The sequence below is a fragment of the Phalacrocorax carbo genome, chromosome 3 (genome assembly GCF_963921805.1).
Source record: "Phalacrocorax carbo chromosome 3, bPhaCar2.1, whole genome shotgun sequence".
NCBI classification, from domain to species: domain Eukaryota; kingdom Metazoa; phylum Chordata; class Aves; order Suliformes; family Phalacrocoracidae; genus Phalacrocorax; species Phalacrocorax carbo.
The window spans coordinates 40,934,058-41,060,299 of NC_087515.1; the positions used below are offsets into that span (position 1 = coordinate 40,934,058).

Below are 126,242 nucleotides of genomic sequence, written 5' to 3' on the forward strand. Positions count from 1 at the left end.
ATTGCCATTTTAAATTAAATTAATTTGGACGCACATAGGAAATGTCAGTCTGGGTAAACAGACTGAAGTATCACAGAGGAGGATCAGGAACAAATAAAATTGTCTGTGTGACTTTGCTCTTAAATCAGTGTTGACACTTTTGCTGCTCCTACTTCATGTGCTGTCCTTATTGTGCAACCATGGAAATATTGAAAAGTGTAATCATAATTTTGTCAGTCATTTATTTTAATATCGTTCTCCAAATATTTTAAAATATCTAAAAACAGGGGCAGAATTTCCGAAGCTCATCTATCAGTCGGAGGCAGTCAGCCCTCTTTCCAACCCACACACAGCTTCTTCGAAAACTGGAAAGATGTCCACGTATTTGAAATGTTGCCAGTTGCTCTCAGGCCAGACAGCTGATGTGCCCAGACTCCTCCATTCTCTGGGTGGAAAAAAATGCAACCAGAATCAGGAGCCGAAGTTGTTTTGTTTTCTCTTATATTTTTACACCGATTCCAGAAAGAGGTGGTGTCACCAAAGCACTTCAGTCAAAAAGAGTTTTTTCTAATGACTGAAACTGTGATTCAGCCCCTTGACACGCACCTTGAGCCAACCTAAAGCCAGAGATTTCACTTCATCTGGCTTTTATGGGAAAAGAACTGAATCCACACCAAGGCCAAATTTCTGGGCTGATACAGAATAGCGTTTGCCTAATTAGAGTCCAGTTGGAGGCTTATTGTAGAGCAGGGTACAGTGTCTTTAGCCATGCACACAGGCTTGGCTGAAGACCTTTGCTTTCTGTGACCTAACCAGGACACAATGGTATTTAATGTGACTGTGACTCTTTTTGTATTGCAAAATGGCCCGTGCAGAGCTTTGACTTTCCCTGCAGTCACAGTCTCTTACCTGCGGTACCTACAGGTTCCAAGCTGCAGGCTGAAATACCAGTTTTAAGTGTGTGATCAAATACAGAGGCAGAAGCCAAGGTTTGTACCTGCATTGGGTAGCCTGGGTTTAACCCACTAACTACTTTAAAGTCATCTTCTTAGTTTTAAGTTGAGAATAATACCGCTTATTTTAGTATCTCACAACAAGGGAGGCACTACCAGAATTAGTTGATGCTTGCGAAGTGCTCTTGAGGTTGTAAAGAATTTTAAGTGCTATTTTGTAAAGTTGTGTGCAGAACATGACAATACAGGCCGCTCCTCACCAGGTCTGCTGGTCAAGATGCATCAGATTTCCAAATGATATTGTTCCCTGCTCATATTGCGGTTTAGGTTTCACCAGTGAAGAATGTGGAGGGATCCTGCTCTTGGGCAAGTGGGAAAATTGAAATGCCATGACAGAAAATCTTCTAGCAGTCCTTCCAGGTTAGAAACAGGTTTCTGCAGGAGTGGATAGGCTGGGGGAGGATAGTCACCAGGACCCTTGTCTCTTTGCACAGTGAAGTGTTCAACAAGGATGACAAGAAATGTACCCCTGCTCTGCAAAATCCACCATGGACTAGATGTTATTCATGGCCACGGTTCCCCATGCTTCCAGGAGGACAGTAAATGGAACTTCAAAGGGATGTAGCATGCTATCTCCATACTCCAGTGATACCAGCCAGTATCTGTTAGGACTGAGGACTGCTGTTAAGCACAGCAAAAAGACAGCTTGCCTGCCACAGATTTTTCCCAATTTTTATATGATGAAAGAGTCTCAGGCATCAGACACATTTTCAAGACATCGAGCATCAGCTGAGCTGTGGTAATGGCCCATGCACAGACACAGAGTTAAGGGAGGATTTTGACTCATCTGAATTAGCCAAACTTTCAACAACAGAAATTAGCTGTGTTCAAAGTACATTAACCAGCTCAGGAACTAAGTGCTTGTGCATGCAGGTCAGACAACAGGATTAAAAGTATTCCCAAACTGATTTACACACCTGGTTTAATTATTTTAGATGTGGTATTTATTTCATTAACTAACTAAAGTAAATCCATACACACCCTTAATGCTGACACTTTTATAGAAGAGCAATGGCATAACTTCCACTGCTTTCATATATTTCATTCAATTCAATTCAATATTCAATATATGTAATATTTTTCATATATTCTCTTCCGATCACAGAGGACCTACCTCAGTCACTGCCCACCCTTCCACCCCTGCTAGAAGACAGTAAGGTCATGCAACAGTTAAGTTCTGGTCTAAACAAGTCAGGCTAAAGAAACCAGCAGCAAGTCCTAGTAAAAATGGCCCAATTTAAAAGGGCAGGGCTTGTTAACAATCACTTGACTGAACAGTGAGGCTTAGTTAAATTAAGTGGGCTTGTTTGGACTTAGGCCAGTTCAGGCAGCAACCACACATACAGTTCAGACAGCACATGGGAAGGAAAGGAAAAGAATTAGACCCCTATCATTGGGCCCACGGTTATTAAATTGATGGGAAGCTAAGAGGAGAAACTCCTTCAGCCAGTGTAACTACCTACCTTGGAAAGGAGCATCTGGGATAGCACCTTTCTTAACTGAGGAGCAGTTGCTCTATCTGAAATCTCCACAGGTCACGCTCCTTGCCCCACAACTCCTGCAGCCATCTCCCTGCAGTGTTTAGAGGCTATGTACAGGTAACTGGTTCCTGCCCTGTGCTACTTCAGCTGATGGCTCTGGTTTTGTGTGCACACCTCTTCTGTCCTGGCAGTATCAGCCCAGAATTTGATTCAGGAAGTCTGAACCCAGAAACAAAACAAGCTTGTACCACCTATGAGAGACAACCTCTCTCTCTCTTTGATCACTGATTAGTACTTTTTAGCTGCTTCTACTCCCCCTTAAAACTTACAATTCAAGAAGTGGAGAAAAATAACTCTTCTCGTTAGCAATAGCAGTCATGTGAAAAAGAAAATACTTGTCTCACTAATTACGGGCATTGTGTTTGCAGTCCATTTGCTCTTGATCACCACTTCTCTTCAGTTACTCCTGTACAGCTGCTTCATCTTGCTCAGTGAGTAGGACACCAGCCCAAGGGGTTCCGGTACCTCTTACTACTCAGCTGCTTCTTTTTTTTGCAAAACCTTAGTGAGGCATTCTCACCTCTTTCCTGGAGGATAATTAAGTATAGTGAGGGATAACACCAGAAGTCCAGTGATGGCAAGTCCTGGGTAACACTACTCTTCATAGATATAGCATATCCTAAAACAGGTGAGCCAGCAGTATTTTTCCATGGAGCTTTCTCTGTCCCAAAGGAAAAAGAAAGAAGCCAATAAGATAAATCTAGCCAGCCACTTAAACTGATGTCATTTCCCTGGTCATCCAAAGGAGTGAGTGAAGACAAGGTACCTCTGTGCTTAAGAAATGAAGTTAGAACAAGAGTTAAGCTCAGCATCCCAAACTGGAAAGAAAAAAAAAAATTGACAATTCCAAACTGCTTTCTGTTCATCTTGTTTGCAACCAGACAAACCTCATTAGAGCTGAATTTCTGCAGAGCATCATAGTGACATTCAATGGACCACTTGCAAAGTATGCATTTCCTTCAAGTGTCCAGAACAAACTATCTGGACCTGGAGCTGGGGCCAGCTGTTTGTTAGAAAGCCAAGCTTCAGGCGAAACAACCTTCCAAGCTTCCACACTTGCTCCAATTTGCCAATTAAACATACAAAGCAAATAATGGGGAAGGGGAAGAAGGAAGGGGGGGGATCACTGTGTTGTTTTGCCAAAAAATGTCAAAATAAGCCAGAGACAGGAGCCAGTAGAGCTACTTACACCACATTATAATATGCAGAGCATTGCCTGCCTCCTGATCCTGATAGTAATTTGTCATTATACTGAAGCCTCATTGCATTTGTTTCCTTTAAGGGAGCCAGAAGTCTCATACACCACCCCCCACCTTTGAGTGAATGTGGTCAGGCTGCCTATCAAGACATTTCAAGGGGAGGCCAAGATCCATGCCTTGGAAAACCAACAGTTTCTTTGTCTGTGCGGAAACCTAAAGGACACAACATAATGTGGAACAGTCTGTCCCAGCAAAGGGCTGAACTACTAATCTTCTCTGGTACTGGCTAAAAGCAGCAAATGCTCCTCCTCTGGAAGCACAGTGAGGTATAACTCTCAGCCAACTCACACAAGCAGTCAGTGTTACAAGGGATGCCTTGGGGTGCCTCTCCAAGTTTCATTACCTGCCTTCTGTCTGCACCCAGAGGCAGGTAGCCACACACCAGGCAGATGAAAGACAGGCTTGTGTAAGACCTTCTATATTAGACTCATCTTGACCTCCAATTTTGTTTGTGCACCAAGAACACAGCAACTGGACACCACTTTAAAAAGAACAACGCTAAAATGCTCTCATTTTATCCATCTGGCACTCTGAGGGACATTTTTGGCTGGGGACTGTGACTTAAGACAGGTTTGGTATCAAAGAATACTTGCTATGATAACTCAGGTCTCTGTGCAAGCTAATCTAACCTTTTGGAGAAGTCAGCTCAGTAATTCAGCCAGAGCTGGCCTGACACTAGGTTGCCCTCCCAAACCCTCACTCCCCCCTGCTGCCTCTAAAACATAACCTACCTACCTTCAGCCAAAACCCCAGCAATGTGTGCGTTGTCCCTCTACCCTATGAATTCAATTCCCCATGCCTTTACATGCAGAACTCAACTCTATTTGCAACCCTATCCTTCCTTTTCTAAGTTCTCTCCCTTTTCAAACATCCAAGCCTGAAAGTGAGGTTCCACAGTAGCTCGAGCTCAAGCCTGTTTTGATCCTGTCTTAATTTCTGTAGCACAAGTCACATAATCCAGCCTCCTTCCTTGCACTGTTATTGATGGTCATATATGTGGACCAGTTTAAGGAACCAGCACAGCTGAAAATAACCCACACCACAGAAAAAAAAGTGATTAGGTTTCAGGCATATCGGTCTCCTGAACAGATTCACTGCACATGAGGGAAAAAGGAGGGAAACACCTTTCTATGGGAAAGATGGAAGAAAGCAGTATGGACCCAGCACAGTAGAACTGACCCCACAGGCAGTGGCCAGGTAGGAAGTGAACCTGACACTTGCTATGCCCAGGGAGTATGCCTGTGTCAGCTGATGGGTTGTAGCTTAACGAGATGGGGGGAGATGGACAGAAGGAAAAGAAGAGTCCTAGGGTGGCTCCAGCAAGCTGTGTGCACCCAAGGCCAGCTCTGAGCTCTGCACTACACTGTAGCTCTGTAGTACAGACATACATATTCATTGATCTCAGAGATGGCATGCAAAACCATCAGCAGTGACACTGATTCATCTGTAATTTCCCTTCCTAGTTCCAAATCTGCCTCACGAAACTGTTCAAGAGTCTTTCTTTGTATGAATTAGGAAATGCACATACTTCGCTTCATTCATATATTTCTTTAATTATCAGGTGCCCATCTTGTAGTTAGAAAGCTTCCGATTGCCCTTGGAATATAGTTCATATCCACCCTTTACTATAAGAAAAGCTGCAGTCCTTAAAAAAGGCGGGTTATTCAAACCCACCATCCTGTTTTAGACTATAGCAATGAAAAAAGCCATTGATAATTTGGATTGTAGTTGAATATGCCAATAGGTTTGTTTTGTACCCTGAAAGGGAAATCAGATAATTGCTTTGGCAAGACTGTACAATTACTTCCTGTACATGGTTATTGCAAAACCTCCAGCAAAGACATAATTTTAAAAAAAAAAAGTTTTCAGGGACTCTTAAGCATATCCTCTTGCACCCAGCACCCTCTTTTTTCCACCCCAAAACCTCACAGCTTTACTTTTTCCCTGACTGCAAAATCAGAATAAAAAGTGAAACCTGACAGGAATTGGGGGAGCAGTTTTTAAGTAAAAGTGAAACAAATCATAAAAGGATTTTGATTTTTTTTTAATTATTTAAAGACTGCAACCACATAAACAAAGGTTTGTGTTTCAGATACGTCTATGTACTGGTCTAACAAAACCAGCTTTATATAAAAATACAGTTTTGCAAGTCAGACCACTTCCATAAAAAGAACTATCCCCTTCAGCTACTGCTAAAAGGTCATTTGGCCTGCAGGGATTTGCCCCCTTCTCTCATACACTCCTGTTAGCAGAATGGGAATGACCCAGTATCCCATAAACCTCTACGCCCTTTAAATACCAGAGGCACCCATGTCAAAGAGTAAGAAAAGCCATTAATTTGGCATTCATTTCCCTTTTTAGATGCTTGGTGTGAGCCGTTTCTGGATCTGAATCCTGCAAAGGCTCAAACACAGGTTTAAGGTTTAGCTTTACACACTGCATGGGGTTCCATTTACGTCAACAACTGCGAACACTGGGAGGCCCAGCGACTTACAGACAAACTGGAAATCAGGGTCCGCTATCTCTTTAAAAAGGATCCCATCTATCTAGAAAGCCCATTTGCATCTGGGGGGGTCGGGGGGTTGGGGTTGTTAACCTATTACAGTTACATTATACCATGATTAGCCCAGCTGAAAGAAAACAGCAGGAAGAAAAAAAAAATAGCTCCTACTTCCTCTCCACTCCCAAGTTAGTTTATTATGTGTATTTGATGGCCCTTCATGAAGAGGCAGTAAGACCCTGAACCTGCAATGACCCCTGTTTCCACACAGAACATATGGACTTCAGTGCCGGGGTTTGCCTGCACAGGGCTCATTGTCAACTGAGACTCAAACATCCCTGAGCAAGCAGAAAAACAAATATATATTTTAATATTCCCATTAAAAAAAAAAAAAAGTCTAGCAGATTTTGAATATTCGGTTTCTATGAGACACTTCCTATCCTGTTGTTTTACAACTGGACACATCCCTGTAGGATGCTCTGCAGGGTCTGCGCTATTTATGTGTAAGGCATCATTGTGCAGCATCTTGAGCTGCATTACTCAGCACCTTCAACTCTTTCTGAACCCTGCTAGAGTTGAGGGCACTCAGCCCCTCTCCGGATGAGACACAGAACTAGTTTACTTTGATCTTAAGTGCTGGAATTGTTTGTGCTTAAATCTAATTTAATCAAATCCTCAAATTTATCCATTCCCCTAACATTTCCAGCTTCACTGAAAACAATACATGTAGAAATCACTAGCATCATACATCCTACTGAAGATTAAGTTAATTTACAGAATCTAGCCTTTAAAATACAAGGATTTCACAACAAACCTGTTGCTATAGCAACAGAGTAAGCTTATGTGAACTTCAGGCATTCATATTCATAGAAACTCCTGAAGCAAGACTGACTGTTGGCCATAACATCCCTACTCTTGCCAAGTTTTAAATAGTGCATGAATTATGCCAAAAATAAATGGGTGTGACTAATACGAGCTCACAGAACACCAAGGGAAAAAGAAACACCCAAGCTTTTGCCTCTAAGGCAACATTTGCTGATAGAAAAGATGGACATTTGGAGAGCATGCCTTTTCCTTCCCCCTATCTTTTTGCTTTACCTGCACTTCATAAAAGGCCCACATGAACATTTGCCTCCCATAAATTGAACAACTGCTAGTAATCGCACAACTTTGCAGTCTATAGAACAAATCTTTTTTTAAAGACTTGCTCCCTTTGTACTCCCCTGGTATTTAAGGGGTACGTGTGTGCTGGAGGAGGAAAGTCAATCTGTTTCAACTCATACCCTTCTCTCTCACAGACCTGCAAGCAATTCTTTTTGCAGCTTCTGAAAAAACCATGCCCAGCCTTAGCCTGTGACAAGCTCTGCAACATCAAATCCATCTCTCTCACATCCTCACCTGCCCATCTCATCTCTGCACTCCAGCCCAGCCTGCCCGCTCTCGTTTACCAAGGTCAGACTTTTCTAAGGGCCAGCCTGCATTTAACATGCTGTATCCAGATCCAGAAACTTCCTGCTAATTACTGTGGTCACACTTCCTCATCCAACAAGCATCAAACTGCGCAGTAGTCTCTCAAGTGGAATAGGTCACCTAGGTATCCGCTGCAGGTCACTCAGCTGGCAGATTTTTCTTGATGAAAGATAGTTCTGCAAGGTAGCTGCTCCAACATGAGCAGCAATCTAGACTAATTATATCTGATACACCCGCTCTGACTCATGAGATACCACAGAAGGAAAGGGAGGGAGGAAGGGGAAGAAGTTAAAGAGAAACAGAAAGAGTAAGCAGGTAAGTCCTTAACTCATCTAAGGAACAGAGGAAAGGTTCACACTTTCCACTCTTCCCTATGGAATAGAAAGGTTCTGCACATTTTGGATTCCAATATTTTATTCAAATAAAGATGTTACCCCTCTTTCTCCACCTACCCCAGCTCCTCTTTCTAGGCTGTACAGCAGCTCCATTTCCCATTACAATTCAACCAAAAGCAACATTTCCTGCTCAGAACTCAGTAACTGCTTTTGGGTCTGATGAACTCTGTAAAGGCTGAACAACACATTATTCAAACTAAACATGAAGGCAGTGGAAGCATCTCTAGCTGTCATTTCACCCCATGTTCCCACAGATTATTTTACAGTCCTTCACTCTGCCAAAATACTGATTTTTGCTTACTGATGGAATTAGCCCAAACACACATTGAGAGAAGAATGTGAAGACATGGGAGGGCTCAGAAGACCAAGATAGACCATCATGGAGCAGAGGTTTTGCAGCAGAAAAACATAAGGCCCATAGGATTAACTTTACAACATATCTTGAAATTCAGTGTGGGGATATGGAAGAAGGATTTCTTCTTTGCATGCATTGCCTCAACATTCAGTCCGCCTTCTCAGATCGAGTGCTAGGCCCTGAACCCATGGTCTTTTGTAGTGTGTTTTGGACAGAATGGTAGCCTCCGACATGCCTCCTGCCAGGCATTATATCAATGTGCCTTCCTTCCTTTCAGGAGCGATGACATCCACAAAACTTCAGCCCAGCAACTAAGTGGGGCCAGAATTTTATCCAGGCCTTAAAACGATCACTTCACATCCCCCATGAGTTTTTTAGCCTAGTTATTTTTCATTTGTTTATTGAGTGATTTGGAAAGTATTCATTCCAGAGTCTGAAAAGAAAGTGTTTGAAGAGAAGCCGGGTCAACAACTGAATGCGCGAACATGCCATCTCCTCAGAACAAAAGAGTTCATCCAATGGGATAGATTAAGTAAGACGCAACTTGTAACACAGTTGCTTCAGGAATGATGCCGCTTGGCTGGGTTTCCTTGCATGTGTCCTGTTTGTAGTGGAGGCTGTACTGATGTAGACACTAGGTTGCATTTATTGTTTGCTGCTGCACCAAAAAAAAGGAAGCCACCTACGTGTTGCTTGCTAATTATAGTATCTTCTGTTAAGATGGCTACAAACATTCAAGAAAGAAAAACTGTGAAATACAATAGGTCCTTGTGACTAAGAAGGATGAGAACACAACTTGCTGGTCGGTTTTGGCAGTCCATTGACAAGTCCACTTCTGCATGAGAGAGAGGCTGTTTCCAGTTTCCAGGAGCTAAGCCTGGAAGCTGGGCGATCTTGTGTGAAGTATGAAAACAACAGAAAAATAAGGGGGAGGGAAAGAAGGTGAGAAATCACAAAAGCTACTCATGGTCCATGGATTATTTAAGAACACCTGTGTTACCTGAACACTTGACCTTGCTTTGCCCTGGATAATTTATAATGCTGGCATCAAGTCACTACTTGCTAGGTAAATCTTACTGGGTTACTCACCATCACATGAGACAGGCCTGCCTCCAAACAGTGCAGATTCAACCAATGCTGAAAATTGCACGTATTCAGAAGCCTTTGCCAACTTACTGCCTGTTTTCCAGCCATAAGGGTTTTGGTAGTTTGCCCACCAGCCTTGCTGCTAACAGCACTCAACTGAACATGACAACATCTCTTCTGAGCATGCTGGGGCACTAGCAGACATTGCAAAGCCAGGTATGCCCCTGAGGGCTTGCTCAGAGCTCTTAGAAAGGCTTACCTTGGCTAACATAGGCTTTGGGTCAAACTCCACTCCCTCATATCAGGATACAACAGCCAGCAGAGGGGTGAGGAACCAAGATGCAGACTCACACGCTAGATTTTACACCACCAATCACAGTTGGTTTACCCTTAATCTATGTTAGAGGTCACTCCAATCTAACTGAGCTCCATCATCTCATTCTGAAATGCTGGCTGTGGATTTTATCTTCTTGTTTCACAATCACATTTTGGTCTCGATTGATGGGTTCTTGAACTCTCACGGAGCTCTTCCACTCCTGTCTGGTCCCAGAGTAGCACTGTACCACATGAATACATTTTCCTCTCAGAGTCTTAGTAAAGGGATTCTGCAGGATGCAAACCTGCACTCCCCTCAGGCTTTCAGCATCCGTTCTTTCAGCCTACAATGCCAGCACCCTGGGGGCAATATTGGCAGTCACTGGAAAGGACTAGCAAGAGGATCTGGAACTTGCTTTCATTTCTACCTGTTACACATTTTTGGTGCCCTTTACCCTTTGGTAGAAATACTGAACTACTGGAAAGCAAAAACAAATTCCTATAGCTTCGTTCTAAAACTAGCCAAGGCTGTGTTGGCAGGCCAAGTAGTGCCCATTGCCTTTAAACGGATTAACTCTGGTGTTTGGAGAAGCGTGAAAGTGAGTCTTGGCAGAACAGGAGTTAAGATTTCAGAATGGTTGTCTTATAATAGTAGCTTAGCTTAAAGAATTACAGGCGTTCCAGATGTGGGCCACCACGTTCAAACTGGTATTCTGACTAACAACTCCCGGAACTGCTCAGGACTTGTATCTCCACCTTTCTTCAAGAGTCATGATTAATTCACTTCACTGGAAACCTGACCTTTTGTCCTAGTCAAGCTCACTTTTCTGTTTCTTCTCTCTAGAACCAATAAATTTATTCCTACTGTACTTCTTACTCTTTTCCCCTAGAAAAATGTTGGCTGTTTCTAGCCTACGGGTTTTTGGAGGAAAAGAAACATTAGTTTCAGGCCAAAAAAAAGCCTGTAAATCAGTTTGTTACAGCCAGGAAGCCATGGCAGTCTCTACAAAAGTGCGGGATGTTCTGGACACTGCCACCAAGCTGCCCACCATCTACACAGCTGTGTCAGAGGCAGCCAACCTAAGCAAGCACAGTAGTCTTGGCCAGGTGCGCTAGCAGGCCTAACTACCCTTAGAGGAGACAGGTTTGGTCTTAAGTGCCTCAAGGCTACCCTTTGCTTGCAATACAGGCAATAGCCAAAGGTCCTTTGATACTTTGCTTCCAGGTAAGTGCCCAAATACTTCTGGGAACCAAGGATTCCTCTGCAAATTTGCAATGTCAGAAGTACGAGTGACAAAGGACATGCTATTGCTCAGGGCTTCCCATTTTCTGGCTCACAGGATCCAAAAGGCCATGTACTTTTAGTAGAGACCACACTGACCTCACCATGAACTACTTGGGACCAACAAAAAAGACTCCCAGAAATATTCATGGAAGTGAAACAGAGCCACTGATAAGTGTTTGTAGATGAGTCCTATTACTCACACAAAAGGAGCTTAACTACTTCTAAAAGAAAGGAAAGAAACTACTTTCCTAAGTACTATTTTAAATAACTCCAGTGCTTTAAATAAGTGCACTAAATATCTATTGAAGTGTCAGGTTCAGAATGACTCTGCTCTTGGTAAATGAAGGCTTCAGTTTTCCTGGTAGTAAGATGGAGATCTGGTGCATAAAGATGAAAAACATTTCTCTCATTAATTTCAATTGGTCTGCCTGGAGACCCAAATCTTAAGCACATGCTTATGTACTTGATTGAACACAGAAAGGACTTAAGCACATGTTTAAGTGTTTTGATGAGTGTTGCTATATGAATTTCACCATGGATTTACAGATCTATGGCTTGACTGACAGACTCAACTCTTTCAAACGTGTATTATCTAATTAGTGCCTGAAGGGAAAGACCTAGATATAGAACATTTGTCATTTAGCACACAACTCACGCACCATTTCATGATGTCTTGACACTTATTAATTGCATTCAGTTTGAATATAAACACTATCACATGATCCTTAATCGAGAATTGGCTGAAATACCATAAACAAAGGATTACAAGCACTGAGCAGGGACAATGTGTCTCAGGGCATGCCATGGGGAATTTTGTGTCCAGTCTTGTCCTCAAACAATAAGGAAAATAGAATTAAAAACAAGCCAGAGTTTGTAGATGGTAGAAAACAGACATGAGAGGAGCTAGGAAAACAAGAGTACCTAGAAATGTTTGAAACTTGGTGGACAGAAAGAAACTAAGAGTTATAATGGAAAGGAAGAAATTTCTGTCTTCTTCCTCTCAGCTAGAACAGAGACAATATTCTCAACACCTTCTCTCCAAGGAGTTAAAAAAACCCACTGATGATCCAAAATATGCACAGAGCAATAGTAGAGACAGTATCACAGTGTCATACAGAACAATAAGAGTGGGATACTGTCTCCAGGAAGAAAGGCACAGGTAGAAGGTTTCTGTAAAACTACAATGTCTTCTAAAAAAACCCAGCAGCAGGAATGGCACCAGTAATAAATCCTCTTCCCGCCTCCCCTCTGTCTGCCAACCTTCTTCTCTGAGGCTGTTCCAGCTGTGCCATCTCCAGGTTCATGGACTATGGACTTCAGTCATCCCAACTCCTGTTACAGGCTGGGACTTGTGACAGAGGCAAGATAAACTACTCTTCCTAGCTTTGTCATGACATCTGGGAAATTCCTTCCTTGCTCAAGCCATCAGAGCCTAGACCAATATGTGACTGCCACCAACAGGCAGTGGAAGAAGTGGATGACACAGAAGCACTCCTGGGTTTTAGAGTCTCCTCCAGGCATGTATGACCTTGCATGTGTTCACAAGAGCATGGAAGCTCCTATGGGATTGCAGGACAGGAGCCTAAACTTGCATTGAAAACTAAGAGAAGGACTGCAGACTCTGGTACCTTCTTTCTGGATGGAATGTGCTCTACCCTTCAGATAAGAGGAAGCAAAATGCTGGAGCCTGCATTCTGTATTTGTAGAGCTGCAAGAACTTAGCTGAAACATTTTTTCATATTAGTTTGGCATTTGCTAAAAGCCACTACAGCTGCATTTATAGCATATCATTTTTCAGATGACCAGAAGACGTATTTTCATCTGCCTGTCAATTAATTCATTTATCATTCGGACCTTTCCTTTAAGTAAAAGTGTTCTCTCATAACTTTCATACCATTGTAAATTTTTACCATGTGGGGAATCAAGTAAAATTCATCAGAGCTTTCAATCAGTGTGAGATATATAGAGATATATAGAGAGATATATGAAGAAAGTACAGCAACAGTATTAAATTTCAGAGCAAAATCATTTATTCTGCCTAACAATGAGGCTGCTATCTAGAAACAAGACTGATTATTCATAATACTACCCACTGCTATTACCAGAACCCTTCACAGCCCCCGACAAGCTTTTATCCAACATGTTTAACATGTCAAAGTCAATTTGCCTTTCCACATGTATATTTCATAAGGTTACTTAAGTATACAAACAGGCACCCAAATATTCAACAAAGTATACATTTGTTTGTATTTATTTAATATTGCCTTAGCTCTTGACAACTTTAAAAGAACAGACATCTTAGAAATAACTGAGATTTCTTAAGGAAAATATCTGCCATGAAAAGTTATGGTTTTTCTAAGCAGCCTAATGGTAGAAGGTTACTATTTTAAAGCAAGAAGAAAGATTGTGTAATTATATATCTTTATAGTTACATGTTGCAATATACAGTATAATTTACATAGCTAGAGTAACAAAGGATATCTCCCCTAAAAAATACCTAGCAATGGCGAACTCTGGAAAACACGAGAAATAAGAGGTACCCCAGGGAGCACATAGCAGACAAATGGACCACACAGATTCAGCTCAGATCCACCAGGCCTCCTGACCCCCACAATAGTACCAGTCGCAAGGCAGCTACTGGAATCATAGACAACGCACTGTGCAGGTGAGGCTACAATAGCTCAAGTGACAGTACATAGACATAGATCAGGTCCAGTACAGTCAGCTAATGAGTAGCAATGTTAAATCAGACTTTTCAGTCCCACTGACACAAAGGCAGGCTGTCTCTGCCTGCACTCCCTCTTCTAGAGGCACCCAGATCTATCAGCTAACTGCTCAAGGGCTGCTTAACAGCAGTGCCACCACTTCTGGCGTCAAGCTACTCCTGAAAGACAGGTAACTATTCTCACTTACCCCTGCATCTGAGCCAACACACCCTATGTCTCCACACAGAGCAAGCTCAGGTTGCCCCACATCCATAGCCCAGGTATAACCCCCAGCCCAGAGAGTCACTTACAAAACCTTAACAACATCCTGCACACAGTTTCATCTGCCCAAGGAGCACCACAGCTTTACCTGGAGCACCTGCAAGCATAACACCCACTGCTTCCTTCTCACAAACCCCCTGCCCACCACCAGGCCCATCCTTATCAGCCCCTAACACAGACAGTGGAGTTAACAACAGATCACTCACACTTCAGAGAGCAGCTTCTGCTGCCTGGTAACCTCAGGATCCTGCTGCACCTCAAACACAGGGCCCCATCTCCAGAACCCTCCTTCCCATAGGGGCACAGCTCTCCCACTCCACTCCAACTGAGTATCTTCTTATAGTCCAGCCTCCTCATGCTGCACAGGACTCCTAGGCTGGCTGAGCACCTTTAACACTCCTCTGCCTGGTGAGGGTGGGAATGTGCCTCCCCACACTACAAATACCAAACAACTTCGCATAGCCTCTGGAGGACAGAGGAATTGTCATGTCCCCAATGGGGAAACTGAGCCAAGCAGCTTGAGCATCATCCCCGCTGACTGTCAGCACCAAACCTGTGCCTTTCTTACATTAGCACAGTAAGCCAGGAGTAGCTGGGTAGGCCATAAGCAGATCAGCTCTTCACACATGAAAAGCCTGTCTGAAGTACCCAGCACCAATGAGCTCTGAAGCTGATTCCACGCATTTACTAGCAGGGCTCCCTTTTGGATGAAGCACCTTCACAGCCAAAAATGAAAGCCTGAGGAAAGCTTATTATCCATGAAATGCAGACTTACCAAAAAACCACAAAAACTCTCAGCATTTTGAATTTAGCTTACCTTGGAGCATCTCTGCTAGTTTAATGGAAAGACACATAAGCATGCAAACACTGAAGTACAGGTTAAGAAGAGCTAACTGAAATATAGGGCCCAGTTTTCTTCTGTTCACATTTCTGAAATAAGTCCATTTTGGGGGCAGGATGTTCCTCTGCTTTCATATTACCAAAATCATGAGCAAAGACTAAACTATTCCTGGTAAAATATTTCTGGAACATTCAGGTTTAAAATACAAGTATTCCTCCTTCACATTGTACACTGCATGTACCTGACAGCACAAGAGAATGACAAAATGCAATGTTTTGCTGTGTTCACCTCTGTTCTTCTGAATACAGAAAATATCAAAGATTTTCCCCTAAGTTACTTTGGAAAAGCTCCCACAGTCATTCTTGACGTCTACTAAGCAATTCCTTTAACAAATGCAAAACTAGAAAGACCGAGTTTGTGTCACAGAGACCCATCCTTACAGCTGAGAATCATTTTCAGGCTTCAAATCCGCTAAAAAGGGATGCATTAGCAAATGCAGACGATGCATTACTGTTTCCTTTCAAAGGAGGTCTGACCAGTACACGTGATGAATTCCTAGACTCCTATATAATATAAACAAATAGCCATGATTTTATTATTGTTATTAATATTTGGAGCATCAGGCAAGTTTTTTCAGTTTTAGGTTTATACAAAAGAAACCACACTCCCCCACTTAGAGCACATACCTTGGACAGCGCTGGCAACAATTACAATCGGGTAAAAAGACTTCCCAAATACCTTGGCATTGTCTAGATGACCACTGAACTTTAATAACAATTTCAATTAATTAAGACAGGAAAATACCAGAATCATAACAACAGTGCTATTTTATTGGCAGGCTCTTGGCGAAAGAAAAGAGTATTCATCTGTTGGCCAGCAATAAAAATCAAAATAACTGCAAGTAGTCTCAGGGCTAGATTCTGCTCTTATTTACACCATCCAGGTAATTCCACTTATTGCAGTGGGATTACTCCAGGCAGGTATTGTGGTCATGCAGCTGTAGAACACCTTGTGCAGAATAGAGCCCTCCAAAAAGAATTTGGCTTAGTGCATTTACACTTTCTATCAGGCACATTACCTTAAGGGGCTGTAATGACATGTTATATAAATAAAATTAAAATAGCGACTTCTGGCTCAGGTTTCAACTCCACCCTCCTGCACAAGGTTCCAACTGATTTACCAAGTTAGTATTGTGCCTGGGAAGCACAGGAAAGTATGAGGGGTAAGGAGCTCATTTCTCCATTACTAATTCCTATTATCATTAGCTGGAGTCAAGAATAAGGTGATTTAGAGTGAAGATGTCAGAAAAAAGATCAAATAACTTGAGGAGGCAATAACAGCACATTGACTAGCTATAGCAGCTGGATTACAGGTCCTTCCTCCCCAAGAATGGCTGGAATGGGAAACAATTTTCAGGGACGCTGCTCAGGAGAATAAGAGGAAATACAGTCTTTGAATGAATTCTCCATTGCAGCAACCCTACTGTAAGATATCCTCCTAGGAGGAAGACGACAGACTTTATATTTTCACACAACTTTATGTTTCTTTACGCTCCCTTATGCTCTTAGTCAACATGGATGGAAGAAGTGTCAGCTGAGGATGAATGTATTGCTGGAAGGTGAGTGAGTAATATGGCTGGCAAGCTGTCCCCTGCAAAGGGTCTTCCTGTCAGGCTACACATGAAGATTATGCCTTTAGTTGAGGCCAGTGCACCAGGAAATGTTTGTGCAGGTCAGTAGTTCAAAATAGTGTGACCAGGAATAACGACATAAACTCACTCACTGCCACTAGCTCAGGCAGCAGAGTCATCATCTAGGTGGCTGTTTTTTCCTTTCTCAGTTGTGGCCCACTGGTGGAGTGTATTAAAACACATGTACTGCCTCCATCAGATCCCTTCAGCTCCTGTGTAGGTCTTGTGACCTCGTCACAGTAAACTATGAAACAAATGATCTGCAATATAAAATGACTTCCAACAAAACTGACTTAATTTCACAGGTCTTTAAGGACCAAATGCTTAAGGACATGGTTTCAAGAGAATATATACAGATGCTTTTAATTAGATGCATAAAGAAGTGCTTTGCTGAATGACAAGCTAATGTACAGCTGTGAAAGAGAAAGGTTGGGTTGTTAAGTGTAAGATTTCTCACATACCTGAAATGATACACCTGCTTAAGTTTGAGGGCAATAACAGTTTTGCACCTATACTTCCCACTGGAGGCCAGGCAACCAAGTACGTCTTTTGCACTGAAGTTGCAGAAAAGTCTCGGGCAAATAACTTAGCAGAGAGAAAACAGCATGTTCCATCACACAATATGGATGACATTTTTCTTTACAAAACACTGCATGTTGATGGCAGGGTGTCGGCATAGAGAAGTTATCGGTACTTGGTGACTAATTCACCTTTGGAAGATATTGTTCCTACAGCTGAGAACAGACTCAGACAGGAGACCTGCCCCTTAAATCAGGGCCCATCAATCTCAATCACTCTAGAAGGCTCAGCCGCCAAAGGTTCCCAAGTCAGCTGGCACTCAAATGCCCAGACTCTGCCAATATTCTGTGATTCCACTTACTGTAAACACACAGCTAATAAATGTTCATCCCCTTGATGATTCTTTTGGAAAGTGGCGACACATCTAAGAGTGCTTAGGAGGTATGTAGTACTCAAAAAATTTGATAAATATTCTGACACATCTTAAAACAGACACACCAATGCCTTCAGCCAAATAAGCGATGCTAATCTTGTAGGGTCATCTCAGGAGCCTCAGTGTATTAATTTCATTATCACTGAACATTGCAGTTGTTAGATATTCTGACCCCATAGCTTGGGGAATGACGGGAACAAGACTAATGCAGACGAAAATTGTTAGTTGTTACGGAAACCTCTGCATGATTGTGATGGTGGTTTTGTGTCAGTCTGTGGATTACATATTTCCACCACCAGCAATGGCCGTTGCTAACCCATAACATCCACTTTGCAGGATCTGAGACCATGCAGCTCTTCCAGCAAACAGGATGCCCGGATGCCCTAACTCTGGGAAAAATGCTGACCTGCAAGTGAAAGAGAGATGTGCTAGGGTTGCTGTCCACCCTCCCACTGAGCGAAACTACAGCTTGGCAACACAGTATCAATTGTCTACAGAAAGACTTGGATCCTGCTTGTCCTGATACCCAGAGGGACCCCTCTTCTAAATAGCTGGGCACAAGATAAAAATTGTTGTGTAAATGCACTCATGTGCACACAGACATGCATACACTTAAACAGAAAGTTGAAGATTATGTTTTAACAATATAGTGCTGAGAACAACCATGAAAAAAAAATTCTCTGGCTTGAGTTTCTTTTCACTACAAATCCCTAAAGGCAAATGATGGGACCCTTTGAACACAGTAAGAATTTGGCAATAGGAAGTAACTTGCACATACTGTGTCTGAGACAGCACATCTCCTATAAGTCTGTATGCACTGCCTGCCATCTTAGAAAGCTTCAAGGCATCAAAGAAGTTGAATTCAATCTTCCGGTCCTCTCAATCCTTCCACAGAGAACGTGTCTTCCAAGGAAGGGAATGGGAAACCTGCCTCTCTGTGTGATCATGTTGCCATCTAGTGACTGCAACCTAGAGAATACTCGAGCCCTGACATTCCTACACAAGCACAGACAATGCTGTATGTGAAGCAACAGGGTCTTGTATAAGTGAGACCTCAGGGGAAGTCTAAGCTGTTGCTAAGATATACAGGATTATTTCTCCTAAAGTTAAGTCTCACTTAAGCAGAAACAGCAAGTCCCTTGCACAGGGTGATAAGGAACAGAAAGCTCATAGAGGTTGTAGCTCTTACAGTATCAGTTTTGTGACACCCTTCAGCTTTAGGGCCAACACAGCAGTTCCCTCTCCTGAATTCGCATAGAGAGTTGGCAAGACCAACCACGACAGTCAGTCGTGGCCAGCTAGTCTCTGCCATTCCTGCGAGCCTTGCTCAACTTTTCCTGTTAAGCACAAAGAAGAACAAAACATCCCAGCATAGGTACTGAACAGTACAAGGCCTCCTCTACTGCTCATCGCACCTGGGCTCAATGGCAGATTTTCGGGGGTGGGGGGAAAAGTGCAGTTATTTTCTACATCCCAAAGGATGTAGGTGCCCAGCACTCTTTTTTAAAATGGCCAAGATATGTAGGTAAATAAAATTTGGGGATTCGAAACACAGGCACTTCTGAAATCCAACTCTCACTGCTCTTTAGGCATCTTCTACCAATCCTGGACCAAGACACTCAATATCCATCAAAGTTTGAAAGTTTTTCAAACTTACAGTTATGGTGGCACACCTTTTTTGGCAATCTGAGCAGGCAAACTTTCTTTCATAAGCATATATGTGCTCAGTCCACTTTCATGTAGATAACTACATATATGTGTGCGTGTGCGCCTATAAATACATACATACACACAAACAGAGCATCCTCTCCAAGGTTCAATCTGGTTTTTGCCTATATACAAATTGCTACAAAGTCAGTTGTAGACAACTGGCAATAGGTATAGAGATGCACTTATATGGAACTTTCTGCAATATCTCTTGCAAGTTTTTACCCTGCTTAAGCACCAGACATTACCACCCAAAGTGTCTGTATTCTGAAGATGACTTCTCTTTGCGGAATCTGTCTTTGGTTTTCCCCTTGTTGAAAGAAGGCCTACTGTTTCTGCCTTAGCAGAGTTACACGTCAATCTGGATCAGTATCATCTTGCTGGTTCTGTCTATAAACGTGCACACACACACGCACACACAGAGTAACAAAAACAGCTCATGTGTTTTCTTCCTATTATTCTCTGTATTATCTCTTTATTTTTCTTTGGGATCTGAAAAGCCACTGATTTGTTTTTACTAAAATATATATAAATTTTAGGCCATATATTCCTTGATCAAATACAGACAATGAAAGGCTAATTTCAGCATACTTTTCTCCTTAGACTGTTATAGATTCTCAGCGCGGTTTCCTGAGAGATATGATACACACAAGAATTGCTAGCAGATATAATTTACTGGCTCCAACTTATTAAAGAGCAAAGAATGGGGAAAATAGGCCTCGTCTTCCTTGTTCTTCTTGGCAGTGGAACTTTTAGGTCACAGAAAACCAAAAGGCAAGAGGAAAAGGAACAACATGAGGATATACAATCACACTGAGGACAAAATCATGATCACACTGAAATACCTAAGGGACCTAAGGATGGCTTCCAAAAGCCTTCACAGTAATTAAATGCATAAACCAAGTCAGATGCAGACTACCAAGCACCATGGCCCTTATCCTCAACAGCCATAAATCAATCTTGATGTAGCTACGCTAGTGTGAAATAGCTGAAGCTCCTCCTTTACTGTGGTGATGCCCTAGAGTTTGGAATGGGATAGATCCAGCGGAATATGGAGGAAAGCATGCAGCTACATACATCCCTGCCTGGGAAATATGGGAATCACATTTCTTAAAACCTTTTCCATCAAAATGTACTAGCTGATGAAACTAACCTCTGCCACCCCTGTGAGATTTGCTCAACTTTTCCTGTTAAGCACAAAGAAGAAAAAAATCTTTGAAGGAGAATGAAGGATAGCCATGTCCAGGACTGATATTTTTGCTCTATTCTGCTATATGTGATTATTCATGTAGTCAATTTTTCCCAAAAATAACTCACTAGCTGAGACTAGAGACTGAAATTTTGTTCTGTTCTCTCCTATGGGAACTTATATTCTTCAGGCAATTCCTTAAAATCGGGTTTTCTTTTAGTCTTCAGCAAAGTGCTTCCTTTCCAGAGAGACCACCCAGAAGAAAACAGAAGTTCCATAGTTTCATATTCTTTGAGGAGCAGAATGCTGAGTTCAAGCCCCATACTTACCCAGGCACCAAGGAGTTAAAGTGTTGAGCAGCTACTTCATGTTCTGCAGCTATGTACGCACTGATTAGCAGCGCTTAGAATAAAAGACTACAGCCCAAGGAAGGCGGAGCATTCTCAGAAACAGCAGTCTGGCAAGAAGCTGTCAAGGGAATAGCTCCAGAACCCCCAAGAAGAATGAGACGGACTGACTGGGAACAATTAAGGAAAATCATTCCATTCTCTATAAAGAGAACAGAGCATCTTTCTGAAGTTGTGGGGTCCCTGGAAAGCCCCATTAACATAGGATACAGATGGGACTAGAAAACCCACAGACTGGACCATTCATAATCTCTTGGAGGATAACAGCAAAACCCCTCACAAGGAGAGCAGAAAGTCTTCCCCAGCATTACCTCCCCATGAAATGTGCTAATGATGTAACAGTGCTTCTAAAACAGGTTTCACCCCAGTGCAAACCAGACCCCCGCTGGCTCCTTGTTTTGGGGGTCATTCACAGTAGTCGTCTATTACTGCCTAGCTATGAAAAATTTCAAATAGCAACGCAAAATGCTCCAATACTAGTGGCCAGTCTCTCCACTCAACCCTTACCTGAGCAGAAGCTGCACTATGCTTCTAGAAAAAGCTACACAAAAGGCAAAAGGTAAAAGTCCATCCCCAAGCTCATTAGTTCTTTGATGACTCTATTGACAGTGCTGATGATTAGCAATGACTACTGAGAGATGCATGATTGAACTGGCTGGCTGACTGACATTACCAGCTCCTTTTATGCAGCACCTGAACAACTCCAGTCCCACCTAGGAACTTTCCGACTGAATCTTACCCAATTCCAGCTCTGGAAGCAGACAGCAATACTTATCTTGGAGAAGGATACACGATGCTAGAGATCAACAATAATCTGTCCCCATCCTTGTATTTGAACTTCACCTTGATTCCATCAGGTTTTGTATCTTTTTAAAAAAACACATTTAGCACAAACTGTTACGAAACTTATCTTAATTAGGCAGACAAAGAGGATTTCTTCTCTCTGTCTTTTGCTGAGCTTTGATCCCAATGTAACCTAGCATCAATGAGTTCTGCAGACTAATTCCACGTTATGTAAAGATGCATTCCCATGAGGCAGCTGTGATCCCTTCTAGGAATCAGCAGCTTTGCAGTTTTTCTGTTACAGTGAGCATACCTCTGTGGCCACCTCTGCTTCCTTCCTTCTTCTGTGGGACCTCAGAGGACAAGGGCATGTTCCTGGCTGGACCTGTGTAAGAGGATGACAATCACAATACAAAAATGCCCCCCTGCAAATCAGTTTATTCAAACTATTGAATGATCAGCAAGTAGCATGTCTCCTTAAAGATCAGAGACCCAGCTGGACCAACCTATGAAGCTGGAGTGAGGGCAGGTTACAGATCAGGCTAATGAGCACCCTCTCTCACAAAACAGGAGTAAATGGGGGGCTGAGTCATGAGAATGTGAGACAGTTGTATGAAAGGAGGGTGCACTGTGCAGAGACTCAGAGATATGAGTCCCACTGCTACTGCAGAAGATGTACTTGCCAGAAAGTTATATTCCACGGATGATGGAACAAGGAGAAAATTCCTTCTACCATTTCTTATTTGGGGAAATTTATCACGTTCCATGTCCTTGATCCTTCTAAGGCAAATGAATCTGTTCTACAGCAGTGACTTCCTTCTGGTAAATAGGGACTAGATGAGCTGAATGCACAGCATGACCTCAGCACTTGTGTCAAGTACTTTTCTGCCGATATGCCTTTTGGGGAAAAAGAAAGGAGCAAAGCTTGTGACTTGCATCCTGTCAGTCACCAGGTATTCTCAAATTCCCCTGAGTATAACATGCCTGGGCTAGTCCTGTTTTCCCAGACTAATATTCTCAGCCCTGGTGTGGAAAAGCCAGGCAAATCCATGGCCTGACTTTCAGAGGTGTCATAGAATCACATAATGCAATGATTGAGGTTGGAAGTGACCTATGCAGGTCATCTTGTCCAACCCCCACGCTCAAGTAGGGGCACCAACAGCAGGCTGCCCAGCACCATCAGCCCAGCTCCTACTGTTTTTAGTGGGAAGTACTGGTGCTTACAGCACCTGTGCAGGACAGGTCTCTCTCCTTTGGCATGCATTTTATTATATACCAATATATATGAGGAAAACAAGTAATATTTCACAGGAAGTAGTGCTATTTGAAATGGAAATGGACTCTGATACAAAAGGCTCTTTGTAAAGCAGCTATTTCCACATACTTAAAAAAAAAAAAGCAGAAATGTTTAAAATATTTATGTGCAGGATTAATTCATAGCCTGTAAAACTCTGACTGCAATCTTGTATCAGAATGAGTCACCCACTTATTTATCTTAGTAAACCAAAAATATATACAATAGCAAAACCGCACAAATCACCCCTCCCCTGAAAGAAAATACCTGTGCTATCTCAACACTGAAACAAAAAGAAAAGCCACCATCTCTGAAAATTAATTAATTTCTTGAAATTATTAAAGAACCAATCAGAAACAGTTCTTAAAAAATAAGGCTTCTTAGGTTGTGAAAAATTCAGTAATGAGAAACCCTATTATTCTATCTGAAAGGTCTTGAAGTGCTTTGTAATAGATAACTATTAACTTCAGAGATGGGAAATCAAGGCCTTACAAGGTGAAATGATCTATCCAAGGTCCTTTCACCATTTAGTAGCGGAAAGAGGAATATAAACAAGTTTTCCTAATCCCCAGTCCACTGCCAGCTTCCTTTAGCCTTATCACAAGTAGGAGTGGAACAGCAGTTGATAACTGATGTTTACTCGTGGGCCCTCACATTGCAGTTTCATCAGAATCCATCTGGAAACCTGGTGGGATGTAACAACACTGGAGGATACTGCCACAAATCATTCTTCCTTATGCCACTAAAGACACTAAGATGCAACAGGGACCCACTTCTGCATGAAAAAAAAGCTAGTGCAATTTCATACTAGACTTGAGTGAAGTGACCTTGAGTAGGAAACGCTGGGGAAAGGCTTTGAACAGTCAGTCAGACATTAATTTACCACCTCTTCCTTGTCTCCCACTGCATCACGAGTGGAACCAGAACATGTCAGAGCTCCCACTCTTGAAGGTGTAGCTCTGCATGCCCGTGCTGCTGTGCCTACACCTGCCAGATTCCCACTCCTATTCCCTTTACAGGTACCTCCATTTTCAGAAACATTAAACACGTGGCAGGCCCAGCAAAAGCTACTGCTGGAGCAGAGGACCTCAGCTGAAGCTCAGCCACCCTCCAGGTAAGGACAACCCAGCCGAGGAAATAATTTCCACCCGCAGCTCAGAATTACCTCTTCCAGCCGAGCAGAGCGGGCAGCACAAGTAGAAAACCCTTCAAGACGAGGCAGGGGTGGACAACGAGGGGAGTTAAGACGACGGATCCCCTCAGCCCTCCACACCTGCCGTGAGGAGCCGTGTTCCGGCTCTGCCCCGACGGCCGCGCCGCCCGGCGCGCGCCTCGCCACAAGGTGTCGCCCTCCCCCTAGGCAGGGCCGGGGCCGGGGCCGGCGGGGCGGCCGGGGACCCCCGCGGGAACCGCTCCGCCACCGCTCCGGCGGGAAGGCGGCGGGTCACCAGAGCCGCCCCAGACCTGCTGGCCTCCGCCTGGTAGCGGCAGCGCTGACTGGCGCGGAAAGGCGCCGCTGGGCGAGCAGCCGCCATGTCGCGAAGCCCGCTCGGGGGGCCACCCTGCCGCGCCCTGCCAAGTCCGAGGGGCAGACGGCTTTCGGGACCCGCCCTCTGCCCCGGCGACCGGCTGCTTCTTTCGTGGCGTCCCCCGTGCACGTCCAAGACCTCAGTCCCGCTCCTTGAAAAAGGGAGAGTTTAGGCACTTGGTTTAGGGACCAGAAGGGCCTCCTGGGGCGCAGGCTGCCTCCCCTCCGCAGCGGCGGCTCCTCCTGCAAAGCCACCATCTGCCCTCTTCGCACCCAGGGCACGGGAAGTCCTGGGAGGCTGTTCAGGGACCTCTTCTGCTTTACAAAGCCCCTCCTTTCCATGGCCAATTAATCCTGCTCTGCTCCTGTCACACTACTGTCCTTCAGTCTAACTTATTTTTCATTGTGTCTCCTGAGCAGTGAAAACCCCCCAAATCCAGCCATCTAAGAGGATGCCTACTAGTTCCTGTTGCTAGGAGCATGCAGCAGCATCTTATGGTGACTCAGTGTTAAGGTAAAGCTACCATCTTGACTAAATCCCCCCACCTGGACCAAGCATCCCTCCAAAAATTACTAAATGCAACAACCTGAACCTAAAACATGTCTCTTGCAAGGCTCAGCAGCCTCTACTCCTGTTCAATTGACTCCTGGAAGGCAGTTACAAGTTAGGACTAAAAGACCTGGCTGGGGTGCAAACAGCTGCTCTGCTGAAGATGTATCCACCTCCTGCTTACTTGTCAGCTCCTGCCTGCTGGAGGGTTACCACCTTCCCAGCTCTGTAGGTGGGATCACCTTATCTAAGTGCTGCCTAATCCACTTCAGGCACAATCAGACAGGCTGGCTCAAACATTCTGAACTGGTGGGCTGAGTTCAGCCAGCAGATTTTCCTTGAAGCCCAAAGTGGATGCTAGATGGGCAACTCCAGCAAAGTGACAGCAGTGTTATCTTTCTGCAGGTCCAACCAGATGGACAAGAGATTGAGTGTCTTTCCAGGCTGTCTCTCTCCAGTGGCTTCCCAAGCTGAATGACCCTCTTCAAACGTACCACTAACCTTTCACTAAAGATGTTTTGGTGATCCTGGAGGAAGCTTCCTATCCCTGCCATACGTAACATCTACATCCAGCCCAAACCAGATGTGTTCAGTACTCCAGTTCTGAGTCCGAGACGCTCACACACATGAGACCATAAGTGTGGGGGAGATGGGAAGAAAGAGGTCACCCGCAGCAGCCTCTGAGCAATCCTGTAACGATGGTGTGTACGTAAATGACGTAGGAGCACTCAGAACAGGAATCTGCTCTCAGAAAATATTTGCCCTCTGTGACACAAGGAGTCCTGCTGATGTCAATGAAACAGGAGTGGCAAGCCCTGGTCCTCAGTAAGGAGTCAGATTTCCCTTTTTTTTTTAATATTCACAGGATTATTTTGAACATCTGGTAAACAAATTCTTTCTTAACGATTGACAAGATTTTGGCCATTTCCTTTCAGACAGCTGGCTTAGAGCAGTTAAGACATAGACTCTAGGGTTATGTTAACTTTTTTCATGAGCAGCTTCTTCCACATAAGAACCAAGAAAAGTTTCTGCTTATGCATAATTGTATTCACCTGCAAACCGTAACTGCTGGGGGGGAAGTTTTCCCTAAGACTGCGTTTAAATCCAAGCATCCCCCTTCCTTTTCAAGACCGTGCTCATTATTACAAGACAGACTCAATGGTACTAGCTTTGTACTATCCAATATTTGTTCGGTACCTCTGGAAAAGAAGATTTAACAATCCTAAACTCTGTGCAGGAAGTTTGAGAGAAGAGTTACATATTGATTCAACACACAAGGAGATAATTAAACCTGGCGCGCAGGAGAATCCTTTCTAATTGACTCCCTGGATCAGATTTTCTTGGCAACCATTGGAAGTAAAGAATAAAAGAGTTTAACAGATTACATTTTCAAAAAGTGATTTTTAAGAGAAAAATATGATACTTCATTAAGAATTTCATTGGAGATGCCATGAATTATGTTTTAAACAGGGCATACTTCATTGCTATCTTTGCTTACACTTTAAGGTTCTGTAGATTCAAGTGCATTCCAGGGGAGGTTATTTTTTGTTACCATGGAAAAATTATTTTAACTGTGTATGATCAGCATTGCCCCCTCTGTTTGCTCATAATCTCTTCTACTCCTCCACTTTCCCCTTCCAAACATATAAGCATCAAGATTTTTTCTTTCTTCCTTTCACTCACATAAGAAACAGAAAAACAATCTCTCAAACATATTCAGTGACAACACCTGTTTATTAACTGATCTGGATAAAAACCATCTCTCTTTGTATAGCAAAGTTTTCAAGACAAATCAAAAAAATTTACTAGCTAGAAGTTAAACTCTCTTTTTTGAGCCTGGCTTCCTAATTAAATGAGGCTTATGTGATTCTGCTGTCTATTTTCCTCTCCTTTCACACCCTCTCCCCCATTCAAATGCTTTTAAACCTGTTGGCCAATTCCAGCTAAATTTGGCAGAGAGGTAGGAAAATAATATCTTTGCAACCTCAGTAAGCTAATGAAAATCAGCACTGGGCTGTGAAGAGATACCCAAATGAATGCCCTTGTTCTAGGAAAGACCATGTAGTTCCACAGTCACCCACTTCAGTTCATGGGGTGACCAAGTGGCATGCACACACCAGCCGGCCTATGCATTGCTTACTTGAGCTTTCCAACTGCAAGTGATTGCTGCTTGGCTAGCTGTCGGTGTGGTATGGGAAAGCAGGTGGGACTTGTATGATGGGGTGAACTGGAGGTGGCACAGGGCTGTGCAAGCTGTAGTTATAAGGTTGTGTATACAGAGGCATGAGATAAAGACACACAGGAAGCAGCCTTCGCTGCATCAGCTGCTCCCAGAACAACTACTGGCGGTGACTGATACTACCCACTTCGTAATAGCCACCTTCAAATAGCACAGTAATCCAAACTGGCATGATTCTTTCCTCAAGATATATTTTGCCATTCTACATAAGTAATTTGGGTAGGGCACGTACAAGAAGATTTCCTGTACAAAATACTGAACAGGAATATTCCTTATCTTCCATAGCCACTGCCTCCAGACAACCTATATTATGCCCTTTGCATCCTGGGTGGGAGCCAGGACTGCTAGAGTGATGAATCAATAACATTCATAAGGAAAATGAAATGGAGGAGGCTCTTATTCAGTACATTTCTCTTTTGTTAATTGTTGCTATATTTCATTCCAGCCCCACATCCTTCCAAATGGCTGGGACTGTGACTCAGCTTCAGCAGCTTACGTGCTCAGAAGAGAGAGGAGTCACCCTCCTGGGGCTGATTTCACTATCGCTTCATAAGACCCATTGCTTGGCAGGCTTGTCCATCACACAGATCCTTTTACAGGTCTTACCCATCCCATATCCTGGATCCCTGTCTTGCCCCAGGCAGCTGACAACAATGGACAAGGGCAAGGACAGCTACAGCATCAGGGGCCAACAAGATAATCCTACTAGCAGGACAGCTGCATAGGGAAACACTGGCTTTGCTCACCTGCTGTCATTGTCCTGTCCTCATCAGACACGTAATCTAAATGACAGAGCATGAACTGGGCCTAAAGACAGGGAGAAACAAGACCCACTCTCCAACCCTGCTGCAGAAATGAGAGCACCTGATGGACAGGCAATACAGACTAAGAAGGGCAACTACTTCTTTGGCTGTGGCACTTAAATCCAGTAGATTTGGTCTTCAGAGTCTGCTCTGAAGCAAACTTGTGCCTTCAAGGTATGGTATAGATGCTTCACAGTTGACCCCTAATAAGTGACTCTGTATTTTTGGAAAGCTTAACATTGCTGTTCCTAGGTAGCAATTACACTAGATGGCAGGTTGGAAGGAGGGGTTTGCATAACTGGTAAGCAGAAAGAAGGAGTCAAAATAAAGTTAATGAGATTTCTTTTTAACATAACTGTTGTGTCCTCCTCAAAATAGATCAAAGCCCCTTAGGTGGAAACTGAGGGGAAAATCTAGTGAAAGCAAAACAAAAAAAGCAATTAATAGCAACAGGAAAATAAACAAAATAAACTGGAAACATATGTAAAACAAAGACAGAAGCAAACCAGACAGGCCTTTCCCAGCCTTACCGTTAAGGCCCAGCTCCTGGAGCCGGGAGATTGCATACAGTCCCGTGTGTCACTAAAGAAAGTTACTTTCTCCTTCTTGCTATCATCTACAAAGAAGGCTTCAAAAACATAACAGGAGATGTGCTTTAAAGAAAAGCCAGAAAAGGCACCCTGATTTGTCTAAAAAACACTGGGTCTTTAAAACCAGAGTGACCTGGTAATTCTTTGAGATTTGCCCCACAACTTTTGAACAGTGAGGAAGTGTTCAGAATGCTGGTAATACTGCATGGGTTGGATGAATTAATAGCTTGGGCCCTGAAAAGACTATACAACTATGCTGCTTTCTGGACATAATGAACCTATTTTCATAAAAAGGGTGTTTGTGTGCAAATACGTAGCTTTCAGGTCAAAGAGACACCTGGTATCAAAAAGTAAACACTGAAGACGGAGACGGCTTGAGACATGCTGCAGCCTGTAAGCTCTGTATTATAAGGCTAACATTTCCAAGTACATTTGGAGACAGTACATTTATACTGCTAACAGACCCAGCTCACACCACAATGACAATGGGACACTATAATGCTATTGGTGGAACACTATAATGATATTGGCAGCTGACTGCAAGCGTTCTACTGCTAATGTTTTAGAATAGGTCAGACACCACAACCCATATTTAGAGCACGCTTTTCAGAGACATTGACCACCCACAATTCCTGCAGGGCTGGGCACAGACATCAAGCCAACAGCTGTAAAGCTCTTATTTCCAATGCTGTGATTCCAGTCAACACACAAAGCTTAGGTAGGGAACATATTGTCAGGAATGTCTTCTGGGTTTGCCTTTTTTTTTTTTTCAGCCTGTTTCCCAGCTAGCCTTACTGAGGAACAAGAAAATCAAATGACTTGCATGGAGGTCACAGAGTGAGTCATCAGCTCAGCCCAGTGACGGTCAAATAATGCTTATTTGTAAAACTATAATTTTATAGTGCTCTACTGCATAGCTTTAAAAATGAATGTATGGGAAAAATACACCCACATATGACAAACGTACTTATACTCTCTCTGCTTTGGGTGGACGTTCTGTTAGTCACAGGGAAGCATCTGTGTAAAGCTTTTTTTGTTGCTGCTTTTTGCTTCTCTAGACATTTCATCAAATGGTCCCTGAGTCAGAAGAAGTGGGTTTTGCTAATAAAGTCTGTGTGGAGGCTGCATTCCAAAGCTGTTGGAGGATTCAAAGATAAATATTCCTACTTTGGGGAAAAGAAAAAAAAACCCAAACACCTTTGATTTAAAAAACAACAACAACAATCCAAACTGAATGTAATGTTTACAAAGAGAGCAAATAACTAATGATCCTGCCTGATAGTCGCTTTGGAACTGAAATCCAAGAGGAGTTTCATTAAAGCATAAGATCCTTTAAAATTGCTTTCAATTGTATAACATATGCACCTACTGCACTAAAAGAAATTATATTGATTCATATTGAAACTAATTCCAACAGCAACAAAATATTAGCCAGCAACCTCATACAGCACATACTATGTGATGAACAAAGCTCTTTGGAGCAGGAGCCATCTCTGTTCTGTGATTTGTATTTTGTGTGGTAAGGGCAGAATGCAAGCCTGTAATAATCTGTCTCAAGAAAATATTTGAGAGTGAGCATATAGGCTACGACTCCTTTGGCTTGCGACTTTGGAAGCCTCTTGTATCCTCTCAGATACACGGCTTGCATCAACAAAATGAGGGAGAGCTGTGCAGTGGAAGATGGTAGAATCACCCCATCCTGTAAAAACGTTTCCCATATACATATAAAACCAGCAGCTGCAGAACACACCAGAGGTGTAACACAAGGAGGTTGGACTTCAACTTAAATCTAGGTACGTTGCTCAGAGTAGCATCCCTGCCTCAGTTCAGGGCAGCCGCTGAGCAGTACCTTCAGACCCACAGTCCTCCATGCTGTGGTCTGCCACAGACAGCAGACATGACAAAGTCTTTCTCCCTACATAGTATCTGTCACCATCCCTTCCACGGGGGTACCTAAGCTTAGATGGGCTTGGAAGGATTTTTCCCTCCTGCATGAGGCAGAAAGAGTGTTTTCTCCCTTTTGTCCTGGGTGACCTGACATGCAGGATGGAGGGACTGACTTGTTTGGGGACAGGGAAGCCCACAGCAAAGCTGGGCCCAGAGGTTGAGTTCTCACCCCATCCAACTTTGCCCACGTCCAGCAATATCCCATGGCTGGGATGATCTACTTCATACTAAAAGAGTGCCCTGGGTGAGGGGAGGGAGTTTAAGAAATTCATCTAGCCTCCCTCACTCCTGTAGCTTTAACTCTTTCTTGCCTGGTTTAGCAGTGAACGGCTGAAGAGCTCTGCCTCACCAGCCATTCAAGGTCGAGCCGGACACAAGGGGAGGCAATGAACCTCTAAAAGTGAAGCTTTGCGGAAGGAAAGCTGTTGAGTGAGACGGCACAGGAAAAGAGGATGGACAATTTTGTTTGAGCTGGCCTGGAGCCAGCCTCACATTGCCATTGTGATCATGACCTAGGGAAAAACAGTCCTCAAGCAAAATTGATGAGCCTGATGCACCTCATCTCCAAGAGCCAGATCACCAAGGTAATTATAGCTCATGTCCAAGAAAAGCTAAGAAGATGAATGAATGAAAATGTTGAAATATTAGATCATCAGTAGAACAATGAAAACCCCAAACACATACAAACAATGATATTGCCTTTTTTCTTTTTTAACTTCAAGCTGAAAACCTGTTTGGGCCAGAATTCTTTGGAATCGTGCTACTGAATGTGCCTATAGTTAGGAGATAAAAAAAAAAAGGTGTTAAAGCTGCTAGGAGATGTGATCATCACAATGAGGGACTGGTTGCAGCCTGCAGGAACCTGAAAAGAAACTGGTGAGTGCAAGAGTTAGAAGGCATTGCCATGACAACAAAGCAAACCACCCCTGAAGAGAATAGAAAATATGTACAGCCATGCCAAGATCATAAGCAAAGAAATGTATATTCTAAGAGGAGGCAAATGAAACATTGACTTGGAAAACAAAATTACGCCTTTAGCATGATTTCTTCTTTATACATGGCACCTCTTCAGGAAAAGCATGCATTTAGCAGAAGGAAAGAAACTTTCGTCAAAGCACCTCTTTGCCCAGTCCTTACACTTTGAGGAGGCAGCAGAAAGATCTATGTTTGCACTCTCAAATTTCGGTTAGCTGTGGTTGTTTAAGTTATCCATAAGGTGGTCTCTATGCTTTTTTCCAATCAACACTTACTGTACTTGTGAACAAATTTAATGCTAACTTTCTTACATTTTCCCTCCTAATAAAATTAATCTTATTTACCAGAAGACGCCTTTTTATTCACATTCAAAGCCTCAGATACTCTGTGGAGGGTTAAACCTAGAAATTCCTCTAGCATTCTGGCAAAGAAGGTTTCCATGTTCTTCTACAGCTGCACGTGAGTCATTAACAAGATTGGTTCAAGCAGTTGTCTAGACCATACCTAGCAGAAAGATCCCTGGTGACACTGATGCTTGATGACAGTCAACTCTTGAAATCAGAGCCAGCATGGATGTTGACATAATGGTCCCCACTTTGTGTGCTCAGCCAGGAGGGGGAAAATCCTCTGATTCTCAAAGTAAAGGAGCAAATGAGCAGGCCAGAGGAATCCACTGTAACAAGAGCGTGCTGAAGAGATGGTGAGCAGCATCTAGGGTTTGCCGCAGGGAGCAGATCTTTGTGCCATGGGATTGCTCTGCATAGGGGATGTCTTACACAGGGAGAATTGCACAGATACTGCTGGAGACAGAGCAGTATGAGTCCCTTCCTGGACAGTCTTATGGTGGCTTTTGAGATTTATCTTCTAATTTAGCTCTGGAATGGTAGGAGAGAGGGTGTCAAATACACAGGCTTGAGTGGGTTTTCCTGTCTCTACAAGGTCCTCATGATGCAGCTCCCTGCCTCCCTCCAGCAGACCCGAGCAGTTCTGCATCACTTTCTGGCAGAAATACTTTCCTGCTTCAGCCTCAGAGATTTCATGCCCTCCTTAGCCGGAGACTGAAACACAGAGCTGAACTGTTACAAATATACACTGTACCCCATAATACATCTGGAACATCAGCATTCTAACACACGAAAAACGTTGTTCCAGGCTAGGATATATCTTGCAGTAACAACAACAATAACAACGAAAAGTGTAATTGTCCTTGCCTGTCCTGTGAATGTGACTGCCATGGAACGGCATGGGTTGAACACCCTAACAGAGACACGGCCTGTGCCACCAAAGGGAATTTCAGCCTACGGCAACGCCACCTACATACTCAGACACGCTAAACTGTCAGAAACACTCATCTGTCAACATAGCTCTGTCTACACCAGCGCCTTGCCAGCAGTGGGGGAGTTGATTTCTTTCCACACCCTAGAATTACACTGGCAAACTCTATAGGTTACAACTAAGCCACAGAGTGTAGGCCACGTGTGCATACGCTTTATTGGCCTTCATTTGATCCTGTGCATTAAAGGCAGCTGGGCTTCCTCTCTTTCCAACTAAATTGTAATTATACCTATTGTTCCCAGTGGGCAAAGAGACCCTGTTCGCACATATCCAGAAAGACAAGGCATATAATTAACACCTTGCTGGTATAGAGAGCTTTTGTTCAGGTTAGTTATTACATGTCTTGCAGCCTGCAAACAGTGCTTCTTACATTCATTTCAGCTCATTTCCTCCCTGCCCCAGAGCTTAACTCCCTGCTTCTTCCCAGGTCTTTGTGCATGAATGTGTCCAGCAGCAATGCTTAGTAAGCTGAGGCCAGCATCTTAATGTGGATGTCCAGAGCAGGGGGTCCCGAACCACTGTGTGCATTCTGTGCTCCTGCACACAGGCAGGTGCTGTGGCTGTTGTTGCTGCTGCCAGACCCATTTGCAAACCAATGACCAAAGTCTCTGCCAACGATGCAGAGGACAGGTCTCTCACCTTGAGAGTTGGGCTACAGGAAGAAGGTGAAGCTCCACCAAATGGCTGGGCTTAAATAACAGCTCATTGCTCTACTCTTCCTCCTTCCTTTCTCTTTTCTTCCTTATCCCGTTTCCACCCTCATTGCAGCAGCTCTCATCGCTCTGCGTTCTGTACCTTCCCTTCCCATGTGCTGGACTCCACCCTCTGCTGACCAGTGTGGTCAAAGATCTCCTTTTCGTGTGTGTGTGTGGATTTAGGTTTTTACTTTTTCACTTTAGGTTTCATTTTTCAAGCCTCTGCTTCAACTGAAGGATCCCAAACAGGCACAAAGGGGGAAGCAGAATAGCCACGGTTAAGGGCAGAAAGGAGGTGGACAGGGAAAGAGGGGATATGCTCCCCTCTTCCAGCAGCAATCTGCCATTAGATCAGCTCAAGCTCTCTTCTGTAACTTTGCCATTTGTTTTACCAACACAGTGATTGGGATTACAGTGCTAGGTAGGGAAGGTTGAACTACATAATTTTGTCAGTAATAATGTTGTCTAGGTACAATTATAGCAGCAAAGAATCACTTCATTTCAGTGCCAAAATGCCATAGGCAGAGGCATTGTATTGCCAGAGTAAGGTCTATCTTTATGACATGAACCTCCCAGGAAGGCAACTCTCAAAAACCTTTTTGGACATGGTGCTCCCCAGCCCATTGAAAAGTCCCATGACCCATCCAGGCAGGGCAGGGAAATTCTCCCTATTCCTATGCCCCTATATTGCAGCCTCTGTACACAAACTGCTGACAAGACCACCGCTTGCACTGATAGGCATCAGCACTCAGGAATACAAGGCAGAAAGCAGGAGCTGAAGAGCAGAAACTGCACTTAAGACATGACAAACCAGAGCAAGAGCAGAAGCCAAATGGTTTGGCACAATCAATACAGGTTTTGGCCATCAACTGACGAAGGAGCAGCTGCGGCTACTGCCTTACAGCAATAGGTGCTGGCAAGCAGCGGGGTTACCAACGCCCAACCGACAGGCATTTACATAGCCAGCATTTCATCACTTCGCTCCAAGCTCAGTCCAGCTGGTACTACCTGATTTCGCAAGGTCTCTGCAACCCCAGAGAGGTGTTTTGCCCACTGACAGCTTTAACTATGAATATCCAAAACAACATACCAATACAACCTGAGTGAGAAGGAGCACTTACATCAGCTTAAAGACACCTAAGTACCAAGTTCCTTTGATGGAACCACTCTCTGCTGCCTGTCATCAACATGAAGCTAGAAGTCAGCTCTGTATCAGAGCACTCCCAATTCAGCAGGATTAACTTAAAACCCCTTTGTCAGCTCCATAAACTAACATGGTGCCCAGCTGGGTTGGTAGCACATAACATTTTCATTGCTTCAGTACAGATAAAGCAGCACCAGTGCTTTGAGGAGAAAAGGTCTAAAAAAAAACCATTTCACACCTGTACTAACTTAATAAAAACAATAATAGCTGTGTTTTGTAAGTGGAAAGTGCAGCCACACTCATGCAACCCTGGCAGACTAAAAACTCCAGTAGCACACAGTTTTGTCTTCTTTTGCAGCCTCAAAATGCGATGGTATCTGGTGCCTTGGAGTTTCAGCCCTTCCAATTAACTAACAAGCTTTAACTCCCACCGGTGCAACTGAAAGGTGATTCTGTGATCTCAGGAAACACTGATTGCTCTTTTTTTTCCCTGTTCTAATTTAAATAATATCCAGTCCCACCCTACCAAATAGCCACTGTAAGGAGCTTTTAAAAAGTATGTATTTAGCACAATGAGATTGCAGCAGACAGGCAAGCAATTAGGAAAAATAAGCAGCAAGTTCTTCCAATACAACCACCATGCAAACGCACTGTTCATTTCCTGTGACAACAACTGTATCTAAATGGTGTAGGGTGTTTAAATGTATATGACGCATAACATTTTGCTAATGATCTCTGGTTTCAGGCCCCAGTGTTAGGAAGTAGCATGAAGGTCCCTTATGTACACACCCCACCAAAATTCGTAGGACCTAGACAAGCATCTAAAACCAACATGATAGCAATGTCCCTAAAACACACAGTGGTATTATTGGACTCTGATTTGAAAAGTTATTGTTAGAATTAGCAGTTTAAAGCCCGATGTAGCAAAAAAAATCAATCCAAAACAAAACAAAAAACCCAGCCCCAGCTTTGGTTCTCCTTATTTTCCAATTCTATGCTCAACAATATTTCAGCAGCTGCCTCTGGAGAGGCTAAAATATCCCTCCAAGAGTCAGGCACTTCCAGGCGGAGGACACAAACTGCTGGAGATGGGCACTACGTCCTCTGTCTCATGAAGCTAGACCAGGGGAGCAGCCAAAGGAGTATTATTTCAGATCCTTTTGTAACAGCAAGTCAGGAGAGTTCAGCAGTGCCCAACAGGCCGGGAAGAGGCAGAAAAGATTCATCCCAACTGCCCAGTACACTCCTTTCTTTCCACAGGAGGTGTCTAATCTGCTTTTGCTGCTGGTGGCTGGAGATAAATAGTAGCTGTAACTGCCTTAGGCATTTTTCTCCAGGATCTCATCTGGTCCCCTGAATGGGGACAGCAGATGCACTTCCCTAGGTTCCCAGTCCATTCCCTGGATGAAAAATTATCTACCATTCCAGTTATCTCAGAAGGATGGCTCTGGGAAGCATGGATTAGCTCTGAAAAAGACCCTGTTGTGAGGAGACAGGGGAAGTAAGATTAAAGAGAAAAGCAGCAGCGAAGCTGGACCACAGCATCTGATTGAAATCTCAGGTGTTACTCACAGTTTACTGAAACTCCCCCCCCCAGCTTCCAGACTTTCTCATGACACAATGAATTGCTCTATCAACAAGTGTAAAAGGAAATGATTAATTTACCCCTCCCGTCCAAACTGATTACCAAGACTTCCATATCTTCAGGACCTGAGTAATGAATGAGCTTCCTGTGATTATAGACAAGCACACCAACAGGGCTCTGGTGTTAGCATTCACACCTCTGGGTCAAAAGCTGTAAGGACCACACAGTGTATCTGTGCTCATCAAGGACAGCAGCAATGTTTTACCACAGCAAACAGTAACTCCTGTAGTCTGACCTTCTGCACAGTAGTAATCTTGTTTAAAAAAAAAAGTAAAATCTCTGTTTCACACTGCACGACATGGCACATGGAGCGCTGGGCTAATGGGAAAATGCTGGAGTCCTGGTTTCCCTGCCATGCAGACCAGAGCAAGGGTAGCATGCCAGCTTGGACTTTCTGAAATGTGAGGCTCAGCTTGCTGGGAGAAACACAAGAGGAATCGGAAGCTCCTGTCTCACAGAAAGACAAAATGCTGCCAGCAATTAAGGGATAGTGTCTTGCATCCTTACATGACAAGGCTTACTCCTGGTGAGACAGGAATTCAGCGTGAACTGGAAGCTGCAATTTCTTATAGCTCCTTCTCTTGCGGTGGCATTGTTCCCAGTTGCTGGTCTTACCATGTGCCAGGCAAAAATCTGTCCTCCTGCTATCTTTGGCCTCCATGCTATCAAATGTTGACCCTGATTCAGAGCTGAGCTGGTCTGACTTACGGCATAGCAGTGAGGCAGTGGGGCTTCTCTGCACTAATGTGCTCCCCATCGCTAACAGCGATGGGAAAACCAGGCTGGAGATCCAAGCAGGGATGTGATGGTCACCCTCTTCCATTCTGTCCTTCAGATCAGATGTTGAGCCAAAGAGTCTTCTCCAGCTGCTTTCAAGGTAGAAATTACAAACTGTCACCGTCATTCTCAAAAAGAACTAAAAGCGAACCTCAGCCTTAGTGCATGGGCCAGCATCCCCCCTTCCCCCCAGAGGAAAATGGTTTCTGTGTTAAACTTTCACAAGTAAACCTGAAACCCAGTGATGTTTGTTTTAGGTTTTGTTACAGACCTAGAACACAGGCCAAGTTTGGGGAAAAAAAAAAAAAAAAAAAAAAAAAAGAAAAAAAAAGAACCTGGGCACAGTTTCAAGCAAATCAAGACCGATTTATGGTTTTGAGTGGAAACCATACTGAATTCACTACTTTCACAGGGGTTTGATCTGAAACCAGGCACAATCTGGCAGCCTCAAGCTGACTCTTGCTTCAGGTTAAACTGAAAGCCAAAACCGGCACATCTCCCCAGTTATCCAGGTCTATGGGGTCCTTGCAGGAAGGAAGGATTCTCAATCGCAGATGCTCCAGAGATCCCATAATTGTACAGCAGTACCTACACACCAGTGTAAGTCACCCCAGTCTCACACAGACAACAGATCTGCCTTCAAGACAGTACTGTAAGAAAGCACTATACTGAAAGCACTGAGAGCTTTCAGTATAAAATATGTCATATAAGTCAAATTCTAGCTTTTAATTTTTCATTTATTGGGTTTTTTCCCCCCATTTCCTTTAATTGTTTGTTTTGCTTTTAATCTCTTTGCTGCTTTGGTACAGTTGGCTTTTTATCAGATTGCAGACAAAAATTCTGGTGGTCTTATATCAAAGGCTGTAAGTTGTTGCAGCAATTGAGAATGCTGTTGTGGCACTGATAGTAATTCACCAATTTTACTGAGAGATAAGGCGCATGCCTTACTATGTGCATATACTGCATTATCTCTGAGCTTTCTCTCCCTCTGCCTAACACTGATACTTATGTACGTTTTAGGCCTGCTTTCAAAATATCAAACAAAAGTGTCCATTTGAAAAAAGTGATGGCAATTGTGCCATTGCTGGACAGACAGTGCAGGAGTCAGCATTTCACAGAGGCAGGAGGGAGACTGAAGTAAATAATGGACAACCAAAGCCAATATTTAATGATCCTGTGCCTGGCTCTTACCATTATTTCACATCATTAAAAGTAACGTCTTGCCTCTCCTTGCCAGCCCTCCATTTTCCAAGTCCTACTTAATACCTTGTAGATCCAGACAGTGAGGGTTTATGCATCCCTGAGTCTGACAAGACGCTCCAGACATGCAAACATTCAGAATGCAACAGCCCTAAGTCAGCACATCAGTATTAGGGCCGTGCAGTCCGTGCCTTATACAGCTGTACGTGTGTGCTTGACTATACGCTAGGAGCAGACTTTCATGGGATTAGCCACTGGGAACATTAAGCGCATGCTTAAATTTTTGTGGGACTAGCAGGCCTATCTATTAACAAAAGAAACAGATACATAAATACTACTTTGCACGTATCCAGTCCCCCATCCTAATTCTTTGTATTTTAATCAGATTAAATTTTGCAGAAACATATTATTTCATTACAAAAATGCCATGAGGAACAATCCTTTGCATAGCATATCAAAGAACCATCTTAAGACATGGCTCCAGTCGAGTTGGCACGGAAGAGGTAAAGCATCCCTAGCCACGAATCCTCCCCAAGCCGGCAGAAAGCCACAGCAAAGTTTGATTGCTGGAGCCAGGCTCCTGGAAACATGCTGCTGTCTGTAGTGGTTTCAACAACAACAACAAATCTGATAGCAAGTATGATGGGCTTGACATGTGAGCCATTCCCCATGCAGCCCGCTTGATGCACTTCAGTGGGTGCAGGGGAATCATTTTGTCACCACCTATTTCCCCATGCCCCTGCTAAGAAGGGCTTTGCCTCCCAGGTGGTCCTTTCCCAGCAGGATACACATCCTCCTCTGGTTGCAGCTGTGCTGGCCAAGGCGCTCCCACTGCTGATGTCCCCACAGTCCCTTGACTTGCTCCCTTCAAAATCTGCTCCTTAAGCCACTTACCAGGCTCATTTTCACCTTGCTCTTGACAAGCAACTGGAGACAGGCTGTGAGCAGCAAACATCTGCCTGCACCTTCACAGGCATGTCTCCCACAGGCCAGCGGCGGCCTGCCGGATGCTTTGGCTTCCTTCTCAGCAACACCTTGAGCCCCAGGAAGCTGTGACAGCCACCTTTGGGCAATCCTTCGAGCTGGGTGACCAGCCAGCGGGTTTTGCCTGCAATTCTACACCTCTACATGGACTTTGCAGGGGGTTAAGCTAAACTAGTGATTAGCCCAGCACTGCCAAGAAACCTGAGTAACCCTAGTCCTTGCCAGACAGAAGGCAGTTTGGGCTGGTATTCCTCTGTTTATCCTTCCCAAATTTACCAGGCTTTGTGATCTTTTCAGGCATAAATCACCTGAGGTGACTACAGTTAGGAATGAACTTCTAGATGTTAAAAACAACGGCCAATGATGCCACCAGTCAGCTTGTGCACAGAGCTGCCAAGTAGCAGACCAAATTCCTCCCTAATATAATCCCAATGAAAGGAAGGTTATTTCAGCAGGGGTAGTTCTTACTTCTTCATACTAGACACATGCCACTTCTTAAATCCAGTGCTCTATTTACATTTTAAGTATCCCCCTTGGAAGATAAGTGAATTAGGCAGCCACGCTGTCTATTAAGGCTGACTGAAAAAATGAAAAGAGAAAACTAGTCCAGCTGAAGCACAGCTGGACAACTTTTCTTGTTCTTATTATTTGATGCCCTTCAGGATATAAAGAAAGTCCGTGCTCCATTGTTCCAGTGATAGAACAAGGCCTGCTGAGACCCCACCACTTCATTACAAAACATCGCATGCTGGAGCAACCACAGAAGGCCACAGCTGGCCAGCTCTGGGAAAATCAGAAAAAGAGTTTGCTAACTTACAATGGTTTGAATTCAGAATTCCCCTGCCTCCTGCTAGTCGGAGCACACAGCATTATTTGTTGGTCTGGAAGGAAATGCCCATCACCTAAGCTGCCAGTTACCATACATCTGGTTTTAAAGGGCTACTGCCTTCACATTAGATGTTACGGCTACAAAGAGAAGCTCTAGGACTTGATTGTCCTCTGGACATTGTAGTGCAGCCATCATCCCCCTGGACCAGCTCCCATCTGCCCCTGCCTGAGAGTGCCAACAAGTTGAGCAAACGCTCAAGCTGCAAACCACATTTCTGCTTCAGTCAGTTGCTTGGGATGTTTCTCTCATGCCTATCAGCATCACCTCTCTTATCGGGAGTGAGCACAAGGCATTTTGCTCCTCTGTACGTCCCTAGCCTGCCTGCTGGTGAGCAAACAAGACCCCAGCCTGAGTGAGGAGGTAGCTCTGAGTGCACCTCCACACCCGTACCCCTAACAAGGCAAACCCACTTAAGGGGAGAGCCCTGCAGAGCCCCACAGGGGGTGGAGTGCATACTAATAAAACTAGCCCACAGCGCCTCTCATGTGACCCTACACATCTACCTCTATACGACTGCCAGCAAACTGAGAAAACCTGGCATTTATTGGGCTGAAAGGCTGGTGCTGGCAATCTGGCTGGTAGAAAACCAACCATTCAGTGGCATAGCCATTTAAAACCAAGCACTGTAAAGCTGCATGCATCCATCCACCATTGCCTCAACTCTTTCCACACTGCTGCTTCTTCAATATCTTTGCCAGGAAATAAGAGGGCACTAGTAATACTCTTGCCTTCAGCACAGCCCAGGCACTGTTGTGAGCCTCGTCTGGTGCCTTGAAGACACCTTGAAGAGTTGCAGGCACTCCTGGGGCCTTTTGCTAATGTGACCCCGCACTCCCCAGGTTACGTGACTCCCATTTCTTGTTTCTGCAGAAGCAATTGTTCAGCAGGAATTGAATGAGGCCAAAAAAACCCAACAACCAAAAAATGTCTAGGAAAAAGAGACAAACCCCAAACATGCAATTTTGGATCTTCCAAAATGAATGAAACATGGCAAATATTTCCAACTGTACCCAAAATATAGGGGGAAAGGACATATATATCTACATTTCTTGAAAGAAACAGTTTGTTTTGAAAATGCCACAGCATTTTATTTCAATGCCTCTTGAACACAACCCTTTGATTTGCTATTTTGAAGTGGCATTTTCTACTCAAAAGAGACTTGAAATAAAAGAAAGTGTGAGAAGCAAGAGGGGTAACTAACCTCAAAACAAAACATTATATTCAAAATGCAATTCGGGTTGACCCAAAATAACACATTGGGTTTTTTCTCATTTCCCCCAAACAAAAAAAAAAAAAAACACAAAAAAACCCAACACACAAACCAGCCATTTCTTTCACTTTGACCCAATCCAGTTCTTTTTCTCTCCATTTTCCAGCTCAGCCCCTGAACTGAGGCAGCTATCATTTTCCCAGCTATCATTTTAGATGGCATATTCTCTGCTTTGTGCTTCCCTGCCATGCAATCCATGGGCAGACACAGAGTGAGAAACAAATCTCTGCTCCTTCAGGGCACACCAAACCCTCAGGTGCCTTGTTTTCACTCTGTCTTAACTTCTACTAAGAAATGAGTCGGTATTATCCAGGCTGTCTCACTCATGAATTTCAGGAGCATCTAAAATGCTCAATGCAGATACAGTCTTTGCGTAAGTGTGTGAAGCAGGCAGGATAAGGGGAATCTGTTCATATTTAATCTTCTTTCTAACTCTGTCACACTTATGCTGCATCTTTGGCAAGTTGATTTGCTCCCATGGCTCAGTTTCCCTGACTCCAGAGCAGAAACGAGCTTTATCAGCACAGCAAGATGCTGTGCCTGCTCATGGGTGGACTCTCCTGAAAACAGCACGTTAACCACTGCACTCTTGTGCAGCGAAGTTTCTTTCCCTCTATTTCAGCACCTACAGAATATGGAAAGGTTGTAATGGTCTAAACCTGCCTAACACATACGTCTCTTTTGGAATATCGCTCTGCTCACAAGGCCAGCCAACCTTTGAGAAAAACAGCTTCTTCCCTCCCCCGCTTTCTCCTTTTCACTTTTTTTTTTGCATCTTCCTCCGCGGGTTTCCGGCGGTTCCTTACAGCCCCACAACAGACAGCTGTGTTCACTGTACCTGTGTGTGTGTGTCTGACTTTTCCTCCCTGGGTGATTTGTCTACAAGATAAGCACAAGCTTGCGGAAATCCTGTGACACTGACCTTAGGGCAGCTCTTTGTACCGGGGATCCCAGTGGCATTTTGTCCTTCTGGAGGTCCTGCTGACAGACACATCCATATTTTTTTCACCCCCAGAAAATCTGAAGCAAAGCTTTGGGTGCCTTACACTGTCTCCCCAAACGTGGGAGGCTCCACCACTGCTCTGTGGTTTTGCTGTGGCCAAGCTTACTTTCATTTTCACGTGGTGGAGGGGAACATGACATCTGGGTTTCAGGCAGAGAATCCTGCATTGAGGTCCTGCGTGCTGCACCCTAAAGATACTGCACACACAAGAATGATCCCTCTGTGTGGGATCGACAGGGAATTTATCCCTCGAGATCTGGGAAAGCAGGGGTATAAATGCACCGAAGTTATGACGTGCCTAGTTGAGTGATGACTCTGAAGGGAGAAAGGAGTAGTGAAGGGAGGAAGAGTTGGGGAGGGCAGTGAGAGCTGGAGAGTGAAGAGCTGGGGAGGGCACCTGTCTCCTGCACAGGAGAAGCCTGTCTTCTTGGCATGGAATAAGGTCAGTTCATTCCATATTAAGAAGGGCTGGTTGGGAGAAAAAACATATCCAGAAAAGAAAAACAGGACAAAATAATATCCCAGAGATGCTTGTTAGGATGCCAGGATGGACCCAAGCCTTGGGCATCCATTTGCCCTGAGTCAGAGAAAAGCAGAGTGCAGAGCCCCTGTGGTATGGCTGAGGTTATAGAGGAGTTCTGGGACACCCGAGGGCAAGCAGATGGATTTCAACCTTTCCAAAGGAGCCACCTGAGTGCCTGGGACAGCCACTTTCTCCTCAACATCACGACAAAACTTCCCAAGGCAGACCCTACAATATTCATCACAAAGACACACAAATATACATAAAAAGACAAAGTCAGGCTCTCCTTTCCATGAAGCTGGCACTGCATATGACGTATCAGACTTTTCCAGTTCCACTCCAACCAAAGGGGTAAACACATGCATTTTTTTTCCCTAGTTTAGAAAAGCAAAAAATATTTCTTGGGCTTTTGTTTCAAAAACCATTACACTCTGACGTTTTTCAGCAAAATATTTCAATTAGGAGTTTATTGTTCTTTTTTTTTCTTCAGTAAGACAGATTTAGTATCTGGTTCCATGGACTCAGCAAGAGAGTAAATCAGAATTTATAGGAAAGTGGGAAGTCCCAAGTGGACCTACCCGAGTACAGAGCAAAGATTTAAGATTTATTTGAGTACGTGGAAGTAAAAAGAACAACAACATTTCCTTTGGGAGGAGCAGCTCTTGTGTTCATGGCTTCCAGTTTAAACAGAAATGTCTTCCCTCAGCTATTTTGCATCACAGGGAACGTGGGAGATGTAGCGCAACTGGAAGAGGACAGGGAGGGGAATCCCTAGGACATGACGACAGCATTAAGTAATTCCAGAGACTCCTACAGGAAACAAAAGTCAAAAAAGGAAAAAGGAAAAAGGTCAACAACACCTTCAAGTTCAAAACTCTCTGTAAGCCATTGTTCTGCAGATGAAAATGTCAAGGGAGGCAGTGTCTTCTGGTGGCGAATATTCCCATATTTCCTCTTTCTTTTGAGCTTGGCTAGCATATTTGTGTTGAGCCCGGTAACCCCGCAGGCAGCTGAATGTCTAGATGCAGGAGAGCACTGCGCCTCCTAAATTAGCCCAGGATACTCTCCAACTGCAATACTCTAGGAGAGGGATTGCCAATGTCTGATACTTGAAATGGACTGCAAAATCCTTCCCCCCAACAGTGAGTTATGAGTAAAGACTGCCGTTGAATAGAAGCAGAAGAGGAATTCTCACTCCGCCTGGAGTTTGACGGGTCCCTCTGTATACCCGCAGGCTGATGGAGCCGATGGCTTTCTGAAGCTACCCGTTCAGCTCCCAGGAACCATGGCAGTGGAGGACGAATTTGGCATCAATCCCATATGAACCCAGAAAGGAGGACTCTGGTTCTGAAGGTATGCGCAGCCTGTGGCAAGGTTTCCATCACTGCATATCTTCGTGGAGCTGTGCTAAAGGCCAGATGCTGCTCTCACCATGGTATATATATCCAAAATAAAGGCATCAGCAGTATTACTCCTGGTCTGTACTACCACACTGGAGAGGATAAATTTTCTCCAATGGTCTTAATTAAGAGGAAGACACCTAGAGCTAAACAAATAATTCTTTACACTGGGCATGACCAGCCCTTCTCAGCCTGCAAACCACTAAGAAAAATCTTCACACCATGGGGAGTCATTGGACCCTAACCCCTGAGCCTGAAAACCATGTAGAGGAGGAGCTGGGAGGCAGAAAGGGAGAGTTACCCCATCCCTGAGCTCTGCAGCTCCCTGGGTCATTCCGGGTGGCTGGCCGCAGGGGTTCCTGCACAGGCTTACATCCTCCAGGCAGTCAGCCACCCCCAATTCACCACCGGGCTCATTTTTTGCGGTCACACATGTCTTCAAACCAGTGGGAATTAGAGGCTTTGTGATCTGACTTCCATGATTCAGAAGCTTGCAATTTTGCGGGATGTGGGTGCATCCCTTGCGTGGGACATCTGAAAGGCCAAGCCTTGCTCATCTTCAAAATTACATATAGTGTTTGGATATCTTTCATGTCGCAGTGCAATTTCCAGGATGAATGCATATGCTGCACCCCTTTATGGTAAGTGTGTTTTAATTTAGGCCTCTGTGATGTAAGACCCTGAAAAGTGCCTTTAAAATTGAAAAGGCAGCTGGTCCTCAACACTAAAGGCACAAATATGATACCGCAAAACATTTTCTGAAGGGTGTGCCTTCTTCAAACACACCTTCATTAGAAAGATTAAAATTCAGAAGAAAGACAGCATATGTCTTACAGTCATTATTAAAAAAAAAAAAAAGTAGGGGGAAGCATTATAACTAAGAACCTAAGTTTAATTCTTTATCCAAGTTACATGTTGGCACAAGTGCAAAGGAAAGGGCTCTTGTTTAGGCAGCAAAAAGTATTTGTAGGTGAAAACACTTCTTTGGAGGGTGAAAAATATGTTTCATCTGTAGAAAGTTATTTTCAAACTTGGAAATCAGGGTATAAAGAATTTTCTTAGGGTGGAAATGCACACTGCAGCACTTTTACTCAGGCCACACCACACAAACAATTACAATCACATTCAGTTTGATGGGGCAGCTTCACAGCAGCATTTCGTTTTAATCTATGCTGATATAAACTATGAGAAGAGAATAAGCAGTGTGGTGTTTAGTCTTGAAGCATTTAACTTTGCTCCAAAATTCTCCTAAGTTTGGAGTAATCCTGGTATGTTTCACAAACATGTTAGAATTTATTTCTGCCCTTTCTGATAAATTACAGGGGAACAGAGGGGCTTAGATGATTTAAACACCATTTACAGTCAAGCAATTAGACATACATAAATAAGCACAGGGAATTAAGCTCAAGTGGATGTTGTTTTCCTGTCCTACATGACTCCCAAGTGCTGCTCAGTCTGAGTTCTCCCCCTGACACCTGGGTATCTCCTCAGGCTGTGATTTCTCCTGCTCTAAGGAAAGACCAACACTCTTTTCTGCCCTACAAACGACTGTGAAGGATACTAATGAAAATTAGTATATAAGACACATATATGATTACACAGATGCACTAACTATATTGAAAGTTGCAATACAACATTTATTACCCTGGTGATTATCTTTTTTTCAAGATCTCGTGTACCATTGTGATTATCTCCCCCTGATACTTGGAAAATGAATATGAGAAAATTCTGTGTAATGAAGTGTCACTGTCAAAGCCCCCTTTGGGGTAATTGTGTGCAGCAAAGTAAGTTACCACACAGCTTCCATGACTTTCTGGTATAGCAGATTTTATGATCAAGTAAAGCTCTGGCCATGATTTTGGTGATAGCTGCATTAGTAGTGGCTCTAAGTCCTTTCCACTGTTAGTATTCTTCAGGAAGCAGAAGGCAGCAGGCTCTGGTGCCCTTTCTCAAAGTGTGTCTTGCTCATCTTGTTGTTAGCAGAGGTAAAGTCCATCTGCAGAGGGGACAGAATTGACCTTGACTTGTTACAGCAAGGTGAAAATCACTGTTGCTTTGTACCTTCCCAGGATCTTAAAGCAAGACAGCTATCCATCTTTCTTTCAAGAAGACAAAGACTTATCCCAGTTTGCCTGCAACCCCATGAGAGAAGAAGGGCCAAAATTTGGCCTGCCATCTCCCAGGCTTTTGATCAAGTCTTATAGGAGAGCTTTCACGTTTTTTACTTCCTTAGACTCAGAAACGTTGAAGAGAGGAGCCAAATCTCTTTAGAGCTGAGCAGGAACCGATTTATAAGCAGCTTTTCAATGTCACAGTTATCCAGAGAATTTTATACAGTAATAAATTAAATACTGGTAGTGTGGCAATGGCTTTGGTATGAGGAGCAGCAGTTATATGCAAGGTAATGCATACGGGCCATGCAGTTTAAGGTACTTCGGTCACTCCTCGATGAGTTTTGGACTACATTGTATGAGAGGAACAGACGTGGTGGGAGGAAAGAAAAAAAATAAAGGAAAAGCCCAGACTCTGTGATAGGTCTGATGAAGATAAAAACGATGGCATTAAGAATAATATCCTCAGTCACTAAAACGTTGTCTTCATAAGCTTTCTAGCTCCCCGTTTAAAAAAAAAAAAAAAAAGAAATGCCAGACAGTGCTGCTGAGTTGGAGATGTAGAAGCAGCTAGGTGTCTGGATACTGTTGAGGATCTTGTTCTTTGTTCCCCCAGAAATTTAGGGCAATTGAAAACACTTCTGAAGCATGGCCTGTAATTTTGCAGAGATTCATGCCCACATTGAACACGTGTGACACTGAAGCTGCACATGGTCCTAGCATACATGTGTGCTCCCCATGTTGTCAATGGGACCTCTCCGATGTGTGAAATCAGGAGGCAGGAACTTGCCATAAGCCACTGAAGGTACATTATGGCTATTTATAAAGTCTCTTCAGTGGGGCCTTATCAGGCAGTTATCATCAGTGCCATGAAATTCCTCCCATACAAACCACCCCTCCAGCCATACTTTGGAAAACTGCAGTTAAACAATTATTATGTGTTAAAAGTATGTGCAGGAGTGGATAGAAATCTTTTCCTAAACACAGCTTTCAGCACAGCCATTTAAGTGTAAATGCTGGGGTTTATAGACTTGAAGAGAAAACCAGAATCAAAGGCAAATGTTTACCTGCCACGAATCCTTCACAGTCCCTGCAACATAAGTCAGGTACTCATGACTATAGAAACAAAGCTTATTTTCCAGAGTGTCTTCCATTTGCTGTTTTCTAGCACTTTCTAAATAATTCTTCTTTGTCACAATAAACCTTAAATTAACCCCCACTCCTCCCTGCCTGCAATTTTAGCACGATTGTATTAACTGAAAATTGAACAAAAAAGCCTTTCAGCTGCCACTTCAGTACACCCCATATCTTAGATTGTTTTTACTCTCAGCTTTTAAGGTCACAACATGCACCCAGCAATAACCAGCCTTTTTTTTTTGCTAAGAGACTGGAGAGGCTCCTATCTAAAACAAGGGAATTTTGTGAGCAGGCTGCAAGCTCTGGGGAGGCAAGTCTGTGCTTTTGGCTTTGCAGGTGTCAAGCTCTCATAACGTTGCCTTGCATTTCTGGACTTCATTAACCCTGGGAGCAGACACTGCTGGAGATGCAGCTGGCAGTAAGCACGTGAAAGGCCTTGCACCCAGTTTCTGCAAATGGCAGCGTCTGTTAATAAGCATGCACAGAACAGAGCTGTCCATCTTCATTCCCTTGTAGACAGAGCTGGAATACATACTGGAGTGTATGTACAGTCCCAAAAGATTTGTGTGGGGTGACTAATTACTTTTCTCCTTAGAAGTGGGCAGGGAAGCATAATATGTTTGTGATTACAAGGACATAAAAGAGTGTATGATTATTTTCCATGGGAATCCTTAGGAACAGCAATGCAAGTGTCTTGGAGGACGGCTGTCTAAGGTAGTGCTCTCTGCAGGAGCATTAAACTCTCCCAGCTTCTTCATCATGTGCTGAGACTTATTTCCGGCAAAGCCATCCAGTGGTGCATTGGGTTAACCAGGAACTTTCTTTAGTTCCAACTCTCCACCTCTGAGTCCTTCCAGGACACTCATAAGCCATGTGCTATATTTGCCAAGCTGGAGTTGTTATGAGGATGTTGACACAAGAGAAAATATCTGCCTGGAGAAGAGGGTGGACTGCTACCCTTTGAAATTACTTATCGCCGAGCACCTGTAAAGGACTGCATGGGTCAGTGTCAGAGCATCCCTGAAGCCAAGGGCTCAGTTAAGGAGGATACAGGCAGGACACACACAACACTTGTTCCACTCGTTTCCCCTGCGTACCATATGCCACTAAACGTGTGACCCAGTCATGTCCCCACTTCCATATTTCAAAAGATTAATTTAATTTCAGAAGCCTTTCCTGATCTATACCTGTGGGGGGATTTCTGCCACGGCTGGGCCTGGACTGGGTAAACCCACATTATAACTGCTCAGACACTGAACTAGGATCCTCTACTCACAGCAACATTCTAGGTGAGAAAAACAGGTCAAGCCACGAAAACTGGTTTTGCCAAAGTAAGTAGTCAACAGTTCATCCTGTCACCTGCTGAGGCCGACCAAAGAGCTTTGCAATAAAGGAGATACAGGTGTTCGGACGGATGGTCTCCCATTAGCTGCGCAAGAAAGGGAGGAACACTGGTTATCAAGGGAAGTTTGGGTATTGGAAGGCAACTTTCTTGAAGTACACCTAAGGGTTCAAGCCTAATTCAAATACCCCTAAGGAGGGGAGGAAAAGTTGTGCACAGCTCCAGTGTTTTTCCCAGGTCCATCTACTTTTGTGCTCCCTGAAGTAAAAACGGATTGTTTGGCATCTGATTATTCAGCTCCCATGAGGCCCTGGAAACAGCTGTATCAAAAATGCAGAAACCTCTCAAGGGTGGAAAGGCATCTTGAGAGGAAAGCAGCCCTTCCCTCATGCCAAAAGTAGCCCAGCTTTAGGACTAATCCCGACGTTGCCAGTGTACCCATGACAGTGGCAGAGTTCATGCACACTTATTTTTCGATCCGATGGGCCGGGGCACGCTCTGAGCCAGGAACATCCAGAAGCAAAGCACTGGTGGGGAACCAACTGTGACAGTGAAGGTTTTGTAGCAGTTTTTCCTTCCAAACATTCAGCAAAAAAAAAGTATACAAGAAGTTCAAGAAGCAGCTGTGCACAGATATCTTGCTGAGCCCATGCCGGGGACTCAACTCTTAGTAAGACTCCCAAAAAACATCATCCTGCATCACTACAGCTGACGGAATTGGCCCCGCTGGCATTGCTGCCTCACTAAACCTGCTAATGCCACTCTGACACCAGGGTGAAATTTGGGGGGTGGAGGAAAGGCTGAAGGGCTGAACTCAGATCAGAGCATATTCCAGCTATCTGCACCACAAAGACAATGCATCATGTGCTTGTGAGATTACAATTTGGGTTTGTTATCATCCCTTTAAATCAAAAGGAAGTTATGCACACAAAGGAAACACCAAACCATCGTGTCAGGAGGGCTATAAATCACTTACTGCTGAATATTAAGAGGACATCAGGGCACCCAGTAGGAGAGAAAGGGTTTTGAAAAGCCCTCTTTTCCTCACAATCCCTTCATTTCAATAAACCTGGCTTTTATTTTGGGAGAGGCTGAAGGAGAGGGCATGGTTTTGTGAATACAGCTACAAATGAAACCAGGTTTGTCCCATACATGTGACTCATGGCTGACTGCAAGCGCTGGTCAACGCCCTCCCGCTGTCAAGACATTGCAGTTGCCCAGGTAGACTCTGTGGTGTTCAGAAAGGGCTGAGCTCCTGCTCTACCTCTGCTTTCAGCTGAAACCACTGAGCTGCTCCTCTAACCAGCCATTTAGTTTATTTGAACTGGTGAGCACTGGGTTATTCTGGAGATCCCTACCCTCCTTTGCTGCTCCTTCTTCCCCTCCCCTTCTTCCCCCGTCACCAGTCCCAGCATCTCAAAGTTGTACAGAGACGCACACATACAGTAGTGAAGAGATTGCATAAGCTTTGTTGCCATTTTCTGTCTTAACACATGATTAAAAAAGCCAAGAAATGGAGAAAACACTGGGATAGTCAGACCTTGAGCAAAGCAGCCCATCTGGCAGCAAGGGTCCCTTTCTGCTTTCCTGCTCTGGTCTTACCGCCCTTCAAAAGGACATCCTGGGAAGACTGCGGGGTGCCCCCCACCTCCTATTGCCCTGGCAGGTGCCCGAAATCCTCCCGACAATTCTCCAAACCACATGCTGAAATCCCACTCCTGATGGAAAAAAGCTTTGTATTTCCAAACTCTGTGACCTCCCAAAATGTGTCAACTCTGAAAGCTTTCAAGCTGACTGCAAATGTTGCAGATTGTTTCTATAGCTCTTAAATTCTGAGCGATGATGATGGGGGAAAACACGGATGTAATCATTGCTTTTAAAATATGATTGCTGCTCGAAAGAATTATCGGGGAGGGGGGTGATTGTCTGGAGGATGGTGTGATTCAGGACTGCTGACTTCTACTCCTCACTCATTCAAAGTCACCGTGTGAGTCAGTGGAAAAGTCATTGAAACCAGCACAGTCAACAAGGTACCAACATTCATATTTAGGTTCCTAAATCAACAGCGTGGAAGATTTCTGCTCAAAGGTATAGGTTTTAAAAGCAAGAGTGGGTGAAGGGAGCAGACGACGTTGCAAGGCTACAGTAAATGCCATCTTAAATTCTGCTGCTTCAAATTCCAGCACTTCTCACCCCCAAAAAGTGCCAGCTAAAGGTGTAACAGCACTTTGGGGACGTCCATTTTCAGTCCAAGCAGAAACAAGATCCATGTACCACATCGTCTGTGACAACTAAAATATTATGCTGCAAAATAAATATTCCTTTTTAATATGAAAAGCAGAATAGTCATGGCATGCAAATTGTTAGTATGCAGGAGCTGCTGTCTTGAAACTCTGCCACCAATGGCTAATTAATTCTAGGTACCGTAACGATTGCATCAGAGGGAAGCGCTATTCTGTGTGTAAGCAGAAGCTCTGTATACAAACAGTACAATGCACAAACAGAAACCACACCTCTGAGAGCCTTTTCATTCAGAAAAGTCAGTCATCTTGAAAGTGCTACTCACAAGAACCGACACGGTAACCTGAATATTAGAAAAACAGAATTCAATATTTATCGGTACAAAAGGCACATACACAGTAGTAAGAGGGCTGTGCAGTGAGAGAAATCATTTGGAGAATAAATAGCTTAGCAGCTTCCAAATTAGTAGGACAGTGAAAGCAGAGATCAAATGTGAGATCTTGCAAATCCACAGGAAATGACTCAAGAAACTAGATCAAGTAAAACTTCAGCTTCTAAGACTCATACACATTTGCTTCTAGCCATTGGGGCAAATACACATACACACAAGTACACAAAAATACATCCAGATCACACGGTCAAGTTCTCAAGCATTAATCAGGCAGTAATTAATACCCAGTCCTCCACAGCGGTATATGCATTATAATGGCCTTTTAATTACATGATTGCACCCTGGGTTTTTCATGTGGCCGTAGCTCTCCCCTTATTCTGGTTCTGTAGTAGCCAACTGCTAAATGCCACGTTCCCCGCTTGATGCGCATCGATGCTCCTGCTGACCACAGAGATTTTTGGCATGGAAGATTTTAAGGATGTTAGACATCTGTGCAATCTCAGCATTGTTTAGGGGGGGAAAAAAAGACGTAGGGTGGGTGGAAGTGTGTCAAATCATTACATCTGGTCTTTTATGGTACAGCAGCTGAAGACGTTCCTGCCATTTCCTTGCCCCCAACTACTTACTCCTGCCCTGATGCTTCCTGTAGCTGCCAGCTCAGCTTTGCCAAGATGTATATCATGCCATTCTGCAAGCTGGATCCTTGAATAACTTTCAAAAATAAAGAGGTATTGGGTGGGTATTATTAGCTGGGACCATTTAGCAGATCCAGCAGTGTAACTCCCCAACGGGGGGATGCGTTAGCACAGCCGAGGGGGTGTCAAACTGTGCTTTGCAGAGGAATGAATGGGTGGGAAGGGGATGGGGAGAGCAGAGGCGTCGACATCCGAATAAACACACCAGAGGTTGCCAAGGGGAGGGAAGTGGGCACACGCTCTCACATGCTATCTGGCGTTACAGCTGAACGTCTAGCAATGACAAGTGTGTTACTAGAATATTGTAATGCCACCAAAGGTGCAAATTCTGGTAGCATCTCCAAAGGGCATGCTGCTTCTCCCTGGGGGAAACCCCTCATAAAGAAGACCTCAAAGCTTTCATCGGCTCTTGCCTCCATCGCATTACTAGCAGTCCACAGATTTCTCTGCAAGTTTCCACTTCTGTTCCTGAAAAGAAAATTTACAGCACTTAGAAACTGAAACCCAACAGAAAGAAACACAATTTCTACCCCAAAATCTGAATGCCCTTTCAAGACTAAATCCCATAAATTAGACTTGAAAGATAAATCTGTAAGTGGCTTCCTTAGGAATTGCAGCTGTACAGGGTCTGAATACCCATATATGGTGAGAGCAGAGATGGGACATTCTCCCTGCCTGCAACGGGAAAGAGATGCTGCAGCTGAGGAGCCTGTGGAGGCTGGAAAGGCAAGGTGGTGCGCTTGGGTGGGACAGACAAATTTCTTCTCCCAAGATTGCCCGGTCACAGAGGACCTCATGGAGAAAGCAAAACCAAAACTCTCTGCTAGCTATTTGACTTCATGGGCCAAACTTTCTTTTTGAGAGTCAGCTCCTGTCACCCCCTCCTCTGTGGACTGTGCAAGTTTCCAGGGCAAGAGAAGTAATTATGGTGTAGCTCTGGACACACCACAAGTTAGCAGACTGTTTATGGTTACAGCGCTGTTCATTGCAGCAAAAACCATTTAAACTGGCCTACAAAAAAAGCTGCGCGATGCTACCAGCATGCCTGCGCCCACCCCATAGCTGAGCACGGCCACAGGGGTTGACCTGAGCTCTTGTAGAGGGTGAGATGTGGTGGGAAGAACGAAGGGAGGTGAGAAACCCGGCTATATGTGCAAGAGGAGCTCCATCACCTCAGGACACAGCTCCGTGGGGGCAACACTGCCTCCCTGAGCATTCCTTCTACCAACAGGCTATTTAACCCCTCGCTGCACATACGGCACTGCACCCATCGCCTACAGGAACGTAAATCCTTCCTACGGGCCCTGTCAGCCATGCCAAGGAGCTGCGCCGAGCCAGGCTGGTTTGGGCTGAACCCAACCAAGCCGGGCTAAGTTGGGTTGGGCTGAACCCAGCCGAGCTGGGCAAGGTCAGGCTGGGGCGAGCTAGGCCTGGAAGGACTGAGATGAGCTAGATCGGGCTGAGCGGGCCTTACTAGGTCAGGCTGCACAGGACCGAGCGGGGCTGGGTGAGGCTGAACCCAGCCGGGACCAGCTGAGGTGAACCGCACCGAGCCGAGCGCAGCCGGGCGGCGGCGGGGGCCGGGCCGGGGCGGGCGGAGGCGATCGCGGCGGCGGCCGCACCCCGGGCTCAGCTCTGCGCTGCGCTGCGCCGCGGGGGCTCGGTGGGCCGGGCCGGGGCGGGCCGCGCCGCCGGGGGGGAGGCGCCACTGCCAGCCCCGTCTCCTCCTTCCTCGCCGCCGCCGCCGCCGCTCCCTCCCGCCCGCCCGCCCGGGTCCGGCGCTGCCCAGCCCGCTCCCGGCGGCCGCGGCCGCTCGGCAGCGCCGCCGCTTCCTGCCGGGGCTCCCCCTTCCCTCCCTCCCTCCCTCCCTCCCTCCCTGCTCCGCCGCCGCCGCCCGCGGCGCCCCGCCATGGCGTGAGCGCGGCCATGGGGCTGGCCCGGCGCCGCCGCCTGCCCCCAGGCGCTGCGCCGCTCCCCCGGGCCCGGACCCCGCGCCGCCGCCGCCGCCGCCGCGCCCCGCCGCGCCCCCGCGGCGCGCTGACCGCCGCCTCTCCTCCTCCGCCTCCGGCCGTCGCCGCTGCCCGGCGACGAGCGCGGCCATAGCCCCCCCTCTTCCCTCCAGTCCCCCCCCCCCCGTCGCCGCCCGCGCTCCCGCGCCGTCGGGCCCGGCGCGGCCGCCAGCCCCGGCCCGCCGCGGCGCGGCCTCCCCCGCCATGTGAAGCGCAGGAAGATGCGGAGGCGCAGCCCGGCCGCCCGCGGCGAGGGATGAGCCTAGACGGGGAGAAGATGACCGAGGAAGCCTACCCTGACGAGTGAGCGGGGCCGGGGGCGGCCGGCAGGCTGGGGCGGGGGGCGGGGGGGCACCCTTTGTTGCCTCGGCGGGAGCCGGTGCGGATCCTTCACACCCCCTCTACGCATATACACACACGCAGACAGACCGCGGGTGGACAGAGGGACACGGACACGCGCGTACGTGTGCGCGCTGGCCGCCCGCGCATCCGCCATTTCGCGCTCCCCCCCGGGCCGCGCTCATTTGCATACCGCCTTTTCATTCATAAAAACCCCCGGGAGGCGCGGGGACGCCGGTGTGCGGGTGTGTGTGTGTGCACCCCCGGACACCCCTCGCGGCCACCTCTCCCCGCCCCGGGCGGGGGGGTCAGGGCGCCCGGCGGGGCCGGCCTGCGGCGGAAGCGGAGGGGGGGGGGCGGGGGCGGTGCGCTCCCCTTCCCCCGCCCCGCAGCCCCGGGGTTGGGGGGGTGGGGAGAATCGGGAGGCGGGGGGGGACGACACGGGAACGTCGCAGATCCCCGCCCCGGCCGCCGCCGTCGTTTTGTGAATAGGAGGGCGGCCGCCGCCGCCGTCACATGACGCCGCATTCATAAACCCGGTCACCGGCGGCCTCTCCATTCACTGCCCCCCGCCCGCCCCGGGGCTGCGGGTCGCCGCCTCGCCCACTCCCCGCAACGGCACCCCCGTTCGGGAGCACCCCGCAACCTCCCCGCAAATAGCGCGCGCGCACACACACACACACATACACCCAGCGCCGAGAGGCCACGCCAAGGCATTCAAAATGCCTGACGGTGCTCTTTTCTCATTTTTAAGTGTTTCACCCCTAAAATAAAAGATATTACAGAGGAATTGCAGGAAAGGCTTTTACAAGCCGTGCTGGCCCAAACGTTGTTCCTGGCTATCTCTTTCTGGGGTTTGACAGTCGAGAAAAATGACTCACTTGCGTGCAGGACTGGTTCTGTGCCAAGCGCCATAGGATGTACAGCGCTTTAAAATGACTTCTCTCAGGGCTTATAAAGCGGCGTCAAAATTGTGCAACTTTTCGGCTCAGTGTTTGGAGTCCGAAAAAAAGCATAGTCGGCGGCGTGTGCTGCGCTTGTACCATCGTAGCTTTGAACTTATTTTAAGTCAATTTACTGGAGAAACGTGAGCAGTGAAGGAAATGGCTTCTGCCTGCAACGTGTGTTGAGAGGAAGAGAGGAATTGTTATTCTTGCACTTCTTAATGAAGTGACTATAAATACGTGTTATATGTAGCTTCTGAAATTGTGGTTATTTTGAAGTTGGTATGGTTCTTCCCCCCCCCCCCGCAAAAAAAAAAAAAAAAAAAAAAAGTTGAGTTTCTTCCTCACAGACTGCCATGACCTGGCAGGCTGGAAAAATGTGGCCAACTCGTTTCCAATAAAAACCTGCCGTTTCTTGTTTGGGTTTTTTTTTGTGTTTCATTTTTCAAACTGGATAAGAGGAAGAGAGGTGGGTCCCTATCCCTGGGCTTGAAAGGACAAGGGCAAACCTAACGCAATTCAGCAGATGAAAGCTGGTGTTCACCAGCCTTCATCTTGCAGGAAGACGTTGCTCCGAACACGTTTTCCTGCAGGGCTTGGTGCGGAGGTGAGTGTTGGTGTAAAACAGCGAGTGCTCAGCTCTGATGTTTTGTGTTTTTCTTTGGTTTTTTTTTTTTTCTTAATTGTAGGCTGCAGTTTGTTTTGGAATAAATTCTTCCTCCACGTGCTGCTGCCGTGCTGTCATGCTGAGGGAGGCTTCAGCTAATGGGTTTCATGTGCGTCCTACCTGGGCTGGGGAGCGAGGCTGTTGGGTCACTCTCTTGGGGTCACCAGGCATTGTGCTTTGATCCATGGAAGATGGGGAGCAATGGTGTCCATGGGGAGCTGGTACCCAACCCGTTTCCCAGGCCAGCATTAGCGGTTTTCTTGGTGGCTGGACGTGTTGGCTTTCAGGGTAAATGATGCACCATGGTCCTTAGCCTGGTGCATGTCCCACGCAGCTGTTTTGGAGGCTGCAGTTGGGCTTGTTGCAGTATGATCCTGGCCTTTGCCTTGCAGGGCACAGTTAGGTGTTTTAGGTAAGCCATGGTTTTCTTCGTAAGCTCTTCGCTTCCAGCCTTGCATTGATTGATAGCGTCGCTGAAGCTGGTGACTCATGGATTGTTTTTCATTTTGGTGGTGGGTGAAGTGATTTTATTTTTTTTTTTTTCAATATATATGGTGCTAAAAGAAATCAGGACAGGCTCTCCTGATAAAGTTTTCTCAAGCTGTCAGAACAATGGTAGTATAGCGTGCTATTTGCCCTAGATATCTGGTTTTAATTTGCATAGCTATTCTCATTTCACTGAGTGCACTGTGAGCAAATGTTAACAGCCAGATTACAAAAAAAAAAAAAAAAGGACCACTGTCAGGATGTATTTTTAAATAACCCTCTTCAAGTAAACTGTGAGGGTTTCCCCCTCCCCATTTTCAGCTTTTTTCTTTTAATTCCTTGAGGACAGCTTGATAAGGTTTTGAGTTTTGAAACAATTTATAAAACCAAGGAGGTGAAAAAATAGGGCTTAGGATGCTGGCAACTCATTGGTCCCTTCATGACTGCACCATTTCAGATCGATACTTAGAGGTCGATTTGTCATTGCAAAGCGAGCACCTCTTTCTGCATCTCAGCCTTTAGTGCTGCTTCTCTCCTTCCCCCCCCCCCCACATCGCTGCCGTGCTTCTCCTTTGCACATTGCAGGGGGTGCAAAACAGGGATGCCTGGTAATAAATCAAGAGGCACGAAACTTGTTGTGCTGAGCATAAGTACTGGGAGAGTTTTGGGCTGTGCTGCCTGTACCCAGGAGAGGGGCAGCTGCCCACTGTGAGCGGTGACCCTGTCCACAGCTGGCAGCTCCCGGGTGGGCTGCTGGCGTCTTTCCGCTTGTAAGTAGGAGGATGGAGCCGAACCCTTAAAATGATTCAGTTACACCCGGAGGCTGCCGCCTGCTTGTTCCGATGCATGGTTCCAAGAAAGTCACAGGAAGTAATTAAATGGAAAAGGTCAGAGAACGAGGAAGTGTTGGTCCACAGCCTTTCGCTGCTTGTGATGGAGCTGCGAAGCCCTGCCCGAGCCAGGCAGCGGCTGCGTCCCTGGGGTGTCCCTGCCGCTCGGCAAACGCACGCTTGATTTATTCCAGTGAGCCCGGAGCGCGTGTGCCAAGTGTTTGCAAGTGGGACTGGTCCCCTGGAGGTTTTTAACAAGCTGGGTTAAGTGGGATATGTCTTAGGCAGAGTAGCGGGTTGCTGCAGCGTCATATGGGGCAGCAGAATGTGGAGAGAGATCACACTAACGCCTTGGGGTGATGCATTTTTCCCATTCCAGGGAAAGAAAATGAAACTTGACTCATGCTCATTTGTCCTTTCGCTGGTCCCAAAATCCCACTTCTCTCCATAGCTGAGCAGGGACCAGCAACGCTTGCTCTGAATACAGAGTCTACCAATATTGCAGTTCACACTTTACACTGAAAAAATGATTTATTTCTTTTTTTTCCCCTTTCATTTTCACCACACTTTTGCCCAATACTGATTATTTTTCTGTAGCTGTCATAAGCGGCTCATTCAGCTAACCTTTTTTTGCTGCAAGCTTAAGCCAGGGAGGAAGGCATGGGACACGCTGTGTGTCATGACATTATTGCTTGCAAATAGGACAGGAAATGAAGGATTGCCAAAATATAACTGTTTATTTCTTGGCCTGAAAACATGCCTGTTTAAAATATGACATGTAAGTGGCTGCTTTGTTTGGTTACTGGGAGAAGTTGCTGTTTATAAGGGAATAAAAGCTCCATCGGATGAAGGATGAAAAAAGGGATTTACCCTTTCTTACTTCTGTCTTGGAAATAACTTGGAAAGGAACTGTAGGTGGAAGACAAATGGAAGGGGTGTTTGGTCAGACAGCTGGAAAGGGCACGTATGGGAAGAGAGTTGCCACAAGCAGGATTTGAATTTCTCAGCACGTTAGTCCACGCTATGGCCGCAGCTGCCCTCAGATAACCCTGATCCTGTACTGAAGAGGAGAAACCTCAACAACCCGCCTTTGAGCCAGAAAGTGAGGTTTTTTGGCAAGGCTCTCCTCAGCAAGAAGCATGGTGGGACGGTGGTGGTGGGATGGTGTTCAAGCATGGCGCAGATGCCACCCCAGCAGTGGGATCATCTTCGACCTGTTTTTGCAGCCTGTTTCTTATCTCGCTGGGGCGCACCCTCGAGCGTGGGTTAAAAGGTAGGCTTTATCTGCCTGTTTAATTAAATCCTGAGGCTGCAAACAAAAGTACGTTGTGCGGTGAGGCTTGCTCTTAACGTGGGCTTAGTTCACTGGTAGCTGGATTTAAACCACAAAATTGTTTCCTGTTGGTCACTGAACCACAGGGAGATGATGGTAATTGTCCTTCTTCTGGACCAGGCTGGAAAATGGGAGCTGAGGACCAAGAGACAACTTAACTATTGGTTTCAATCCCTCCTTTTGCTCTCTTACAAATTCTGGCATGCTTGAGGAATGGGTAAACTCAGTGTCCTTCTCTCCAGCGGTATAAGAATAAGTGATCTTCCAGAGGTATTAAACCTGGGAGAGACATACTTTGAAAGTTTGAGTACCAAAAGGGTCAGCAGCATCCTGACAGAAGCAGGGTTGCACATTGATCTGGCCCGTTGAATGACAGTGCCCTGTTTCTGCAGAAGTTGAGATCTTGTGGCATCTTGAGGTGCAGCTCTTTCTTTCTCCACTGCTAGGACCAGCTTTGGCTGTAGGCACTGCTCCCATCAACAAATTCATTGAAAAATGTGTTTCATTTTTCCTTCCCCCTGCTTTTTAACTGTAATCCTTGCAAAAGATGTGCAGGAAAGAAGAGGGCACAGAGATCAGTAAAACTAAAAGTACAGCTCTGGAGACTGTGTTTTTTATATACTCTGTTTGCTAAGCATAGCATTTGATTTTTTGGAGGTCTTGAACTTCTGAAGCAATGCAGAAATTTAAAAAGAAATATGATAAGAAAGGTCAGTTGACTGAAAAAGGTACAAATAGGCTGCAGAGCTGACTGACAGCAGATGCGAGTCACACCAGTCCCCATTTCTGTGGACTACAGAAGTGAGAAGCTGTTGCCACATAGATCCCGGCACTGGTAAGAGAGGTCTTCTCCAAGCCTGCTAGCAAGCAGAGTGGAGCAGCATCTCCCACCACCTTGCTTGCACTTACCCTTTCTTCCCACTTTGGACATGGGTCAACTTAGCTGATGGTTTCTAATACTCCTTTTTTTTTTTTTTTTTCCACTCTCTTGGTTTTCTGCCAAGATTTTGTGAGTTTTCTTTTCCCTCCTTCCCTTCTCGCTACCCAAGTCACCCCCTTTCCTTGTCAGATTTCTTTTAATCATTTATTTTTCTGATGCTTGCTCAGTAACTGAAAACCTGACCCTCTGAAGCTGCGGAGAAATGCAGCTGGGCTGCACTGGCCACCTTCTTGATGCCTTCCCTTTGTGCCCAATCCTCACCTTTGTCTTTGCATCAGCTTTTTGGAGCAAAGGTTGGGTTTGCCTACATAGTTTCTCATGCTTCATTTCCTCGCACGGCGAGGCCAGCTGTCTGCTGGTCCCCTCCGCTTGGTGAATCAAGGGTGGTGGGTTGCAGAAACACAGCTGGGGTGTGGGGGTGAGCCCTGCTATTGCAGCAAGAAGAGCAAAGCAATGCCCAAATACTGCGCAGAATTCTGCCAGTGGGCAGAACCGCTGGTGCAGTCATTATTAAGGTTTTTATCATATCAGCGTGACCATCTGTGTTGGTACCCACAAATATCATAGTGGTGCTCCTCACCTCTTTTCCTAGTCCAGCTCAATGTCAACCAAATGTTGCATGGCCAGAGGAAGAGCATCTTCTGTAAGTCCAGGAGGATGTCTTCACTTTGTCTCATCGCTGTCACTCCTCTAGCAAAGTCACCAGTGGCTCTTCCCTCCCCTGCCCTGTACCCATGGCACCCAGGTAAGCAGGCTTGCCCCGGTGCCTGCTGGCCCGCTGTCCAGCACGGGAGTTACAGCTTTGCCTCCATCCGAGGCTAGAGCAGCTCTCCGTGTGTTGCTGGAGACAAGGGGCTGTTCCCTCCTTCCGCTGTGTTTCTGTGCTTTCCTGCCTGCTTTGTCCGTTTCGCTTCTTGTTTTCTGCTCTCTCATTTCCTTTCCCCTGCACTCTTGGGCATTTTTGGTCTCTTGCTTATTTTATTTCTATCCCTTCACACATCACTCTTGTCTGGAAGCAGGACTTCTGCCATTGCCACAACTCCTGGTGCAAACCAAACCCTGCTTTCTCCACTGGCAATATTTTCTCCCTAGTGTCAGGGGAAGGTGGTCTCCCATAACATAGACCTGATGTAGCCATTGGAGTGAAACACTGATTCATGTAGTAGAAGCAGATGTTTCACTTTAAAAGTAAGCTGTGTTTTATCAAAAGCAGGATTACAAAGTGTGTTTTCAAGGCTGCTAAAAACCTTTCTGCCAGCAGCAGGCAAATTCTACCTGTTGCAGTAGGTGTGAGTGATTTTTAACCCAAATTATTATTTTTGACTTGGTCTGCTTGTTCTTAGGCTCTTTGACTAACTTTCTTTTACTTTCTTGCTTGCAACTCATACTTCAAGGATTGTTTTTGGGGTTTGTGTTTTTTTTTTTTTTCTTCCTCCCCTTTGTTCTCAACTCTGAAGTGTACTGTAATCGGAGGAGAGATCTTGAGTCTATCAGCTGAGCCCAATAGCTGATGGTTATTCCAGCTAGGAAGGAAATTTCTTACTGGCAGGCATGGAGGAGGGGTTGTAGGGCTTTCTAACAAAATTACTTGATTTCCCCATCTGTGGTGTTTTCAAAGGTTAGATTGCGGAGTTGCCCACCTCCACAAAACGTTTGGACTTTGATGGAGGTGCCTAGCAAGGAGAAAAGCGTTTCATGGCCTGAAGACTACCGTGGTGGTGGAGCTAGTGCTTCTTGTCCAAGGTGCTACAGAAACCAGGCAAAATGCAAGCCAAAAATAGTGTCTTTAGTGAACTGCCTAAACAATTAAATAGGTTTTTTTGTTTGTGTGTGTATTAAGTAGCCTTTCAAAAGTAACATTAAGACTTGTTACCTGTGTACATCTCTCTACGAACAAATATGTGCGTCTTCTGTTGAGAGCAACCACTTCCCCCCCTTTCTTTCTAATAAGAAAGTTGAGTCGGTCGCTGTTACACCTCTGCTGTCGCCTTTTGTGAGACTTGCATTGATGGCACTGGGAGGTGTGTTGTAAAACCTGATAGTGTCTTTTGACCTAGCATATAGGAAACATGTCTCTCTGCTTGTAAGGGCCTGCACTGCTGTACAAGGACAGGAGCATGTTCTGCACATGCACCCAAGTCCCAAGGAGGTCTGAAAATGCTTAGATTATTTTTTTAAATTGCATTGTACGTACGTCCTGTTTGGATAGTCCCATTACTTCTTTCTTTTTGCTAGTTAAAAGTGCGTCTGAAGACTAGGCAGCTTCCCTCCCTGTGCTATACATTAAAATGTTTAGCACTGCTTGCCTGTTTGGGTAGTAGTTAGGAGCAAGATTAGTTTCCTTTGCAATAGCTGAAATACACTGAAGGTATTTGCACAGCAGTCAGGGTTTCAAAACGCTGTGGGAAATCACGAATCTTCTCCCCTAAACGCCAGAGCCTGTTGCAGCACCACGGTCTCGCCTACCAGCTCCTTCCTCGTTCTCCCCTTGCCTGCGGAAAGACAACGTTTCTTAAATGATGTGGTTTTACAGGAATTAAGTCCATGCTTAGAATTAGTTGATGCCACTAGCAGCAATTAGCACCTGAGCTTAAGCATGTCTGTGTAATGTTTTGGGGTTTGTTTTTTTTTTGAGTCGCTAGACCATTTATGCTTTTTATTTATTTACTAATTCACATACTGGTGGTGGAGAGCATTTTTTAAGGTGGGGGAACATAAGGTGAAAGAAGGCTCTCCCATAGCCTTGTGTATATCTGTTTCTAGGTGGGAGGATCCTCCCTTTAAATACAGGCAACACTCTTTCCTGCAGCTGAAATGACTCCTCACCCATAGCACCTTGAGCAGGTCTCTGTGGTGAGGGGGATGCTGCCCAAAAAGATACCCATCGTGTTTATGCCCTTCCATCACACGCTTGCACTCACCGAAAACTGAGAGCTCAGCTCCCCTCTGCTCTCTGTGTTTCTTCCGCTGACATGTCCAAACACTCCCGCCTGGGTTTTTAAGCGCTTGGAAGGCAAGCTGGCTGTTTACATGGTTTTATGAGTGGAAAGGTATGCCCCCAAGCTGATATAAGGTTACTAATGCTTCCAGTTATGTGTGCTTTGCCTTGAGTTGGGGCAAAACGAGGCAAGGATGGGTGAATAGCTGGGTTTGTGCCCCCATAGTGAGCAAACGGCACCTTGGGCAGCTAACTGCGCGCATCCTTCCTTCCCTGCAGCCTGCTACCCTGCCTCTGGGCTGGGGTGCCGGGAGGGTACCACTGGGATGGTTCTTTGTGATCTTTACAAGACCTCTGAGGGCTGAGAATAGAAAAAGTGTCCAGGCATTAATACTGGAGAATTACTTTTTTTTTTTCCCAGAAATCAAAGGGATGCCATAATGAGCTGCTGGAAGGCATTAGTGGAGCTGCAAATAACCTCGGCTGCTGCTGCAGGGCTTCTGGGTCTGGGGTTGCAGGTTATTTACAAACAGTCTGGCTCTTAAAAATTACATAGGGATCAGAAAGTACCACCTGGGCTAATTCAAAGCACACTCGGAGTTTTCTCAGCTGCTCAACTTAGGTTTTGTTAAATAGCGCAGTTCCTTTAACGCTTGGAGGCATCTCTTCATCCTATGTCCATATTGCATGGGTAGGGGTGCAAGGACAGAAGTCCCAACAGTGTAATGGGGAGCCAAGTGCCTGATTTTGCCTTAGATGCCCAATGCAGTGGGTACTCATGATGCTGGCAAGCAGAAATTCACCCTCCTCTGCTGCCAGCTTGGCTGTGAAGAGCTGCATGGGAGAGTGCATTGCTGAAAGTGGGGGCTAGAGCTGCCTTCTACCATCTTCTCCATAGTTTTGGCAACACAGCAGTCTTATTTGATCATGATTCCTAAAACCCAAGGTGCCTGATTCCTTAGCACTGTTTGGGGTTTTTTTATTTATTTTTATTTTTTAACTTTTATTAAATCCCTGCTGCCTCTGTGGGGATGGAGAGCCAGGGTACAGCCACCCCTGTTAGACCACAGTGTAAATCCCTGTATTTCAGAGCTTGTTACACTCCATGTATTTAAAGTGTGTGTGGATAAATTACAGAAAAGCTACTGATACTTCAGTGGAACACGCTTGTGCCTTTTTTTTTTTAAACATACTGGTGAAATTACAGCAAAAACTTTATCGCTGGAGATTTATAGTGCTGCCAACATAATTCATCTTTGACTGAAACTTGGCTTTGGAGGTGTTAAGCTGGCTGCAGCCCGTCATTGCTTTACATGTTGTTACTGGATGTATGCAGTTTGGTGGCTGTAAAGATAGAGAAGTTGAGAAATTGTCTAGAGTTTTGTAAAATAGTAATTCTAATACTTGTGTTGCTTGAATAACCTTGTGTTTTTAAAAAGGCATCTGATGTTTAGTTGAACTGGAGGAAGGACTTAGTGCAGAGCTTGTTTTCTGTGTTTAAAAGCAAGAATAAAAGGCTGCAGTGCAATTAAGCCTCTAGAGCTGCTTAAGAGAAAAAATTCCAGGTTTTTTTTTGTCTGTAAGTATTTAGGATTTCAGTATTGTAATACTGCGTGAGAGCCCAAATGTTGAATGGATGGAAAGTTATCAAGCAGTGCTGGAGATGAGCTTCTGCTTGTTGTCTGGAGGAAGTGAAGTGTAGAGAATTAGCTAGGTTGGTTAAAAACAATAAATAAAATAAAAAATTAAAGGGGGAGTGATAGGAGAAAGGGGACTAAATGCTTTTTAAAGTTGCAGGTAAAAACCCAGACAGCGTTGTGTTATATAGACAAGGATAACTTGCAGATTTTTCTGGGAAAAACACATCAAGAACAACCGTAATTTTCCTGTATCTTGTCCACCTTAGTGGCTTGGAGGTCAGTCCTGCTGAACCACGGAACTTCTCATGAAGCATTTACAGCCTCTGTACTTCTGAGGCGCTGGCTATAAATATTGCAGACAACGAGGCTGGTGTGGAGAGGAGCTGGAGGCACACAGAGAGCATGGTCTCACAAATGCGGTCAGGAAGTTCTAGAAATACCCTTTATAAACACTGCATCCTACAGGAAGAACCTTAAAGCCCAAATAAACCATTTCCCCCTGTGTCTATGTATGTATACGTAAACTGTACTGGTCTGGAAGATCTTATCAGGTCAGCAATGTGCCTTTTTACAGTAGTTCCTAAAACAAGTTATATGATAAATATAAACCTTTTTTTTTTTTTTGAGCTGTTCATCAGGTCTGTGCTTTTATCTGTTATTAAAAAGTCTGCCGTCTCCCTCGTCCTTACACAGAATTCATAAACCTTCCCAGGTCAGTTCATCTGGATAAGTGACCATTTTTGGTTAAAATCCTTCCAAACGCAGAGTTGCTCAGCTTGGTGCAGATGGGCAGAGGCAGAAGGAGGGTGGGTGATTTTATTGGTTTGACTTGGTGTGCCCATGTGTGTGTTGTCTTTCCCCACCAGAAGTTGTGCTTACATGTATGTAGTATGTGTAGAAATGATTAACAGACAGCAGATAAAGGAGAGGCAGAAATAAGTTTATTTTGATGCTTTGGATTGAACTCCATAAGTTCTGGATTGCTGTGCTGTCTTGCATGATGCTGGGCTGGACAATGTTAAAATATGTGCATGCTTGTGGTACAGTGATGTTTTTACCCTCCTCTCCTGTGTTTGCCTGATAAAAATCTTCTCGCTCTCTCCCGGTTTTACTATTAGGTCCCAGAAATGCTTGTGTGCCCAGAGGCCAATATCTAGCTGGGGTCTCCCAGTTTTTGGGTGTGGAGCTTGCAGTCAGTGCGCCTGTTGACCTCAGCCATGCTGATGCTCCCCCAGCAAGCAGTTACAGAGCCCTTCGAAATCACAGCCTATGAATGAAAAAAATTACTGCTGAAGGAAGTCTGCCACCAACCACTCATTTGGTTTGGTTCTGTGTGCATGCCTTTAAACAAGATCCCTGAAATAAATTTCCAGGGCATACAGAAAAGCCCTCCCCTCCACCCCAAACCCCCATAAGCAACAACAAAGACTGTTCCTTAAAGTTAGCAGCTTCATGGGTTATTTTAGAAGTGGTGGTCATAAATATCTATAAATTGAAATGCAAGAAGCCCCATCTGAGGCATTTTTCTCTTGGGCATGAGGGCTTGACTATGGAGTGGCAAAATTCTGCAGTGCTTAGTGCCTCTGCATCCGTGTAGCTCTGTATTTTCTTGTTCAGGAAAGCTCTAGGTGAATTGTAAACTGGGTTCATTTGTTGATACAACTTGTTATTCGGTACAGAAGTCATTAAAAAATATTTCTAGCAGCTTTGTTGTTGGTGGGGGTGTTTGGGTGGGTTTTTTTTTTTTTTCCCTTTACTATATCTCTAAGGAAGTGTGGGCCACCTTTATCAGAGTATTGGTGGAATAGCTTCCCCAACCTTTCATAATGTCAAATAAAAAAAACAAACACTCCTCCTTAAGGGAAGGAAGGGATGGGGAAAGAAGGGTGTTTGCGTACACTTTCCCATTCATGTTTTAAAAAGAAAATATATAAAATTCTGGAGTCTGTGCCCTGTAACTCATGCAGTTATAGGAGCTGAGAGTCAGAAGCTTAATTTGCTTTCTTGGTGTTGACTTAAAGAAACAAAACCAAAGGGGAATACCAGTGAGTGGGAAAGCATTTGCTGCTTTGGTTTTGCCTCTGTTGGACAAAATGCATTCCAAGTTCTGCAGTGATGTAAGCAATAAAATCGGTAGGTGCTTTTGCAAATTGCTTCTCTTTGGGTTATGAACGTGTCTAAGGTTTGTGTGTTGATTTGGTGTAAGATGATACAGAGGGAAATGTGTCCTTTGTTCCAGCACTTAAATTTTGAGATTTCAGTAAAACATGTACATTTTGTGCAAACCCTGTATCAACAAAATCCAGTTAAATATTACTAGACTATTTCCCTCCTCTGCTTCCTCTCTGCTGCAGGAATAGGAGGAATAATTTTTCACAACACAATTTACTAGGTTGTGGTTCCACAGGAGTCTGGTACCCTTCTGAAAATACTCGACTGCAAGTAGTACTTCCCTATTTGTGTTTTAAGGAGGAAAAAGTTGCTATGATTTCTGTGCTTGGGGTATGAATGGTAGAGCTGGGGCTAGAAATGAGCATCCCTGGTTGGACCTTCTGCAGATGATCATCCACCTTGAGTCACTGGTGGTGAGCCCTGGCTACCTGCTTTTGGTTTAGGTGCTTAAAGTAGCCACGTGCCACATTTGTCCAATAGTAAAGCAACCCCTGCCCTGTACACAAGGGTGGAAAAATCCAGCTGCTTTTGCGAGGGGCTTCTGGATCTGCTGTGTCTGACCAGTCATCTGTGGAACAGTTGGAGACAATATATAACATATGTTGTTTATTGTAATTAATGCTATAAAAGACATTCAATGGACTTCCAGGGATCTAGCTGAAAACTACTGCTGGTGGTTGCAGGGATCAGGCCTGTGCCTGGAAGAGGTTGTATCTTCAGATGGTTAACATGAGCTGGCTTTCAGTTATGAACTGAGCATCAAAGAGATACTTCACATCCTCATCTTTTTAATGAAAGTGACAATCCAAATATTAGGATGCATTAAAAAAAATACTTAGTAAATAGCTACCAATGCTTCTTTTGAGGTAGTATGGGATTTTTTTTGCAGTGTATGTGGAAGTGAACATCCCTGCCCAAATTGGGAGCAGTGGGGAGAGAAGGGAAGGATGGGATGGCAGAGAAGTTTGTTGACTTAATTGGTGATGGGTCAGCAGAAAAGGTACTAATGTTTTTTTGTACCATTTCATTCCAGTTTGTGGTGTTATAAACTTCCCACAAAGTGAACCTGGGCCAGTTGGGTCACGCCTTGCTACAAGGGGCATGGGAAGGTGGTGACTGTATTTTTCTTAGACCAGCAGAAGTGAATCTTCTTTGTGTCTGCAGACACTGTCTTCCAGTGTCAGGTGGTATGCGTCTTCCTTGGGTTATCAGTCAGAGGCTTGTTTCTTATCAGGTACAGAGCACCTGACTTTTTTCTTACCCATTAAGCCTAGTATCATGTCTTATTTTCTGGCTTCTGGCAGAGTGCAGATGCCCGGCAATGTGGCAGGACAGCGGGTGACGTGCTGTTGGCTTCTACCCCAACTGCTAGTTCAGGCTCATCCTCATCTCCTTGCACACTCAATATCATCCAGATACATGATGCCTGTGCAGCTTCAGGTGATTCCAGAGGTACAAGGACAGCACTTTTATGCATTTGCTTGGCAGCACCAAATAGCTATAATGTTTGCAGAGGAAAGCCCAATTCTGCTTTCTTCCGTGAAGCAGTGGGGAGCACAAGGTCACACTGAGCCCCTATTTGCAAAGTCGCCTGAGTGAGAGGGGTGCTTTGGGTTTAGCTAGCTCTTTAATTGAAAGAGGCTCCCAACGACCAGTAACCCAACCACTCTTTTAAGTTGTCATTTCCTTAGGTGGACGGAATAAATACTCAGCTCCTTTCCTCTGCTTCTGCACATGACTTTCATCAGCAAGAAACTTCTGCTGTTCCCTGAACTTTGGAGTAAAACAGGCTTCTTAGGGCAGAAGAGGGAAACTCCTTGAGAGCGCTCTCCAGCGCTGAAATGCACCATATAAAAGCACGTTTGTACATTTTGTTGCGCGATGGAATTCCTGGCCCTACCCAGCCTTAAGTAAATAGCCAGGGAGAGATGACTGAAGCATGATGGATGGCTGTGGTTGGCGAGGAAAGGCATGCAGTGTGGAAGTCCACGGTGCAAAGCAAACAATAAAGGGAACTGTGCCGTGTTTTACAGAAGTGGTGTTGTGTTAGGAGAAAACTGTCCGGTGCCTAAAGCTAATCTCAAGGTCTCTTGCAACAAGTACAGAAAATGCAGAAAGGCTTTTTTCAATCCGTAGGTAAATTTTCCTGTTATGTCGTGCATTTCAAGACACTTGAAAATGAGAACTCTTCATCAGTGAGCACCCATGCGGGTGCTTTGCTGATTTGATGTTTAGCTTCAAATTCCAGCCAGAAAAAAAACTCCAGGAGTTTAAAATCCTTTTCTAGAGGATGCATAATACAAGGTCCAGGGCATTCCTACCTATAGATTGCCTGAGATGCCCTAGGTTGGTGAGATGGCAGAAAACCAAGCAAGGTTTTCCTTGGATGGCTGCGATAGGAATGTACCTGGCTGAGCAGCTGCTTCAGGCATCTCCTGCTGTATAATTCATGAAGGGGATTTATAAAATCCCTTGAGAGTAAAGGTAAATTTTTTAAACCCAGAGAAAACTCAAGACTGGAGAGAGAGGAATATGTGGCTTGTTGGAAGGTGCTGTGTTGCAGGGAACATGAACGCTGCTGTGCAAGAGTTTCTTTGCTTAATTGAATAAAAGAAGTTGAAAGGTTGTGCGTGTTCACAGATTGTACAGGTTCTTGCTATTTTATATTTAACTTCAGAAAATTGTAGACTTTAAGTATGGGGAAGGAAATAGACTAAAATCCAGTCTCTGTATATTATTTTTATTTTGGAACGTCTCAAATACAGGAACTTCTTTGCGGGAATGTGGCTTTGTCATTCATGATCTAATTAAAATGCTAAATACACTAACCTCTTTTGTGCTTAAGGAAGATATTTGCTTCTTTTTGTGGTAAATTCCCTCTGCAGAATAGCCTTAATTTTGTCAAGAGTGGCTTGTTGTAAAGGTCAGAAGGCGGTTACTGTCTTCCCTCCAATCAAATGTGTGCAGGCAGACATGGAAAAAGTCTCTCTGAGATTTGTCTTTGTGGTTTTTCATACAAAAATACACAACAACCCAGCACAGGGATATATAAGCTTGCAAGAAACCTGTTTATATAAGAAGGTATTTCCCATGTGTTTGGTGACCAGGAGGTGGCTTGCAGATACAGTCTCCTGCCCCAGAGCAGCTGGCAGCCCCTGCAAGGCCTTGGTTGCACCCAGCAGTTGCGACAGTTTGATGATGAGGATGGCGATGGGCTCTCTCACTGTGTTGGTGGAAAAATGCATGGTAGCTTCACGCATTGTGCAGGCGTTTTCCCCGTGTTGCGTAGCACAGCGTTTTTGGCTTACATTGCCTATGGCTGTAGTTCTAGTGCCATTTAGCACTCCTCTGTGTTATGGATCGTGCATAAATTAGTCTGCCCATGTCATGGAGCAGGACTGTGGCAGAGTGGATTTTCATTTTATTTTTATTTCTTTAGCTTGGCAGCGTGCTGAACACGTTCTTCCTTTTGGCTAAAATTAAACCTTCTCCCCGCCCCAAGCTGCTGTCCCACCCTTGGACTTCCACCACGAGAGGCATGAGACACATGCAGAGTACACCATAGGTTGGCGTGATGTTTCAATTAACTATTAAATTCTTTAGCCTGGGATAGGACCTAATTAAGCTTGAAGAGCATGCTTGCCCCAGGTGAATGGAAGGCCTGCCCAAACAAGCACTGGGACACCAAGCAAAGACTACTCCATATCAAAGGAAAAGCTTAATTTTAGCCTTACAAATCTAACTTTCAGCAGCCTGTGGATGCAGGTTATTGCACTGCCGGCTGTTAGCAGGCTAAAGTCAATAAAATCTGATATGTGGAAACAGCACAAGCACCACTGGCCTCATAAGAGCTGTCCCTGCCCATTTCCTGACACAGCAGTGTTTCAGGAAAGTAAGCAAGGAGCTGTTCGGAGCTCATAATGCCGCTTGCTTGGCAGAGGGTCACAAGGAAGTCCCAAGCACTATCCAGGAAGGGATTTTTGGAATTGTCCCCGTACCATCCTCCATACTGTCAACAGCTGGTCATCATAGGCATGATGGGCATCTAAGGTTTCTGGCAGCAGAGCCCAGCCTTCCCCATTGCTACCTTGGTTGGCAGGAGAGTCCATAGTCTCTAGGTGCCCTGGAAAATTTTAGGCTTCTTGATCTTCTTTTTAATTATTGTTTTTTATTTTATTTCTGATGTCATTGGCATGCATCTGTGACTTGTTGAAGTAACCATGGACCTCAAACACTGGTTGATTTAATGGATAAGGCAAAAATGCCCCATGCAGCTGGGGCTGTGCAAGGCCAAGAAGCCGTGAGATGCCCCAGAAGAAGACATGCCTGATGCTTTTAGCATCAGCTGTTCTTGTGCACTGTATCCTCTCTAACCAGGGTCACCAAAGCTTGGAAGGCTGCTTTGGACAAGGCACCCATCATTTTATTGTGCTTTTTTTAGTTACTTTATGCTATTTTTGTATGCTTTGAAGAAAGGGACGTGAAGAGCCGATCTGTGACTTCTGAAAGTATCTCTTGAGTATTAACAGACGACGGAGAAAAAGACTGTCATGACTGGCTAATTGGCTGACACTTACTGAACTGCCTTAATGGCAGGAGTCAAAGTTTAGTATTTTTGTGGAAGTATTGTCCAGTTTTTTTGATAGCTCGTCTCTTCATCTTCATCTATAGTAAAGAAGGGTTGAAGCCAGGACTGAAATGACATTTCTGGGTAATATCTCAGGGGGCGAAGGACAGGGGACCTTGGCAAGCACCCTATACAGGTGCAGCTTCTCACCACCACCTAAAATGCTTAAGAGCGTGAACTTTAACAGCGCTCTTGATAGTGATTTCCTAGAAGTAAGCGCTGAAGGGCTCTGTCTGTCTGCTGTTATTCCAATTTCTGCTTGTAATAGATGCAAGTTGTTTAACTACCAACACCATCAGTTAATGTGAGGAGCTCTGAGGTGGTGTAAAACATTTTGTAGTGCAAAACCCCGGTACGCTAACACACGTGGGAGACAAAAATAAAAATTAGAAAAGATTAACAGCTGGTCTACTTGGATGTGCAGCAATTCAGCAGGATTTTAATGTAAGTAATCACTTGAAAATGGAATGTGAATTGGTATAAGGCAGGTACCTGCTAGCTAGCCTGGCTGGCTCAGGTGAGGTTTCGAGCACAGGCCTTTGCTTACCCCTTGTCATCAGAGAGTGTGTTGATATGCTCTATGCCACTGTGGCAGCATTGGCATATCTCTAGACAGGAATAATTTGTGTGAATTGAAATTCTAAATTGTTTCAGTCAGACCTTTGCTTCCCTGATTTTACTGCAATTTAATTGACCATACTGTTGTTATAATTGGTCGCTGTCCTAGTTGATACGTACAAAAGCAGAAAACACGTGGCTTTGTATATTCTGTGTCAGGTAAATAGCAAATGCTTGATATTTGATGCAATAAAGAGATATTTGTATATCTACAAATGTTCCATACAGTAAGCATGCAAATAACATCTAGTTCTTCAGTGCAGTTGTAGTAGAGGTCAAATCCAAGTGGAAAGCTGGGCTGATAGTACTGCACTTGATTTTTTTTATTTCTTTTTTTTTTTTAAATGTAGATCATTGTCCTCTATAGTTAACTGACATGGAAATTTAATTATACTTCCTAAGCGATTAATATCCTAGTTCAAAGGGGTCACTTCCAGTGGACAAAAATAATTCAACAGTATACGTACTGAAGAGCAAAGTGACAAGAACATTTCAGAAGCATAAATATCTAAACAAACCTTTTTTCAGTTTAAGTTAAACTCCATTTCTGTAGTTATGGCTTTCCGTGCTCTGGGAATTCTGCAGACAGATGTGAGCTTAGTGCAGCTATTTGAGTGGCATTCCATACATCTGTGTAGCATTGTTTGCAATGGGAATGATCTAGATTTTTTGCAGGCTTTTGCAAGAAGGAGGTGGAGAAGTTGCTTCAAAAAGTTCCTGGGTGAGGACAAATGGATGTGGTGTCCCTGTCCCCTACTGTCCCTACCTCCTTTAATGGCAGAAGACCCCTGGGCAGTGCTGTGCCTCAGGCTTACTCACTTAAGTAAGATAACTTGTGTATAAGATGTGACGTGAGTCTGAGGGTTCCTTGTGATGCCACCATGAGCTAGCACGAGACTTTTCTGGGATGGAAGGAAAGGTTAGTGCCTCCAGACAAAGCAGTTGTGTCTGCTCAGCTTAGGTGACTTGCAATGGTCTGAAAATAGTTGTGCCACCAAGTTGCTGCAGAAGCGGTGGTTGGCTTCAGCACATCCCTGCTGCATCCTTGGAGGGACTGTAATTCATGGCAATGGTAGTTTTATTTTGATCTTAATAAAAACCAAGGCAGGAGAGTCCAGAACAGCTTTTCCTGATAGTTTCTGTTTGTGGCAAAACCCTTCATTTCCAACTAGTAATAGCTTAATATCAAGTATTACAGTAAATATACCAAAATACGTATCTGGAGGGAGCACTTTCATCCTGTGGCTGTGGGGGGAAACACAACAGCAAAATAACTTGATTTATTGGTGTCACCTACAGAACATTGTCCACACAGCGACAGCCCTTTCAGTGACTTGTAATGACTTTAAATGAGGTGTAAACTGAATAACAATGTTGGCTAGGGAGGCAGCTAATCCGTAATGTGCAGGATGGCTTCCCCAGACTGACAGCTCTGGGGACCTGGGTGAGGAAACTCTCTGCAGCTGCTTTTGTATAGAGAATAGCGTGGCCTGCAGATGGAGGCTTTTGTGGTATCTTAAGCTTCAGAAAAACAAATATTCCCTCAAAATAACATTTAAAAAAAAATAAACTTCCACTTCTTCCTGTTTTTATAGTTAGCTTATTTCCTCAGTCTCATGGTTTTGTCTCCAGTACTGTAGATTATTAATCTTCAGAGGATCAGGACTTTCATAGAAGTATTTCCTGTACATGTTTATCTGTCTCTTTAACAAATTAGTATCTACTTGTTCTCTTCTGAATTTTCCTGCAAATAATAGGAAACTCTTCCTCAGTAATAAGGCTTTTTGCTAGGAAAAATATCTAGATGAATCACTGCCAGGGGTTAAAGTACCTTTTGTATGACTTAGTCGATGGCATCCTTTAGGACATCTGCAAGTAGCCCCAAATTCCAGAGGTCACTGTCTTTGTGTTGATTTTGGCGAAGCATTGTTTCAGCTAAACTCCATTTATTTGGTTGTAAGTGCATCTGGAGTCTCCTGTCCAAGTGTTACCTAGACTCCTAGAAGAGGAATGTTGCTACACCTAGAGCTTGTTTTGAGACAGCCACAGCTGATTTATTAGCAAGGTGAGCATTGGCTATTAGTCAACAGAGAAGTGCCTGTTTTCTACATCCAGCTCTTGTGTTGCCTTCTTATAACGGGATGGAGGCAATCTTTTCAGCCTCTACAATACTAACGTTTGTTACTTGTAGCTAATCTCAGCTCAGTTTTTAAATATGCATTTAAATATATTCCTCCTAAAACGTGCATGCGTGTAGTGGATGGGAACTCAACTCCAAAATTCTCTATGGACTTATTACAGCCCGAGTGCATCTGGACAGGCTGAAGCAAGGATGGGGTTTCTCCCTTCTACCTCAAAATTGATGGCATGCAACATCCACGCATCTCCAAGAGAGAGCACTGGATTGGGATGGGTAGCTGGCTTTCTACCTTGGCTTTCTATTTCGGATGGAACTGTCATCATCTTGACTCTTGTCACTGAATCCACTGAAGCTGGGTCTGTTACGCTGCCTGTAACTCAACAGTTGTGCTGGCACCGCCTTGGGTTTCTGTGGCACACCCTGGATTGCATTGATATCCACAGCATCTTTACAACATTGGCCTGGTAGCTCCTCCAGGGCTGTCCCCATAGTGGAGGAAACATGGGTTGGGCATCTGCCTTATCATGGTGTTATCCCTGGATGAACCAGCAGCTTGCTGATCCTTCATGGTATAACCTTTTGAATAGCCCCTTGTCCCACCTTGCATATTATTATTGGAAATAGCACTTGATCGGACTTAGAAAAGCTGGGGAGGGGTTGAGGGTGGTTTTTGGGGATTGGGTTGGTTTTTGATTTTGTTTTGGGTTTTTTTTTCCACACAGCTTGACAGCTTGTGATTTCTCATCATGGTGCGAATTGTTTAGCAAAGCTTGTATTCAACTTACTTTTGGGCAACGTGTGCCTATTTCTCTTGCTTAGCATGCCGAAACACCATCGCTGTTTTCTCTGAATATTAATTTCTAGTGGACAACAAGGCCTTGCAGAGCAGTCTTGGCACGTTGCGCTTCCGCTGCTGTCTTGTCTGGGAGCCAAAACATCCCGCTGGAGTGCTGGGTGCAGAGCTGCCCTCCCTTTGCATGAATGCAGCGGAGACCCATCTTCAGACCAAGGCTCTTCCTTTCTAATAAAAGATATTAGAGGACATAGCAGGCAGGTAAATCGTAAGCAAGGAAGCCAGAGACTCATAACTGGATGAAACCACCTTAAGGAAAAAGAAAACCAAGTTAGTGGAAGTGCACAGTTATCCTTCAATGTACCCTCCTGTCGATTTTGCATCCTTGGTAAACAGGAATTAAAACCCTAGTTAAATCTGAGTTTAAGGGGAGAAAAGTAAGCTATTTTGGATTGAGATAAACACTTGTGGTTCCATTATCATCTGCTGAACACACGTAGAGTGCTTGTAATGCAGTTTGAGACAGTGAAAAACAAGCAGGAAGCTGGAAAAAAATCAGGGTATGTCTTCTTCCTGCTTTCTAAAGGAATAGAAATAACAGGAACCTTAGTAGAAACCTTAATAATTTATTGGGGCTGGGCAAGGTATAGATGGGAGCTTTGCTCAAAGATAAAAGATAAATATTTTCTTCTCACAGGTCTTCAGCAAGAAGGTAATGTTGCTTTTCTTCAGTATTTTTTTTTTGATGTTTTTAAACAGAGTGTTAAGGCCTGTTTAATGAATAGACTTGCATAAGCTGTTACTATGGATTTTCTAAGCTTAGCAGCTTTTTTGGCCTCGCGTGGGGCAAGTATTCCCCAATTAAACTCAGAAAATCTGAGATTGCAGCTTCCAGCTGATAATGAGTGCACCAAAACCTTCACGGGAACAGGATAAGAAGCTCCTTCGCCATCTGTGCTGCTCAAAGGAAAGAAAGACCATGTCAGGCTTCTGAGGGAGTCACCCTCAGATATGCCAGAGGATGGTGACTGTCCCTAGACAGACATACCTAAAACTTAACCTTTTTGGAAGGAATTGACATGAAAACACAAACAGGCAGCATGTGGTATAGCTCATTCTCACCTATGAGATTGAGAATATTGGATGACCCTAAGGTGGTCTTCACTGACTGACTTCTCTGCCGTATGTGACCAAAATTGCTCCCGCCAGTGATGTATTCAGTGGGCGCTTCACACCACTGTATCTTCTAGCATTTAAAAGATCTGTCTATTAAAACAGAGCACAGGAAATACAAGTCATTAAATGTGAGTGATGCTTGTGACCGGGTGAAGGATGGTGGTGGGAAGAGAGGCACACAAGTCCCTGCAGCTTGAGGAAACGCTTGTTTGTTTGTGCTTTTTCCAAAGCCCTTCTGCTTTGCAAGGGAAGCGGTGGCAGAGATGTAAACAGGAAAGCTGGCTGCAGGGAGAACAAAGCAGAGGTTGAGAGATGAGCACAGTTGGCTGCAGGAAACTGAAGGTATTGGTGAGAAATCTCTGGTCACTATAGGATTTAAATAACATCAGAAAGCTGTGCAATAGTTAATGCCAGAGTTCCTGGTACAGGGCAGGCATACTCTGTTCATGAGGGGAAACCTGCCCTGTATTTTTTCTGTGCTCCAGAAGAGGCAGACTGCAAGGATCAGTACCCTAAATTAACAATAAAATAATTCCTACACTACTAAGAATCAAGGCAGAGTCATAAGCATTAAACATCTTCCTTTAAGGCTGTAAAACAGCAGCTTCTTCCCAAGAGCAGTAGAAAATGCTGGACAAGGTACGTTTTAAGGGCAAGATAATGTTTTACTAGCTCTTAGGGGAGAGGCAGAATGATCTCGAAAATTTAAGCTAGTCAGATTAAGTCAGTCCCCAGCAAAACAGGGAGCTGGCTGAGAGGAGGCTGTCAACGTCAACTTGAGTGTATGAGCTTGGAGCTGGTCAACACGGTTTTATGGAAGGTTTCAGTGGATTCAGAAACATGGGTGGATAAAGGGTGACTCATGGTGCTTGCCTTGTGGTCTGCTGTACCTTGCTGCCTTTGAAGGGGCTTTTAGCATGAAGTATTGAGTCCTCACACGAGGGCTTTGCAAAAAGGTAGTGCCAACCCTCGGAAAGAGCAGAAAGAGTGACCTGAAATCTAGAAAGAAGAAATTGGAGAAGACAAGAAACTGGATATATTTAGTCTGGTGTACACATAATTAGTCTGGGAGTACTTGCCCAGGAAAAAAATTTATCCTACTGAAAGGGAAAGCAAAGATGCAGTGGTCAGAAGTTTAAAAAAGATTCACACTTTAAAAAAAAAAAACCCAGGTATTTTTTAATTAGGGATGTCTAGATTAAAGCTGAAATGAAACAAAAGTTTGATTTAGGAACAACCAGCCAAATCAAGCTCTTCAGCTTGTGTTATGAGTGATTGGTTTTGTGAAGGGCTCAGACCTATGAATCCATCTGCAGCAGTGATTGATCTTGGCTCGTAGAGTCAAGGAGCTCTTCAGGCGGTTGAGCTCTGCAATCTGACCCATCTAGGAGATACCAATGCTGGTGCAAGAAAAGCACAAATTCAGATGCAAACCTTGGACAGGCAGGACATCAAAAGCGCCTCTCCTTTGAACTAAGTATTTAAGTGCAAAAAAAGGAAGGAGGAAGGTCTTGGGGCTTTACTAGTGCTTTTTTTTTAACCAGTTTTTATCAAGAAAATCAAAATTCACAGCCGGCCCTGTGATGATCAAGACTGTGTTACATGAGTGCAAAGTACAGGGTTCAGTTTCCTGGAGTATATGACAGCTGTTTGTCCAGGTATCAATTAGGAGCTATGGAGGAAGGGTTTAATTAGAAGAAAAGCAAACAAGGCTTTTCCGGCGTGGAGGAGCTTGGTGCATGTCATTTGTGTAACCTCTCTTCTGGTCATGGATGTTTATTTAGAGTCAAGTTAGATGCTCTCAGCGGCTTTCCTTTGATCTGTCAGCAGGAAAATGAAATCCACGTGGCCTCCACCCAGAACCTTTCTGCATCCTGGATGGAAATACCCATCTATGCTGGGGTCTTTTTTTTTTTATTGTCATCCCTATGTACAAAGGTCCATTAATTTATGAGAATGACGCATCTGTCTAAGGTCTCAGATTTAAAACACACAGAAAAGAAAAGTGGGTTTTGCAAGCTGTCAGTCACCTGGAATGGACTTCTTAAACTGATATATAAAGTGTTGCCTTGGTTTGCACAGTTTGAAATGGCAAAGAAATGCTGCCTCCAACTTGCCATGCTCATTTAGCATCTCTGTAATTTATAAATAGGTTATGCCTCCTCTAGGAACTGGGGTTATACTATAATAATGATCTGGTGCCAAAGGGACACCTGCACTAGTCCAGCTAGGACGATGGTCTTCCAGCCTGGGCCCTGAGCTGCAAAACGCTTGCTGCTGGGTGTTAATGGCAAGATGCTCACACTGTGCTGGTGGCTTGCAGTTTCCCAGAACCAACTTCAAAAAGAGATGGATCTCTGTTTCAGATCAGATGATGTCTACAAAAGATTAAATACTGTAGCTTTCCTCTTTCGTTACTTTTACTGGAGTGTACTCGGGGTGCGTTTGTGTTAGGAAGGCATCATGCTCAGTAATGCTTAACATCTGGGTGAAGTCTATACTGAGAAATCCATAAGCAGAATTGAGCTGTGCTGTGACCAGAACTGCTCCTGCATGGGCTTCTATGGACCATCTATTCCCCAGCAGGTCCCTCAACTGCTGAAGTGCTGTTCAGCTGTACTTTTTAATAATACCTTGCTTTTGTGCTGGCTGAGATGTACAGCATGGGAAAGCCTTACTCCAGTTTCACGGAAAATAGGGAAAGCATGGTAATGGTAGGTAGGGAGGAGCATTTCAGTGCTCCTTGAATATTCAGCATCCCCAAGCACATAATAAAAAGTTTGAAGTCATTCCTAAGGATCAGCTTTTCTGCCCTTTTTCCTACTTCTGCTATACTTCCAGCCCTTCCCCACAACGTGAATTGAATGAATACAGTATGCAGGAAAACTTGTGGGCAACAAGGACAGCATGAATGAAATGGGTGACTCTGAAGTGCTGGACAAAAAGCTATACTGACCATGTCTGTAAAGTCTTTCGAGTTTTATTTTGGTTGGTTTGTTTGTTTAAATTAAAACAAAAATGGAGAAAAGCACCCTTCTTTACCCCTCACAAGTCACAGTAAGCAATGTTTAGGCAATATTGCTATAGCAAATCTTGAATGCTACACCTAAGGTAGGTTGTCTGGTGTTCCCAGATGATGAGACATTCCAAGTTTCAGAGTGTCCTACACAGACCTGGGGCTGCAGATACTCAGAAGTCTATGCTACACTGAAATTACATGCTGAAACATCTTTTTACCTGGTTCGTAAGCTGTCAGGGCTTGATCTTGTGTGCTGGGTTAACATTGTGCTGCAGAAGTTCAGCCTGTTAATATCACTGGCATTAACAAGGTGACTGAATTTCATTCTCTTAATCACAAATATTCCAGCAGCTACAGTGAAAATGGGCTCTTCTTGCTCCAACCACAGTGTCAGCTCTTTGAACCATGCTTGTAGTTGGCCAGCAAGCAGCGGAAAGCAGATCCACTGCCTTGTTGGCTCTTCAGTTGCGATGTTTACTTTAAATTTCTAATAGCAAAACCCTGTAGCAGTGTGCATCCCACTGGAAACTGGGGAAAATGTTCACATATTACTAGTCCAAGCTAGGAAATGCACAAAGGCTCTGGAGGATATTTCACTGTAGCACTAAGCTAGTAGGATGGGTGCACTAAGGTATACTGGACAGGGCAGTATTTAAGGGGGAAAATAATAATTAAAAAAAAAAAAAAAGTGCGGCAGCATTGCCAACCCTGGAGCTGAGGTTTGTTAGCTTAGCCTTAAGTTTAAAGAATATTTGCAAAAGCGGGAACTCAGCCAGTGTTTCAGTTGATGCTCACAACTATCTGGTGACTTGATATCTGCTTCCCTTCAGAGAAAACCCTTGGAAGCAGGACTTGAAGCCAACTGAATTAGGTGGTGATGGTTCTTGACTGATGCAACAGCTTCTCAGTGTGGATGGAGAGCTAGGGCATAACTTGCTTCAGTTGCATCCATATGGATGGAGCACACTGTAACATTTATAATGGAGAGCTTTTCTGTGTCCTTTATTTTCATAGGCAAAGTGTTTCTCCCTATATGCCCCTGATCCCAGCAGACGGGCGAACAGGTGCCTTAGAAAATACCCAAGTCATGGCTCAGCCAGCCACGTGAGCCAAGAGCTACCCTGTGGCAGCTGCAAAATTGTGTTAGCTTTATGGCGTGATGGTGTTTCCATGTAAATGCATCTTTTAATGCGTAATGCTGGAATCACGTTTGTTAATGCTGTTCCTTTGTAAGCTGCCTTATGTTGGTGCTTGGTCCCGCGTCTTGCCATGTGCTGTGCTTTGAGTTTCTAAGAGGACCAGTGGCAGGCTGGTCTGTGGAGCAGTGGGAAGGCAAGAAAACAGGGAAGCTTTGGGGAGATGTAACCGTTCAAGCTGTTGTTTCAAAACATGATTACAACACAGCTTATTCAAAGATAGTTTTGTCTTACATTGGGAGGCTAATTTAATCTTCCCCCATTCCTCAGGAGAAAAACTTTAGAAACTGGACTTGCAGCAAAAATGGCCAGGCATCTTTCTTTAATTTTTCTGGCTGATGTTCCTTTGGACTTGTGTGCTGACTTCTTGCTGGAGACAGCTGAGGATAGAGCGGGTGGATGCTGTTAAGCATTTGAGGGTAATAGCAGTGCTGCCACAGAGCTTAAAGAGGAAAGCAAGGGGCAGCAAATCCTGGTGCATCTAGGCAGGATGAGTTGTGGACCGGGGGTGTGTAATTAAAATAAATTAAAAAAAAACAACCCTTTTTTTTAATTACTTGGCTAGCACGATGCTCTGACCGGCAACCCTGTGGTTGCAAATGCAATTCTACCAAAGCAGAATACCCATTGCCCAATAAATTAAAGACCTTTTTATGTTGTATATTGAAACAGGGTAAACACAGCTTTTGCTTGATTCCACTATAACAAACTTAAAATGCTGCCTGTTGCCTTCAGCCTGGCTTTGGGCTGTAGCTTGAGTCCATTGTCATGACAAAATCTAGCCAAGCTGCAAATAGGTGATTGCAGCTACACCTGCACACAGGCTTGCTGGATGCTGGAGAGAAGCAGTGAACAAGCACTTCTGCTCTGGTGACTCAAGGTGTCCTGTGCGTCCTCTGTGTAGCCTGGTGTCTATGCACTGAAACTGGGTTCAAGCCTCGGTGACCGTCTCAAGATCGGTGTTTCTGTGGTCCAAGCTTGAAGAGTTTAGGTTACTATGTCTGAAAAATGGGGATGCAGCTTCCCTAAAAGCTGCTTTCAGGCAGCATCCCCTCAGCTACCCTTCTCCATCCTGGGAAAAAGGGATTTTTGCACCAAATTCAGGTTAAAGCAGTTTGGAGTTAAGGAAGGCAGAAGCAACTGAGTCTGGAAACACTTAAATTAGTTTTCTTCCCCCACTCCTGCCTAATCATTAGTGTAGATTAGTTCAGAAACAGGGCAAGTATTTTTGGAAGCTGCTTTCAGAGTCCCAGTGTCACAATTTTTATTCTTATTGTTGGTGCTGAGGCAGTTCTTGAGCAACATTTCTGCTTTAAAAAAAATGAGAGGGCATGTAGGGATGATCATATAACTTTTTTGGAGGTGAGGAGAGGGACACTGGCTGAGTGAGGAGTTAAAGTGGTTATGAAAGTTTTTGAGCAGCAAGGGAGCACTTGACCAACTGCCCAAAACGAAGCTCGTGCCTAGGGATTTTGCTGTGTTGGCACTTCGGTTGCATGGGCTGCCTGCAAAAGGTATGGTATACAAGGACCCAAAGCATATATTTATAAGTACCAACTTGTTGCAAACTGGAAGTGTTTAAAATCTTGTTAAAAGCTGCAGTGGAGACAGGAACATCGGGAGGGCTGAGTGCTTCCCGCAAGCCTGTTGAGTTGTTTGGACCCTTGGTCCCAGCACTGCATTAGCAGCTTTTGGGGAGTAAAGTGCAGCCGGGGTTACTGGAGGAGATGACGCCCACTTTCAACTTTGGACCTGTTTGCAGTCCTGGGTGAGTGGGTGACGCGCCTGTCAGTCTGGTGCAACCTCTCAGCAGCACGTTTGCTCTGTCAGCTGCTGTGGAACACCCCCGTTATTAGTTTATGGTGGTTGTTATCGTAATTATTTTATATTTTTTCCAGCCTATAACCGGGGTGGGGAAGCAAGGATCTTTGGTCGGTGCGTGCGCTTGTGCTCTCTGAGCTGGGAGGATGTTGCAAATGAGTAATGGTCCGGCCAGGGCTGTAATATGCAGAATACCTCTGGGATGACTCACCCAGTACAATGCAGCACATCTCTCAAGGAGACTGAATCACGCATGGGGGGAAGCTGCTTCCTCGGCAGCAGCCAGCTGGGATGTGGGACAGCCGACACCGATCCTTTTTGTCGGGAGGCTGGTAGTGGCAATGATGGTAAAACGGAGCAACCTGGGTGTAAAATGTAGAGGAAATGGCATCCCCCAGCAGGTATGTGTGTGTGCTCTCACTGTGTGTAATTTCATATTTTTTTACTGTGGGCTTTTTCCTCCACCTCCCCTCATCTGCCCCCACAGCCCTTCTGAATCTTTTTTAAATCAGCCTATAGTATATCAGGGAATATGTATGACTTCTTCTGTGAAACACAGGCTTTCTTTTATGATTACATACAGGGTTTTTTTCAGAAGTCATGGTTTAACGTGCACCCTCTCTTAAATACCAAGAGAAAAATAGATGCTACCTGGGAAGCTGGCTCCCTTTATGTCCCTCTCCACAGATGCTTATTGGGGTTGGGGAGGATTAAAGAGACGTGGAAGGCAAACTCCATGGGCATGCTGGGTTTGATGTAGTTAAGAACGTCTTATTTTCTTTTATATATTTTTTAAATGCATTTACCTCGCAAAAGATAAAAACCCGTTATATTTAGACCACAGTTAACCTGCTTATTCCATCCCCCTCCTCTGAAATAGATTCAGCTGGAACTGAGTGACAGAATTTTTTTTTTATTTGCAAAATATTGTCTAGCCTTTGTTGTTGTATCGTACGTGTCAGGGAGGATGTTTACATGGGGATAAATATATTCTTCACTCGTCAAAATGGAGGAGAATGGGGGGAAATGCACATTGCTTCAGGTGAGGAATTTCTGGGTTTTTTCTTTTCTTTGCAAACTGGATTTTTCACAAATACTAGTTGTATGTCTGTGTGCATACATAATTATTTTTTTGTTCTGGAGTATCGATTCTGTAGCTGAAGATAAACACGGTATAAGCACCCTGGTATGGCTGCAGTAGGACGGGTAGCACTTAATCTGCAAAATGTGATGTGACATGGGAGTAATGGGATACCTCATCTGGCCAAAATGTTTGGTGGCATCATGGGCATCACAGTGGTCTACAGCATGACAGCAAAAAATCACTGGGTGGGGAAGAGGGTCATGCGGAAATCCCGTCTTCTTGTGAATTGAATAGATTTCTCCATTACATTCCTCTGTAATTTTTGGCGAGCGGTACCAAATATCTAGTTTCATTTTACAAAATAGGGAGGGCGGTAAAACTTCTAAAACTGGAATGCAGTTGCTGTGCTTGTTAGTTTTATATCTTATTTTTGCTAAATATTGCCATTTGTTAGCTAACATAGGATAACAGTAATGGAGTGTTTATGGTCAGTATGTGTTAGAAAAAAATTAGGAACTTGGTTGTGGCTTTTTTCAGGAGGGGGGAATCGATTCAGGATGCAGATCTCATGCAACTACCTGTTTGGCTGGCTAAGCTTCTACGTACTTTTTGCTTATCCTGCCTGTGATATAAAACAAATACCATCTGTCATGCAATAACAACTTCCTTTCTCATTACAGTAAATGATAATACTAATTAGCTTTCCTTGAAATCTGTTAATATTTTGTACCCTTGCACAAAAATAGGAGGACTTGAGTGTGCAGCTCTTGCCTGTACTACATGCCAGCTTCATGAGCTGCAGGGTAAATTATTCAAACGCATTATCTAATTAAACTGACTTTTTCTGTTATGCCACTTCTTACAACTTTCCAAGACATACTGTCATGTGCAGCTGTAATGATTTATTGCAGAACTGATCCATTAAACAAATTTGAAGAGAAGTTTGTTTTTTTTTAATAAACCCCAAACTTGTAATTTGCAATCAGTGACAAAGCAGCCACCGTGCAAAGCTGAAAGGAGGCTGGCCCTGAGTTAATTCAATTCTCCATTGAGACAGAAGTTTGCTGTGTTTTTTCTTTTTTAAGAGGTTTCATTAACTGGTTGTTCGTTAAAAGTTTTGTCGTTAGTGTGTTTCCTAGTGGTGTGGTGGCTGTCTTTTAGGAAAAAAATTAATTTGGGGGGTATTTTTGTAGCAAGGTTTGCTGTGGGTTTCGATAGCTCTAACACAATTTCAACAATATGTTACGTAGATGCTTCAATATGGCCACGAGTAGTAAATTAATCTGCCCCTGATGCAGTTAGACTTCCATTTTAATGCAGTATTGTTTCTGTAGTAAGCTGCTTTCTGGGGAGAGTCCTTAAAATCCGTGCGCTCGAGCTGTGTCTGTGGATTTTACTTGCCTGTCAGCATATTTGCAAGCCTGCTTTTTTGCCTAAAAAGCCACTTGCTGATTTGTTTGGGGTTTTGCCCACATATGCAGCACTTTGTGGGGATCTCTGGGTAAGCCTGGTGCAGGAGGAGAGGTTATGCTGGCCAAAAAAACAGGTTTAGCCCATTCAGGGCTAAAACACCCAACCCTTACAGCTGTGTGAACAGTAGTCGTGTTACCCTGCCTGTGCCAAACCCTGCTGGTTTTAACACCAGATCTGTAAGGAGTGTAGGCCAAGACCCCTGTCTGCAGGAGAAAATTGCTATTGTCCCCTGGGTTAGTGCATCCAAATTAGTTGGAACACTACATTGTAAAAATGTGCTGTGAGAGTTACTGTCACAGCAGAAGCTTATGCGCTTGTGTGTGTCATTTGAAAAAACTTCTAAAAACAGAAAGAAAAAATTCATATCCACATTATATATAATGTATGTTTATTTATATATAATTACACATACATATATGTATGTATACATATAAACATATCTATACACATACATATATACATGCATACTAATTTTTTTATATGTGTATATATATGTGTGTTCTTCATGTACTTCCTGGAAGGGTCTGAAATAATTATGCAATTGTGAAATCCCATTCAAGTAAGTTAGGATAGATTTGTTTCTCAAAAACGCAATAAAAATAGCCATAAATGTTTAACAAACATTTTGGTGAAAGGGTTCCTTTGTCATTGCCTCGGCGTTTAAGGGAGATGTGGAGGCGGGTGGCTGGATTTTTGCAGGTATCTTGGTGTTTTGAGAAGTCCTTTTCCTTCTGAAAACAAACAAACAAACAAAACTTCTGTTAATCTTTATTATGAGGCTCTTCAGACAGGCTGCAGTGCTGGAAGTCAACCCAGGCTTGCTGGGGAAGGGGCATGACCTGGCCTGTCTTTATTCTGCTTTTGGGGCTGCTTTAGAGCCAGAAGGGCATCAAGGAATGAAAAATAAAATCAAAAGGTACTTATTTGGGTTTGCTTCAGCCTCCCAGAGCTGTGCTCCTTGCATGAGGCCATGTGTCATATAAGATAACAAGCTTTTGAGAGTTGAAGGTGCTTGAGCCTTTGAGCATGCCTGCTGCATCCAGGCCCCCTACAGCCCATGGGAATGATCACCCTGCTGGTTTAGGGTTTTTTGCTGCACACAACAAGATTTCGGGCAGCACTAAGCCAGCAGGAAAACCCCCAGCAGTGAATAACCTTCATGCAAAACTACTGCTCTGGGGTGCTTTGTGGGACATGCAGGTAGAACTGTGCGTGTCTTATAACTTACCAGTGGTGATTTTCAAATCCTACACAAGCGCTTCCTTCGGGGCAGGGTTTTCCTCTTCCACCTTCTGCACTGCTGCAGCCAACAGTGTTCTTGGAGTTAATATAATATTTTTTTTTCCCTTTTTTTTGTGAAATGGTCAGTGTACAACCTGAACACGTGCTGCTGAGCTCAATTTGGAGGCCAGGTGTGAATTGGGGAGTTGGAAGATAAAACTCCTTTCCATTTTCAGAGGGAAGCCAGGAGGAGAGGCTAAATGCCAGCAAAGTTTTCTCATTTTGTTGAGAGAGAAATATCCTGAAACTGAGCGTGTATGGTTAATATTGGTTTAAGATGAAGTGCTCCAAGACAGACCTACTGCAGGACTCAGCCAGCATCACTGGAGCAAGGTGTGTGGAGATTGAACTGTCTTATATTTGCTCTGACCAGGTGGAAACCAAAATTTCCCAAAATACCTTTTTAGTTTGTCAGTATTGTATTTCAAAGACAGAAAAATACGGGTTGCAAATTTGCTATACTAGAGATAACGGTGGTTTTGTGTTCCTGGTGTGGTGCAGAGGTGAGGGCGATGAAAACTTTTGGGAGGTTTTCCATGGTTTTACACAGGCTCCATTTTAACTTTGGTTCTGACCAGAGTGGTTCAGATTGCTCTTTTTTTTCTTGCTGGTATTTAATGAAAAAGCTTCAAATCTGCTGGAAATCTAAAATGGTATTTTGCTATGGCTCCATGCACTCAGAAGTTTTCATTCTAACAAAATGGTAAGTTAGGGTTTTGAAGAAGAAAATGCTGGTTATAATCTGCAGATATTTCACCCTTGCTAGAAGGTTTGTGAATGAAGCATCAAATCAAGAAAGCAGGACTCAGAAATAGCAGTTTTTCATTACTTCCATCAAAATGCATCACTTCCCAGCTGCAGGATGAACTCCAGAGAGGATCCTTGCAGTATGATTTCCAGCAATCACCAGGGCAGAACTGGATGACTTTAGCTGTTGGAGTTGTTGGGCACGGAGGGCGAAGTAAGATCACTGTAAAATACATCCAGCTCAGCCAAATATAGGTTATGACCCAGTAATCATAAAGTTAAATTTGCATGGATCCAGGTAGTTTAAATTGTGTTTAAGCGCTCAGTGTCTGTGGTTCAGTTCAGCTGAACAGCCCAATGTCTGCCACTGCTGCATTAGCAGCCTCCTGCTGTTATTCCGGCTCTTCCCTGAAACCTGGGGTCTGGGAATGTTGATGCATTAAAGACAGCAGTCCATATTTTTGAAACCCATTATATGCCGTTACCTTTCTGTCTGAGACCTCCGTCTCTCCTGGCCCTGTAAGCTGGAAAGTTGAGAATGGAGGAAAATACCAAAGTGCCATATGGCTGCGTTTCTGTGGATTTTTATATTTTCGTCAACTAGCCTGGCTAGAAGAAAAATATTATTGAATTGTGAAGGGTGTCTGGGAAATGTTTTAGATGCTAAATGTGACTCCAAGGAAAGTATTCAATGTGGTGGGTTGGACTTCCTCCCCCCCTTTGGGATTTTTAGCTGCAAGACTTCGCAGACGTGGTATTTGCAGTTGCTGCATTTGAAGCAAAGCAGAAGAGAAGAGTGGCTGGTGGAAGGGAGCTCTGGACTTCAGATGTGACCCTCCTTTTACAAAGACACTGGCAAAATTAAAGCCTTAACTGATGAAGGAATTACTTGCCATTTAGTCCTGGATGCTGGAATGCAGCCCACACCAGGTGTACAACAAGGCTCAGGGCTTTGTCCCCCATTGATTTCACAGCTGCACAGTTGCTGTAAGTGATGTGGCTCATGTCGGAGAGAGCTGGATGGTGTCAGCCGCATTTTACAATGCAGTTCACACATGCTAGGGGAAAGCACTTTTTCTATCCACCTTAAACGTCACCTGTCTCTTACACACAAATGCTTTGTAAAAGCTAGGCTGTAGGTAATGCAACCGTGGTTCAGTTATCACAAAGGTAATCATTCAGTCACTTCCTGTTTAGGAAAATTCTCAATACCCTTCAGACTAGTAATTATACACACACTCTTTTTAAAATATTTTTTTACATTTTTATATATATATGCACACACCCATGAGCTATAATTTTTAAAGCTCTTTTCCTTCCAATAAAAACAGCACATGGTTTTCTGCGCTACCTTTACTCCCCAAGTTCATTATGGTTTTTTGCTCTGGGTGGGGCGGGTGAGCAACCTGAAGCAGCCCTCGAACACACTGGCCAGCAGCCATGCAGCTGCGTAATCCCTGCAGATACTTTCTTCCCAAGCTTTCAAGGCTGTTGAAGACAAATCTGTAGGGTTAAGATAGCAAAGCATTCCATTTAAGAGCATAATTAAGAATAGTTTGCATGAAACACGTAGCATGTAGGCCATAAACCTGACAATTAGAGCGGTCTTTAAACTTTCAGAAGCCAGTAAAATGAGGGGAGCTAAGGCTGCTGTGGGGTTTTTTTAGCTGTTTCATTTTTAACTAAACAAAAGGCTGGCATTATCTAATCTCAGCGTCAGTCGGTATCTCATTAATGGTAAGGGACCAAATTTTTTTCATGTGCCTCATTAACCGTTTCTCCTGGAATAGTCAAATTGCATAGTTGCCATGATAAAAGTGCAGGTGGATGACTTGAACATGGTCGTTTTGCTGCTTGGGTGTACCAAGGTTTGAGCAGTGACATGCACATGGGATTTGCAGATTGCTCCTTCACTCCAGAGGATTTTGAGCACTTGCAGCCAGGCAGAGCCTCAGTGCAGTCGCGTAAAATTAAATAGCAAAGAAAATAAACAGCTTTTACACTAAGGAAGCAAGGTCCTTATATGGACCTGAAATATTTGAGTACCTCCCAAGTATTTATCAACACTGGCATAAGGGAAAGAAGCATTGCCTATTCTAGGCTTGTGGATAGAAACAGCAGGCAAGATTTTGACATATAAAACTGAAGGAAGCAGTGCGTAGCCTTGAAAACTCAATGTGCAGCTTCTGAGTTCTAGTCCAGTGGCTAACCCAAGATGTCAAGCCCTTAGAAGCCTTAAACACCTTTTTTTCCCTTTCTTTCTTTTCTTTGTTGTTTTTTTTCATAAGTCCCTTGGGGTATGTTGCATGTTGGGAAACGTGTCTGTGGCTGGAGTCTCATGGTAGTGGGGATGGGAACATCACTGGTGACTCTTGATCACGCAGGAAAGGGATTACGTTAACAGAGCCAGACCTCTGCTTACCTTGTCAAAGGTGAACCCTTCTGCTGGACAAGGTCCTTTTCTAATAGGGGAGCAGAGGTCATCTTGCCATGGTCAGGGGATGGAAACTAGGTTTTCTGACTTATAGAATCATAGAAATATATAAGGTTGGAAAAGACCTTTAAGATCATCAAGTCCAACTGCTAACCTATTACTGCCAAGTCCACCACTAAACCATATCCTCAAGCACCACACCACGTCTACCCTTCTTTTAAATACCTCCAGGGATGGAGACTCAACCACCTCCCTGGGCAGCCTGTTCCAATGTTTGACAACCCTTTCGGTGAAGAAGTTTTTCCTAATGTCCAACCTAAACTTCCCCTGGCGCAGCTTGAGACCATTTCCTCTCGTCCTATTGCTTGTTACTAGGGAGAAGAGACCGACCCCCGCCTTGCTACAACTTCCTTTCAGGTAGTTGTAGAGAGTGATGAGGTCTCCCCACAGCCTCCTCTTCTCCAGACTAAACTAAACCCCTTGACTTGATATATATAAGGAGGTAGCTCTTCAGGGTGGGAGAAATGCAGTGTTGTGGTGATATGGTGTTCTCTTGGCATGTGGGTGAAATCAATGGCCTTGGTGGCAGAGGTTGTAAGACCCATAGGTCATGGTATAGGTGTGGATAGAAAGAGGAAAACAGTATGTCCCTCTGCCCCACCAGATTGTGATAGTAGGGATAGCAGTCAGGGGACCTAGATTTAATGTGTGGGCATTCACTAGCATTCAGATGTGATTTCCAGCCTAGAGAAATCACCAAGAGGTGATGGAAACATGCAAATAACTGGTAGAAATCATAGAGTACTGAGTAGCTGCTGCTTTCTTAATTTTCCTTTAAGTGGATGATTCCTGCAGCAAAGTAACTGAAGACAACGTTACCTTTGGGATAGCCGAAGGCTCTGGCTGATGCCATAAAAATGAATGGTAAATCCCACAGGAAGCTATATTGCCAGTGGCAATTTTCAAGCATGGAAGGAGAAGCAGCAGTTTGTGTGGATGACTTGTGGGAGGATGGAAAGGAAGGTCACATTGAGCAGCTTCAACTTCAGAAGAGAGCTTGAAATTCAATGGGGGTTCTGCAGAAGTGAAAAGAGTTAGAATGAAATCCAGAAAGGATCCTTGGGTATCAGAACTATGTAGAAATGTATAATTGGCTTTCTTCTTTCTTTATCTGTTAATTGCTAGTCCTTATAGACCATATGGGAAAGGTACAGAGAAGAAAACACAAATTGTCTTGGATGGAAGCAGCTCAGTTTTTGTACAGTAGGAAATTAGCTGAAGTATTTTGCTTAATTCTGAGTATCAGGAAGCCAAGCGATTAAAGTCGACAGTAGTAAAATTTCGAAATGGGTTTTCATTAGAAAATAAAGAGGTAACTGGATCTGTTTATGGACAGGCTTGCCCTGTTTCCTGTACCAGGATGCTGCTTTAAGGACTCAAGAACCAAAATATTCTTCAAAATGTTGTTTCTCAGTTCTGTGAATCCCTTGCATGTGTCAACTGTGGTACGGGATGTATATCTGAGTATGCTGAAAAGCTTTTTGTCAGCCAGTGTAAAGTCCTCAGAGCAATAGGGGATGAACCTTAAGCATCTATGTACTGCCTTAATTATGTAGGTCTGGTGAGAAAGTTGGTGTATCCATAAAATAAAGGTGTTGGAGGGCAAATTGCAGCATGTGTTTTGCAAGATCTGTCTAGCTGCAGAAAAAACTAGCTGGTCCCAGGAGCCTCTGCCCAGAAGATGCTCTCTGCGTCCCTTGGTCTGTCCTCAAAACTGCCTTCAAGTAGGGTCTGTGAGGCTGCTTGCTTAGGTATTAAATCAAATCTGGTCATATTATAGAAAGGGGAACTCAAACTTCAAGTATTAGCACTTGGATTACAAAAGTGATGCCTGGTTATACCTGGTGCAGGATGAAGAAAGCTACTGCTGCTTGTAATTCTGGATAGAAAGGACCCGTTCTCTTGTTGCATTGTACAAGATGCTAGGAAAATGTCCAGATACAGAGCTTTTCTCAAGGAGGAGGAGTTTTCCATAAAGGATGATACCTGTTGTTTCGAAGGGCCTTCTCTTGGAGCTCTCTAATGGTTGAGCTTCTTCCTCCTCGTGAGCTCACCTGGTGGCCTGGAGATGGGCAATTCCTGGGCAATTTTCTTTATGCCTTTTTCCTAGCCCTTGCTGATGTTCACAGTTTGAGCGTTCTGTGGCACCTTTGTGGGTGCTGGTGGGTGTCTCAGCAGCTCTGCAGCCGACAGTGCTGCAGTTGTGTGTGGTTGACATCTAACCATTCTGTGGTGACCTCCCTGTGAGGGCGTCACAGCCATCAGCACTGTTCCTGAGCAGTCACTGGGTTGAGCGTCTAACCTGTGATGTGTTGCACCGAGCCAGGACTCAGTGGCAGCGTGAAGATAGAAAAGCTAATTTGAGTATTTCCCAGAAGCTCTGGGGTGGGGACAATCCATTTTAGCTTACAGTCTGTTGCGCACCCCTTGTAAGGTGTACTGACATTTCCTTATGTCCTGTAGTGGCCTTTCTACTCCCAAATTACCCCCTCCCTGGTGATGTCTCCAGCAGATGCTGGAGCAGCTGCTCTGTGGAAAGGGTATGGGAGGAGTCCTGGGGAAGCAGAGCATCCCGCTGTGGGTGCTCTTTTGACCCCTTGCAATGGGCACCTGCATTATCCCCAGATCTCTCAGGTGCTTCCAGAATAGCTTCTTGTGAGGTTATGATGTGCCTGCCTTTGAAAGCCCCTTGAAATGCCGGTGGAGCTGTTTTAGGGACATGGTCTGATCCTGATGATCCGAGCTGAGAAAGTTCCCATCTCCTTTCAAATGAGGTACCCACTGGAGCCACACATGTGCATTTTTTTGCCATAAAGCTGTCCCAATTGCAGAGGAATTTGAGTGTAGTCCTCCAAAGCGCACTTCATGAATTTGATCACAAAAACCTTAAAACACTTTATTGATGGGTTGTTTGAGTTCCACATGTTCTTCCAACACTTTGGAGACCTGATGCCCCAATGCATCCCCTGTGGGTGGTGGCCTCGTCGTGCTGCCTGGCTCACCCTGTTCTCTTGGTCCCTGTCCCCAGTTGCATGAGGGAAAGAGTGTCCAGGACCATGGGTTGTTTGATCTGTATGTTCATATCTGGAAACCCAGTGGGTTCATTCCTTGCTGTTTGATGGATCTCTTTCCTATGGTGGCTTGAATGGTCAAGGCCATCCATCATGGAGGTGGACTTCCATCCTGGACAGAAACTCTGTGTTGTGACTGGACCAGTGCTGTCTAAATCCTCAAGAAATCCCCTCCAGAAAAATGTTCTGAAGAGATTATGCGATGCTCACAAAAGGTTTTGTTTTTGCTTTGTTACCATTGCAGTGACAGCTATATTGTGCGAGTCAAAGCTGTGGTTATGACCCGAGATGACTCCAGTGGGGGATGGTTGCCACAAGAAGGAGGCGGTCTCAGTAGAGTTGGCGTCTGCAAGGTCACGTACCCAGAGGGCAATGGAAGAAGTGGATTTCTAATCCATGGTGAAAGGCAGAAAGACAAACTGGTAATAGACCCTAATTCAACTTTTTTCTGTTCTTCTAAGGAGAATTATCCCAAATCTATTGCTATTGTATTCTTGTGCAAGTTTTTTAAAAATATAAAAAACAGGCATGTACAAATCGTACCAGACTGGACAAAACAAACCCATCCTCATCTAGAATTGCCATCTTTTGCTATCTAGGTTGGTGTGCCACCACTTGGAAGGAGCAGGTAAATTTTTGGCATCCACGTGCAAAAGCCCCTTTTGATGGTGGAAAAAGGGCCTGTGTTTTTTTTTCCTAAGACCTAGCAGGGGTGAGAAGTGAATTGAAGTATAAAGAACCCATGAAGACAGTCACATTTCACTGAGTAATGCAGTGCAAGCCTTTAAAACTGCCATGAATTATTTATGCTGCATGCTGTTCAAGGTTTGAATGAGCAGAGTGAGAATATGAAGACAAGTTGTCTTTTATGAATTGACGCACTCGGTTTCTCCTGGTAGCTGTTTATCTGAAAAGGAGCTCTCTTCTTTCCCCACACAAATCAAATTAATAAAGCCTATTCCCTATTTCCTGGGTCCATTTTAGATGTTACAGTTTGTTATCTCATTTCTATGTATTTGATTCTTCTGAAATTCACTCTTATGAAGAGATGGGCTAGCTTAAAAATATGCTTCCTGCACAGGCTCTGCAAACTCAGTGTTTGGGAAAAAAAAGTCATTATCTGAGTCATGAATGATCTTGCTTTCAAAGAGACTGGCATTTTAAAGCTGTTTCAAGTACAGTTTGTCTTTTGCAATACTGTTTTGCTTAGGATGCTTTTTTTGACACTATTTTGGAGCCATGCTTATGGTTTTAGGGGATGGGGTAAGACTTACAAGCCATTCCTGTTCTCCCTGAGCAAGGTCTGAGATGAGTGTCTGGCTGGGGATGAGGGAGGGGAAAAAAGGTGAGGGGGGGTGTTTACAGCACAGCCTAAATCTGCCAGAGAATAAAGTTTCTGTTGAGCAGAATTTTTGAGAGAAGAGGTTCTCCCTCCACCAGCTGTAACCTGTGCTGTACTGAGTCTGGGTCTGAAATAGGTTCCTGGGGTAGGGAGCAGGCACCTACTCAGAGCACAAGCAAAAGATGAATGTGCAGTGGTTATGAGAACAATTACAGTGTCTGGTGTTTATTAGTCATCATTTGGTAGGGAAGGATGTTCCCCTATGTGAGGCATGACTTGGCTTGCTTTTGGGTCTTGGCTGAGACAGTGCCAGCTGTGTCCTTAGGGTGGGAAAAGTGACTTTGCTCCTCTTTTGGTGCTCGTGCCCTCCCAGGTGGTGCTGGAGTGCTTTGTGAAGAAGGACCTGGTGTACACGAAGGCAAACCCTACCTTCCACCACTGGAAAGTTGACAACAGAAAGTTCGGGCTCACGTTTCAAAGCCCCGCCGACGCTCGAGCCTTCGACAGAGGAGTGAGGAAAGCCATCGAGGACCTCATTGAAGGTAGCGCAGCGCACAGCAGTGGCCACTTTGACCATTGGAACAGTGGGGAAGGGGATTTGAGTCATGGAGCTGGGAAGAGGGATGGGTTTAAAATCAGTTCTTGGACTCGGACGTCTCTTGTGCATGTCTCCAAGTGTAGTCGGGTGCTTGCCTCGCGCTGAGCAAGCCCCCACTTACTTTTAAGAACTGAATTTTCTCGTACCTTAAGGAGAGAAGGGATTTCAGTCCAAGTATTTTCCAGTCCTGTCTGGCCTGGTCTGTCCAGACTTCCCCCCTTAATGATCTTTGAGTCTGTTTTTACTGCTTTTTTTGATAGTCTTGGGTTTCATGCTAGCAATGGCAACTCAGACAGCTCAGGCCTTTCTTTATATGCAGCCAAATCTCATCTTACTGAGTCTTTGTTAAATCATAGTATGAATTCCTGCCCTGGAGTTGAATAAAACTTTGTTTTGTTTTTTTTTTCAGTAATTAGTTTTGTCTGCATCCTCTTAGTTGAATGGTAGTTCTTGAAGACTTTGTTGTGATTTGGTTTTTTTTTCAATTCTGAAAAAAATGTGTTTGAATTGCCTGTGCTTTGAAGTTGTCATAAATTTTTCCTTTTCACATTTCATTGCAATCCGGCAATCATAATACAGCTATAACTCAAAAGTGCTTTATTTTAATGAAATTTGATTCTTCATGGGGGGTTTTTGTTGGTTTGTTTTTTGGTTTTTTTTAACCATACCACTTTATGTAGGGACTTTGTGGTCCAAAGCCTTTCTCCTTCTCACCCGGTGTGACCGGGATATTTTTATATACAGATTGTACTATTTTCTGAGGACACGAGCTCAAATATACATACAGATGTGTATACTTCTTGAGGATATTAGCTCCATAGACAGCTTAACGTTCTCGATGCCCTGCCCTTGCTTTAACATGGAAATGGTAGGTATTGGGAGAGAATTAATCCCCCAGGGCTCTTTCCTGGTAAATACCTCATCAGTTAGAGGAAGGATCTTCTCAACTAGTTACTCATTTGCTTTTTTCCTGTGCCATTAGCGTGAAGAAGTTACAGCTAGGCCTTCCACTTTCTTCTTCTTGCTTGCTAAAACTGGGAAGCATTTTGAGTCATAAAAGTGATGTTTTATGTAAGTGCCATGGGATTGTGCAAAGTTTCAGGGAGACAATAACTCAGCTGTTTCAAGTAGTATTTTGGACATGCCAGAAAGTGGTGGCTCCTGTTCTTCTCTTTCTGATCCGTTTTACAGTGGGGGTATTTAAAATCAAGTTCTGCTGTATTTCAGATACTTCAAAAATCAGCAAATCTGTATTTATCCCATTCACAGCACAGACTGATCCTTATGAATGTGTTCCTCCGTAACTTCCAAATAAGGCTTTCTGAAGGAAAAACAATAACTGGCTCATGCACACACGGCATCGGGCAGTGGATTTCATTTATCATTCATTTTTTGTTCACGTAGTTGATGAAATTTAGCAGGTAATATTAAGCACAACAAACTGTGCATTTGAAACTTCACTTCATGAAATTGCTCCTTTATTATTAATATTTAACCGATAGTTTGTTCCCTGTAGCATCAGAAGTATAGGAGTTTTGTGCACAAGCAGAAGAATCCTATGCAGCTCTGTAAAGTGCCTGGATTTTTTACTTTTAAAGCTAATGTAGCAAATGGCACAAATGTTTTCACGTTACTTAGTGTTTTAAGTGGGCTTTCGCACTCTAGCTCTGCACATCTTCATGGTGATGCAAATGAGAGCAGACAAGGCTGGTGCAGATAGCATTATATAAAGCATATTATTTTTAAAAATTTCCAGAATGAGGATGGTACAAACCATTCACCTATTTTAGTTAGGGATGTGATGTGGCCTTAATTCAGTATAACAGTGGACTTCCATCAAAAAAACATATGCCTTTGACTTGGGGTTTCTCCTCCTATCAGAGCGACTTGCTGCACCCACTCTCCTTGGCAGCCTCATGGGGATGAAGCCAGCCAGGAAAGGGGTCCAGGATCCTTGGCCAGGGGTAGGGAGAGGGGTCACCCCCTTTTAGCCACAGCATAAATTTACTGCCAAGTCCAGCAGTGGTGTGCCACTCTCCCCGCTGCCCTTCTGTGATGTGGGTGCTGACCAGGCTCTCAGGCTGCTCTGGACAGGGACACCCATGGGGTGGGAAGGAGATTGGAGGAAGGTGGGGTTTTTTAATATGATTTCCCACTGTTCCAGATGATGCCATGTTACTAATGAGAACTGCACCCCCGTACTTTGTTCTTGTCTATGGTTTTACACATTTCAGCTTCTTTCCCTTATGTGGGGCAAGGTGGTTCTCTGAGAAATAGGTGATAACAGAGAAAACCTTTACAATATGTAATGAATTCTGAAATTAGAAGAAAAAAATCCAATCTAACTCTTCATTATCAAAGTGAGGTTTGGCTTGGTTTTTTTTTGTTCGGTTTGGTTTTGTTTTTTAAATAAAAAGTAATTTTCCCCAGATGTAAGGAATACGTGAAGAATAACTCATATATGGTTTCTTGACAGATGAGGATGTAGTCTCAAGCACTGATTAGTGCATAGCTTTACTGTTCTTCAGAAATGAAAGTCTTCTGTAGTTGGAAATGGTAACTGCTATTTTTAACACAGTTCATTAGCATTGGCAACCATGCAGTTGCATGTCAAGAAACACTTTCAGATTTTACCTTTCCAACCCAGCTACCAGATGGGGTTTTATTCCTTAATTTGAGCCACTCTTACACATCTACAACATACAAACTTGTGAGAAATAAAAAAAGTTACATAGAAATGTCATATGTTTAAAAAACTTTATTTTTTTTCTAGGGTCTACGACTTCCTCATCAACACTTCACAACGAGGCCGAAGTTGGCGATGATGATGTCTTCACTGTAAGTACATCTCACCCAAGGTCGTTGTCTTTTACACTCTGGTTTACATGGTCAGGTTGGAAAGGGTTTTTCTTTTTATGCCTTGGGGTTGGCTTGCAGCCGTCATCATGTTTGGCCAGTGGGTGTGTTTTATTTGATGGAAGTATATACTTTACAGAAGTTAAAGCCGTGGGTTTCTGTTGGCCTCCTGTCACCATGTGAAAAACATAGCAGAGCAATCTTGTCAGGGCTAGAAGTGAGCGAATAATAACTCTCAAATGTCTTGTGGCTTGGCCTGAGTGATGCACACACCTCTTAATATCTCTCTCTTTGTCCTTAAGAAGCATCACACAAGCTAGAGTAGATGGCTGCTACTCAGGTGCATACTCAAGGAAATGACATTTTGCATTGCAATTAACAAAAGCTAGCTTTAAAGGTGTTTTCGCCTGTGCATGAAATGTGCAAAGTTCAAACAAGTGTTTTTTCAGCTGGAGGAAGGCACAGTAGCATGCTATCTACCTAACCAGCAGTGACTTGAGTAGGAGTGAGTTGCTTGTATTTAATTTGTGGTAATATCTAAAATGTGTATTGGAGCTTTTCTGAAACAGAAGCAGCTACTGTTCCACTACACTTGCACACTTGAAAAAGGCGGGGGGGAGAGAGGGATGGCAAAATGTTGGATGAAATTGTAATCCTATCATGGATATTCCATGGGCTGAAAACAAGACACTCACAACGAATACTTTGTCTATTAAATTTATTTGCTCAGCTCTGATTGTGAAGCCCATGCACATGCATACATGCGTTAGTTATATTACAGATGCCCTCTTTGTCCCATGGTGCAGGTGGGGACTGGATGGCAGGAGGGTGGAAAGTGGGACATCCTCAGTGCAGAAGCAGCAAACTCAAAGTCACCTTTGGGATGCTTCCCTGCACCTTTAGGGTGAATGAGAGAATGCTGAGGACTGGCATCAAGCCATTTGAAAACAGGCACCAGGAAGCTCACGAAGCTGAAAGGTGTTCTTGAGGGTGATGTTTCACCACTATGGGACTAGCGCAGGTTCCCTGCTGTATTTTGACCAGATCCTCCCAATGGCTGGCATGTTGTCTGCATCTGTCCTTTTGTCACAGCTCCAGGAGACAAACAACAGCAGGCAGGGTTAAAAGGTGACTTCCTGCACTCCACAGCAAAACTAGCATTAGCAGCTGCTTCCCAACTATCTGCCAGAAGTGATTTATAGGCGCTGGGATGGAACGGGCTGGGGGGAGGCACCGTGGGAGCCAGAGCCATTTACCAATGTTTTGTCCCCAGATTTGCTGGGTAAGTTGTGCTCTGCTGGGGCAGCGTGTTGCGCTGGACTTGTGTGCGGCTCTGCTGTGCTTGTTGGAAAGGGGATGACTGTCGAAATGTGCCTTGGGCAGGTGTGTGCCAACTCTCGCTGGGTTAAATATGGAAATAGTGTTAAAGCAAGGAAAAGTAGCCTTTGGAAATAGGAAAGGACATTTTTGTGAAAATCCAACTGACTAACATTTAGGGACCTGGGAGTGCTCCTGTATTTCACCACAAGCTCAATCTTGTGGTTGAGAATTGACTTCTAAACTTGTATGGTGCTTTTTACCAGGAGGAAGAAGCTGTTGCCTTTAAGCGGGTATTGCTTTACATTGGGAAAGTTAGATGAATGGTACTTCAGCTGCATCAAAATCACTCAAACTCCTGCATTCAAAGTGAAGAGCTGAAACTCTGAGATTTTCCCCTCTACTTGACCCCAGGGAGGTGATAGATAACCCCCCACTGTGCAGATGTTTATGGGTAGGATGCTCAGTGGAGAAGGAGGAGCAAGCTACTTGATAGCATTAGCAAGGAGGGAAACCTCAGCCACAGCTGACACCTTGTTGGGATCCAGGGGGATGTTCACACCGGGGTTGTGCACTGGCTGGCAGCTCTCTCCACATGTTGCGTGAACTTGAGTAGTGAGAAGGACTACACCGACGGTGGTAGCTCATGTGGTGCCATTGGTCAAGCTGTCACACTGGGGAGATTTTGTTGTCATACTCCAAAAATTAGACTTTAGGAGCATCTTTTTCCTGAATATTTCTTCTTTGCTTTACTGGGATGAAGTCTCTCCTTTTCCTGCAGGCCATAAGCTCTTTGAAGCTCTCAGCTTCCCATTTATCTGGTAGGTGATGGTGGAGTATGAAGTCTGCATAAGCCAGAAATAACAGACTGAAGCATGGAGGGGTTTTAGACTGGAAGAAATTGATAGGGCTGTGATATGTTTTATGAACCCTTCTGTTTCAATTCTTTCTTTGCACTTCTTTTTGACTTGTGTATCATAGTCTATCTGGTCATCCTTGCACAGAAAACCTTTTTAAAACTTTCCTGCAAGCTCTGTTCCCCAGCCACAGCAGTGGATTTTTCAGGTTTGGAGATCTTTTGCTCTGTTTTAAAGAAAAAGTACATTTGTTCTTTTTTTATTTCCTAAGGTAGTTATTAAAATCTTCACAGTCCTCCCCCTCTCCCACACATGCATGAATAAACTTAACTGCGTGTGGCAGAATTTTCAAAAGCATCTGCATGATTGAGTCATTTAATCAGTCATTTACCCATTTCTGAAAATCCCAGCAGTCGCTGCTGCGCTTCTGCCTCAAATATTTGGCCCGAGGTCCTGCTCCTCCTTGAAGATCTGTCCAACCACAGCAGTCCAAAACTTCACATTTCTTAGGCTGCTTTACAGATGGCCACCCCAGCTTTATCTTGCACGTCAGCACTGATGTTTGCACCAATGTAATGGTACCAGCTTTAAAACAACCGTCATTACGTATAAGCACTGACCCTGACATGGCTGTTGGATATTGATTGACACAGGGCTTTTATACTGTCCCTGATCCTGTAAGCTTTGATACAGCTCCGTGGGATGATGACTTTGTGCATATTTTTGTGCATGCATCTTGTACATCATCAGTTTCATTTATTCATCAGGCAGCATGCAACCCTTCCAGGCATTCAGCAAGTTATTTTCATGGGGAAGAGAAGGTTTGTCCCAGAGGTGGAGCGCTCTCTCAGGCTGTAATCTTGTGTGGCTTAATGGAGGATCTTTTTCTTGTACCAGAAGGTGGGTTTTTTTTGTTTCTAAAGGAATGAATTATCTGCAGCTGTGGCTGCGTGAGCATTTGCTTGGGAAGCATCACTGGTGTCAGTAGCCTTATCTCCTCCCATCACTGTAACTTGGAGTGCCAAGACAATGACTTGGGCAGCACTACCTTGCCCCATCCCTACAGCATACACTCCCTATCCATCGTTCTGAAGCATGGGTTATATCTTTAAAAACAGTACTTTACCATCTAATAATCTTCCTGTAAATTAGACCTACAGCAACTAGACAAATTGATACAAATCCCTGTTCTGAAATTCATACCTGACCGGGCAGAAAGCAAAAGTATGTAGAAATAAATGTCACTGACTTGAGGGGAAAATGCTTATTTCTAAAATGAAATCTCCATTTAGAAGTTTTAACAATACATAGTTGTGTTTCTTTAATTCCAGATTCTCAGTAGAGCCCATAAATGTTTTCCATATGTTAGCAAATAAATTTCTCCTGTCTTGTACATTATAAATCGTCCTCTCAAGAGATGCAATCTGAGTAAGACTAGCCATCCGTTCTGTCTCCGTTGGGGGAAACATTGTCATTGCAACAGTCTGAGATTGTTCTGTTTGTCTTCATCCATCCAGCCTGCATCTTCAGCCTTGCTTAATTAACATTCATTTCAGAAATAATGTTCAATAAGGACTGAATATATTCTGTAGTTCCTCAGCCACAGAGTTTGCTGTATAATTGAGTTCTTGTGCAAATTTTTCTCCTTAATCTACACTTTTACTTTCAATTATAGATAATAATCCCACATGACCATGAAGTGAAAAATGTGAATTGAGTCCAAGGAAAGAAAGGTCAATATCTTCCAGAGTCTGCAGAGTGCCTGAAATGGTCTCTTTTAGCAACCCATCCAAAAAAGCAGAGGTGTTTGTTCAAAACCTTATGACCAGTTGAGCTGAAACACCACTCGTGTGTTTTTCAAATACATCCACAGCCTTGTTCCTGCTTTAGCACTACAGAAAAGACACCCGCTGGCCAGAGAAGCAACAGCTCCCATGTTAGGTCTGGTTTGTGAACTTAAAAAGACTGCAGTCCCCTTCTGGATTAACAGGAACATAAGGGAGAAAACAACAAAACTCAACCTTACTAAGTTTTATATGGATGTTACAATCATAGCTGTTTCGTATAATTAATAATAATTTTTTTAGAAAGCCTAGTTTTTGTTCAAAATGAGACTTGCAGAATTTTGCAGGTAGAGCAGGCATGATGTAGAGGTACACGGCTGAGCTACAGGGTTGCATTTCAAGACACCAAGACTCGATCCATTGCTTCTCTTGCTGGCTCCTGGTTAAGACCTTGCATACGTTGGTTCCCCAACTGCAAGATAGGAAAAATACTCTCCTGCTTCACTAAGGTTATGTGGATAGATCTTGCTGCCACGACTGCCACCACTTTTATTCTCGGGCTTCCAGCAGAAGTCTTCAGACTCATATTTTCACCACGAAGTTGCATGTTTGAAGCGATCCTGTGCCCCTCATGCCTTTTTCTCAGCATGAATGCGTACTCCTGTGCTCGGGGATGTTTGAGTTAGGAAGTTTGTCGTGTGGCTTGGATGCCAGTTGTTTAAGAGACAGACACAATTACCCATTCTCCACTGTAGCGGTGCAGATTGTGGCAGATGTTAATGTTATAGTCCTCCTTGCATCTCTTCTGGTTTCCTAATAAAAAAAACCCACATTTCTCCCTGCTGCCTTTCCATGAAACCTTTTCCCTACTTTCATCTCCCATTTGGGCCTCAAGCGTGTTACAGCCTCACTATTAAAATTTATAAGATTTATGTTAGTTAGATAAACACTAAATCTAATTTTTCTTGCTGGCTTGGTCGTTTCACATTCAGATGGTTCTTTTAAAGAATGACTGTAGCTCTTTTTTCTTCAAAATAGACATGTAGAAACCCAGTCCAATTACTCTTTGGAATATATTTGTAAGTGTGTGATGCTGGAGCATCTCTTGTCCCACCCTTCCATGGAAAACGATGTTGCCGAGAGTAGAGAAGCAGCAAGTTGCAAGATTTATTTCTTTCGCAAGTTGCGCTCAGGGATTAAAGAGCCACCAGAGTCTGCAATTTCCTTTTCCTTAAGGCTAAGCTAGAGTAACAGAAAGGAAAAATGCCTTTTGGAGGAGCAGAGCTCTGTACGGGGGTGGTGGGGTGTGGTGCTTAGGTTGTCACCGTGAGCAAATCCACCTTGTTTGCTCTGTGAGGCTGAGCAAAGCGATTAGGGGATTGCCACAGTGACAGGACTAGATGGCCTTACCTATATTATTCTCCCTGCTCAGCAGCCAGCTGTACTGTGCATGTAGGGCCAAAGGGTTCATTGCTGCTAGCCACATCCTCTGATGTCTGGATTTTGGGCTTGCATTGTAAACCACAGCTATTTAATTCAGATTTTAAAAGAAAAAAAAGTACTTGCCAAGAAGAGAGAAATTCACACGCAGAAACCAGCAGGCTTAAATCCTTCCCTCAAAAAAGAAAAAACAACAAAAAAAAAAGCCTTTCCTGGCTTTGAGCAATGAACTGGACTGAGATTTATTAATAATTTTTAGAGTTGAGTCTCTCAAGTTATGCACAGTGCTCTGGGCATCCCCATCCTACACTTGAACAGTCAGTGCAGCACCAACTTAGCAATCGCTTGTCATGTCTGAACATGGCTTTCGCGCTTCGCACTTCAGTCCTGTGAAATCTGCCTTGATTTGTTCCAGCATACTGACTACCAAGGTAGTCCTGGACTCTGAAGTAATTGGTTTATCTGTAGCTTAATTATTTTTTTCTTCCTCCCATTAATACCAGAGTATACCAGCTTCTCAGGGGAATTCTTCCTGTTTTTATGCCAGGGGTCAGGAGGCAGGAGAGATGACACTAGAACAGTGAAAAGTTCATGACTATCCAGCTATTTTAAGGCTAGCTTTCCTCTTATGCCTTTTTTTCCCCTGCCTTTCTACAGGTTAACTTTGCCCACAACAAATTCATGTCACTCAATGGGAATGGACACCAACGCTCAAGAGAGATTTTTCAGTAGGGAAAGTCAAGTGGAAATTTTTCTCTGGCTGTCAGGTTTTTTTATGGTGTTGTGCTTCTCCCTTTCCTTCAGGACCTCCTGTTTCTTTTAAGTGATGCTGGAAATCAACCCATTTATTTTCTTACTCTTTCTACCGCTACAAGCAAGCTATACTGACTCTGGCAATTTAATACGATTGTCACTGAGAAGGAGGCATCGCTGCTGTGATCTGGGGTGGCAGCTGCGCTTTTCTTCAAGTCCTTCAAAACCGCAGGGGCAATTACTATCTACTTCAGCCTATGATTGTCCTTGCTTACTCGCAGCCTGCGGTCTGGACAGACAGAAGTACAAAAATTACTGTGGTGTGGGGGTACTGAGCATATAAGATCTATTCTTCTGTGTATAACAGATTCACGAGATATCAATCAAGTGAAGAGCTAAGGGGAACTGATAGGAGAGAGAACTGTGGTGTAGATTTGAAGCTTTATTTGCTTGCTTTGAAAGAAAGGAGGGGGAAGTAGAGGGCTTGCACAATTTATGTATTCCTTTATTGTATTTATTACTTTTTTTCCTTCTGGGTCAATCTCTGGTGGGCAAAGCAGGCTTTTCTTGATACACTGAAGTTCAGTTACTTTGGCAACATTTCAGTCTAAGACTTCAAAACAATAAAACTTTTTCTTTCTTAAACCAAACTCTATCAGCCTGGTTATTTTACCACACGCACAATCTTCAAATTCCTAAGTCCCTGGCAAGGACGGGATCACCCAACCAGTACTTCAGTGCTTCCCTAGGGTCCGGCAGTTGCCGCTGTGCTGGCGGGGAGATGATGGGAATGTGCTTGGAAATTGGGTTGGTCACATGCACCTGCGTACACTTTGTGGAGGAAGCCGAAAAGTGTTTGCTGTCAGAAAACCAGACCCAAAAGAAAGGATGTAATTTCCCCATTTCTCCCGTTCCCCCTACGTTAGCAGCCAAAATAGGGGAAGCAGTCCTTTTCTGCAAATATCAGCCTACTGACAGCTTGGTGTGTTTGGGGTGTCTGCGTGAACAAGGCGAGGAGCATCTTTTGTTTGGTAACAAATTATTAAGCAGAAAATATCTGTATTGCTACCAGATATTCCAAGTCTCACTGTCGTGTATTTTTTATGTTGCTAATTATAGTAGCGACTTGGATGTATTCAGCTACTTTGCTGAGGGTAAGCAATTTCTCTTGTCACAATTCTTCCTCACAAGACTGTTTTTATAGTGTATTTTCTGGCTCTGTACCGTTCCCACATAGACACAAGAGTTGGTCCTGCGCTGGGATTGGGATATATCCTGCAGGAAACTGAAATTTGATCTTCTGCTGTGATGGAAGTTTCCTTATAGCTGTATCTTGCCAGAACTTGTAAGTGTTGTAATTTGCGCACCAGTTAAGTATTGAGTTTTGTTCAGTTTGCCCCAGCAGTTTAAAGGGAGATTTTTGTCGGGTTTTTTTGTTTCTTTTTCTTTAATGCCCATTTTCCCCTTTCCCTGTGCTTAAATGATTATATGGTGGCATATTTTAGTGTGCCAGCTCTTTCAGTTTTATACTCTATTTAATTATTTTGTTATGTGTAACCAGACTTGCATTCATTTAAGTGATCTTCAGATTACTGAAAGCCTGTTTTCTTGTAATGTGCAGTCACCTGAAGCTTCAGGATGAGAAGGGTCACCAGCAAACCTCCATACAGGATTCTTTGTCCAAAGGTGAATTGACCAGTGCCTCCCTAGCTGTAGTTTCTAGCTGATTAATTTGTGATCTGCGTGTGTTGTAGCACCATTTCACACTTGAAGTCAGATAGCTGCATGCTTGTCTTCCGAAAAAAATAATTTGGCTGTGTAGTAATGTACTTAAACTATGTGATGAGTTAAAGTGTGAAGCTGTTTATGAGCCTGTTCCCTTTTAATTCAGCTGGAGCTGAATGCTTTTAGTGCATTTGTGTGCTTAAGGCACAAATGTGTCAGAAACAAAACATAGCCAAGATGAAATTGCTCTTTCTTAACATACAGCAAAATGGAGGGGGAAGAGATTTTTTTTCTTTACTTTTTTTTAAAGGATTTTTTTTTTAACCTGGATCAGCTTAGTAGTTGGACTTAGCATGTGGCCCCACAGGCAACAGCAGCAGCCCAGATAAAGGCGGGATGCAGGGGCTAAGCGTCCAGAGGTAGAGCCCAAATTGCTGGCTGCCAACAAAGCCATCCCTGGGACCCCTTGCTGAAGGTGGGATTTTCTGTTTCTCCCCAAAGCAGCCACTGTGGTCCTTGCTGTTTCCCTTGCATAGCTCTGATCCCTTGCCCTCAGTCAGCCAGGAGGAGTGTTCGCAAGTACAGCTCGTCTTTTCCGTGTTTGCAGCACGGCGGTTTTGCCTACCTCAGCTTGTCAATGGAGCTTCACAGGCTGGGTTTGTGATCTTCTCATTTTGGCCTTGCTTTTGTTCAGCTGTGGTTCCCCAGGCATTTCTTCAGCATTATGTAAGGGGGACCTGATTTGAGGCAAGATGTCTGTGAAAAGCATGTTATTTTGCAGCCAGCTCAGTTCCCCCCCACCTTGCTTTTGCAGCCCAGCCGTGCCAAAAGCGGAGCTGGCGTGGGGGAGCAGAAATGAGGTTGCAGGGGTTATTTTAGCACCATGTGTGAAACCACAGTCGAGGATGCAACTGGACTGATGTGTCCTCAGCCTCAGCTGCTGAGAGCCACCGGAGCGGAGAGGAGCTCCTGCTGTCCCCCTTTTACCAGCATAGCTGACCCCGTGCTGAGCCAGCCTGGGGAAGTGAACCAAAAGCTAGCCCTATAAAAGAAAGTGAATACTCTTCCGGTGGTTTAGCTCCTCGAGCCAGCTCGCTGTAGGGCTGGAGAAGCAGAAGTGCTGGCTCAAGGGAAACTGTAAGAGTGATCGGCTAAGCGGGCGGCAAAAAATGTCCGCCACCCTGCTAATATTCATCGTGCTGCATGAAATTCGCCGCATACCCCTGGCCATGGATACACCACCTTCTGCAAGACAGCTTCACTGCAGACCTTAGCTGTGCTTGTGCCAATGGTACAAATAAGGTGGTTCCTGCACACGTGGCTGAGCCTGGCTTAGTATTAATGTCATTTTCCTCCTTCATGTTGCCACTGCCAAATTCATCCTTTGATGGAGACAAGGAGACGACAGGATAGCTGAGGCAGTGTTCATGTTGCCACTGCCAAATTCATCCTTTGATGGAGACAAGAAGGAGACGACAGGATAGCTGAGGCAGTGTTGATGGGTGTGTGTTTTGGCCAGATGTTATGACCTTGCCTTGAAATACATAATTGATATTACTATAGTTTGCCATTAGGCTCCTTCTTTAATCTGGGCTATGCAGTTAGCCTTTGAAGTGTATAGTTCTTGTTTGGCCGCAGGGTGCTTGAAAATTTTGCAAATACAGAAAATTGCCTTTTCTGTTACTTTAATATGCAACCTAAGGAAGTTGCTTTCAGCAAGCAGCTATATTTGTAAGCTGCAATCTCTCCTGCTGCTGTGTTTGAACAAAACGCTTTGTCCCAGAGCACCTGTGGTAGGAGGCACCGGGGATGTTGGCTGGATTTGGGCTGTCTTGCCTGGCCCTGGGCACCACCTCTGAAGGTGACAGGCAGAGCGGAGCCTGTGCGGGGTGTAAACACAGTTAGAAAGAGGCAGCCTTGGCTGGGGGACAGAGCAATGATTGACAACTTCCCGCGCTGCGGTAGAAAGGATTAGGGAATTGCCACCCAGCATGAAACCCAGCAGTGCTGGTGGAGCTGGAGGGATGCGGGCCTGGAACGGGCAAACCTTGCTTGGCCCCAGCCTCTCTGCATAATTTAGAGGGGTAAAGCTTTTGGCTCCTGGTGCAGCACTGGAGCATCCATCTTGGCAGTGACATGAAGGGGACTGAGTCAGAACTGCAGGGCAAATGACCATGTTGCCCTGCTCTTCATGAAAGAGCCTATAATTTCCACGTGCTGTTTAAACACTGGCAAATCTGGTTGGAATTTCTTGACTCATGTAACAGGTAGAAAGGGGGGGGGGGGGGGGGGGTGAGGGAACCACAGAGCTCAAGCCTCTTGGAGTGTGTACCTAACTTTTGCTAGTTTAACCATAATTTGGTTGCATCCTTGCAAATAGGTTTTTTGTTTGTTTGGGGTTTCTTTATTTGGAGAGTTTGGAAAGGAAAAGGAGGAGTTTGGTAAAGCTAAATAATGAAATGTGCTTTTACATAAGGCTTCAAGAATGATTTTCCTTTAAAGTGGTGGGATCCCCCTTTCACCCCTTTCAAAAAAAACCCCAAACCTCTTACTGACAAAATACCTCAGGATGGTACTCCCCCTCACCCCCAGGAATGTGTTTGGTAGTAACTCAGGATGAACAATAGAATATATGATACATGAGTTCAGGGAGCTCAAAATGGACCTCTGCCCAGCACAGAAATGCATTATAAACAACTGCATCTAAATAGCCCTGTTTCCTTCCCTCACCTGCCTAATGTGTTTTGCCAAGGGTCTGCTTGCCACATCTCATAAATATTTTATGAAAATTAAATCAAAAGTGATTATAGGAAGCAGTTCATCTGTCTCTGGTTCTGTCTGCAAAAGGAGAAGGAAAGGCAGAAGTAAATAAGTACTGTTGCATTTTTAAGTGGAGCCTGACATATTTGCAGTGCATGTGAAGAGGGTATTTTAAAAGTTTGCATCAGCTGTTGGATTCTATTTTAGTGATGAATTCCAGCTAAAATAACATGGATGCTCGTAACTGTGTGAATAAATGACCCCTAACTGACTTCTTAAAATATCGTATCAGTCTGCTGTGGGAAGTTTGCATTTAACTGGTTTTTCCCCCTCCATTTGTAACCTGCTATATTACATAGGAGGAGCACGCTGCTGAATTTAAAGGCTGAAGTGTTGAATTTCTACATAGCAGAGATATTAATGATGGATTAGGTGCACTGATTCTTTTAGCTTAGCTAATCAAATTTTCATTAGCATTTTTCTCCTCCCCCCTGCTTGGAAATTTCTGTATTGAAGAGCTGCAGTTCAGTGGTGAGTTATGTGGAGCCATCTGTTCTCGGCTGCACTCAGCAGCAGCGCAGGCTCTTGCCATCCCCTGTGTGTGTCCAGAGTTCAACACCCTCTGGCTGAGCTTTGCTTCTTTATTTCCTAGCATCCCTACCCATCTTCCAAAAGGAAAGCTTTTCGGCAGCATTGGATGTGCACAGTTCCCTGTTAGCACCTTAAAATTAGGAGCTAGTGCTTTAAAAATTAATTGCAGCTATGCTGATGACAAGTGGGTCAAAAACAGAAGACTTTAAAGAGGAGGTGGCACCCACGTCCCTCTGCACACACCCCTGTCTCTGCCCCCTGCTTTGCCTGGAGACCCTCCTGTGCCATCGGGGCACAAGCCTGTACAGGTGGTCAGCTGGGGTCAGGGAGCTGATACGAAAATTATTTTGGGCTGGTTTCCTATGGTTCTCCACCCAAGCATGTGGACAGAGCAGGTGATGAGACTGGTGGGAGGAGGAAGCAGGGACCGTCACCTCCCCATAGTCGCACAGACCTCGGTGGCCATCTCTCATGGCCTTAGCAGGGGACAGCTGTGGTAATGTGGCTAATATTACTTGTTAGAGGAGGGAGGCTTTGCTAATCTTTGCAGAGCTGTATGAACACAAATATTGGGCAGCTGATCCTCCCAACAATGCCGTAATCTACACCAAGATGTCATTTCCAAGGCATAAACAGATTAACAGAGCCCTTTATGCAAAAAGAAAAAGCCTGTCTCTGTCCCTAGGTGGTTTTAAGCAAGTGGTTGGTTTAAACAGTTCTCACCTTTAGGAAAAAAGATGCCACTGAAGCGATGTAGCTCATCTCAGCATGGAGAAACCCAATCAGGCCACAGCAAGGGGGAGTTACAGGAATGAAGAAGGAAATGTAGGAGTCCTGGAAAGGAGAGGGTCTCCAGATTGGTGAGGACATGAGCGCCTCATGGGTAGGCAGAGCCGTCCCACTCTTACCACTGTGCTGTGGGATTGCTGTGCTGCCTGCGGAGCAGCCCCAGTAACTGGGGCTTGTGGTTTGGGTTTTTTTCCCCCTTACAACATGCTGGTTTTCCTTTGTGAGTACCTGATGCACAGACTTTTCCTTCCATTGAAGTGGTGCTCTAGCCCAGTGGTGCAGTAAGGGCAAGGCGAGGGGTATCATGTGGGAAGGAAATGCTGTGTGGACCCTCTCACAGCCTCTGGTCCTGGGCTGAGTCTGAGCAAAATGGGGTACTGTCTCCAGCCCTCCTCTGAGTTTTGCAGGCATTTCTCTTTTTATCTGTTCAAATGCCTGTGTTTGCATAGATGCGTCTGACGCCTCATAACACTGGCAAGTAGTAAAACAGGAAAATCTCACTGAGGTTTCCCCCTTACCACATCTGAGTGTTTGTCACATCATTTAGCCATGTCTGATTCTCATATATTCTTTTTACTCCTTGAAGCGAGCCATGACGCCACATCTGTGGTCCGTGCAGAACTGACCAATGATGCCAGAATCGGGTTTAGCATTAGTTTAACGGAGATGATCTTGTGCACCGAATCCTTGTAAATGTTCTGTAAGTTTTGCTGACTTAAGGCAGCACAGCCACCAGCATCTTTCTGGCACTAAAAGCTATAACTACAAAAAAAAAAAAAAAAAAGCAGTAAAACTAGCTAGCTTTCTGCACTTTATATTAGTATTTGTGTAAGAGATGACTAGGAAAGAGTCCAAACATTTGAGAAATTATAGTCATGTTCTGGTTATAGAAAAATCTGAATCCATGCTTATTGTAATGGTTGTATACAGCCAGTTTGTCTTTGAACTGTACTGGAATATGATCTAACATGAAGCTTTTCCTTCAGCCTTTGCTAGGGAATAGAACTAGATTCAGCTCCAGTGGTCCTCAGTGGATGAGTGTGTCACAACATCTACAAAAATGTATGGAACTGATTTTCTTCAATACAACTTTTGTCTTGTCTTCAGTGATAGGAAACAAACAGAAATTTGACAAAGGCATTTTCTTCCGTGGCTTTACCTTGTCATGAAAAATTAAAAGCTTGTGCTCAGGAGACAGGAGTCTCAAATCTTAAAAGATTTTTCACACTGAACGTTTTTCCTAATACTTAGATAATCTAAGCCCCCTTTGAAGTGGGCTGTCCTGAGTATACGGGGCACACTTAGGGTGGATGGAAAATGTCAACTGTTTCCTTTTCTAGTTTTCTTGAATAGAAAGAAAAATGTGTTTTGAGACAAAAATTAGGACTTTTGCTGTTCCCCTCTCTGTGAAATTCAAAAGTGCTATATCTCTTTAGGCTTAAAAAAAAGAAGCTGGAGGGGAAAGGAAGTACTTGTTCTGGCAAGATTAAGCTGAGGGAGTTCTTGGAGACTGTATTTTATCTTAATTTCTTTGGAAAGGTGGAAGTTTCTTTGCCATGCATCCGAAATAACTCTCAGACTTCCTCTTTGTGAAGTTCATAAGCAGCGGAGGCTCTGCAGATAAACTTCAGATTGGTGCTTAGCTCAGTATTGCTCGCTTGCTGTACCGTTTCACCAACTTTATCATTTTTCCTTTCTGTATTGATAGCATAGCTGTGTTTTCCCTTATTGCAGCAAATGAAAGAGCCAAGTGAAGAAGAGCTGGCTTGTGCCAGGGCTCCCAAGGGATCGCACCTAGGCAGGGCACACAAAGGGCTCTGGTTGCCTCCAGGAGCTCATCGTGCAGCCTTAAGCCGGAGGTGGTCAGGCTACTGCCTGGGGGAGGATGTAGCTTGCTGGCTGTCATTTTTCCAGGCTCATCTTCAGGCTGTGAGTTGGTAAGGGAGCTGGGTTTCCTGTCCTGGGGATGGCGAGGATGTCTTCTCAGATGACGAGATGGCGATGGGCTCTTCTTTAATGTGTCCAGGCTTCCCGAAGTGAACACAAGAGCCTCTGCAAGGAGGTTTGGCTGTTGCAGAAGGCTGCCGTGGTAAAGATGAGACCTTGAGCCCCCACCAAGTTCTGTATTTCTGTGCTGCGTGCTGACAGTCCCCCTCAGATATGGGTGATGCAGTGAGCGAGCTTGCCCAGCAGTGTGAAGTGAGCAAAGCGGAGCATGGCAGTAGAGAGCTGGTCATCTTATAGAGGGCTTGTGCTTTGCAAAGGCCAGGCTGACATGGGTTTTTGATTCCTTTAGGACCATTACTTGTGAAACTACTTGTTTATCATCATGATACTTCTACTCCCCCTTGTCCTCCCCACCTCATGAAACCATTGAAATCCTGGAGGGAAAAAAAAATCATCTTGTCTTGCTTGACACACAATTATTTTTGACAGCAAACTTGCGAATGCTTTAGCTGGCTGAGAGCACTTCTGGAAGTTACAAGTGACAGAGCTCCATAATTTCCCCCCGAGCAATCGATTTCTGACAAGCTGCCACAGATTGTATTGCTTCATAATTCTGAGATAATCTTTCTTCTTTTTTGTAGTCACCCTTGGATGTTGCATCACACGGGGTGAAACTATTCTGTAAAGCCATTAGTGGCAAGGTGGTCAGTCCAGTTCAGGAGCAGGAGCAGGCTTCTTTTTCTCATTGGTTTTTATGATAGATACTTATCTCAGAATATTACTTAGGCACCTGATTAGCCAGCCGTTCTTGTGTAACAAATCCATTTCAATGAGAAGTAAACAGCAGTAAATCATTACCATAATCTTCTTTACTAATGATTAGGTTTTTTTAATTTAATGAGTCACCTCTGAAAGTCTGAGGGGGAAAGAAGGACACTTGGTTTTTTTTAAATGATCACAGTGCAATCATTTGCATGTAGAAGCCCAGTGTTGTTTCTCAGAGCAGCCATATCAAACATGCAGTATGTGTGCTCGCTCAGATACATACAGCTCGCTTGCAAAAGGAAATGTGTTGTATGGGTTTTATAAAATTTCTACTACGGTCATGATTAATGATTTTGTTATCCAAGCAGTGAAACCACAAGACTTCACGATCGCCATAGCAATCACAAAGCTCTAGTATATGCTGCACAAATTTCTTTAATTGAGCATTTGAGAGCATGTTGAAACAGAGTTTCTTACCGGACTCCCTGTTCCAGCAACTTTAGTTTTGGGTTCATTTCTCTTATGTGGCTACTGGGCATGTTTTCAATAGTTTCCCCTCAAAAACAAATACTGGAGCTGGACTGGTTTCAACAGGCTTTAGAGGAAGACAGTGTTTCTCTGACAGACTGGTGGCTCGATGGTTTGGGACATGTTTTTTTATCGGTGAAATAGGCTGGCTCTGGAGACCACATCCTTTCTGGATGTATTCCTGTAGGCAAGCGTGTTGTATTTGGGTGACCTGCAACTCATGTCTCCTCCCTCCACCATCCTTCCCAAAATCTTCACTGCTATGCTGGTAGTAGAAAATCCCAGCCAAGACCCAGTCTTGTTGTGGAGACAGAAGTTGCTCCCTGCTTCCAGCACTGATAAGGTTTTGCCATCATGTGTTCGTAGAGCCACTTGGCTGAAGATGAGAATGCCTTTTCTTTGAGAACGTGCCTGATTTTCACCGGTCACCAAGTCCAGGTTCAGTCCCAGAGGAGTGGTAACTGAGAGAACGGTACGCTTTTGAAGGCCTGAGCATCACTGTGCCTTTGATCCTCGGTCACTTACTCTCTTCAGAGGGTTTCCATATGGCTTCTTGAACCATGTTTTAACTGTGGGCTCTGTCAGAAGTACCTCCTCTGTCTGAGCCGTATCTGAGCCTCTTCCAGCGGATACCTCACGATCTTTTCTTCTGCAGGATACCAGAAGAATAGTCTCTTCCTACTCATGTTCCCATGGGACTCACGATTCAGTAGACTACTCTTCCTGTCTTTGTGGTCCCTTCCAGCATCTCTTATCCAGGGTGGAAAGACCCAGGCTATTTAGTTAGCTGTTGTCAAGAAGCTGTCCCATGCCCTCAGTTGTCCTGACCATGCTCTGTGAGCTTGCCATGGTGGAAATACCCTTATTGACACAGGATGGAGGGGGGGGCCAGAACCACAGAGATTGGGGTAGCACAGCAGATGCATGGAATGTCTTGATGATCTTTGTTGATGCTGCTCTTTTTGCTTGTTTGGTTTTAGTCTGTTGCTGAGCCACCAAGCTGACACTGTCACTGTCTGTTTTAACCCCAAGACCTCTTTCCTGAGCAGCGATGGCTAGCTCAGAGTGCATCATTGTACATATCAGATCAAGGTGTTTCTGTGACTTTGCACTTTAGGGGTAACTTTTTTTTTTTACATTCAATCTCTCAGCATTATGAGATTCTTAAGCAAGTTTTCAGGGTCAGTTTTCATTTTTACTCGCTTGAGTTAAGTTTCATCAGAAAACTGTGTCATCTTGTTCATCTCTGTCTTCAGATCACTGATGAGTATGCGCACCAGTACTGGTGAGGGTGAGGAGCCTGTGGGATTCACTGGTGATCTGCTTGGAAGGAGGGTGTTTTCTACCTTTTTTTCCCCCATCTTCAAACCATTTATTCCTACATGTCAAGCGACTTCTCTCTTCTCCTACAGAAGTTTGAAGCTTTGATGGGGGACCTTGTTGGAAAGTAGCAGTGCTTACCCCAGCCAATGGTCAGCAAGGTAACCCTGCAGACACCACGTTTGTCAACCAGTTGCCTTTAGTGTCACCAACTAGGAAGCAGCATGAACTTTTTTATGGATGAGTGAGCAGAGACCTAGTCTCTGATAGCCTGCTTTCTCCCTTTCTGGACGCTTAGACTAAGTGTTTGTGTTGGCAAACTGCCCCTCTAATCTGAGGACATTGAACGTGAAAATGCAGCAATTTTTAATAAGGTGAAAGTAAAGGCCAGAGCTGCAGCCTCTGTGGTATGCTGCAAACAGGTTTTGTAGCCATGTCAACACATGTGGAGGAGAGGCTCAGTTGCCCTGCCGGGTCTGAAGGAGAATAAGGTGTGGAGCAAGGCAAGGGTAGATAAGAATCGGGCAAGATAAAAATCACTACAGCCTCTTTTCCAATCGCCTATTGCAGAAATACTGCCTTCCCCAAGAGGCAGCAAAGAGCACGCTGCTTGGAGGGCCGGTTATAGCTCCCAGCTGCCCTGCTGAGATTATCAAGCAGTTATATCCAGTTTGGGATTTTTATTTTCATCTAGGAGGGTGAGGGAATTGCGGGCCAGGATGTGCAACCTCCTCCAGTTGGGTAATTTTCCCAGGCCTCGTTATTTTGACCATGAGCACTCATGATGTTTTCAGAGTGTATCCACGAAAGGCTTGTCCCAGCAGGGCTCAGCCACAGTTCCAGTGAAACTGAAGGGTCCTACTGGCTGGTACAGCACCATGTTAAGGCCCTGCCTCCTTTTTGGTTCATGCCAGTCAAAGTTTAACTTTGAGAGCATGCTGCAGTCTGAGACTGCCCGGACTATGGGGTGTGTGCCTTTCTGTTGTTCTGAGAAGCTTAAATTACAGCCTGGCATCTGAGTCTGCAAAAAGGCACTTGTATGAGGTGGCTGTTGTAATCAAATCCTAACTCTTCTCAGGTTTTCCAAATAGGTTGAAAGCTTAATGTTATTATGAAGTGCTTGCATGTAGAAGCTGCTTGTTTTCTTTTCAAATGTCCCCAAAATGTGCTAGATATTGTAGGACCTAAAGTTACAGACACAGGAACTAGCTTTGAAGGGTGTAAACCCCAGATTTGAAGTGCCTTTGTCGAATAAGTTCTGAAGACTGGACTGATGAAATCACTTCTTAAAAAGAGGCTGAATATCAGTGCAGTTACATTTTAGAGGTGGTGTTAACTATCTTAAGAGTTGTTCTGCTTCTAGGTAGTTGTTTAACAAAAAAAAAAAAAAGGCCACCAAAACAATCACATGCATTAAAAGCCTATTCCTAATAGGTGGGTCAGCCATTTAAAATTCATCCTGCTTGTTGTACCTCTCAGATAACCCGGCCTGGCTTTACGTCACACTGCAAACAGATCTGTATATTTGCTTTCAACAAAGTAAGGTGGGATTTCAGTGCTTTTAAGTGCTATACTGGTTAAAGAGGATCAACCTCTATTTTGTGTTGTAATGCTTTAAGGTGTGCTCACATTTGCACAGAGCCTTGCAGAGCGTTGTTTTCAGAATAAACAAATATCCACAACGAGCGTTCTTGTATTCTTAGAGTAAGAGACGTGTCTAGTTAGATTCATTGGAAAATAATATTTAGAGAGCGCATTCTTGACAAGGAGAGAAGGTTTTTCAGGTAAAACCAGTCTTCTCCCACTACCAATACAAGTGTTGTGGCAAATCGAAACTTTTCCCTTGGACTCGTCTTAGGTGCAGCACAGCTTGTTAATTGGAGAGGGATGGATATTTTTCTTAGTTCAAAGCACCAGTATTTTAGGCACGTGCAGTGTTACAGTTCTGATTGTTGTGCATGGAGGCTCTTTTTCCTGCTCTTGATCTGTCAGTACATTTAACAGCTGTCCTCTGATATTCATGGTAATATGAAAAACCCCAACTGATCTGTGAAAAGAATTAATGGGCAAAATCCTGAATGTCTAGAAATTGTATGGAAACTGCTTTATCCAAGGAAGGGCTATGGAGAGAGGATGGCTAAGACTGGTCCACCACTGTGTATTTCTCCAGGAGGAGAAATACGTATGTTAAGAAGCTGCAGGTATTGGCAACAGCATGTTATTGCATGATATTTCACCCTTTCATGATCGTTGCTGTATAATGATGTAACTAATTAACCCAAAGAAAGCACTCGCCATGAGCCAGGAATGTATAAAAACACAAGTAGCATTCATTGCACATTAGAGATTAGTGACAAAATGAGGAAAAAAAAAACCCTGAAGTTTTTAAAGGAAAGCTGATTATTCACGTAGCCCATGATGAACTGGAATTTGGTGAGTGTTTGGAGAAGAACGTGTAAAGGAGTTTTTGGCTTAATGGGATGCCAGCAGGTTAACAAAAATTGCCAGTATTTTTGTAGCCTGGGTAACTAGTGGGGTACAGCCTGGGCACACATATGCTCTGTCTGAGTCTGCCTGCAGGACTTACACAATTGCATCATTTAACAGAACTTAGCTTTGCTCTTCAGAGGTAGCTTCTAGCATGAACACTCATCATCCTTCGATGCCCAGTATAACAAATAACATGCCAAGCAAATTCTAGTGGTGTTGGTGAATATGTCACAGGTAGGCTGTGGCATATTATTTTTCCATGTGTGCGGCGACAGCTTTTATGGCCTGGCAACAGATCTGCCTCTCTTAAGTATTTATGTGAAACTTTATGAAGCTGCCTGCTGTCAGGTGTTACCAGTGTTGCAGGTGTGGATGAGGACAGTGAGTGGCAAAATATCTCTTAATATATTTTAATACTGCGCACAGTAACAGCTGAATGTATGACAATTTTTCTCCCCCCTTTCCATTTAAAACAGAACGCTACAGATAGCTCCTCTAACTCCTCTCAAAAAAGGGAACAGCCTGTGCGAACTCTGGCTTCTCCTGCATCCTGCGAACATCGAAGAATTTGCACTCGTGGACACATTCACGACCATTATAGCTCTGACCACTACCATCTAGAACAAGTAAGGTTTCTTCCTAGTGTTGCCACCTAAAGGGCTGTGTCTGCCGTAGCTAAGACTGGTGTTTGGTTTTCCCCCCACATCCCCGAAAGACTCCCCTCTTCTTTTCTCCCCCTTTCCTTCTCAGTTAGTTTTAAATGCCTTCCAATTATTAAAATAAAAAAAGGGGGAGCCTCCACTGTGATTTAACATGTTACGTTGTACCACATGCACCTACAATGGCCTTGACAGTTGTACTCACTCCTGAGCCAAAGGCTGAAACTCTGTGATGGGTCATGGTGAAGGGTGAACAAAGAAGGAAAGACAAAATTGTTAAATATTGACTTTTCACTAAGCAAGGAGACAGCAACTGCTGATAACAAAGTGAGCTTGTTTATCTTTTCTCCCTCTTCATCTCTATCCCTACTTCCACAGTCAGTACCACGATCCTACCGGCACGTCAACTTCCCAGATGATGATGAGGAGATAGTGCGCATCAATCCTCGGGAAAAGATTTGGATGACCGGATATGAGGACTATCGCCATGCCCCAGCACGAGGAAAGAACTTTGATCCTGATGATATGGACTCCTACGTACGCTTTGCCAAAAGTGAGGCCTCAAAACATGAATACACTTATCCTTATGTAGACAACTCAGACTTTGACCTGGGTGAGGATATCAAGGGTGCTGTGATAAAGACTCAACCTGTCAAATTCAAGCCCAGGCGGAAGGAAGATGGTGAGAGGTCACGGTGCGTGTACTGCAGGGACATGTTCAACCATGAGGAGAACAAACGGGGTCAATGCCAGGATGCTCCAGACCGCGTCAAGACATGCATCCATCGAGTGAGCTGTATGTGGTGCGCAGACACTATGCTCTATCACTGTATGTCCGATCCAGAAGGAGACTATACAGATCCTTGCTCGTGCGACACCAGTGATGAAATGTTTTGCCTCCGGTGGATGGCCCTTATCGCCTTGTCTTTCATTGCTCCATGTATGTGCTGTTACTTGCCGCTTCGGGCTTGTTACCACTGTGGGATCATGTGCAGGTGCTGTGGTGGAAAACACAAAGCTGCTGGATGACTACAGATGTATTCAAAGTGTTACGTTTTTCCTGTAGTTCAAGGAACACGTTGGTTTTGGAGCATTGAGATCACTCATTTTGATGCAGCCACTGTGCCCAACAGCATCCAGAAATCACCAGTTTGGATCACTTTACATTCAGTTGTCTGGGGCTCACACTGCATTGATTTGCTCATCAAGTGTTCTAACTAACTAATCTACAGCATAGACTTTTGTATTATTAATCTGTAATCAAAACAGACTGTCTTGTACATGGGTTTTTTGTTTGGTTTTTTTTTTTTTCGGTTAAAATGAGTTTGAGAAGAACTGCTTTAAATGGTGGTGGATTTTAGAACATCTCCGGGTTGTGTCTGTCTTGCCTTCGCTTGTGTGGTACCATCAGCGTGTTAGCAAGCTTTGGCTTTTCTAGAAATGGGGTGGTGTAGTGAATGAAATCTCACTTGAAAGATATTTTAACTTGCCATCAAGTTATTGTGTCTGTATAGAAGGTGTGCTAGTAACAAACTTGTACCACAACACAGTATTTCTGTCACTGGTTTTCTTTGGGTTTTTTGTTCTGTTTTTCAAAGCCAAACTAGCCATCTAAGCTGCAGTTTCTCTTCTAGAGTCCATCGTCATTTCCTTCAGCAAACATCTTAAATTATTTCTCTGTTCATAAAGCTCTGTGAACAGAAAGCAAGGCTCAGTTACCATAGTCACATAACCATTGAGAATCTGGTAGTTCTGCTTACCTGTAACCATTTCAGACCACTACTTGAAAGGGAAACTTAAATTTTAGTGTTTTCTTTTTTCCCTAAATAACATTGGAAAAATAAAACTGTGTTTTCAGAGTTCTGCCCAGAAGAAAGGGAACTTTTTCATTAGCCAGCCATGTAATGATCTGTGAATAAAACACTAAGGTTCCAGATGAGGAAAATTGTTGTTATGCAAAGAATTGCTAACAATGCAATGTCAAAAGCACTATTATGGCAATTCTGGGGAAATGCTGCATTACGTGTGGATTATATGGAAAAATCATATTTGTTTGGGTTTTTTCTGTATAATACATGAGCATGAGAACATACGCATCCACAGTAGGAAACTACATTTAGCACTCTAAACAGGTATTTGAAATCAAAGCCAGGATGTTAACCACCTCTTCTATTTTCTGACCTGTGATCCCAATCCTCCAGATGCTTACATATGTCTCGACGTATTGCACATGCAACCGGTGTTTCTGTGAGTCTGTGTGTTGGATTAAGCATGTGAGTCTTTGCAGGAGCCAGACCGAAGCATCTCCCTGGCTTTTCTCCTCCCCAGTTCACCACCCAGATTTATCAAGTGGATGCATAAGGTGCATACAGCAGAATAAGATTAATTTTTTTTTTTAATGTCATGTTGTCTTGTGTACAAGGCTTGTAATTAGCTTGGAAAAAGAGTATTTTTCTAATATATTACAAGGAATAGCCAAATAATTTTTATTAAAAAAAAATGATTTAGCGCAGTGAGCTCTAACTAGCATAGTACAATCTGAATACTTTGAGGCAGCTAGGGATTGGCTTGTCAAAGCTGGCACTGCTGTTCCTGCCATAATTTCTTTCTGCAGTAAATTGCCAGTGGGCGCATGTCCTTTCCCTCCCTCTATTGCACATTGACATCAGTCTTAAAAGAGAGGAATTTTTTTTATTTTATTAATTTGCCAAATAAATGTAAAAGGAACACTTGCCATTCTTTCTTGGTGGAATGTCCCAACGGTTCCTCTAAGAGTTAATCACAGCTTTTTAGTCAACCATGTATTAAGTATGCAATGTGCTTATACACTATAGAGTTCGGTAGGCTTAATTCATAGCAGTTGCTGGGGATTTTTTCAGTTGGGAAAAAAAAAGAATGATAGTGGAAAAGGGATGGAGTGTTACACTCTGGGTGATATGTCTGGGTTTGCTGAATGAAACATAAATATTTTGTGCCTAAAAGCAGTTGACAAATCTCTCAATGGTGTCTAGTAAACATCAAGCCAGCCTCGAAAAAAAAAAATTAATGGAACAACCTTTTCCTTTTATTTCTGTTCTCAAAGTTGTTTCATGTAAACAAATATCTGTAAGATCTTCTCTCTTTAAAGCACAACACTACAAAAAGATCTTACAGCTTTTTGTCCGGTCTTGAAGTGCCCCTATTTATTTAAGTAAAGTTAGACATACTCCAAGCCTTCCTGTATGTCTGGAAATAAAGGTGTTTGGTTTTTTAAAAAAAAAAAATCCCTTTTTAAAAATTTTTTTCTTTCCCTCCTCCTTCCTCCCTCTTGTCTTGAGTTTTTGTAATACTTGTAGATTTTGCTGCGTGTGTTATTTGGTTTGTGAAGGCAGTGGTGTAAGGGCACAATGATAGAAATGGGTGTTTTTTTGTAAATATTTCTCCTTAATTTCCACACTGCTGCTGAACAGTGTGTAGCGTTCTCCCAGTCAGCTTTGCAATACTGACATCAATCATTTGAGAGAAATTATTCAGATTTTATTTTTGTATCTGTGGTAACAAAACATTAACCAAATTTTTTTTTCTGTTGTGGAAAGGTTTTTTTGGGTTATTGGTTTTTTTTTTCCAAGCTATTGCTCACGTTAACAAATTAAAGTGCCTGAAGCCTCATCATTATTGTATCTATATACTAAAAGTTAAAACCCTGTTGTATTGATTTTTATAAGCCTTTTTACCTCTGTGTAAAAAAAAATATATATACAAGTGTATGATGTACATTTTAGTTCTTAACTTCTTTTTTTATTGTTTCTAATATGTATGATCAGTGTAGCTATTGCTTTAAAATGTACCATGTAAATATAAATACATCATATCAAAATGACACTGTTTATTGTTATTCAGCTGGGTGGAAAATGAAGGGAAAACAAAACGGTGCCAGGAAAGACAGGGCCATCACCTGAGCCACCTCCCCAAGACCCCAGGGTTTCTGAGGAAAAAAATTGATTTATTTTACATTTTTCGGTGGCAAATTCTGCTAGGCTCAGGCACGGGCCATACTCACCCAAATGCAGCAGGGAGCATGGGGGCAGGTGTGTTTTCAAATGTTTTTTAGGTGGTTTTCAGGTGTTTCACACGTTTTGGGGGAGGACACCCCCAGGGCAACCCGGCCTGCGACCCAGGAGGCCCCAGCAGCCATGACAGTGGCCAACACTCCCTTCCTGCTCTCCCTTCTCTTCTCCCTGGGCTCTCATCCCATGTGCTGCTTTGGCCTGGGTTAAATACGCTGTGGGGATGTTTTTTATTTTATTTTCTTTCACCCAAGCAGAGTGAGCCCAGAGAAAAGGGGAAAGCAGAGAGAAAGGCTGGCAGACATCACTGCTGAACAAGGGCCACCTTGCTTTATGAGGGTATGTGGCGGGAGCTTGCAGGGCTGGCCGGGTGCTGCCACCGCTGTGGAGAGACGCTTGGGGAGGCTGACTGCCATCCCCGCTTGGACAGGTTTAACATGGAAGATGGAAGAAGAATAAACCAGTTAAAATAGATACCAGGCTGTGGCCAATGGACTGAGGAAACTGGTGGAAAACCAGTGAGTATATCTAAATTTTTATGGCTATTTCCAATGGGAGCTAGTCAGGTCAACACCACACGCTTCTGAAAAGTCCGGTTTTATTTTTCTGTAGTTAAGTGATAATACAACCAAGCCATTGCTCCTTTCTTTTTACTATGTGCTGCTGCTTGTTTTGTTGCTGAATAATGAAGCTGCCTGGAGCGGCCTGTAAGAGGGGAGGCAAAGAGCACGTGTGCCAAACTATACATGTCCTTCACAGATAAAAGGTTTGCTCCCTGCAGCAGCGGTGCTTTGCGTCATCTGCACCCACCCAGCACACAGAGTGACGTGCCATTGCATAAATAATGTCAATAGTTTAATTTTTCACAGCCTTGCTGACATCCTGAGTCCACGTTTACTTTTTATTGGTTTATATTTGTATTCATGTATTTCTAGAAATATTATATGCTCATATAAACATGGATTGTTGTTTAAATTTATGATACGTGTATATTTGTTATAAACTAAAAAAAACCTGCAGGCCTCATGAAAAGCACAAGCACAGTGGGTCAGGTGGTGTGCTCAGGAGGACTCTTGCTGCACACAAATTCCTTTGGTCTGCCTTGGTGTTTGCTCCATCTGCAGCAATGAGAAAGCAACTCCGACACCCTCTTCATCATAGTCTCTTGACTAATTCTGGCAGGAAGACTTCAGTGCTGTTCCCTATCCATTCAAATTCAGCGTGTCCTGCAGAAGACCTGGCTAAGCCATTTATTTTCTTGCAGCCTGCAATGACCTCTTGCTTTCATCTATATCAAAGGGATTGTTTATACCTGGAGATTTCTGAACTGAACCAGTAAATGGTACAGTTGGACCCTGGATCTGTGGTAAATGCAAACACTACCAAGATACAAGGCACCGTGAAAGGCAATCAGCATTCTGCAGCCTAATCAATGCGGAGGTCCTGGGCTTACTTCTGCTGATCATCAGGGATCGGTACTGTCCTCTTGGCAAGATGCAGTCAAGGAGATTGAGTTTGGAGAGGACACAAATGTGAGCTTGCAACCATATGAAACAAGGTTGAATATTTTATGTCTTAAAAAAAAAATATTTCACTAGTAAATATAATACAAATTCCATTTTAGAATGTCCTTTCACCCAGGCTGAGTTTTAGGCACTGGCAAATGCGGCTTGGCATTTTATAGCAAAGAGACTTGACACTAAATATGCTGCTACCATTGCCTGGGTCAGAGTGGCTCTCCCGGCCTCTCCTTTCCCCACTTTGGCCGCAGGAGCAGTGCCAACCTAGTACACTCCCAGGCCTTTCTCCTGGGGAGGCATCCTTGGGTTCAGAAATGTCACAACAGGCTCACCTGTGTGAACTTTCCTCCTTGTAGCCTGTGAAACTGAGGAGACAGAGGGCAAAGAGAGGATTTTCTTGGCTGTGCTCACTCAGGAAATACGCAAATACTTCCAACAAGCGTCTCCTCATAAAAGCAGTATCAGGTCAGGAACTGCAGGGGGAATGGAGGGCAACTGTGAAGGATAACCAGCATGGGTCTCTCCAGCTACAACAGCTCTTTTCCTGCAAGGCACTACAGTAACAGCGTCAAGCATTTGTCAGGAATGACTGCAGCTGCCCAGCGTTACCTCCAGAGCAGAATTTTTGCATGAGGAAGGTTCACCTGGCCACCTTTAATTGCTCAGTAACAAAAAGTGTTTCTCACTCTGCTCAGAGTTGTAATTTAAATAGGCAAAACTGACTTATCCCTGTTGTGAAAATGAGTAAGTCCAAGAGAGTTTGAATGACTTGCATAATGGCACATGGGGAATCTGTGGCACAAGTATCCTGAGCACGTCCACCACCATCTTCATCCAAAGGTCATCTCTCCTGTCGCTCTGTCTGCAGATTAACTGGGAGGTTTGGACTTCTACAGGAGCCTCGCTGCATGAAGCACAAACCAAACCAATTGACCCAACAGCAATGAATGTGTAAATTTCCTTTCTCTGCTAATTCCACTTAGAAATGCAAATTTGAAGTAGCTGTCAAGATGCCTGGAAACAAGAGGTATCATTGCATGTGTATCCAATGCTTATCACAGGCAGAACTTGGCTTCTCATACAGGCCAAATGCATCCTTTTTCACAAATCATTTGGTAGCGAACTTGCAGCACTAGCAACCGGAAATGCTTTTCTTTCTTCAGCACACGTTGCTAAATGAGTTAACATCCTCCTAACACCTTGTCCTTTTCCAGGGTGTTCAGCCTTCTGGTATTTTCTTAACATTTTGAATTAGGCAATTAAATTCCTTAGTATTTTGATGGCATATGTGGAAATAAATAGAAAAATGTTTGGCTTACACCCAGAGACAAGATATTTAAATGGTGGAAAGTATGTGTGTATTTTTGGGGTGGTGTACTTAGATCTCTACAAATATTTTTAGTTGCTTCCCTGCGCTCGTGCACAACCATCTCATGCCATTCATCTCATTCCCCCATTCCCCACTTGTAAATTCATTTAGAAAGAGTTGACAGACTTTAGTTTGGCTTCTGCTAGATTTCAAGCCTGCTGCCTAATGTCGTGTGAGACAGGCTCTCACAGCAGCACTCTGGGTGGTTGTAAAGAGAAAGGTTTCCAAGGACTGTAATACACCCCAGCTCTCTGTATGTGCAAGCGCAGCTCTGCACACTGATGTGTACTCTGAGGTGGCAAGGAAAGGACAAAGTCTTTCCAGACTTAATAGAATTCATGTAATGACCTAAGGGGATTGCTGATGTTAACAATACATATCATTGCATGGGCGACCTAGAATTAATGCATACTTTGGGATGGCTAAAATATTACAAAGTCATACACAGCCTTAAACTTAATTCTTATCTAGAAGTCTTAATTATCCTTAATTATATAGGGAGTGAATGAACTGACATTTCTTTTTCTGCATTTTCTAAGTTTATGCCATGATGAGCTGCAAAATTGGCCAATACCTGTTTTAAGGGAACTGACAGGATTAGTACAAGGCTTACCACTTTGAGCAACCCTTTTTCTGATTTTCACACTCTTAATCTCGCTGTTTCAGTGTTGTGCCAATGTTAGCTTATTAACTGTTTAAGCTCTTGATGTGAGATTTCAATCTTAAGAAAAAAGAACAGGGACTGTTTGTCAGTGCAAACAGTGAGATCCTTGATGTTCAAGTATCAAGTCTGATATGTTACCAAATGTACCCTATTTTCTAATCTGAGATTTCCGGTATTCAGATTATGTTTAGCTGCACCCTGATTCAGAAACTAAAAGCTCAGACACTTCTAATATTTGAAGCATTAATGTCCTTGTGCCCTGGAGGGCCATTTTCAACCTTAAAGCCCAGTTCCAGAACTACTGAACTCAAGTGATTAACTTTAAAAGTGCTTACTCTTTACAACTTCCTGAGAACAATGATAAAAGCCAGGTTAGAAAGTATAACTTTCAACCACATTTTGCAAAAGTGCTGGCCACAGCTTAAAGCAGACAGCATTTTGATGTGCGCAGCCAAAAGAAGCTGCGCTGTGCTGATTTTGTCATGAGTCTGAACATTGCAAAATGCAAATCCCAATAAATTTGTTTCAGAAAACTCTGAGCAGCTAAAAAAGACAGTAGAAGCTAGGACTGAATGCAGATGCAGGATATATGGTTCATCACAGATATTAAATATAAGTAGAAACACAGTCCTTGGTTGTTTTTTTTAAGGGTACCTAAAATGAAGATCCCAGTGTCACAGTAACGTATTGGTATGGGTCCTGATGTTCAAGCTAAAGTACCCCCAGCATTTTCCATATATTCCTGCCAGGAAAGGCAGATGATCTGTGCCTCTGAGAGGAGCGTTCAGACCAACTGTGGCTCAGGCTTCCAAGCAGGAAATGTATATACACATACATATGTGTGTGTGTGCACACATGTGTCCTTTTGGAGCAGAAATCTGAAATTACCAACATGAGCTAAAAACCCAAGTGATAGTTACCCTCTAAATAAACAAATAAACAGGAAAAACTCCAGCTGTGTGGCTGACCCTGGTGGCTTGGCAACAATGAAAGGGGTTTTCTGTGCTGTGGCCCCAAGTATTGGGTATCACTGCAGGATTTCTCTGTTCGCGTAGTGAATAGACCTCAGTGAATATCCTCATCTTGGGGAAAAACCCAGAACCCCATTAAGTGGTTGAGCCAGCCACGGAAATGGGAAGGCTTCCAAAGTACAAAGCAAAATAGCAATAGGATGAAGAAGGGAGATGTATTCTGCTCGGAGAAGTTACCTGCTTTCCCATGACTTGAGGGTTATGTGCTGAATGGTCAGTGCTCTGTTCCTCTGGGGCCAGTGACTGAGCTGTGGGGGAACCATGGGCGTTTTGGCAAGTAGGAGAGTCTGTGCATTCATTCATCTGCCTGAAATTGAGAGGTTTGGTGCAAACCATTTGGCCAGAGCAACGCAGCCTTTGCAATGATGCCAGTACCACAGTTTAGATATGGTTCCTGCCCTCTGCCGCAGGGCTGAGACATAGTTGTTCTTCCACATGTGGCCAGAAATGCCACAGGCCTGGAGCAGGCTGCTGGGCGAGCAAAGTCCTCACACGTGCCCCTGTCTTTGCAGAGAGGTTCAAAGGGCTGCAATGTGTCAGAAAAGTAGCAAGAAATACCACATACATTCAATTTCAAAACTCTAACACCAGTCACAGATGCAATGCCATTCGCTGCATTTGTACTTCCCTAGACTTTAAACAAATGGACTCCATTCAGCCTCAGGTGGGAGAAGGATGGAGAAGAAGAGGCCATTCAATGGCAGGAGATTGCATTCCCCAGTTCTCTGGGGGACAATCCTGACTCCTCTGAAGTCAGTGGCAAAAATCCCATACACTCAAGTGAAGCCAGG

General features: G+C 44.1%; 1 protein-coding gene and 1 long non-coding RNA gene across 3 annotated transcripts; one reads left to right on the forward strand and one right to left on the reverse strand.

Annotated features, from left to right (window-relative positions):
• Nucleotides 1–50,567: 50,567 nt before the first annotated feature.
• Nucleotides 50,568–55,182, reverse strand: LOC135312527 (uncharacterized). The gene is made up of 3 exons (XR_010372099.1): nucleotides 54,767–55,182; nucleotides 51,649–52,930; nucleotides 50,568–51,439 (listed from the first exon to the last, which is right to left on the reverse strand). It is a non-coding gene; the product is annotated as an uncharacterized LOC135312527 (long non-coding RNA).
• On the forward strand, nucleotides 54,208–120,680 carry SPRED2 (sprouty related EVH1 domain containing 2). Of its 2 annotated transcripts, none has more exons than XM_064446653.1 (6): nucleotides 54,208–54,774; nucleotides 92,545–92,722; nucleotides 94,016–94,184; nucleotides 97,014–97,078; nucleotides 116,639–116,788; nucleotides 117,200–120,680. In XM_064446653.1, exons 1-6 carry the CDS (start codon nucleotides 54,728–54,730, stop codon nucleotides 117,848–117,850), a joined length of 1,260 nt encoding a protein of 419 aa, XP_064302723.1. In that variant the 5' UTR covers nucleotides 54,208–54,727; the 3' UTR covers nucleotides 117,851–120,680. The 2 variants fall into 2 exon arrangements, with proteins under 2 accessions (XP_064302723.1, XP_064302724.1); XM_064446654.1 differs by lacking the exon at nucleotides 54,208–54,774 and adding an exon at nucleotides 82,126–82,551.
• The last annotated feature ends 5,562 nt before the right edge of the window (nucleotides 120,681–126,242 follow it).

Excerpts from the sequence above, each read along its gene's own strand:
- SPRED2 (XM_064446653.1), top strand. The coding sequence starts at position 54,728 with ATGAGCCTAGACGGGGAGAAGATGACCGAGGAAGCCTACCCTGACGA. Across the intron at positions 54,775-92,544 it reads GAGGAAGCCTACCCTGACGA|TGACAGCTATATTGTGCGAG; the intron begins GTGAGCGGGGCC and ends TTACCATTGCAG. Across the intron at positions 116,789-117,199 it reads ACCACTACCATCTAGAACAA|TCAGTACCACGATCCTACCG; the intron begins GTAAGGTTTCTT and ends CTACTTCCACAG.